General features: G+C 44.3%; 2 protein-coding genes across 2 annotated transcripts; one reads left to right on the top strand and one right to left on the bottom strand.

The window, feature by feature from the left end:
• Positions 1-8555: 8555 nt before the first annotated feature.
• Positions 8556-66259, bottom strand: LOC117364462 (retinol dehydrogenase 14-like). Its single transcript, XM_033953661.1, has 6 exons — positions 66076-66259; positions 60301-60414; positions 57477-57606; positions 53795-54037; positions 21449-21751; positions 8556-9972 (listed from the first exon to the last, which is right to left on the bottom strand). The coding sequence occupies exons 3-6, from the start codon at positions 57595-57597 to the stop codon at positions 9686-9688; spliced, it is 954 nt and encodes a 317-aa protein (XP_033809552.1). The 5' UTR covers positions 57598-57606; positions 60301-60414; positions 66076-66259; the 3' UTR covers positions 8556-9685.
• Positions 66260-66428: 169 nt separating this feature from the next.
• Positions 66429-74189, top strand: LOC117366022 (zinc finger BED domain-containing protein 4-like). Its single transcript, XM_033957049.1, has 2 exons — positions 66429-66561; positions 72113-74189. The coding sequence occupies exon 2, from the start codon at positions 72165-72167 to the stop codon at positions 74037-74039; it is 1875 nt and encodes a 624-aa protein (XP_033812940.1). The 5' UTR covers positions 66429-66561; positions 72113-72164; the 3' UTR covers positions 74040-74189.
• The last annotated feature ends 37680 nt before the right edge of the window (positions 74190-111869 follow it).

The following is a 111869-nucleotide window of genomic DNA, read 5'->3' on the forward strand; positions in this document are numbered from 1 at the left end:
CTCCATTTTACTTTTCGCCTTCTTGTAGTCCCTCGGTGTGTGGAGGTGGTGCCCTGGCATGCAGCTAGCTGAAAGAGTAGAGAGAGAAGAGAAGAATGAGTAAGAAAAGAAGGAGTATGAGAATGAAAAGAAGTTTGCTGCTGGGCGGCCTGGTCTCCTGGCTCCTTCTCAAGGCTCCTTCGCAAAGGCGAGCAGCAAAGGCGAGCCGCTCACCTTTGCCGCGAGCCGAATGGCTGCACGCCATTGGCCCCCCCTTCTCTTAAAGGGGAGCCCGGGCTCCGATGCGACCTCTGACGCGGTGGGGGTGGGCGGAGCTACCTCTCGCCGCTACCCCGATCCAGCTATCTCACCTCTGCTCTCCGGTCTGGTCTCCTCCCCTCTCCGACCTTGCCTCTCTCCTCTGCACCGCCCGAACTCCTCCAATTCGGCTCCTGTCCTCTGCAGCCACCGAGATCGCCTCGTGCTCTGGCTCCCCTTCTCTTAAAGGGGAGCCTGGGCTCTGATGCGACCTCTGACGCGGAGGGGGTGGGCGGAGCTACCTCTCGCCGCTACCCCGATCCAGCTATCTCCCCTCTGCTCTCCGGTCTGGTCTCCTCCCCCTCTCCGACCTTGCCTCTCTCCTCTGCACCGCCCGAACTCCTCCGATTCGGCTCCTGTCCTCTGCAGCCGCCGAGGAGTTTGTCTGTAGCCCAGATAAGCGTTGCAAAAAGACTCTTCCCTGACGCAGCGGGGATGTAATTTGATCCCGCAAAACGTAGGCCACATTGGACTGAGAGTAGCAACGGTCCTGGTTCTTAAAGAGCATAAGAACAAAGCTAAGTACTTTAAGCTCTATGAGGTTTAAAAGTTTACAGCACATATGCACTTTTTGAAATGGCACTTTTAAGTACTAGTACACTTTGCACTAGTGCACTTTTTGTCGGTCCAGAGTCTCTGAAATGAACTGTGAGGTTTAAATAGTCTTTATTATGAATGAATTATATAGTCCCTTTAGTATTAAATAGTTTTAATGAAAGTCATTGAAGAAATAATAAAAAATAATACTCATGGCTCCTTTTACAAAGGTGCACTAGCGGTTTTTGCGCGGGCTAAAATGCCACACGCGGTAGTCACTACCGCCTCCTTTTAAGCAGGTGGTAGTTTTTCAGCTAGCACGCGCTAAAAACGCTAGCGCACCTTCGTAAAAGGAGCCCTTAATGTTAGAAAGAAGGTAGGGAGGATGGGCTCAAGCCAGTGATGTGAATGTGAGTAAGAGAAAAGAAGTGACTCTCTCTTTGAAAGAACCCTGAATGGGTGAAAATTTTACACTTAATATTCTGAGGTTTGTTCCCATATAAAATTTATAACTAGATAAAAATATAGAAAAAAAGAAGTAAAGAGAAAAGAATTATCTCCAGTGTCATTTTGGTGGTTCTATATATTGTATTTAATTGATAAGTAACCATCAGTTTTTTTCTACTTTTGTCATGTCACAGACATGACACGACCTGCTGCTACTGCAGTGGTTGCATCTGGCCAGAGGAGCAGTATGGAGAGATTATATTGAAAAAGACTCCCTCCTGGCCCCCATAGCTGCAAAGGGGGATTACAAAACGAAGGAAGAATGGAATAAACCAAAAAAAAAACAAAACCTGATCAGATTTGCTCCAAGAAAATACTAGAATTTATGGTTGAATAATGAAGATACTTTTTTGTTTTTCTTATCTAGACAACAAGTGATGCAGTTGACGTAAGAGGCATATTTCCAGCATTTATAATTTACTTAATTTTGTTGTGCACTTGTTTGAACCTTCAAATCTAACTGCTTTGAGTTTCTTTTCCAGATTTTTCTTCATCTAAGGGCTCCTTTTACTAAGCTGCGGTAGCGTTTTTAGCACGCGCTGAAGATTAGCACGTGTTAACCCCTGCGCTACATGGCAAAACTAACGCCAGCTCTATGGAGGCGTTAACGTTTAGCGTGCGAGGCATTGTAGCACACGCTAAAAACACTAGCTAGTAAAAGGAGCCCTTAGTATTTTTATTTGTCACAGGAAATAATGACCAGAATGACTCAACCCTGTACAAAACTAGCAGTTCAAAGAGTCCATTTAAAAGATTTTATTGAGAAGCAACAGACAAAACAGTACAAACTGTACTACAGATATACATATTATCCTATGTTACCTTGCAGATACATAAGTAACCTCTCTGGGTTTTAGAAAATATTTTTCTGTGAATATATACAAGGTCATAATAGTTCAAAAAAAGTAGCTCTTTCCCATCATCCCTATTTAACTTCCTCTTTATTCAAGTGCCCAAACATGAAATTCAATCATTTTAACAAACTATTAAATCTCAAACGAACTACAAATGTGCAGCTCTCGATAGATGATACTACTCTTTAAATAGACTTGCCAAAAGTCCCTCTAACTTAGTGGTCTCAAACTCAAACCCTTTGCAGGGCCACCTTTTGGATTTGTAGGTACTTGGAGAGCCGCAGAACAAATAGTTAATGTCTTATTAAAGAAATGACAATTTTGCATGAGGTAAAAGTCCATAGAAAGCTGAATACCCAGGTAGCGAAAAGATGAGTCGGCCCACTTCAGTGGAAAGGTCCCCCCCCCCCAAGACAGCCGAAGATGCTCAGTGGAGGCCAGTGCCTCCGACTTCCCTAGGTTCAAAGCAAATCCAGAAAAGTCCCCATACTCCCGAACACTCTCTAAGAGAGTAGACAAGGAGCGATGTGGGTCAGTCAAAAATAACAGTAGGTCATCAGCAAAGGCCACAACCTTAAAGTGAGTAGCACCCAACTGAAGGCTGCTGATGTCCACATTAGATTGGAACTCCCGAATCAAAGGATCTAAATAAAGCAACAAAGGCGAGAGAGGGCAACCATGGCGAGTGCCGCGATAAATTGGAAAGGGAGTCGAAAGGTCACCGATATCCGCGCCGCAGGGTCACTATACAAGGCCTGGATAGCATTGAAGAAAAAGGGACCCATCCCATACGCATGCAACACAGCAAAGAGGAACCCCCACCGCACCCGGTCAAAAGCCTTTTAAGCATCGAAACTAACAAGTAAAGCGGGGGTACCATCCCTACAAGCCTTCTCTAAGGCCAACAGGATGCGACGAAGGTTCTTAAACACCGGCCGGTCACGCACAAAACCCACCTGCTGTTCTGACACCAGGGAGGGTAAAACCGGGCCAAGCGAGTCGCCAGCACCTTAGCCATCAATTTCGTCTCAAAATTCAAGTCTTTATAGTTTATAAATCTTTCCTTTTGGCTAAGTCTTAATAATATTGTCATTTATAGCTAGAGACATGTGATCAAGAAACTGTTTTATTTTACTTTTGTGATTACAATAAACATCCCGAGGGCTTCAAAATAGTACCTTGCGGGCCGCAAGTTTGAGACCACTGCTCTAACTTCTATCCAGCCAGTACAGGCTCATGTAAAGCTATAGGTGAATCTAAGTAATCATTCTTTGGAAAGATTATATATACACATTATTCTATAAAAAAAAAAGAATATATATATAATCTATATTTGGGATAGTTGTGCACAAGGCTGTGAGCATGGTGGTAGTAGAAGTGTGTGAAGTACTAAACAAGCCCCCTCCCCCCTTAAAAAAATCATAGCCAGGAAACAGTGTGATAGCCTGAACAGTTTCAACCTAGTAACTGCAGCATTAGCACAATTCAATGATGCAACTTTGCCTCCTGTGATCTCTCTCTTGCAGAATTATTCTCTATTACAAATTCTTCCTCCTGCTCCTGGGGACCTTCACAAACCACTTTGCTTATTTTCCTATGATTCATTAATCAGGAAAGCTCACGGAGTTCCAACCCTGCGAGTCATTAAGCAGCCTTATGGTAATGAAGAACGTGTGTTAATTCTCATGTGATGAATGGCTTGAAGCTGTGATTTAATAGAGTACATAAGAATTGCCACTGTTGGGTCAGACCAGTGGTCCATTGTGCCCAGCAGTCCTCTCACGCGGTGGCCCCCAGGTCAAAGACCAGCGCTCCAACCGAGACTAGCCCTACCAGCGCACGCTCTTGCTCACCAGGAACTTGTATAACTTAGTCTTGAATCCCAGGAGGGCATTTTCCCCTATGACAGATTCCGGAAGAGCGTTCCAGTTTTCTACCACTCTCTGGGTGAAGAACTTCCTTACGTTTGTACGGAATCTATCTCCTTTCAACTTTAGAGAGTGCCCTCTCGTTCTCCCTACCTTGGAGAGGGTGAACAATCTGTCTTTATCTGCTAAGTCTATTCCCTTCAGTATTTTGAATGTTTCAATCATGTCCCCTCTCAGTCTCCTCTTTTCAAGGGAGAAGAGGCCCAGTTTCTCCAATCTCTCACTGTTCGGCAACTCCTCCAGCCCTTTAACCAGAGTAGGGTACAGAGTAGGGAGGGTGAGCATTCTGAACCGTTCCCCAACCAGAAACTTTTTCAGAGCACAGTGGTCCAGGATCAGACGCAGATCCCCCATCTTCTTGGGTACCAGAAAGTACCGGGAGTAGAACCCCGTATTCCACTGGTCTGGAGGAACCTTCTCGACTGCCCGGAGGGGAAGAAGGGCCCGAGCCTCTTGTAGAAGGATGGGCAGTTGAGACAGACCCGAAGGAAACTCTTTTGGAGGAAGGTCTGGGGGTACGTGACTGAAGTGAAGGGAGTACCTCTTCCGGATGATGGAAAGCACCCGTCGGAGGTAAGGCTTTCCCACTGTGTATAGAAATGATGGAGACTCCCCCCGATAGGGAGGGGAGAAGCCTCCAGCATGAAGGGAGCCCGAAGGCTCAAACCGGAATTGTCAAAAAGACGGCCCAGGCTTTGCCGGAGCCGGCGGCTGGACCTTAGCCTGTTGCTGCGGCCGCTTCTAAGGAGGCCGAGAGAACGCAGGAGTAGTTTTCTGTGGATACCTCCGGAGAGGGATCTTGTACTGCCGGGCCGGAGGGGTCTTCGGCTTTAGGCGCACTAGAGAGGAGAAAGACCGCTCATGCTCCGAAAGGCGCTTAGTGGCTGCTTCGATGGAATCATCAAATTGTTCATTACCCACGCAAGGGAAATTGTCTAGACGATCCTGGAGATTCGGATCCATATCAAAAATCCTGAGCCAAGCGAGGCGACGCATGGCGATCGCAAAAGCCGTGACTCTTGAGGACAACTCAAAAGCATTATAGGCTGCCTGGAACAAATAGAGCCGGAGATGGGAGAGAGTCTCCTCGAGGAGACGAAACTCCTGATGAAGAGAATCCGGCACGTCCGTCCGGAACGAGTGGAAGGCTTCCACACAGAACTGGAGATAGGACGTAAAGATAAAGTTATAGTTGAGGACACAGTTCGCCATCATCAAATTTTGATAAAGACGGCGACCAAACTTGTCCATCGTACGGCCCTCCCGCCCCGGCAGGACGGCAGTGTACACCTTCGAGGGGTTGAACTTCTTCAAGGAAGACTCAACCACCAGGGATTGGTGAGAAAGCTGAGAACTCTCGAATCCCTTAAGTGGAATTGTCCGGTAGCGGGACTCCAACTTGGAGGGAATAGCCGGGACCGCATAAGGGGTCTCTAGGTTCCGCAGGAAAGTTTGCCGGAGAACCTGGTGCAAAGGCAAGTGGAGGGCATCACGGGGAGGATGAGAAACCCCCATGTCCATATTAGCAATTAAACGAGTGAAGGAAGAGTTTCAAGAAGAAGACTCATCTTCAGGAGGGGATCCCGAACGAGATCTCGGGGCAGCAGAGAAAGAGGGAGAAATCTCCCTGAAGTAGCATGCCGGAGCTTCGGAGTCCCGAGAATGGGAAATAGAGGAGGCTCGGCTAAAGCGACTTGGAGGCGTCGAGGAATGACCCCGCACAAGATGGGTCGGAGAGGATCCCGGAGTCCGAGGGACCCTCATGCGGAGCCCTGGAGAAGACGAGGCAAAGGAAAATTCTTCCGCTGGCTTCGAAGAAGATCCTCGGGAGGCAGCCCGGTGCCTTGAGGGAGAATGCATGGTAGAGTCCAGTTCGAGGACAAGGGTGTGCTTGGAGGGTGTTTCGGTCGGAGACCTGCCTCGAAGAGGCGGGGAAGACCGCAACCTTTTAGGAGGAGCGAACCTCGATAAAGTAGCCGGGGAAAAACAGGACCCTGGAAAGTCAAAGGCCCCGAATCTGGGGACAAAGAATCGCTCGAGGGAACCCTGCGAGTCTTACGTGCGCGACCCCGAGGCTCAAGCGAAGTACGCTCAGGCAGGTCAGAAGGGTGGGTTGAGACTGAGGTCAAAGACGTCGAGGCCGGGACCAGATGGCTCACCACCGAGGAAAGCTGCGAGGTAAAGATTGCCTTAAGCATGTCCTCGAACATCGGCACCAAGACCAAGGGAGGTTGGTTCTGGGGTGCAGCAGTGCGCTCCTTCGGGGGTGACCTCTAGGAAGAGTATTCCCTACGTGAGGAGGCACGCTTAGAATGATGTTTCGAAGAGGCCGACGAAGCGGCACTCGCATGAGACTCCAAGATAGGCTTCTTTGCTGGTACACCTGAGGAGGTAAGAGGAAACTTACCCGAGGCCGGGGTAGTAGGAGGAACTGAGGCCGGGGTCTTCGAGGTCGAGGGGGACTTTGTGGCCGAGGCCCCCGAAACCGGGGCCGAGGCCGATGTCGGGGCCTGTCCCACCGGATCCATAAGGCCAAACAGTTGAAGAATCTTGGCCACTCTCACACGAAGAGCACGCAGTTGCAAAGTTGCACAACACGGACACAACTCAGTGCGGTGCTCCGCACCCAGGCACTCTACACACCAACGATGGGGATCGGTAATAGAGATAACCCGGTTGCACTTACAGTTTTTGAACCCGGAGCAAGGCCGGGACATAAGCAAAAATACGGCTGCGGCCCCGCGAGGCCAAGCGGCCAGAGCAAGACTGGAGGTCCGGTCGAAAATACACGAACGAAAATAACAAAGACGCGAGCACAGCGACTTCAATGAAAATAAAAAAGAAAGCCGCGGTACAAGAGGGACAACGAGATTGCACATAGCAAGGGAGCAGTGCTTCTGGCTCCGCGGAAAACATTGAACTGAGGCCACGCATGCCCTAGACCGGGCGGGAGGGGCACGCACGCGCGCATGCGTGTGCCAATCGCAAGCTTGAAGGTCTTCAAGCAAGTCTGCTTGCGAAAACGTCCGCTAGGGGGCTCCGTCGGTGACGTCACCCACATGTAGAGAATATGCTGCCTGCTTGTCCTGGGATAATGCCTCATTCCACCAATGCCTAAGAATCAACCTCAGCAGTGATGTCACAATGGCTTGATTAGAAGGCAACTTCAGCATTTGGACCTAGAACAGGTGGACTTTACAGTCTATGACCCAGACATATCAAAGAAGAGACAAGTTAAATTAATCATGTATTTTTTATGAGAATAACTAATGGACAGACTAGATGGACCGTTCAAGTCTTTATCTGCCGTCATTTACTATGTTACATCTAGGCAAAGACTGCAGAAGTCTGCCTGGCACTGGTGTAGCTTCCCCACTGCTAGAGTTGCCATCTAATCGCCACTAAATCTTTTGGTTCCATTCTCTTTCCAAACAGAATCGCTATGCATTTATCCCACCCATTTTAAAACTTCCGTTACCGTTTTTATTTCCGCCACCTCCTGTGGGAGGGCATTCCAGGCATCTACCACCCTGTGATTTTAAAGCTAGACGCACACAGAGGTGGAACTTAGGCACTGCATGGATGGCACTCACAGATGTGTAAATTAGGAATAGGCTGTCGTGCACCGATAACAGTGCATACAATGGGGATAACTCTATATATTTATTTAATTCATTTTCTATCCCGTTCTCCCCAACAAGCTCAGAAAGGGTTATAGTGTAAGTCTGCATTTACATGCCCCGTTTTCACCCTCCTCCCCTCTTGCAACATAGGACTATGTTTTTTCCTTATTTTCTACCACATATTCAAGATTGTAACTTTTAATTTTTCCCTCCCGACTCTTGTCTGTAATTCATGTAATTATATTGTTAAAATGTTAGTTTCTCCTTATTATTCTTTACTTGGATTTTGTACATCGCCTAGCAATTTTAATAGGCGATTCATCAAATGTATTAATAAACTTGAAACTTGACTATCATTCTTGCTTAGCTCTTATGACAGCTCTGGTTATAAAATATGTGCTTTGGTCTTCACTGTTCTTTATTGGGGGGTTTGTGTTTTTTTTTTTAAATATATCTTTATTGAGCAGAGAAAGGCGAACAAACTAACAAATCTAGTGTGCAATATGTCATATAAAAATCCAGATCAGATAAAGCACAAAGCAGTTTCCATTTTATCCCCCTCCCCGCACAAAGGATAACAAGCTAGCTGTCAGGTATACAGCATCGGACCCAAGTCACATTATAAGTTCAGCAGATGGCTTCGAGCAGCACACTGTTCTTTATTGTTTTTATCAAGGTTTCAAGGTTTATTCAATATTTGATTAATCGCCTATCGTAACTACTAAGCGATTTACATTTACAGAAAATACATAATAAAAGATTAACAAGAATATAATAAAATATTAAAATCAATTTAAAACAAACTAGACAAATTTGGACAGGAAACATTGGGAAAGAAGGGGAAGAAATACAATTTATAATAGGAAAGGAGGGATAAATAAGGGTAAATACACAGAATGGATGGGAAAACAAAATAAATATATAGCTGACTGAAGTAAAAGGGAGTTGTACAGAGTAATTAGCAATTCAATTAAGGATTAAAAGCGTCTATAAAAAGAAAACTCTTAAGTTGGCTTTTAAATTTGTCGAGGTTTTTCTCCTCCCTTAAATAAAGTGGGAGAGAATTCCATGTTTGTGGTGCTGTGACTGAGAAAATATACTGTCTTCTGGTATTTATGATTTTGAGAGAGGGAACAACTAATAAAAGTTGCTGATTAGATCGTAAGGTTTTTTGAGAAGTGTATGGAATTAGAACTTTATAAATGAATGATGGAGTTTTGGATGATAAAGATTTAAAGGTGAGTAACGATAACTTATATAAAATTCGATGTCCCACTGGGAGCCAATGTGCTTTTTGTAATAAATTGGTCAAATTTTTTGGCCCCAGTAATTAATTTAATTGAAGTATTTTGTATGATCTGTAATCTTCTGACTTCTTTTTGGTCCATTCCTTTGAATAAAGCATTACAATAATCGATTTTTGCAATAATTAATGAATGAATTAATATATTTAAAGATTTTGCACAGAGAAATTTTGAAATAGAACGGATTTGACGCAGTCTGTAAAAAGAGGCTTTGACCACATAACTGATGTGGTCATGATATGTTAAGTTTTCATCAAGGATGACGCCTAAGATCCGAATTTTGTTAATTTGTTTGAGCGTTACTCCTTGGATTTTAATAGGAACAGATATTTTATGATTTTCTTTCCAAGGGAAGAGTAACGTGTTGGTTTTATTAATGTTTAGGGAGAGTCTATTGTTGTCCAACCATAAATGAATCTGTTTGAGTTTGTCATTGATATTGGCCAAAGTCCCAAGAAATTAAGTCAATATGTAAACATAAGACCTGGAAAAAAAAAAAAAAAAGACAGTGACAAAATGACAATTCATTTTCACGATGAGGGAACCAGTTTGTGCCAAGACTAAACTTGAAGCTCCCAGTTCAAGGTTGAAATCATAGTCTCCTGTCAAGAGGATCAGCGGGTGAAACATGTTGGTCATGACATAGCAGGCCCTCTATGGGACGATGTCAGTCCCACCATACCCTCACTTGCCTCCCACAGTTTTTTCGCCACGCCAGCATCCTGAGCATAAGAACAGAGTCTGCGGGGCCGACAGTCAGTGAAGTAGCCGCCGTTGTGTTGCAGCACTTCGTCAGATACGGCACAGTAGATTACAGTCTGAGCGCCTGCTTCGCAGGAGATGAAAAACATGGACACAAAGACATAAGCGACAACCTGGAAGAGCAGCGAAAATTGGGCCATCCAGTCCCCGGCAACATATCCTACGGTTGAAGAGAATAGGTAAGAGCGTTAGAATGCTCTATAAGCAAATCAAACCAGGAAGCCCTGCACCAACACTTGAAATAGCTGGGAAGCTCTCCTCGTGTCCAAATTTAGAGGATCTTTTACAAAACCACAGTAGCGATGCTGATGCAGTAAATGCACTGAAGCCCACAGGAACTGAATAGCATTGCCACTGCGGCTTAGTAAAAAGAGACCCTTAACCAGAAAGAAAATGTATGTTTGATTTTTTAATTTTATATACTGCCTTTTACTGCAGCGTAGAAGCAGTTCACAATCAAAAACAACATTGATATACCGTGTTTCCCGGAAAATAAGCCCTAGTTACCAACAGCTTCCCCTGCCCCCTACTGACCCTTTCATCTCTCCATTCCATCCGAACCCCGACTGCGAGACCGAAAAAGCTGGGAACAAATCATAGGCTGCATCGTGGCCTTCTCACACTTGGGCGTTCCTCTGCCGCATCACTGATGATGTCATAAGCAACGCGGCAGAGGAACGCCCAGGCGTGAGAAGGCTGTGATGTAGCCTGTGCAATGCTGCCATTTGTTACCAGGTATTTCGGTCTCGCGGTCGGGGTTCGGATGGGAGGGAGAGATGAAAGGGTCAGCGGGGGTGGGGGGGAAGAGGTGTGGCAGCAGATGGGAGGGATAGAAAGATGCTGCACGGGGAGATGGGAGGGATAGAAGCTTCAAGGGTTCTGCTGCATAAGGGGAGGGAGGGAAAGAAGCTGCAAAGGTTCTACTGAACAGGGGGATGGGAGGGAGGGAGGGATAGAAAGATACTGCACAAGGGGATGGGTGAGAGGGGAAGAAAGATGCTGCACATGTGGGGGAAAGAAAAGAAAGTGTAAGAATTGGGGTGGAGGAGAGGAAGGCAAAGATGATCATTGTACATGAAAAAAAGTAAGACCTAACCCGAAAATAAGACCTAGTGCCTTTTTTGGGGCCCAAAATTAATATAAGACAGTGTCTTATTTTTGGGGAAACACAGTAGTAAAACATAACCTCTCCCCTTTTATTAAGCCGCGGTAGAGGTTTCTACCACGACCCGGAGCGCTAAGTGCTCTAACGCTCATAGAATTTCTATGAGTGTTGGAACATTTAGTGCCCTGGGCTCTCTACTGCGTAATAGTAAAAGAGGGCCAAAATAACATTAAAACAAAACATTAGCACTTCCATCAAGAATAAAATCTCTGGAGAAAAAAAAATCATCTTAATATCATAAGTTAAACAAAACAGTACCAAAACATATTTTCAACAATTTACAAAATCCAGACAGAAAAGAGTACATAAAAAAAAAAAAAATCATATCGTCAAGAAATTTCAGATAAAATAAAACATTGCTGAAAAAGCCATGTTTTCACAAATTAATGCAAAACCAGCTAAGCAGCACCATGGATCTCCTCAGGCAATGAAATTCCACAAGAAAGGTTCAATGTAGGAAAACACTGCCTCCCCCCCCTCAATATTCAGACCGCAGGAGATTGCCGGCAATTTCCCAAAGTCCACGGCGATACTAGAAATTCAATAGAAGAAGTGGCCTAGAGGTTAGAGCTACAGCCTCAGCACCCTGAGATTATGGGTTCAAACCCATGCTGTTCCTTGTGACCCTGGGCAAGTCACTTAATCCCCCCATTGCCCCAGGTACATTAGACAGATTGTGAGCCCACCGGAACAGACAGGGAAAACTGCTTGAGTATCTGAATAAATGCATGTAAACTGTTCTGAGCACCTCTGGGAAAACGGTAAAGAAACTTGAATAAATAAAAAATAAATAAATGACCCCTTGGAAAGCAAACCTCTTGGGCACAGCATGGATATCCTAGATACCAGTACTGTCCCGGAGGTACAGCTGGATTCAAGAGCCACTTTATAACACTCATTTCTATAACTTTAGCTCAAAGCTGGTAACTATGGATCAGGAAAACTGCATCAACTTCAATTCTCTGCAGTTTACATGATTTAAATCTTTTAAAGTATGAAAACAGAGTAAAACTTATAGAAACATGATGGCAGATAAAGGCCAAATGGCCCATCCACAGCATCCACTATCTCCTCCTCTCCCTATTGGCTAAGGTTCTTAACATTTGCATCTCCTCTTCCTATAGGCTAAGGCTCTTTGCACCTGCATTGAGATGTCACAGAGGGGGGTAGTTGAGCAGAGTACAGTTTTGGGTTTCAAAAAGGGATTGGACGAGTTCCTAAAGGGTAAGGGAATCCAGGGGTACAATTAGAGGGTTACTATACAAGACAAAATGCTCGAGTAATAGATCACTACAGGTCATTGACCTGGGGGGCCGCCGCGGGAGCGGACTGCTGGGCATGATGGACCTATGGTCTGACTCGGCAGAGGCAATGCTTATGTGCTTATTTGCATTTCCTCTCCCTATTGGCTAAGGCTCTTAACATTTGCATTTCCTCTCCCTATTGGCTAAGGCTCTTTGCACCTGCATTGAGATGTCACATAACTTTATGGTTATAGAAACATAGAAACATGATGGCAGTTAAAGGCCAAATGGCCCATCTAGACTTTCCATCTGCAGTAACCATTATCCCTTTCTCTCTCCGAGAGATCCCACGTGCCTACCCCAGGCTTTCCTGAATTCAGACACAGTCTCTGTTTCCACCACCTCTTCCAGGAGACTTTTTCCACGCATCTACCACCCTTCCTGTGAAACAGTATTTCCTCAGTTTACTCCGGAGCCCGTCACCTCTTAACTTCCTCCTATGCCCTTTCATTGCAGTTTCCTTTCAAGTTATAAAATTTGCGGATGACACTAAACTCTGTAGCAGGGTTAGAACCGTGGAAGAATGTGAGGACCTACAAAGGGACCTGAACAAACTGGAAGAGTGGGCGAATAAATGGCAGATGAGCTTCAATGTGGGGAAATGCAAGGTCATGCATATAGGAAAGAAGAATCCAATGTTCAGTTACCAAATGGGAGGATTAGTACTAGGGGGAAGTAACCTTGAAAAAGACTTGGGTGTGCTGGTGGACACAACAATGAAGTCAATGCGCAGCAGCCTCAAAGAAGGCAAACAGAATGTTGGGTATTATTAAGAAGGGTATTACAACCAGAACGAAAGAAGTCATCATGCCGCTGTATCACGCGATGGTGCAACCGCATCTGGAATACTGTGTCCAATATTGGTCGCCGTACCTAAAGAAGGACATGGAGATACTTGAGAGGGTTCAGAAAAGAGCGACAAGAATGATAAAAGGTATGGAAAACCTTTCATACGCTGAGAGGCTAGAAAGGCTGGAGCTCTTCACCCTGGAAAAGCGGAGACTCAGAGGAGACATGATAGAGACTTACAAGATCATGAAGGGCATAGAGAAGGTGGAAAGGGACAGATTCTTCAGCCTATTGGGAGCTACCAGAACAAGGGGGCACTCGGAAAAATTGAAAGGGGACAGGTTTAGAACCAATGCTAGGAAATCTTTCTTCACTTAGAGGGCGGTGGACACCTGAAATGCGCTTCCGGAGGATGTAATAGGACAGAATATATTAAGAGGATTCAAAGAGGGATTGGACAAGTTCCTGAAGGATAAGCGGATTGAGGGATATAGATAGAGACAGAGATAGGATGATGAAAGGGTATTGAAAGGTTTTAGACAAAGGATCACTTACAGGTCATGGACCTGATGGGCCACCGCGTGAGTGGACCGCTGGGCGCGATGGACCTCTGGTCTGACTCAGCGGAGGCAACTTCTTATGTTCTTAAATTAAAGAGACTCGACTCATGCATTACATTACATCGGAATTTAAACATCTCTATCATATCTCCCCTCTCCCGCCTTTCCTCAAAAGTATACAGATTGAGATCTTTGTCCCCCCCCCATACGCCTTATCACAAAGACTACACACCACTTTAGTAGCCTTCCTCTGGACTGACTCCATCCTTTTTATATCTTTTTGAAGGTGCGGCCTCCAGAATTGTACATAATATTCTCAATGAGGTCTCACCAGAGTCTTATACAAGGGCATCAATACCTCTTTTTTCCTACTGGCCATACCTCTCCTAAGCAACCTAGCATCCTTCTAGCTTATATCTTTCTTGTTCTCGGAACTCTTTGCCAACATAGCTATGTGGTGGTTACTTGCACCAGGATAAGCGGTCTCCTTCAAGAGCAGTTCACAAAAGATCTTCTGAGCAGGCGAGTGTAGCATAGCTATTGTATGTTGGCAAAGTGTCCTCCTCAGCCCTGGCATGGTAAATGCTCCGACACCTATAAGAATTGAATGGGCGTCAGAGCATATGCCGTGCGGCACTTGGTCACTTGGCTTTGTAAAAGGGGGCCTTAAAGAGATGTTAAATCGATTCAACTGCAGAAAATTGAAGCTGATGTTGTTTATTAAGTTGAAAAGAGTGAATGAAAAATTTTGTTTATAAAAAAACAAAGATTTTAGGTGGAAGCTGGCCTTCTAATGAATAATAATAATAATAATTTTATTTTTATATACTGCCCTACCACATAGTTCTAGGCGGTTCACATACAGTGCTAAAATTATACAATCAATGAATAAAATACAGTTTACTAAAATACAATAAAAATTCCACAAAAAAGTACTAGCTATAAGATCAATATGCAATTTACCAGTTGATATTCTGGAACATCAGTTTACAAATTTGTCAAATAAAACAGTTTTTAGTAGTTTCCTAAAGGACATATATGAGTGGGCCTGAGAAATAATGGTACTTAGCCATAGATCCATCTTACCTGCCTGAAAACCGAGCAATTTATCAAAAAATCTCTTGTAACGACAAGACTTGCTAATCGGGAAAACAAATAAATATTGCTCTCGAGTAATTCTGTTAGGTTTGTATCGTTCAAAGCATAAAGAGAAGTAAATAGGAGCCATACCAAACAGTACTTTAAAACAGGTTACAACCAAACTTAAACAATATTCTAGCCTCAAAAAGCAACCAATGCAACTGTCGATAAGATGAAGTAATATGAGTGTAATACATAGGATGCCACTGCCCCTGACCAGTCTGCTGCTGAAAAAATCTTGAAAAATTAATGGAATTTTTATACATAATTGGAAAGAAGTAGTTGTGATATCAGTCTATCAATATAATATTAATTTCAGTGGCACTGGGATTCTGATTTCATTTGATATAAACCCCTTCTAATTCAAATTGAATCTATTTAATCATGTTTCTATGTTTCTATGTTTTTTGTTTTTTTTATTATTTATTTATAATTTCTATACAACCAATAAAAATGGTACAGAGAAATACTGAAATACATATATTTAAGTCAATACAGACTAAAGACAGTGTACAAAGCAATATACTCATTATTATAGTCCTCAAATGGGGAGGTAGGCAAGACATACAAGAAAACCCCCTGGGGAGAAGGGATACAATTATAAAAATGTAAAGAAAAGAGCAGTAGTTAGATATTTAACCTACTATTTAAACTAAATTCCGCACTAAACAGTTGATTCATTCTGGCTGCAATGGTATCCCTTTACTCTCTAAGAAAAAAACCTAATTGGGCAAGCTCAAAAAATATATATCTATGTTTTTAATGCAGTCATTTAGAGGTCATGTCTTCTTTAAAAATATCACAGAATGCAGAATGTTCACTCTTCTGTTCTAGGTTTAACCTTTGATCAGATTAATTCCAAAACTACCTTGAACTGGACAGAAGTGGGACAAAGATAACAGATATTTTCTGGCTAGGTTTCATTGTTCAAAGAGTACCCCTGGAACATAGCCACGTTAAAAACATTATCTCACACTTAGTTTACAGAGCAAAATATGTGCCTGGGAAATACAAGAGGGAAAAAAAATCTACAAACTGATTTTATTGTGAAAAAGAAGCCACTGTAGTTTTAATAGACTTCATGTCTTCCAACATGGAACAGCCAAATTACTGTATATACTCAAATATAAGTCCATCTGAGTATAAGACGACATACCCCTTTCCCCCAAAAAAGGAGGAAAAAAGGTTGACCCAAATATAAGACGGAGAGGGTGTGTGTTTAATATTCATATGCCCTGTTCCCCACTCACTTCCTCCCCTACCAGGCTCTACACCATGTCTCCCCTCTGCCCTGGCAGACTTTCCACCCTGTCCCCTCTCCCTCCCTGCCAGGTTCTGCACAATCTCACCTCCCTGCCCTGCACCCTAGCCCCCCCTCTTGATGTCCTGCAGGCCTCCGCTGAGCCTGCCGTTTGACCTGGTAGTCCAGTGGTAGGCCGGGACAGGAGGGACCCCTCCCGACTCCTGTCCCAACTGACTCTGACAATTTGTTTTACCTCCCTCCCACATACCTTTTTGAATCCCTGTTGGTCCAACGGTGTACCAGGCAGGAGCTTTCCATGCTCCTGCCCCGTGCTGAGTCCCTCCCAGAATGGCTGCCTCGAGTTCTTGCGGCCCAGCGGTGTACCGGGCATGAGCAAGCTTTTTGCGTGAGAATTCAAGGCAGCCATTCAGGGAGGGGCTCAGTGCGGGGCAGGAGCACAGAAAGCTCGCTCCTGCCCAATACACCGCTGCACCACCAGGGATTCAAAAAGGTACGTGGGGGTGGGAAGGAGGGAGGTAAAAAAATTGTCAGAGTCCGCTGGTACAGGAGATGAGAGGGATCCCTCCTGTCTCAGTCCACCAGGTCATAAGGCAGGCCAGCTGAGGCCTGCAACAAGTCTGAGTGGGGGGCAGGTGGGCGCTGACTTGAATATAAGATGAGACCCCCATTTTTGGGCCCCCAAATCTCGTCTTATATATGGTAGTATTTTGGGGGAGGGTGATGTGAACAAACCACCTTCCTACTTCACACAATTACACTCACTTACACTAACTAACATTTAAAGCTAGAGTTGTTTTTAATTCATTGCAGTTTGTGTTTAAAATTCTTCAAGGCCCAGCCTCAGAATATTTGTCTCGCTTTGTCTTCCTATGGGAAGAGAAGTTAGGTGACAGGTTTCAACAATAAAACAGGTTAGATTACGAGTGACCTGGAGGTCAGATCTGTGGAATTCATTACTGGGTGATGGAAGGTGTTTGTCTTCACCCAGGGACTTTAGACAAACTTTAAAAAACCTGGTTATTTAAATTTTTTTTTAAAATTGCAATAGGCCAATGGGTCTATAAATAATTTGATAATTTTATAAGTACTGTATTTCTCGTTCTATAAGATGCACCCGATCATAAGATGCACCACTCCTGTAGAGGAGGAAAAACCAAAGAAAAACAATTTGGTTCAGAATTTTTTTTCTTGGTTTTTCCTCCTCTACAGGGAGGTGCGTCTGGTGCTGGGAAGCCCAAAGTAGTCCGAAGCCCGCAGCAGCCACCCCCCGTACCTTTTTAAACTGGCGGTGGTCTAGCGTGGTCTCCTGATGGATGCCTTTAGTTGCAGAGCAGCACACAACACAGGAGCGCGACCTCTCGATGAGAACTGACCTCAGCCAATCACAGAGCGGGACCAGGCAGGAAGCACAAAGGTCATGCTCCTGTGTCGTGCCGCTCTGCTACCAAAGCCAGCCATCCAGCAGGAGAGTGCGCTGGACCACTGCAACTTTTTTTTTAAAAAATCTTTATTCATTTTTAATCATTCAACAAGTGTACAATTTAATATCATACATATTCTTGAAAACATCACTTGTAAGTCTATCAAGAAAAACAATTGCTTGCCGATATCTGACTCTTTTTCCTCATAGACATGCCAAATATCACAGTATCATAAGTTAATGCTACAGGATTTTCTAATAAAGAATTTATTTGATCCCAGATCGAATTCCAAAAGGCCAAGATATAGGGACAAAAAAAATAAAAGATGATCCAAAGTTTTATTGATTATGACAGGAGTTGCCATTCAACATATTACTAACAATTGGAAAGATCATAGCAGACTTAACTTTAATTTTTGGTGAAATTCACTATGTCATTTATATAAAATGGAACGTTCAATAGCGGTACAAAATGGAAATTATAAAAAGTTTTATTAAAATATGGGAGCCATTAACATTGTTTTGTAATGAATAAACACCATTTTTCTTTTGAAGATACATCATTTAAGGAAGGGTGGGGGGAGGGTTTGTACACTTGAAGAGAGGGTAAAATGAATTAAGAAGAATAGTGTTGGGAGGGAGGGTGGGTTATGGGTTTATATATACATATATATATATATATATATATATATATATATATATATATATATACAATTGTTATTGTCTTGATAGATTTATCAAGTGTTGTTTTTGAGCCTATGTATGATTTTTCTTGTACACTTGTTGAATGATTAAAAAGAAATAAAGAATAAAAAAAAAAAAAGAAAAACAACAATTATATATATATAAACCCATAACCCACCAACAAGTCCTAGAAATTTTACGATTGGCTAAAGAAAATGCTAATCTAAGGTGTCAAGATGTAAGAGTACATATTGTTCCGGATTTCGCCAAAGCAACAGCGGACAAAAGGAAAAAATTCCTAGATATTAGACCAAAGCTTAAAGAATTAGGCGCGAAATATGGACCACTGCAACTTTAAAAAGGTACCGGGGGAGGGGGGGGGAAGGTATTCGCTTTTCAGGGGTGGAAAAAGTGCATCTTATGGAGCGAACAATACAGTAATTTTTTTTCTGATTACAATTCCATAAGCCTGATAACTGCATATTTTACAGCAAGCAAATACGAAAAAAGCACAAAGGCCTTCAAGTTCCAGGCAGTCAAACCTTGATTTATTGATGGACCTGACAGATTTTTCATGCAGGAATGCAGTGACTGTTCTAAACAAGCAAAGTCTTGCAGTACGAGTACATACAGTCTACACACATCACAACTGAGCAGATAGTTTTCTCTGACACTGCAAGAGTGTAGTGACTGTTCTAAATGAGCGAGATCTTGCAATACAAATACATACAATATACACGTGTTACATCATCACAACAGAGCTGATGGTTCTTCTCTCTCTGACGCTGCGAGAGTGTAGTAACTGTTCTAAATGAGCGAGGTCTTGCAATACGAGTACGTACAGTATACACACGTAACATCATCACAACTGAGCCAATGGTTCTTCTCTCTCGGACGCTGCGGGAGCGTAGTGACTGTTCTAAATGAGCGAGATCTTGCAATACAAATACATACAATATACACGTGTCACATCATCACAACAGAGCTGATGGTTCTTCTCTATCGGACGCTGCGGGAGCGTAGTGACTGTTCTAAACGAGCAAGGTCTTGCAATACGAGTACATACAGTATACACGTGTCACATCATCACAACTGAGCCGATGGTTCTTCTCTCTCTGATGCTGCAGGAGTGTAGTGACTGTTTTAAATGAGCGAGGTCTTGCAATACAAGTACGTATAGTATTTTGTATTAAAGTTTTTGGGTTGTGGAACAAATTATCTGAGTTTCCATTATTTCTTATGGGGGAAATTAGCTTTGATATAACAAGTGCTTTGGATTACAAACATGCTTTTGGAATGAATTATGCTCGCAAATCAAGGTTTTACTGTATCTTGTTTCTGTAACAATAGAAACTGACACACACAAGGTCATAAGGCTAGGGAGTTAGTGCTATTCAAAAATTAAACCTAGGTTTTATTTGTTCTTGGCGTTAAAATAAAATAAACTTTAGGTTGACCTAGAAATACCCAGATGCCCAAAGGAGCACTGTTTTATTTTTAGTTAATTTGTATGACTACATATACCTCTTTCACTGGAATGATTACAGATGTTAGGGATTGAAGGTATGAATGGATGAAATCAAAGTGGGGCCAAAAAATAATAATAAATTAAATTTCTTTAAAGCAAAGATGGGCAACCACAGTTCTCAAGAACTCCAACATAGATTTTCAACATTTCCACAATGAAAATCACATTCAGACCAAGGTGAACTCAAGCACACTTTACCCACCCTCCAATCAAAGGCATACAAAGCAAAAAAATATATGACAGTCTGCTAGAGCAGCAAAAATAGACCATCACCTCTCAAATCTGCTGACCACGACACCCAACTACAAAATATTCAGGAAAGAACTGAAAATTATACTATTCAAGAAATTTGTCAAATGATCTAACCAAACTCTATCGACTCTTCCCAGATCCCAACACATACTATAGCTATCAACCTTGTAATCTCCCTGGGAATGCCCAGGTTAATTTCTTGTAAACCGCCTAGAACTGAAAGGTATTGCGGGATAGAAGACATCAATGTAATATAATGTTTAATTCCTGGAGGAAAAGTCCATAGTCTGTTATTGAGAAAGACATGGGGGAAGCCACTGCTTGCCCTAGATCGGTAGCATGGAATATTGCTACTGCTTGGGTTTTGGCCAGGTACTAGTGACCAGGATTGGTCACCGTGAGAACAGGCTACGGGGCTTGATGGACCGTTGGTCTGTCCCAGTAAGGCTATTCTTATGTTCTCATTTCAACCCTGCTAAATTTTCATAGGCCATATTTTGTTCTAGCAGATTTGACATAAATTTTACTAAAACTTACCTAAAGTTCTGTATAACATTCTTGTGGATTTTCATAGTAATGCAATAGATGATGGCTCTAAGTGCTGCTTTGTGCAGGTTACCCCCCCCCCTCCTTCCCCAACACATACCATTCCTTCTCAGATGTGCAAAAAGTCATTTCATAGCAGTTTTTAGCTGAAGCACCTAGTGGCTGGTTTTCATCCTCTTGCCTTTAAGGATCCTCTGTGTTTTATCTCACACCTTTCTGAACTCCATCACTCTTTTTTGTCTGCTCCAGAAATCTGGCACAGCCATTTTAATACTTGAAAAGTATCGATACACAAACAAACCTTTTCCAAAGAAAGAAAACTGAACAAGCAGAGACTAGATATGAAGCTACAAGGGGGCAATTCAGGAGCAGTGTCAGGAAATATTACTTCAGAAGGGTGGTTGATGCCTAAAACGCCCTTTCAGAGAAGGTGGAAGAGACAAAATCAGTGATGGAATTAAAAAGAGACATGTGATAAACATAGAAGATTCCTAAAAGGCAACCAACCGATGCTGGGAGCTCAGTAACATTTCTATGTCACAGACTATCAATGGCTATTTTTTTTTTTTTACAGTGAGAAAGAAAACCATTTTGTAGAGATAACACTTTTCATGATGCTAACAGATATAGTTCTAATGATAGGCAACTCCAATCCATGAGGGCCTCAGGTAGGCAAGGATATCCATAATGAATATGCATGACATAATTTGCATGCACTGCTTCCATTATATGCAAATCTTATCTCATGCATATTCACTGCGAATGTCTTGGTCCTTGAAGACCTCAGGGAGGTCAAGATATCCATAATAAATATGCATGACATAATTTGCATGCTCTGCTTCCATTATATGCAAATCTTATCTCGTGCATATTCACTGCGGATATCTTGAAAAGCTGACCTATCTGTGGCACTTACCTATCCCCAAATAGCTGTTTGGATAATACTGTGATTCACATTTACTCCTCCTTTCGCACACTACATACCAGGATGAACTGCATATGCAGTGACCCCACTGCCTTGGGTCTGCCGAGCAAGCTCCTGGGTGAAGTACAGGTTGGCCAGCTTGCTGCGACAGTAGGTGAACAGCGGCACCAGGTTATAATTGAGGTCCTGGAAGTCCAGCTTCTGGTACTTGTAGATATCTGATGTAATAGTGACCACACGGCTGGGGGAAGAACTTTTCAGAAGACTCAGCAGGAGGTTGGTGAGCAGAAAAGGACCAAGATGGTTACATCCAAAGCACATACTGAATCCATCCTCTGTCCAATCTAGTACAGCAGGCACCCCTACCAAAAGAAGGTTAGAGTAAACTTACCAGATGTCAACATACACAAGAAAATCTAATCTAATCTTTCCTTTTATATACCGCCATCATCCCCATTTATCTTGACGCTCAACGCGGTTTATAATAAGACTAAGATTAGCCAATCAACTAATCAAACTGGATTTCAAACAGATAAGTTTTTAACTGTTTATGAAATTTTATTTACAAAAATTTATATAGCGCCTAAATCTAAGCGGTTTCCAAAAAACATATATATAATAAAAACATACAATACACAAACATTGTCAATTCTTTCTCTGCCTAGCTACCACTTGTAACAAAATGGGTGGAGGGGCATAATCGAAAGGGACGTCTAAGTCCGTTTATGTCCATCTCGCAAGTCGTCCAAAGTTAAAAAGAGCCTAATACACATTTTCGAAAGATACGTCCAACTTTTTTTACTTTCGAAAATCGTCTAATTATACATCCTGCTGATCTGATCGTCCATCTTTATACCACATTTCCGTCCAACTTTCCGTCCAAGTCCAAAACGCCTAGAACAAGCCCTGTTGGACGTGGGAGGGGTCTGCAAAGTGATGGACTGCACACCCAGACATGCCACCTAAATAGTGGGGTACCTTACAGGGCACTGCTGTGAACTTCACATAAAGGGTGCCATGGCTTCTCCTCACAGCTCCCTTATAGGTGACGGTGAGCCCCCCCAAACCACCTCCAGAATCCCCTAGACCCACTTATCTACCACCCCAATAGCCCTTATGGCTGCAGGAGCCACTTATATGCCAGTAAAAAAGGGTTTTGGGGGTGTATAAGGCAGTGCCCATGTTTAAGTATCGATGCAGTGATTACAGGGGCTAATGGGCATGGGTCCTCTTCTCTATGGGTCCATAACCCACTCCCAAGATGACTTAAGCTGCCTCTGGGCTGGACGACTAGGCTTTCATATGCCAGGCGGCCAGGTGATGATGGTCTGAATTTTAAAGTTCTGAATAAAATTGTTATGGGGGTGGCGGGGGTCAATGATCACTGGGGTAGTCTGTGTTATGTGTTTGCAGTGCTCATCTGGTGAGTTTAGGTGGGTTTTTGTGACTTAGTTAAATCACAACGTCCAAGTTCCGTCTAGGCTCTTTTGTTAAACTTTCGGTTATACATGCTGTACGACTAAGTCTAAGCCGGCCCACGTCCCGCCCAACTCCCACCCTCGACACGCCTCCCGAAATGCCCTGTTTAGCTTTGGACGTTGAGCGACACTATGAAGGCCTAGGTCGTTTAGAATACGTCCAAAACCTGTTTTTATTTTCGGCGCTTGGACGTTTTTGAGAAATGTTCGTCCAAGTGCCAACTTAGGCCAGTTTTGGGACGTTTTTCTCTTTCAATTATGAGCCCCATAGATACCAACTGTATACAAAAAAATTCTCTCTTATAATACACAAGGGAAGAATGGCCCATATTTACTTGTGTAACTTCCTCTACATATATCAAAAGAAAATTACTTAGGGCCTGTTTTACAAAGCTGCACAGCAACAGCCCCAAAGCCCTTTAAATCTCTATGGGCTTCGGGGCCGTTAGCGCACTGCAGCCGCTAGCGTGGCCCTTAGTGAAATATGAAACAGGTCCTCAGTATTCACAACTCAATTAATTTATTTGTCGAGATGAGAGCTTGTGAAACCCAGCGGGGTATTTAAGCAGGATATTTCTCTGGACCTTGTTTCAAGTGACGTGTGTACAAAAATCAATAATGTGTGAAACTCCAAAGAATAAAGAGAGAAGGAGCAGGGCTATAATTTTAACCCTGGGTTGAAACGCAAAGTTAAAGTTAGTCAAGGAATTTTGTCTTTTTCTTTTTGCATTTTAGTGTAAACATCCAATCAAACAGGATAAATAATTAGCAGTACATAAGACAAGGAGCGGTACTTATCTCCACTGGCGTAATGTCTATAGCAGAAATATCATTCTAGTCCGTGCTACGTGTTAGGCTCTACAGAGCTTTGTTACGGAGGAAAACCTTTTTTATTTTTTTGTATATCTTTATTAATTTTCCATACGAAAACAGTGCATTGAATTATACATACAATTGACTTCTGTTTTAAATTTTTATTTGATTTTTCTTCATATAACAACAAGTGTGTCATAAAGATTCATACAATTATCTTAAGTATACACTTGATATATCTATAACATATTCTTATATAATCCTTACTATAATTAGACATCATATAAAAATTTTTTAATAATGTTATCAACTATTATTCAATTATGAGTCCCTTTCCCTTCCCTTATTTTGTTAATTGTACACAATATAACAACTATTATAATAATTTATTTATGTGTTTATTATAAAGAGAATAACCAACCCCCCCCCCTCCTTTATCCAGTATCTTATTATGGGAAAAATTTTATCAATCATTACAAAAATCATTACAAGCATACAATTGACTTCAAGACAGCACTTACAATCATTCAAAGAAATACTACAAAACATTTCCCCCACCCTATTCAAGGACGCAAACTCTTTCATTTGGTCCATTAATACAATAAAATATAATACCCCCTCCCTCCCACACACCCTCCCTGGATGTGCAAATCGAAAAGGATAATCCAGCTAATCAGTGTTAACAAAATTTGTCAATGGACCCCACGTTAATTTAAATATCTTATTACATAAACAAAGAATTTCACCAAAAGGAGAAATTAAGTCTATCAATTTTTGATATATGTAGAGGAAGTTACACAAATGAGTATGGGCCATTCTTCCCTTGTGTTTTATAAGAAATAATTTTTTTGTATAAAGTTGATGCCATTCTTTTGGATTCTACCTTTGCGAAAGTAGATACCAACTGTGATATTTTATTGTCTACCTTAAATAAGACTCGTGTTTTCTTAACTGTAATGGTAACTGTTCCACAGAGCAGTAAAAATAAAAGAAATGGCACAGGTAACTAGACCCTTAGACTGAACACCTTTGACTGATGGAAATACTAATGAAACTAACGAGGTACATCTTCAACATCTTTGTCCTGATGCATAAAATGCCAGAGGTGCAATTTGATTATCTACTTGACCATGTATTGGTTTATAAACTATACAAGCACACTTAAAACTTCACCCTAGATTCAACTGGTAGCTAGTGTAGTGTTTTTAGCAAGGGACTGATATGCTCAAATGTATTTTTATTAAATATCAATCTAATGTGTTTTGAAGCAGCTGCAATCTTTTTCCATAGTAAACCAAGTTTCAAGTTTAATTAAAAATTTGATTTGATCGCAAAATCATAATCCAATGCGATTTACAAATAATGATAAAATTGGGGTAAAAAGAAAAACACATTAATCAAACCAGACGGTTAATACAACTTTAGACCAACCAAACACAAAAGGTAAAAAGAAAAAAATAAAGGGTTAAACACAATTTGTAAACAAATAAAAAGGACAAGGTAATGAAACGATTGAGCCAGTATAACTAGGTAATCCAACTGAGCCAGTATAATTGAGTGAACAAGAACATCAAAATTACTGACAGAAAAGTGAGCGAAGCGATTTTATAAACTACTTAGAAATTGGCACGACGAGTGAGGTGATTAAATTTGCGGACGATACAAAGTTATTCAGAGTAGTGAGGACACAAAAGGATTGCGAAGATCTACAAAGAGACATATATACGCTCGAGCAATGGGCCACGAAATGGCAAATGAGGTTCAATGTGGATAAGTGCAAGGTGATGCACGTCGGTAACAAAAATCATATGCACGAATACAGGACGTCCGGTGCTATACTCAGAGAGAGCCCCCAGGAAAGAGACTTGGGAGTACTTGTAAACAAGTCAATGAAAATGTCCGCGCAATGCTCGGCAGCGGCGAAAAAGGGCAAAAAGAATGCTAGGAATGATTAAGAAGGGGATCACAAACAGATCCGAAAAGGTATCATGCCACTGTACCAGGCCATGGTACACCCCAACCTGGAATACTGCGTCCAGCTCTGGTCGCCGTACATGAAAAAGGACATAATACTACTTGAAAGTGTCCAGAGAAGAGCGATAAAAATGGTTAAGGGACTGGGGGAGTTGCCGTACAACGAGAGGCTAGAGAAACTGGGCCTCTTCTCCCTTGAAAAGAGAAGACTGAGAGGGGACATGATCAAAACATTCAAGATATTGAAGGGAATTGACTTAGTAGAGACAGAGAGATTGTTCACCCTCTCCAAGGTGAGGAGAATGAGAGGGCACTTGTTAAAGTTAGAAGGGAAAAGATTCCGTACAGACGTAAGGAAGTTCTTCATCACTCAGAGAGTGGTAGAAACCTGGAACGCTCTTCTGGAGGCTGTTATAGGGGAAAGCACCCAGCAGGGATTCAAGACAAAGTTGGATAAGTTCCTACTGGAACAGAGCATACGCAAGTAAGGCTAGACTCAAATAGGGCACTGGTCTTTAACCTAAGGGCCGCCACGTGAGCAGACTGCTGGGCACGATGGACCATTGGCCTGACCCAGCAGCGGCAAATCTTATGTTCTTAAATAAGCTAATAAATGCCTTCCTAATCAAGTTGCTGATCAGTTGTTTAAAAGATAACCTTGACTCTAATATTATTCCAAATAATCGAGATTAAAGCTGTTCACCTAATACTTTTGTTTTGGCAAGATTTAGTTTTGAAGGAATATGATAGTTTTAATGATTGTATAGAAAGATGGGAGGGGGGAGGGTTTTTAATTAATTTACATATTAAGAATATAATGTATGATGTTCAAGTGTTATACGATAGTATTTCATGTTGTTCTTTTTGTGCACTTGATGTAAGTTTGAAAAAGAATAAAAAAATTAAAAAAAAAACAAACCCGAAAGCACCAATTTGATAATCTGGAAATACACAACTGATCCAAATCCTGTAGCATAAACAATCTTCAAAAACGACGACTATTTCAAAAAGCTCATTAAAAATGATTTTTGTGGCCAGCAGGGACCCGTAGATCCTAAGCAAAATCTCAACATTATCAATCACTGCATACTACATGTTGCCAAATTTCAATGAACCTCAATATGACTGTGAAATGATGCAATATTCAAAATACACTTCTCCCTCTGTATTCGCGGGGGATGCAGGCAGAACATAGCCATGAATACCGAAAAACCGCGAATAACTTTTTGCATGTTATTTGTGGTTTTTCAGTAAAATAGACCTGAAAAGATAATAAACCGTGAATAACCTGACCTGCGAATTGCTCCGTACAATGCCGGGAGCAGCGATTTCCAATGTGAAATGCCGGGTTCAGTGATGAAAATTAGGGGGCGGAGTCAGCAGCCGAAAAATCATGAATAAGAGAATCCGCAGATACGGAGGGAGAAGTGTAATAACAAATCTGTAGAACAAACAAAATGCACTTATCTTAACCCAAATCCTGAGTCTTGACAAGGATTATGTTCCACCTATACAGCTGCTTCAAGGAACAACATTTATTGACTAGTCCTTCTTTAAAAGTAATAGGTACTAGGAGATCCACTATTTTATCGGTTATAACACCCCCAGCTCTGGAACATAGCAAATTACTTACGTGATGAACACTCATTAGAAAAATTCAAAAGTTTCTTGTTTAAAGACGCATTTGAGGCATAGATAGGATAACTCATCTAACATTAAATCTTATGCTCTAATACTTAGGGCTCCTTTTACTAAGCTGCGTTAGGACATTAATGTCAGCATAGCTATCGCTACCATTCAGCATTTTTAGTTGGCATTACTTATGTCAGCGAAGGCCTATGGGAAATTATATCAATCTGACTCTGGCATGTGAATGCAGATAGACCCTGAGGGCAGGGAAACTGTTTTAAGTAGCCCTGATTGAATCATGACTAGCTAAAAGGTGTTAATGTCTGATTAAGAGGGCGCTTAGGACAATGGGTCCAGGTGCACAGATCAAGAAGATAGGCTGCTTGAATGGGACAAAGAAGCCAGAGACTAATCCCATCTCCATGCCTGCAAGTATCACACCATCCTTTATCAATTAAATTAATCATTGTTTCAAACAGTTTACAAATTCTAAACAGAAAGATACTGGGACATACAATAGTTTCTATATTCAGAATAAGATTCCAAGGTATAAAAGCCTCCTCTCTGCTCTATCAATCTATCTATCTATCTCTGGGCTCTTGGCTCTCTTGTTCTTTCTTTCTTTCTCTCTCTGGCTCTCCCTAGAACTGCAAGCTTCTATGTCTCTCTTTTCCTCTGAAGGCAGGGAAACTGCTTTGCTCTCTGCCCTGATTTACTCTGGCACGTCCGGAGCAAATCAGGGCAGTAGAAGGGCCCGAAGCAGCGTGTGAAGAGTGCTGACACGCTGCTTAAATCGCCAGTCGGGCCCGCGGTAAGGGAAGGGGGGGGCGACAAAGGACTCGGGCCCGCGTTTGTAGTCGCGACTTTGGGAAGGGAAAGAGGGTAGAGGAAACGCTAATGCAGGCACAGGGAACTGGTGTGGGGGGGAGGGAAATGGAAAGGGGAGGGAATGCAGCTTTGCACAGACAGACAGAGGGAGGAAGGGACACAGAAAGACAAGAAGAAAGACACAGGGACAGGTGCACAGGGAACTGGTGTGGGGGGAGGGAATGCTGCTTTGGACAGACAGACAGGGAGGAAGGGACACAAAGACAAGAAGAAAGACACAGGGGCAGGTGCACAGGGAACTGGTGTGAGTGGAGGGAAATGGAGGGGGAGGGAATGCAGCTTTGCACAGACAGACAGAGGGAGGAAGGGACACAGAAAGACAAGAAGAAAGACACAGGGACAGGTGCACAGGGAACTGGTGTGGGGGGAGGAAATGCTGCTTTGGACAGACAGACAGAGGGAGGAAGGGACACAAAGACAAGAAGAAAGACACAGGGGCAGGTGTGGGACAGCGGGAGTCGCGTCAGGAGGGGTGCGGGATGCCGCAGAGGGAACTTTTCCAATGGGTGCAACTGGGCGGCTGTCGGGAGCCTCTGATCAGGGGCAGAGCAAGGTAAGTGTATCATAGGGATAAGAAGAAGGAGGGGGGAGAAAAAGGAAGGGACGCCTACTGCTGGACAGGGGGAGAAGGAAAGAGATGCTGATGGACAGGGGGGGTGAAGAAAAAGGAACGGAGGCCTAATGTTGGACAGGTGGTGAAGGAAGGAGCTGCTGGACAGGGGGGAGGTAAAACAAAGGGAGAAGGTCTGCTGCTGCATAAGGAGAGCTGTGAAGGGGTGGTGGTCGACACAGGGGAGGTAAAAGGAAGGGAGAATGGACAGGGGGAACAGGCAAGGGGTGGTGATGGACAGCCAAAGAAAAAGAAAGACAGAAAGAAAGAAAGTGGCTAAGGAGAGAGAGAGAAAGAAATAAAGAGAGACACACACACATATATTCTAGCACCCGTTAATGTAACGGGCTATAAGACTAGTTTCTATAATATATTCTTTATGCAATCACCTCTGGCTGTGCCTCTTTGATTCTACTTCCTGGTGAGTATTCTGTGAGGGAACTGAACCTGGGATCTGGCGTTTGTCAGGGCGCCTCTCACTTAACCCCCTACCGCCTAATATTGTGGGGGCCACTAGCGAACCTGACATTTGGGGGGCTTGTCTCGGTCCTTCCTGATGATTTGGGTAAGTAGAATTCAATTTTTTTTTTTAATGATAGACAGAGTAAGATAGAAATCAAAAGACCTTCTGGAACCCTTAAATTGTTTTAGACTGGATGACACACTTGTGAAAAGTTTCAGTAATATTTTGGGTTTTATATTTGGTGAGATTTTACTATCAAAAGTCTTTGTAGTGTTACCTGTGCCGGTTTGCATTGTATGATTTGCTATTATATGCTTGCTAGGGTGTTGCATGTAAGAATATTTGAGCTGCTCTGAAGAAAAGCAGGGTTCAAAGTGAAACCAGTCACTCAATTAAGACACGCCACATCTGTACTAATAACTTTTACTTTTTTACCTTGTGCTTTTAATTCTATTTCTTGTCAGTCTCTGCCCTGGTGAAAGGCCCAGGGCACACTGGACTGGAACTGACAGCTGACACCTCTGCTCTTCTAACAGACTTCTTATATTTTTTTCCTGCTAAACTTCTGCCTGTAAATTTCAGGTAGTAACCAGTGTAGGCAAGTGTGGGCATAAGTGTATTATTTATGCCAATGACTCTTGCCTAACATGCTTTACCTCGATTTTCTACCTATTAACTAAAGTCTCCCTCCTTCATAAGTGGGAGCATTTCAATCTCAAAGGCTACATACAGACAGGGACATTTAGAAGGCCATATAGCAAGGCCCACGAACCAAGGCAGACTTCTGCAGCCTCAAATATGAACCCTTTTGATTTTCAAGAACTCACAGATATTGTACACAAATATTTTGACAAGAAAGGGGGTCCATATGAGGGTAATTTTCCAGAACACACATGGCACGATATTCAGAAAAATGGTTTCTCATTCTCAGGAGTTTAGAAAGAAAACAAATAAACGAAAATGCCTTTTCAGTATGATTCTCGCTTTGGGTGCGAGAGGTCCTGGGTTCAAATCCCGGATGAGCCCCCAAAATGTCAGGTTCGCTAGTGGCCCCCACAATATTAGGTGGTAGGGGTTAAATGAGAGGCGCCCTGACAAACGCCAGGTCCCAGGTTCAGTTCCCTCACAGATGACTCACCAGGAAGTAGAATCAAAGAGGCACAGCCAGAGGTGATTGCATAAAGAATATATTATAGAAATAGTCTTACAGAAAAGCAATATTCTGAAGCATTACAATAATTAAGCATTACAATTAAGCAGAGAGCAAAGCAGTTTCCCTGCCTTACAGAGTTCAGAGGAAAAGAGAGACATAGAAGCTTGCAGTTCTAGGGAGAGCCAGAGAGAGAAAGAAAGAAAGAACAAGAGAGCCAAGAGCCCAGAGATAGATAGATAGATTGATAGAGCAGAGAGGAGGCTTTTATACCTTGGAATCTTATTCTGAATATAGAAACTATTGTATGTCCCAGTATCTTTCTGTTTAGAATTTGTAAACTGTTTGAAACAATGGTTAATTTAATTGATAAAGGAGGGTGTGATACTTGCAGGCATGGAGATGGGATTAGTCTCTGGCTTCTTTGTCCTATTCAAGCAGCCTATCTTCTTGATCTGTGCACCTGGACCCATTGTCCTAAGCACCCTCTTAATCAGACATTAACACCTTTTAGCTAGTCATGATTCAATCAGGGCTACTTAGAACAGTTTTCCTGCCCTCAGGGTCTTACTGCATTCACATGCCAGAGTCAGATTGATATAATTTCCCATAGGCCTTTGCTGACATAAGTAATGCCAACTAAAAATGCTGAATGGTAGCGATAGCTATGCTGACAATTAACACATGGAATAGCATGCACTCCAATGCCGCGCGCGCTAGACGCTAACGCCAGCATTGAGCTGGCATTAGTTCTAGCCGCATAGCACGTACTAATTTGCTGAGTGCGCTAAAAACGCTAGCGCACCTTATAGTAAAAGGAGCCCCTAATCTTAGCCAGACCTTATGTATAGGTTGCAAACTTTTCCCCCTTCTCTTCTATGTTTATCCATCTTTTTATATTTATTCTTTGATTACCCTCCAGATGTGTTCTCCTTAAACGTTTCTTTATTTTCTTTAAAGATTGTAGTTCATCCCCCTCTCCTTTTGTATTAGTAATTAAATTTTGTACCTTCATACCTTATGTTTATTTGTAATTAAATTGTATTATTTTTGTCCCCTATTTTTAAACTGTTATACGCACTGAAGCACTTGACATTGCGTGTACAACAAATTTTTAATAAACTTGAAGTGGATATATGTTATATCTCCATTCAAAATAATTTAGTCTCTGTCTGCTTTCAAATATTGTTCCCAAAGGGTTTTTACTCTTCTCATTTCTAGATAGGGAAAGAGGGACTTAAGCTTTGTTCCATATTTCTTGCCTCATCCTTAGCTGTTCGAAATCAGAGACCATGTTGTTTTGAAAGGATATATAACTGATACTTCTACAGCATTTAGAAGTTTCCTGGCTCTTTTTGTATTATTGGGCAACAAGCACAAAGCTAAGCCGATTCTAATATTGATCTAATGCAGTGGTTTCCAACTCAAATCTTCCTCATCCAGTTGGGTTGAGAAAAAGAGATTATGTACTTACCCTGGTAAGCTCTTTTCCAGTAGATAGGTGAGACACTCTAGACAAGTGGATACTGCCCCCTTGGCCGCGTGCCATCTGCAGAAGGAATCCAATTCGGATTTTTTTCTGTGCCTCTTCTGTACTTCACTGAGCTCCTTAACTCCACCTACAGTTAGGGCTCCTTTTACGAAGCGGTTTTAGCACACGCAGCTTTTTAGCACACACTAAACCCGCGCTACGCAGGTAGAACTAATGCCAGCTCAATGCTAGCGTTAGCGTCTAGCACGCGGTATTACGTGCGTTAAACCGCTAACGCAGCTTCGTAAAAGGAGCCCTTAGTACCCAAGCACCAAGAGCTACCAAACCAACGTGAAGTAGATACCCAGAACAATCAAGATCATAAATAACTGTTCTGCTCAAAGGTGTAATATCAGCTGCAAACAGCCGGCAAAAACCTCAAGGGAGCTCAGAAATTACTCCCGCAGAAAAGAGGAAAATATATACAGTATACTCTCCTGCCCCCAAAGACTGACTGGCATCCAAGTTACAACTTGGAGACGTATGAAACAACCGAGACAGAAATCAGGCGCTGGGGGGGCGGAGCCTGACTACCACGGAGGTTGCACGCATGCTGTAACAGCTCTCCCACGCCATACCCGACTTTTAATATAAAGTGCCTTTTGGGGAAAAAATATTAAAAACCGCCGTTACCGCCGACATTGCATCTCACCCAGCGCTGATCATGTCGCCTCCGAAGCCGGCAAAGGCAGAGCCTATCGCACCCGCGCCACTCAGCGGTAAGAGGCCCAAGCCAGACCCAAGCACGCCGGAAAAAATGGCGCTTAAAGGAGACGAGGCCTCACTCGACCTGCTTCTTAAGGAAATACGATCGGTCCGATCAATAGTGCAGGAGCAGGTCGAGGAGACAAAACTCCTTAGAGGAGAAATAGAGGCGCTTAACTCGCAGTTCATCGACGCGCGCCACCGCCTTGATGCCCTGGAAGAAAAAACATCAGATCTACAATCCACCCAGGCGCTGGTACAGAAGCATGATAAATTGATCAATAACCTGCAAAGAGATATTGAGGATCTTTCCAACCGCAGCAGACGGTCTAATCTGAGGATCATTGGACTACAGGAATCAACAGAGGGCTCTGATATGATATCCTTTCTCTCTGATTTCCTGCCTAAAACACTGGGACTAACTTTCTCTCCTCCATTAGAAATAGAACGTGCTCACCGCGTGCCTTCCCATCTCTCTGCACATGCTACTACTCCTAGACCCATAGTAGCCAAGCTGCTTAGATTTCAGCACGCTCTTCAGATCCTTACAGCTGCAAAAGCTAAACCTCAGCTGATTCATCAAGGCAGAAAATTCTTCATTGTTCCAGATTTGGCTAAATCTACAGCACTGAAGAGGAAAGCTTTTCTGTCTCATCGCCAAGAGCTCAAAGACATAGGTGCCAAATATGGTCTTATGTACCCTGCCAGGATGAAAGTAACCTACAACAATCATACTACATCATATACGGATCCAGATGAACTAGCTGCCTTTCTTGATTCTTTAAAAATGTGCTAAAGTGATGGGTGATGCTGATTGAAGCTGTTTCTTCTGCTTTTCTCACCAGGTTGAAGTAAATGTACTCAATTGTTTTTCTGACAGGCACACAAATATTTGGTTGTTAATATGTAATGTAATTCATTTCTTATATACCGCTACATCCGTTAGGTTCTAAGCGGTTTACAGAAAATATACATTAAGATTAGAAATAAGAAAGGTACTTGGAAAATTCCCTTACTGTCCCGAAGGCTCACAATCTAACTAAAGTACCTGGAGGGTAATAGAGAAGTGAAAAGTAGAGTTAGAGGAAAAATAAAAATAAAATAAACATTTTAAAAAGACAGCATTGATCTAAATACTTTGGAAGGTAGAGGAGAGGAGAGAAAGGAATAGAAGCAGAATGGGTCAGCGTCAGTGATGAAGTGGAGCAAGTAAGTTTAGGAGGAGCGATTGACGTATCCAGAAAGGGCTTCTTCAGGGAAGAGACTTGGCCGACAGTCCCAGGATGCCTATGTCTCCTCCCCTGCGATGTTCTCCCATCCATGCATTCCCTCCCAGACACACTGCCCGTGCCCCAGCCGCTCCAAGGAGGCTGCCCCAGATGAGGTCCACGGTGAATGCAGGATTCTCTCCTCTGCGGGAAAGCCGCCCGGAGCCGACAGTCGATCTTCATAGCGGATTGCAGAGGGGGAAGAGTTCACACTCTTGGTAGGATCGGGTCTGAGTGCTCTCGGTGGTTGTGGCTGGTCTCATTGCTGCTTAGGTGTAAAAGCAGTTGATCTCCACTGCTGCTGATATTTAAAAGCAGGCAGATTGATCTCTCCAATGGACTGCAGGGGGAGGAGTTCACGCTCCTGGCAGGATCGGGTCTGTGGGCTCTTGGTGGTCGCTGCTGCTTGTATGTAAAAGCAGTTGTTTTTCTACTGCTGCTGATATTTAAAGCAGGTAGATTGATCTCTTAAACGGGATATAGGGGGAGGAGCTCACATGCCTGGTTGGATCGGGGCAAGGGCTCCTATTATAGGCAGCTGGTCATGCTGCTACTTAGGTGTTAAAGCAGTTGATCTTCCTAGCGGACTGCAGGAGGTGTGGAGCTCACACTCCTGTCATGATCTGGTCTATGGGCTCTTGGTAGTTGCGGTTGGTCCCAATGCTGCTTAGGTGTAAAAGCAGTTGTTCTCCCACTGCTGCTGATATTTAAAAGCAGGTAGATTGATCTATCCAATGGAATGCTGGGGGAAGATCTTATATGTCTGGTTGGATCGTGGCAAAGAGTTCCCGGTAGTGGTGGCTGGTCCTATTGATGCTTAGGTGTAAAAACAGTAGATCTTCTTATCGGATTGTAGGGGGGGTGGATCTCACATTCCTGGCAGGTTTGGGTCTGTGGGTTCTTGGTGGTTGCGGATGTACCCGCTGCTGCTTAGGTGTAAAAGCAGTTGTTTTCCCAATGCTGCTGATATTTAAAAGCAGGCAGATTGATCTCTCCAACAAATTGTATGGTGAAGAGCACACACATCTGGCTGGATTGGGACAAAGGCTCTCGATAGTGGCGGCTGGTCTTGGTGCTGCTTAGGTGTAAAAGCAGTTGATCTCCTACTTTTGATGATATTTAAAAGCAAGCATATTGATTTTTCCAACGGAATGCTGGGGGAAGAGCTTACTTGTCTGGCTGGATCAGGGCAAAGGGCTCTCGGTAGTGGTGGCTGGTCCTGTTGCTGCTTAGGTGTAAAAAACAGTTGATCTTCCTAGTGTACTGCAGGGGGAGGTGGAGCTCAAACTCTTGGCTGGATCGAATCTGTGGGCTCTTGGTAGTTGCGGATAGTTCCGCTGCTGCTGAGGTGTAAAAGCAGTTGATTTCCCACTGTTGCTGATATTTAAAAGCAGGTAGATTGATCTCTCCAATGGACTGCAGAGGTTGGTGGGTTGGTCCCGTTGCTGCTTAGGTGTAAAAGCAATTGATCTCCCACTGCTGCTGATATTTAAAAGCAGGCAGATTGTCCAGGGAGAGGAGCTCTGCACTCAAACTGCCATCCTCCTTGCCTCCAAGTTCCGGAATGTAATATGGATGTGGGTTTGTTAGTTGTTTCATCCGTGTTATACCTCTGTGCTCACAGGAGCACCCTTGAACTGCATTACTCCACGCACAGTAATGAGGTCTTTTATGACTCCATTGCGTGATGACATCCATAGCTCTTTCTTTTCTTTTTCCTCTCTTTTTCCCTTTTTTTCTCCCCTCTGCTTTCTGACAGGAGTGTCTTTTTTATGTAACATCTTTGAAAATCTGTTATGTACGAACATGGGTAGCATCTGCTATATTACAGTGCTAATTAATAAGGCTTATGACTGACCTGCATTTTTTTTCTTTTAATGTGAATGGTTTGAATCATCCCATTAAGAGGAAAAAGATAGCTAATTATATTTCCAATAAACACCCTGATGTGATTTTTTTACAGGAGACTCATCTCCCTCCAGCTGCCGCTTCGAAATTCCAACTAAAGGGATATTCCACTCACTTATATTCTCCTGCTACCCATCGGAAAAAAAATGGGGTATCAATACTATTTAATGATAAACTCTCTCCTGTCATTCATTCCTCCAAGACAGATACTGAAGGTAGATGGTGCTTGGTGCATGCTGCGTTGCACTCGATGGATTTTGTCTTCCTTAATATATATGCTCCAGTTTTGGATCACCCAGAATTTTTTCAAGACCTTCAGATAGCATTAATAGACTTTGGTTCATGTTCCTTGATATTAGGAGGTGATTTCAATCAGGTTCAAGACATTTATATAGATAGATCATCATCTTGTAAACCTTCTAAGTCCAGGTCCTTCGCAGCCTTACAAGCCCTCAAAGATACCTTCTCACTTGTTGATCCATGGCGGCTGTTCAATCCAAAAGGTAGGGAGTACTCCCATTTTTCGCCTCCACACAACACATATACCAGAATAGATTTTTTCCTGATTTCTTCCTCTCTATCTCACGACCTCACGAATACCATTATCCATCCAATCTCGCTTACAGATCATGCGGCCGTTTCTCTACATCTACTCATCTCAGCTCCTCACAAAAAATCCTCCTCTTGGAGACTAAATAATACTTTACTTTTAGACACTGAAATAGCTGAAAAAATCCAATCCTTTACTACTGAATTCTTTGAAATCAATTCAAAAGATCCTGAGGTCTGCCCTTCCATTGTCTGGGAGGCTTACAAAGCTTCACTTAGAGGCGAATTGATTAAATTCGCCTCCTGGAAAAAGAAACAATCCATGCAAAAAGAGAAAGACTTAGAATCTTCTATCAAAACACTAGAGTTACAACATATGTCTGCCCATTTACATGACCCGTGTATACAACAACGCATCCAAACCCTTAAATATGAATACAATACTCTGGTTTCGTGCACAGCTAGGCGAGATATTTTTATCTCGAACTCAGGTCACTACATGGGAGACAACCTTATGGGTCGTCCTTTAGCCAGATATCTTAAAAATAAATCTAAACGTCTGCACATAACAGCTGTTCAGGACCCACTAGGACAGTTGGTCAAGACTAGATCTTTGATTTCTTCAAAATTTGAACAATTCTATGCTAACTTATACAAATCCGAACATTCTGCCTCTGACTCTGAGATAGATTCCTTTCTTGCTTCTCTGGTTCACCCATCTTTATCAGATTCTGTAAAATCGGAGCTTGACTCTCCTATAACTATATCTGAGATAGAAACTGCAATCTCGTCCCTACCCAATGGTAAAGCCCCAGGCCCTGATGGTTTCACGAATGAGTTTTTTAAACAATTCCGAACTCTCTTGGCCCCCCACCTTCATAAATACTACGAATTTCTTCACTCTACTCCGGATAAGCAATTTAATTTTACTGATGCTACTATTGTCGTCATTCCCAAACCTGATAGAGACCCCACTCTGGTTAAAAATTTTCGCCCCATCTCTCTCCTTAATCTAGACTATAAGATTATGGCAAAACTTCTCTCACTGAGACTAAATAAAGCTATCCCTTCTCTAATCCACAATGATCAAGTAGGATTTATTAAACAAAGATACATAGGTGACAATCTACGCCTCTTTCATCATATCAATGCTCATGCTAAAACTCTTCCTGATCCTATAGTTGGCCTGGCCATTGACGTTGAAAAGGCCTTCGATCGCGTGGAATGGCCATTTCTTTTTTGAATCCTGAAATGGTATAATTTTGGTCCATTTTTCACGGAGTGGATTGAAACCTTGTACCGTCAACCCAAAGCCCGCATTTTAATTAATAACTCCCTTTCTAACAAGTTCTCCCTACACAGAGGTACTCGTCAAGGCTGCCCACTTTCACCTTTATTGTTTAATCTGGCTCTGGAACCTCTCCTTTCTGCCATCCGTCAATGCCCCAAAATTAAAGGTATTTCCACTTCTACTCGTCACATTAAGTTAGCGGCGTATGCTGATGATGTCCTTCTCTTTATTCGTGACCCTGCTGACTCCCTTCCTGCTCTCGTTAACATCGTCTCTCAGTACTCCTTCCTATCTGGATACTCAGTCAATTGGGAGAAATCAGAAATTTTTCCTCTTAATGATCATATTTCTCCCTCAGATCTCATTCAATTCCCTTTTCCATGGGCTCGTGGGGCTGTGAAGTACCTAGGTATTTTAATTCATAAAGATCCAATTCATGCTCAAGATCTAAATTTGTCTAAAATTAAAAACTTAGTCCTAAACACAACAGCTCGATGGTCTCCATTATATCTGTCTTGGTGGGGCAGGATTGCTTCTATTAAAATGACTCTTGTCCCTCAATTAAATTATACCCTTTCAATGCTTCCATCTTTGTGCAGAAAAACATTTTTTCATTGGCTGGATAAGAAATTATCTGAATTTGTTTGGAACAAAAAAAAGCCTCGTATTGCTCTCGCAAAATTAAAAGCTTCTAAGGTTCACGGTGGTCTAAATTTGCCAGATTTTTATTTTTACTATATTGCATCAATGGCCAAATATGGAGCTTACTGGATTACTGATTCATACCCCCAGGATCCTCCAGCCTGGTTCCAGATGGAACACTTTATATGTACACCTTTGCACATTTCTTGTCTGGCAACTATCCCTGTTCCTAGACAATTGAGGAGGTATCCCCTGCTGAGTGCAACGTAGCATGCTCTTCACTTATTAGATGAGATTGCAGAAATTTCAATTAAAGACAGTCCATTCATGTCCATTTGGAATAATTCCAAACTCCAAAAAAAAGGAAAGTTTTTTTCATGGAGAAGATGGCAGCGGGCTGGGTTGTGGTTTCCTCATCAATTGATGACTCTAACTACTCCTGTTCCCTTTGAAACTCTGCTCTACCCATTCGTTGCCTCCTTCTACATATTCTCAATGGCTCTCCCTTACTGGAGCGATATCTTCTCTGTCTCTTCGGTTTGATTTTGGGTCATCCATTCACACTATACGCCACTGGTCCACATTGGCTATATTGAAAGGTAAAGCAATATCGTTATTTTATAGCATCCTAAGAGACAACTCCTTTACCTTCTCCTCTCATTCAATGAAACACTGGGACTCCATGCTGACAACACCGCTCCCAGATATTGACTGGGACCTATTTTGGTCATCGACAAATCGTCCTCTATTATCAGCCAGAGCTGCCCAATCAATGTTCTTCATTATGTGGAATGCTGTATGGACTCCCTTTCGAATGTGGAAAGCTAACCTTAAACAAGACTCGATATGTTGGAACTGTGCGAAAGAATCCGGAACTCTTGACCATATGCTTTTCCACTGTACTCCAGTTCGCTCATTCTGGACTCGCATTTGGGACACCATAAAACACATTACTGACTGTTCAACTGAAATCTCTTTGGACATTATAATTCTTCGATCTCAACATCCATGCTTTGCTCTTTCAAACTGTCCTCCTAAACTTATTGATACTATGTTTGTGACTGCCCTTATGCACATCTTGAAAAATTGGAAGACCTCTTCGCTATTAGATTACACCTTCTGGTGGAACTCTTTAAGCATGTATTATAAATTCGAATCATATGCATATGAAAAAAGAAACATAGCTCGACTTTCCATGAACTTATTGCCATGCAATTCACCCTGGAAATATTTAGATTCCTATGTTCGCTCGACCTCATAGACACTCCTGTCTTCTTCTTCTTCTGCCCCCCTGCTTTCTTTTTCTTTCCCTTTTCACTTTGATCTCACCCTTTCTTTTTTCCTTTCCTTTGCCTCTCGTATTCATTTATAGACATCTCAGACTCTCTGTTTTTTTTCTATAATGTTGATTGGTTTCCTATAAAATGTACTTGACTTGGTGCTATGTTCGATGATGATACTTAGATGTGTTGGCTGTGTCTTGTACTTGGGTTTGGATTTGGATTTATACTTGGACTGTATTTTCCACTTTTGTATTTTTTTTTTTTTTTTAACTTAATAAAAATGTATTGAACTGAAAAAAAAAAAGAAATCAGGCGCTGGAAGGATAGGGCGTGAGTCTAGAATGTCTTACCTATCTACTGGAAAAGAGCTTACCAGGGAAAGTACATAATCTCTTTTTCCATTGCAACAGGTGAGTGTGTGGTGCAGTGGTTAGAGCTACAGTCTCAGCACCCTGAGGTTGTGGATTCAAATCCTACACTGCTCCTTGTGATCCTGGGCAAGTCACTTAATCACCCACTGCCCCAGGTACATTAGATAGAATGTGAGACCACCAGGGCAGACAGGGAAAAAGCTTGAGCACCTGAATATAAACCACTTACACTATAAGTGGTATATAAATACTAAAAATAAATAAATAATTCTAGACAAGTGGGATGTAGAAAAGCAGTCCCCAAAAAGCTAGGGTGGGCTTACTGCGAAGAGCAGAACGAACACACTCCTGCAGGCACGCGTACAGAAGGGATAAACTGTAGGTGGAGCCGAGGAGCTCAGTGAAGTACAGAGGAGGCCCAGAGAAAAATCCGAACTGGATTCCTTCTACAGATGGCACACGGCCATGGGGACACGACCCACTTGTCTAGAATGACTCACCTATTGCAATGGAATAGTAACATATAAATGACAGCAGATAAAGATCTGCGTGGTGCATCCAGTCTGCCCAACAGCCACAAAGGTATTGAAGCCTCTCCTTACACGTCTCTCGGCACAATCCTGATATCTTGGCAAAACAGTATCTGAGGACTTCAAGGCAGTGAAACAATGCAACAAAGCGGTGGCCATAGCCAGAAGGATGCTGTGCTGCATAGAGAGAGGAATCGCCAGCAAAAAAGGGAGATGCTAGTAACCTTGTACAAGTCACTGGTGAGGCCCCACTTGGACTAATGTGTTCAGTTCTGGAGGCCATATCTTGCTAAGGATATAAGATGACTTGAAGTGGCCCAGATGAAGGTGACAAAAATGAATTCCCAACCAAATGTATGAATTTGCAGCTCTGTTCTTATTAAAGCAAGAGGAAAAAAGATGGAGCAAACCAAGACTGGGGCAATCTACTCGGATGACTTTGAGCTATCTTGCAACCTTAGAAAAGATGTTGCATTTTTCTTTCTACATGTTTGCTTTTCCTTTTGGTTTAAAATTGTAACTTTGAGAACAAATAAATGAGGACCCCCTAATCTAAACAGCCCAGGCTCTCACTAGGAAGAAGCAAGTAATAATAGATTGATCGTATCATTGTCTGAATATCTCATGCAATAATGTGAGGATGCCTTTAGTCACGTGATAACTCCCTCTAGAACAGGGGTGCCCAAATGGTCGTTTGCGATAAGACTAATAGATCGCAAAGGCAACGCGAGTCGATCGTATTGCCTTTGCAATCTTTTTCTCCCTGCTGCTTCCTCAAGCTAGGCCTGGCGCGTACAAGCGCCAGACTTACAAAACTTCATCTCCGACGTCAATTCCGACGTTGGAGAGGAAGTTCTGGGCCAGCCAATCACTGCCTGGCTGGCCTGGAACTTCCTTCCCGACATTAGAATTGATGTCGGAAGTGAAGTCTTTTGGGCCCGGCGCTTGTACGCAACAGGCCTGGCTCGGGGAAGCAGCAGCAAAAGGACAAACTCTGGAGAGAAAGGCAGCGTGCCTGCCAGCATATTCTCCACATCTGCCTCTTCCTGCATCTTTAACTCACCAACAGCCCCTGCTGAACTAGAAGGACGCACCTCTACCACCGCTGAGGCCCGCTCCTACGAGAGTGCCTCCTTCTTATCCCCAAGCGCATCTTTCACGTGGGGAGCCAGCACGCAATCCGGAGCAAACAAAGCCGCCGCGTCCTCTGAGCAAGCAGCAGAACACACTCCCAATGGCGTGCAGTGCTTACCACACCGTGAACAGAGCTTAACCGCTTCCGCCGCCATGACTCGAAACAAAACAGCTGTACTCACAATCCTCCTGAATCTGAAAGGCAGAGCCTTTTACTACCGCACAAATCCTGTGCCGGTGAAACCAGGTTTGGTGAAGCGTTGGTGGCTTGGGGGTGGGGGTAGGGAAAGAATCGGGGAAGTGGAGAAATCGGCACGATGGCCAGGGAAGCAGGGGGAGAGAGAAAGAAAGGCAGAAATAAAGAAGGGGGGACAGGGGGAGAGAGAAAGAAAGGCAAAAATAAAGAAGGGGGGGCCAGGGGGAGAGAGAAAGAAAGGCAGAAAGAAAGAGGGGGGCCAGGGGGAGAGAGAAAGAAAGGCAGAAATAAAGAGGGGGGGCCAGGGGGAGAGAGAAAGAAAGGTTGCAGAAGCCCCTGCTCGGATGGTTGATCTTGGTCGCTTCTGTACCCTTGGATGAGAGGCAGAGACAGTTTATAGCACTTGGAAAATATTATTTGCACTTTTAGCACAATTCTTTTGGTGCACTAGTACACATTTAATCGCACGTCGGGTGAGCCTGAGGATGTTTCAGTTTATGCTCATATGGGCACACTGTTGTGACAGCTGGCGCATCAGGGGTTGTGTATACCCCGCTGCGAGCTGTGTGACTGAGGGCTCCCCGTTTATCACATATTATTTATCGTTTGGAGTTCCTTCGTGGGTATAACTGTCTCTCCCCCTCACCCTCGTTGTAGGATTAGGGAAGAATAGTTTTCCATTGTTTGGGTTTCTTCCCTTTTTTGAGTTTTTGGGACTTCACAGTTCCCAAAAGCAGCCACCCAGATTATCAGGAAACACCTGACCTAGAGGTCACTTCAAATACCAGTATCACCCTTTTTTTATTCTTCCTTTTGAACTGAACAGGAAGATGATCATTTGAAAGTTCAATTTTTTGCATATGTTATTTGACAGATGCAGATTATTTAATTTTAAAAATTATTTGAGGGATGCCAGCTATGCATTTTTGTAAAATGATCAGAAAACAAATATATAAATTTCCCAGGTTTAAAGTTCAGATTAAATGAAAACATCATTTTTGGCCAGCCTTGTTGGGTGTCATTGTCCCGTGTTTGAATCTTAGCAACTTGAATGGTGGATCTAAAAAGAAATCTGCTTTGAGCTAGTCCGGAAAGGTCCTCCAGCGTCATACCCAGCTATCTGATTGCAGGTCGTCCCCTTCACCTGGTTCCTTCGATCTTCCTCAAACATGATGTCCTCCTTTACCAAATGTTTTTTCCAGCTCATTTAGTAAATAACCTCACGGACAAGAACAGCAGTGACACCTGGTGGTGCACTAAAGTAATGACACGTTCTAAGAAACATCTCAAAATATACCAGATCACTAGAAGTCATTACTCTCAAGCAAATAGAAATAAAGTATAATAATTTACACACTACAGAGAATTAAGAACATAAGAATAGCCTTAATGGGTCAGGCCAATGGTCCATCAAGCCCAGTAGCCCATTAACCCAACGGTTTAATATAAACATTGTATTTTTTTATTTATTGGGATTTATTATATGTTGTAAGTGAGAAGATAGCAATGCATTTGGAAGACAGAGAAAACCTGTGGAAACGATGCTCTTGATTGAATGTTTTAATAGCAAATAATTTTCACAAATAAAAGTGATGCAGACAATACAAAATCAATCCAAATGAGACCCAGCAAAATCTGGCGGTGCGGACCCGACATGGTCTGTGTTTTGATAAAGAAACCTCCTTCTGGGGTCCTGTTTCCTAATTTCCAAATATTATCATCGAAAGATTGCACCCCCCCCCTTTTGAATGTGGGTACCTCTCCGCTCATTATAGGCTCCTTTTACTAAGCCGCGTAGCACAGTTACTTACCGTAACAGGTGTTATCCAGTGACAGCAGGCAGATATTCTCACATGTGGGTGACGTCATCTATGGAGCCCCGACGCGGACAGCTTTTCAAGCAAACTTGATTGAAGTTTCAAGCTTGCTATGCTGCACCACGCATGTTTATGCCTTCTCCCTCCACTAGAGGGCGCATCCCCACCTCGTGGTCCTCAGTTCCATAGCTAGCAAAGAAGCCATCCCCGGGGAGGAGGGCGGGCTATGAGAATATCTGCCTGCTGTCCCTGGATAATACCTGTTATGGTAAGTAACTGTGCTTTATCCCAGGACAAGCAGGCAGCATATTCTCACATGTGGGTGACCTCCAAGCCAACCAAAAAAGGATAGGTGGGAGGATGGCAATTTAAGAAAAAAGGTTACGTAAAACCGACTGGCCAAACCGGCCGTCGCTCCTGGACAAAGTATCCAGACAGTAGTGGGAGGTGAAAGTATGAACCGAAGACCAAGTGGCAGCCTTGCAGATGTCCTCAACAGGTGTAGACCGGAGGAAAGCCACAGAAGCTGCCATAGCCCGGACCTTATGCCCCGTGACTCGACCATGGAGCGTGAGACCAGCCTGAGCATAGCAAAAAGAAATACAAGCAGCCAACCAGTTGGACAAGGTGCGCTTGGAAACAGGACGTCCCAACCGATTAGGGTCGAAGGACAAAAACAATTGAGGAACTCTCCGATGAGACTGAGTGCGTTGAAGATAAAAAGCCAACGCCCTCTTACAGTCAAGCATGTGAAGCGCCACCTCGCCAGGATGAGAGTGGGGCTTTGGAAAAAACACCGGAAGAACAATGGACTGATTGAGGTGGAAATCAGACACAACCTTAGGCAAAAATTTAGGATGGGTGCGGAGAACCACCTTGTCATGATGGAACACAGTAAAAGGTGGGTCCGCAACCAAAGCCTGCAGCTCACTAATCCGCCGAGCGGACGTGAGCGCAAGAAGAAAGATCACCTTCCAAGTGAGGAACTTGAGATGAGATTTGTCCATAGGCTCAAACGGAGGCTTCATCAGTTGAACCAGAACCACGTTAAGATCCCAAACCACAGGAGGAGGTTTAATAGGAGGATGAACGTTCAAAAGACCCCTCATGAAACGAGTAACCAGAGGATGAAGGGAGAGAGACCTACCCTCGAGATGCCGATGGAAAGCAGCAATAGCACTGAGATGCACCCGAATGGAAGTCGTCTTCAGACTGGACTGAGATAAATGAAGCAAATATTCCAGGACCGAAGCCACCGGAACCGAGCTCGGATCCAGACGATGCGAGGAACACCAGGATGAAAATCTGGTCTATTTCTGGGAATAGCAAAGCCGAGTCGAGACCTTGCGCGAAGCTTCCAAAACCTCCCTGACAGACTGAGAAATAGGAACCGTAGTCAGGGGGAAAGGAACCAAGCCGTCAGATGTAAGGACTGAAGATTGGGATGCAACAGCGAACCCCGACTCTGAGACAGCAGAGAGGGAAAAACAGGCAGAAGCAGAGGCTCCCTTGCACTGAGTAGAAGAAGCAGGGAGAACCAGGGTTGACGAGGCCAATGAGGCGCAATGAGAATCATAGTGGCTCCGGTCGATTTGAGATGTACCAACGTTCTCAAGATCAGAGGAAACGGAGGAAACGCATAAAGGAACATCCCGTTCCATTCGAGAAGGAAGGCGTCGGCCTCGAGACGATCCGGGGAGTACATCCGAGAACAATAGAGAGGGAGCTTGCGAGTCTCTGGAGAGGCAAACAAATCCACCTGAAGTGTCCCCCAACGGTCGAAGATGTCGTGCAGAACTCGGGCATTGAGCGACCATTCGTGCGGCTGCAGGAGGCGACTGAGTTTGTCCGCCAGACAGTTCCGCTCTCCCTGAATATAAACCGCCCGAAGGAAGATGTTTTGAGAGACCGCCCACTCCCAGAGGCGAAGGGCCTCTTGGCACAGAGACCAAGAGCCCGTCCCCCCCCCCCTGCTTGTTCACATAGTACATTGCCACCTGGTTGTCTGTCCTTACTAGGACTACCTGATCGTGCAGCAGGTGGCAGAAAGTCCGAGCCGCCAGAAATATGGCGCGAAGCTCCAAGACATTGATGTGATAAAGACGGTCCTCCGCCGACCACAGTCCTTGAGTCCGCAGACCGTCGAGATGCGCCCCCCAAGCGTACTCTGAAGAATCCGTGGTTAGGACCTTGTGATGCGGAGGGGCGAGAAAGAGCAAACCCCTGGAAATATTGGAAGAGATGGTCCACCAACGGAGCGAGCGTTTTAAAGGGGGAGTCACCATCACAGGGGTGGAGACCGGGTCCCGATCCTGACGCCACTGCGAGGCCAAAGTCCACTGAGGAAGCCTCAGATGCAAGCGGGCAAACGGCGTGACATGAACTGTAGATGCCATGTGACCCAGCAGAATCATCAGGCGCTGCGCCGATACCGAGGGCAGCAGCGAGACTTGGCGACTCAGGCGGATCAGGGCCTCCAATCTCGGAGGAGGGAGGAACGAACGGAGGCGAACCGTGTCCAGCACGGCCCCGATGAACTGAAGAGATTGAGAGGGGCACAATTGAGACTTCGAGAAGTTCACCTCGAATGTCGGTCGCTGAGATAACCCCCTCCCTGGACGGAGCTTTGATCAGCCAATCGTCTAGGTAGGGAAAGACCTGCAGGCCCTGGGACCGCCACGACTACCACCATACACTTCGTGAAGACTCGAGGGGATGAAGCTAAGCCAAAGGGGAGGACTCGGTATTGAAGGTGCAACTCCCCCACTTGAAACCGTAGAAACTTGCGGAAGGCGGGATGCACCGGAACATGGGTATAAGCTTCCTTCAGATCTAGGGAGCACATCCAATCCCCTTTGTCCAACAGCGGGTACAGGACCGGTAGAGATAGCATACGGAACTTCTCCCGGACAAGGAACTTGTTGAGCCTCCGGAGGTCCAAAATGGGGTGCAAGTCCCCGATCTTTTTCGGGACCAGAAAATAGTGGGAGTAAAAACCCATCCCCCGCTGGTCGGGGGGCACCCGCTCCACAGCCCGAAGACCCAACAAGGCCCTGGCCTCCAAAAGGAGAAGGGGAAGCTGTGACCTGTTGGAAGGACACTCGCTGGGCGGACTGTCCGGCGTGATTTCCCTGAAGTTGAGGGAGTAACCCTCCGAGACGACTCGGAGAACCCAAGCATCGGAGGTGATGGAAGTCCAGGCAGGATGAAATGCCCTCAACCGACCCCCGATGGGCAACGGGGTCGATGACAGCGCGGCCCCATCCGCTCAAGGCGTCAAAAAGACGGGGGCAGGTTTAGACACCCCTTGCGCCTGAGGCTTCTGTTGCTGAGCCCTGGCCTGCTGAGGGGGTCGCCTGGGCAGGGGTCTAGAGAAGGCCGGCGTGGTCTTCTGTGGATATCGCCGAGGTGGAGGTCGGTAAGGTTTCGGAGCAGATGACTTCGACTTGGGGCGTACGAGGGAGGCGAAGGAGCATCCGTGCTCCGAGAGGCGTTTAGTAGCCGCTTCCAGAGACTCATCAAAGAGCTCCGAACCGACGCAGGGCAAATTTGCCAGGTGCTCCTGCAGATTGGGGTCCATATCCACAATACGCAACCACGCCAGACGACGCATCGCCACCACAAACGCGGAGACCCTAGAGGTCAATTCGAAGGCGTCTTAGGTGGCGTGGAAAAGGAAAAGGCGCAGCTGGGACAGAGAATCCATGAGCTTTCCAAAGTCCCCCCTATGGGATTCAGGCATGACCCCGTGGTAACGGGGCATGGACTTAACAAGATGACGAAGGTACGAGGTGAATGTAAACGCATAATTGAGTACCCTATTCGCCATCATAGAATTTTGGTAGAGGCGCCGTCCGAACTTGTCCAGGGTGCGCCCCTCACGCCCCGGCGGGACTGCCGCGAACACCCGAGAAGGCTGGGATTTCTTAAGAGAAGACTCCACAAGCAAAGACTGGTGGGACAACTGAGCCTTCTCAAAACCCTTACAAGGGACCGTGCGGTACTTGGATTCCATCTTTGAGGGGACAGCTGGCACCGCTTAGGGGGAATCCAAATTCCGCAAGAAAGTCTGCTGCAGAACCTTGTTCAAGGGCAGGCGGGGAGACTCCCGAGGAGGAGAGGGCAAATCCTGCTCCTCCAAAAACTCTTTGGAATACTGTGACCCCGTCAAAAGGTCCAGATCCAAAGCCTTCCTCCCCATATCCACCACAAACCTCGAAAACGAGGAGGGCCGCAGAGGGGAAGGGGAGCGGGAACCCCGTGCCGCCGAAAATGATGGGGATGCCTCGCGCGAGTATCGGGGCTCACAACCCGTGCCAGCCTCCGACCCCCAGGATGCAGCACCGAGGGAACGCGTCGGGGTCGGAGACCTCCGAGGCCCCGAGGAGCCCCTCAGGGAAGTCCCCGGAGTACGGGGCACCGAGATCTTCCGCCGCCGCGGGGAGGAATCCCTCGATCCCTTCCCCGCCGGGGTACGGAACAGCCTCGGATTCGCCAGGCTGAGCTCCGACACTCTAAGAGCCTCGACCTCCCGGGCCAGCGAGGAGCGACCCCGCCGCCGAGGAGACCCACGAGGGCGCTTGGACTTCCGGGACCGTCGCTTCGACCGAGGCCAGCCCGAGGGCGAGGATCCGCGAGAGGTCCCCGATGAGGAGTCGGAGGAAGAAATCCTACGAACCCGGCGCACCTTGTCCCGAGGTCGAACAATACACTCAGGATGGTCCATAGCTGAGACCGAGGCTAAGGCCGGGGCCAAGGCAGGTGTAACCACCGGGGCCGAGGTCGGAGCCGAGGACGGGACCGAGGACGGCTGTAAGTGGGCCAGGGCGCAGGACAGCTCCGAGGAGATAAGCGCTCAGAGCATGTCCTGGAACACAGGAATGGCTATCATAGACGGCATGTCCGGCGCCGGCGGGTGCTCCGCAGAGGGCGACCTCGGCAGTGAGTATTCCCGAGGAGCACCCGACTTCGACGTCTGGGGCGGGGCTGAAGACGACCCACCCGCCCCCGTCGAGGAACCCGAGGACGGCTTCTTCGAGGACCCTGGAACAGAGGAAGGAAGTGGGGACTTACCCGGGGCCGACTTCGATGTCGAGGATGGAGGCTTCGAGGAGGAAGACATCCGAGGCGAGGTCAAGGGTACCGAGGCCGAGGTCAAAGCCGGGGCCGAGGCCAACGTCGAGGCCTTCCCCGCCGCGGGTTCCACTATGAAGAGCTCCGCCATGCGGGCACGCCATCGGTGGAGCGCTCTGGGTTGAAAGGTGGAACACCTAGTGCAGGAGTCCGTCGGGTGATCCGCACCCAGGCAGACAAGGCACCACCGGTGGGGATCGGTGATCGAGAGCAACCGATCGCACCGGGTGCACTTCTTAAAGCCCGACAAAGGCCGGGACATGAACAACAAACAAGGCCGCGAACGAGCGAGGTACCGCGGCCGTGGCAACCGGGAGCCCCCGGTGCCTGGAGGAAGATTATTTTTATTTATTTTTTTTCGACGGATAACAACTACGCGACGAAGGGAAAAACAAAAAACCTCACAGCGACTAAGAAAAACTACTCAGCCGCGGTGACAGAAGGCAAAAAGCACGGAGCAAAAACACAACAGGGCTTCTGGCTCCACGGAAGAAACAGAACTGAGGACCACGAGGTGGGGATGCGCCCTCTAGTGGAGGGAGAAGGCATGCACATGCGTGGTGCAGCATAGCAAGCTTGAAACTTCAATCAAGTTTGCTTGAAAAGCTGTCCGCGTCGGCGCTCCGTAGATGACGTCACCCACATGTGAGAATATGCTGCCTGCTTGTCCTGGGATAATAGGGCTTTAACGCGCAGAATAGCACATGCTAAATTGCCACGCGCGCTAGACCTTAACGCCAGCATTGAGCTGGCATTAGTTCTAGCCACGTAGCGCGGGTTTAGCAGCGCTAAAATGCTGCGTGTGCTAAAAACGCTAACGCAGTTTAGTAAAAGGAACTCTAAGTTGTTTAGTCAGGGTAAGTAATGTCTCATCTCGCTCTTTTTCCTCATTCACGCAGTGTATTCTATAATCTTGCCAGCTTCCCAGAACATCGTTGGGTATACATCCTCTAGGCAGTTATCAAGGAGATAATGTTCTCATTCTTCAGGGAGGCTACCCGATGTGGTCTCAGCTGGCTCTGTGGCGGTAAATTCGTGTTTCTCTGAGCTTGCTCTCATGTACAGTACTCAGTAAGAGAAATGGCAACGCCTCGCATTAAATTATTGATGTAGTGTAGTTTTCTGAACTGCTGTTCCACAGAGGTGATGTCTCTGCAGCATTCAGCTCAATTAATTATGACATACTACCGAATAGACTAGATGCCATCAGGATCAGTGGTAAGGTTTACAATTGGTTCAAGTTCTTCCTCTAGGGAGCAGCAGGAGTTTGGCAAGAGCTTCAGCATCAGGGACACACAAAGGCCGCAGACGGCGAGGAAGTGCAACCCGGAAACTGCTGCCTCCGTTTCACCAGAGATCCTCTGTAGGACAAAACTTCAGAAAACCAGAACACTACATCAATAATTTCAATGCGAGGCTTTGCCATTTCTCTTACTGAGTACTGTACATGACAGCAAGCTCAGAGAAAGGAGAAATTAGGTTCTTACCTGCTAATTTTCTTTCTTTTTATTCCTCCAGACAAGCATAGAACTGATGGGCTTATGCTCGTCTGCCAGCAGGTGGAGACTGAAACATAATGACTTTTGGTAGTAGTACAAATGGACTGTGCAGTCCCATCTACAATCAGTCTGACGAATAGCCAAGCTGACTAACTAGGCTGAAAAGATTCCAACTCCACTCTCACATGGAGAAGACAACAGAAATGCCTGAATCGGACATGTGAACACTTGGATACTGATTAGAACTAACAACCTTCAAAAACGTCCCCACGGTTCGCCAGCTAAACCAGACAAACCAAATGCCGCTGCTCTTATTATACTCCTCAACCACCAAAACCAAAACAATACCGCAGAAAAAAAAACGTACGCTTCACAAAAAAACACCGAAATATACAACAGGGCGTGTTCTGTGCTGGTCTAAAGGAACTAAAAGTAAGAAAATGAGCAGGTAAGAACCTAATTTTGCCTTCTTTAGCGTCCCTCCAGACCGGCACAGAACAGATGGGACGTACCAAAGCAGTACCCATCGTGGGTGGGACCCCCAAAGGACAGCCACAAGAGCATGCTCACTGAACACTGCGTCCCAACGTGCCTGAACGTCCGCACGGCAGTGGCAAATAAAGATAACATTTTCCCATAATAAGATATTTGTTAAGCGGGGATGTGGGTGGGTATTATTTTATTTATCTCATAATATGTATGAATTAATTAATATTTTTGATGTATTAGGTTAGATTTTCTGAAACAGGTAGGGAGGGAGTGGGGGGTTTTCTATTTTAATTATAATTGTTATACATATTAAATGTTTTACATAATATTTAAATTATTATAAAATATGAATATGAGAATGATATGTTGTACTTAAAGTGTTACATGAAGGAAAATCAAGTGTGTATTTATAAGATCATATGGATTTTTCTGATACACTTGTTGTAATATGCAAAACTGAATAAAGAAATTAAAAAAAAAAAAAAGAAATGGAGAGAAGACCAAAGTGCAGCTTTACAGACATCTACCGGAGGCACAAGAGAACTCTTAGCCCAAGAGGCTGCCTGACCCCCAGTGGAATGAACTTTGTATGGGCAATTATAGGTGAAACTAGATAGAATTGCTAATCAGTGTGATGGGGGTGCTTGTTTTTGAGTGCAACTTAATTCAAAATGCGGCTTGATAGTTGACAAGTAAGCACACATTTCATCATCCACCATTTGCAATTGTTCTCTTATTTGATTTAATTTCTGTCAGAACTGAAAATCCAAGTTCACAAAGATAAGAAATCCAAGCTTTGATTACTTTGTTGCTTAAGTTAAGATAACTACTGCATAATTTCCCTGTAAATGTTTAGTTAAGTTACACGATGTTGAATATGTTTTTTGGGATCCCATTCAACTACAACAATTTCTAGTTGCCCATGAGCAGAAATAAGTATTATTCTTTTTGTATGTTTCATTGCTAAGATTTTGAGGAGGACTGTATCCCTAAAACAGTAAGGAATGATACAAGGTTCGCGAAGGTGAACTGAGAATCTTTCCTTTATCTTTTCTTTTACTTTTTCTTGTTGAATTAGTACCCTGCCCTCCTTTTTAGTGTGCTTAAAAAGGATTTATGCATGATGTAATTATGTACTTTGATTGTAGATTCTCTTTTTTTCCTTTCTATTATTGGATAATGTATTATTCAAATTATAATAAAAAAAACTTATTGAACATAAAAAAATAGATAACTACTGCATAAAAAATAAAAATAAAATTACTTGCCGTTAGTTTTCAAGGACTAATCGCGTCAATGAATGAAGCTTGTCTGGGCGGTTGTATTGCGTTACTGGGCTATTCTTGTAGAGCCCTCTGGATATTAGTGTCTTAGCCCCTTTGCAAATCTGACACGAGCACTCCTTAAGTCAGTGCTTCTCAATCCAATCCTCAGGGCATACCCAGACAGTCGGGAAACCTGGGACACATCCAGACAGTCTTTCAGGATATCTACAATAAATATCCATGAGATTGATTTGCATATAATGAAGGCTGTGCAATGCATAACTATAAAATATATCCTCATGGTGGATATACTGAAAAAGGGTGACCTGTCAAATGCACACACAATAGTGTGCCGACATATGCGCCCCGACAATTACGCGCAAGAGAAATGTGCGCACTGAATGGGAGGTGACCCGACGATGGATACTATTTTGGGTTTTTTTGAGGGGAGAGGAAATCCCCCCACTACACTTAAAAGATTCACTTCATATCTAGGTTTACATCATGATTATGGGAACCCTTTACATAACTGGATATTTGGAAGGCCCTGATTTGCTCACACTCCTCAGGCCCGCCCCTTGGGAGGGGCTTGAGGTGCCTCAAGTCCCTCCCAAGGGACGGGGCCTGAGGAGTGTGAGCAAATCAGGGCCTTCCAGATTTGCACTTATGGCAGATTCAGTCACAGGGTGCAATTGACGGCCCGCAATTGTTGTGCGCGCACTTGTCTGTGCGTGCAATTGTCAGGGCACATGTGTTGGAGCACAATTGTTCTCTGTGGATTTGTGGGTGTGCCGAAAATAGACTTGGCTGGGTACGTCCCAAGGTTTGGTTTCAGATTCCCAACTTTCTTAGAGAAGCTGCAACTATACATTTTGGTGGAATACAATATGTCATATATTCAAAATGGAAAGAGCAATAGCAATACAAAGAGGGACATATACTAAATTTATAAAAATATGGGGGCCATTGACAAAATATTGCAATGAATAAATAGTAGGATTTCTCTTCTTCTTTTCAATATCTTCTTTGTGACACACATGAAGGGGAGGGTAGTGAAAATAATATTTACATAATATGATATAATATGATATACAATATGTAATGTATGATTGGAAAGTACTAGAAGGGTGGGGGGAGGGAGAGGGGATAAAAATATATTTAAAAAATGATGTATTAGATATAAAAGTGATATTGAGTATTCATCAATTGTATTTTAATATTTTGTACACTTTATGTAAAATTTGAAAACGAATAAAAATTATAAATCATAGAGAAGCTGCAAGCTTAGAAGATGAATCTCTTAAACATTAGCCCTTCCTTTTTAATTTTCTAACATGATACTTGTAATTGATTTCAACAGTGCTAAGAGAGTAGGAACTCAGTTTCCAGTGACACTGAAGAAGTGTTGCATCTGAATATAGAGCTGAAGAGAAATCAAGTTCTCAGTCTCAGTCCTCTTGGGAACTCATTTTCCCATCCCATCTCCGCGAGTTCTTTTCCTGTCCCTGTGCCTTCCTGCAAGCTTCTTCCTCATCTGTACAAGCCTCAAACATTTTAAAATCATAAATGTTTGAGGCTGGTACAGTTAAGGTAGAACTTACAGGAATAGGGCAGGGACATCGACAAAACTTGTGGGGACGGGACAGGGAAATTGAGTCTCTGTGTCATTCTCTAGTCTCAAAGTTCTGCCTTGAAATGTGTAAACAGTGGACAGACTTTTAAATTTGTGCCACAGTTCAGTATTCATACAATCTGAAGAGTCCATTCTTAATCCCTACTCATTGCATACCTGCATTGTTAATTAGAATATCTAGTCGTTGCTCTGCCTGGTGAAATGTTTGACAAAAATCCCGGATGCTCTGCAGATTGGCCATGTTCAGTTTCATAAAGCGGACGTCCAGGCTGAGGCTCTCCCTCTGGATCTGCCGGACCGCCTCCTCCCCTACCCTCTCGTCATGGGAGGTGATGATCACACGTGCACCTCGCTTTGCCAATGCTACAGCAACCACCCTACCGATTCCCGAGTTACCACCTTACACATTGAAAAGGAGGACAGACAAAACAGAGAGAGTTGTTAAGCAGCCCTTCTGATCTCGTCTCTACATAAAAGAACCAAACATTTCTCACAGCAAACAAGGGAACGTGTTTTATGAATGCATTCGCAATAGGTTCATGTCAGCAGTTTTCAGAAATGCTGCCTCTATAACAGGGGTTCATAACTCGGTCCTCTGGACACACCCAGCCAATCGAGTTTTCAGGATACCAAAAATGAACATGTATGAGATATAGAGGCAGGGCCTGTAAATGTATCTCGTGCATATTCATTCTGGGTATCCTGAAAACCTGACTGGCTTGCTGTGTCCCGAGGACTGGGATTGAGAACTTCTGCTCTACATGCATTACACAAACATGGGGTAAACTCCTACAGGCACAGAGGCTAGGACTGGTTCAGGAGTACCCAGATACTTCAAATTTAATTACTATTTTTCTAAACTAGCAATAACAGTCTGTCGTGTTTACATTGCAGATTGGGGCAAGTTCTGTGGCAGGCTACACTAACCTGTGCTGTCTGGAAGTCGTGAAGGGTGAAAAATTCAGCCCAAACTCATGCTTTCTGCTGATACTTTCTCCTTATATTTCAAGAAATTTGCTAATGGGGCAAAGGTATTAAGACACCAGTTAGCTCCTCTTATCCCAGATACTTCAGTGCAGCATAAAAATCAGAGCAACAGTGTTAACAGAAAAGTGTTGAAGGGACCTGGGTATACACTTCTCCCTCCGTATTCGCTGGGATAGGGGATTAACAGAACCGTAAATACAGAAAAACCGTTAATAACTTTTTCTTATGTTATTCGCTGTTTTCTATTAAAAACCATTGTGAATATGGTGAAACCACGAATAACATGGTGAGAGACCTGGCCTGTTCCTGAAGGAGAGGCAAAGCACGGTGAAGAAAGTCCTGGGAATCAGTAATTTTCTCTGTAAACGCTTGGAATCAGCTATTTCTCTATGCAAGCTGATGTAATTTTAGGGGGAGGAGCCAGCAAGCTAAAAACTGCGAATAATCAAAACCGCGATTGGTGAAACCGCGAATACGGAGGGAGAAGTGTAAATGTGTTTCTGGGTTTGGCACCAAGAAGGAGGGGTGTTCCCTCTATCTTCTCGATAGACCCTAATCCATCCAAACTCAGCATCAGTGAGAAGAATAGGTGAAGAATGGCACTGAAGGCACATTTTTACTCACAATGTTCTACATCTTTCTCTGGGACAGAAAAGAGATTCCTCTCTTGTATACATCCAAGTTTTTTAATTTATTTATTTTTAATATCTCAGAGACGGTGACGGGACTAAATCGCGCGAGACAACGGTGCGCAGACAACGGAGTGCAAGGTTGACGGCGCGCCGAAGTAAAGCACTATTTTAAAGGGCACCGACGGGGGGTGTGTGGGGGGGAACCCCCCCACTTTACTTAACAGACATCGCACTGGCGTTAGGGGGGGTTGTAACCCCCCACATTATACTAAAAAACAGGAAAAAAGTTTGGTTTCAAGTATAATGAGGGGGGGTTACAACCCCCCAAACCCCCCACAATGCCAGCGCGATGTCTGTTAAGTAAAATAGGGGGGTTCCCCACCAACACCCCCCGTCGGAACCCTTTAAAATAGTGCTTTTCTTCGGTGCGCCGTCAACCTTTCGCTCAGTTGTCGGCGCGCCGTTGTCTCGCGCGATTTTGTCCATGAACCGTGTACATTAGAAGTATTGCAGAGTGAGAGAGAGGAGATGGAAGAGGAGAGTGCATTACATTACATTAGAGACTTCTATTCCGCCAATACCTCGCAGTTCTAGGCGGATTACAAACGAAGATAACAGGACATTTCTAGGAAAATTACAAATTAGGTTGCTGTTTACATGGTTGAGACTTTGATGGGAAATTTACAAGAGAGGGGATAGTCATGGAGGGTTCATAGACAAAAGCGTGCGACGACAAAGGCGCGACGACAACCCAGCGCAGACAACTGAGAGCAAGGCGGAAGCGCGCCGAAGAAAAACAGTATTTTAAGGGGCTCCCACGGGGGGGGTGTTGGTGGGGAACCTCCCCCCCCACTTTACTTAAAAGAGATCGCGCTAGCGTTGTGGGGGGTTTGGGGGGATTGTAACCCCCCTCATTTACTGGAAACTTAACTTTTTCCCTCTTTTTTTAGGGAAAAGGTGAAGTTTTCACTATAATATGGAGGATTACAACCCCCCAAACCCTCCCAATGCCGGCGCGATCTCTGTTAAATAAAGTGGGGTTCCCCCCCACACCCCCCGTCGGAGCCCTTTAAAATAGTGCTTTTCTTCGGCGCGCCGTTAACCTTGCGCTCCGTTGTCGGCGCGCCGTTGTCTCACGCGATTTAGTCTATGAACCCTCGGAGACTGAGCCAGGCCTGGCATGGAGATATTTAAAGGGTCTGAGAACAGTGCTATTTCCTCCAAGTTAATGGAGAAGCAGTGCTCCGCTATGGTGCTAGACTGCAGTGGTTCTCAACCCTGTCCTGGGGATCTCCCCAGCCAGTCAGGATTTCAAGATCTCCCTAATGAATATGCATGAGAGAGATTTGCATATAATGGAAGTGACAGGTATGCAAATCTTTCTCATGCATATTCATTAGGGAGATTGAAAACCCGACTGGTTGGGGGGGGGGTCCCCAGGATAGGGTTGAGAACCTCTGTGCTAGAGCTTTCTGAGGAAACTACATCTTGCATAAAAACAGCACTTTCTCGGAAGGTCTGCATGAAGACCTCTATGGATGGGATGAATAGATAAAAACCTTCAGTGGAGGACTAGGCTACTGGTTAAAGCACTGGGCTGAATACCAGCTTCATGGTTTGAAAATCCTACTGCTGCTCCATGTGATCTTGGGCAAATCATTTAACCCTTCACTGTGTCAGTGAAGGGTTAGATTATAAGCCCTCCTGGGACAGGTAGTACTTGAATGTAACACACCTGGACCAACTGATCAATTAGAGGAGATTTGCTATCCTTTTATGGAGAAGGTATCATAGGAACTCTTCCCTGCTAAGTCTCTATGTTGAAAATTTGGAAAGATAGAGGGAAGCACCTTTTTTGTTTCTGTACGTAACTTGAGAAAGACAAGAACTTTTAATGTCTTTTATACAACAAGCTGCATTCATTTTCCATTATTTTGTATTTCACCGATTGTCCAGTTTTTTCTCTTTTGTGGAAACCGCCTAGAATTCTTTTGATTAAGGCAGTATAGAAAAATAAAGTTATGTTATGTAAGAATTAAATCTAAATCCAATTTGAGTTCTGAATCAAAAAGACCTCCAGTTCCGAATCCCATGCGCCCTGAACATATCACCAACCCTGGGAAGAGTTCCTGTGAGATGCATGCAAGCCTTGAAATCCCATTGTAAGGCAAAATTCTTTAAGGGGTGAGCTTTTCATGTGCAATTTGACATTCTCTCACCTGTGATGAGCACAGTTTTCCCATCCAGCCTTTTAACATCCAGGCAAATCCTCCTCTCCTTCAGACGCCGGAGAATAAGTGCACACAACAGGGCCAGCATCACAGCTCCCAGAACATACATCCTTCTCACCTGCACAAAGAACATAAGACAGCTCACAACACGCGCCGGTAGCACAGGCCCACCCAGTCTGGAAGCTAATGAGGCCCCTTAAAACAACTCAGCATCAGCTACCTCGCTCCTCCTTCTCCGCCACCCTCTGGTCTGGATCCACCATCTTACCCTCCTTTTTTGTGGTCTGGCAACCCCTCCACTCTGAATCAGAGCTGTTGACGGCAGCAGCGATTCATATCCACTGTCTGCGCTGGCCTCGCAGGCTTCCCGATATGCCCTCACTGCAGTCACTTCCTCTGATGGGATGCAGCTTAGGGAAGCCTGCAGGACTGGCGCAGGGAGCAGAAAAAAATTGCCATCGGCGATGGCTCGGAGATAGAGAAATATAGGATGGCGGGGAGATGCAAGATTCAGAGGCAGAAGAGAAGAAGACAGATACAGGATAAAGGGAGGGAGGTGGAGTTTTGGAAGGGCCCAACCAGGGTTCTCCAACCTAGTGGCTGAGAAAATAAAGGCGAAAGAGTTGGCGTTCATGAAATATAAAAAAAACCAAGAAGAGGAGAGCAGAAAGGACTACAGGGTGAAACTGAAAGAAGCCAAGAGAGAGATACGTTTGGCGAAGGCACAGGCGGAAGAACAAATGGCTAAAAATGTAAAACAGGGAGATAAAAATTTTTTCTGATATATTAGTGAAAGGAGGAAGATAAAAAATGGAATTGCTAGGCTAAAAGATGCTGGGAACAAATATGTGGAGAGTGATGAGGAGAAAGCAAATGTGCTAAACAAATACTTCTGTTCTGTGTTCACAGAAGAAAATCCTGGAGAAGGACCGAGATTGTCTGGCAAAGTTACACGAGAAAATGGAGTAGATTCTGCGCCGTTCACGGAGGAGGGTGTTTATGAGCAACTTGAAAAACTGAAGGTGGACAAAGCGATGGGACCAGACGGGATCCATCCCAGGATACTAAGGGAGCTCAGAGAGGTTCTGGCGAGTCCTATTAAAGACTTGTTCAACAAATCTCTGGAGACGGGAGTGATTCCTGGGGATTGGAGGAGAGCGGATGTGGTCCCTATTCATAAAAGTGGTCACAGGGATGAAGCAGGAAACTACAGGCCGGTGAGCCTCACTTCAGTTGTTGTAAAAATAATGGAAGTGTTGCTGAAAGAAAGGATAGTGTATTTCCTTGAATCTAATGGGTTACAGGATCCGAGGCAACATGGCTTTACAAAAGGTAAATCATGCCAAACGAACCTGACTGAATTTTTTGATTGGGTAACTAGAGAGCTGGATCGAGGACATATGCTAGATGTAATTTACTTGGATTTCAGCAAAGCCTTTGATACAGTTCCTCATAGGAGGCTGTTGAACAAACTTGAAGGGCTGAAGTTAGGACCCAAAGTGGTGAACTGGGTCAGAAACTGGCTGTCGGACAGACGCCAGAGGGTGGTGGTTAATGGAAGTCGCTCGAAGGAAGGAAAGGTGACTAGTGGAGTCCCTCAGGGTTCGGTGCTGGGGCCAATCCTGTTCAATATGTATGTAAGTGACATTGCTGAAAGGTTAGAAGGAAAAGTGTGCCTTTTTGCAGATGATACCAAGATTTGTAACAGAGTAGACACCGAAGAGGGAGTGGAGAATATGAAAAAGGATCTGCAAAAGTTAGAGGAATGGTCTAATGCCTGGCAACTAAAATTCAATGCAAAGAAATGCAGAGTAATGCATTTGGGGATTAATAATAGGAAGGAACCATATATGCTGGGAGGAGAGAAGCTGATATGCACGGACGGGGAGAGGGACCTTGGGGTGATAGTGTCCGAAGATCTAAAGGCGAAAAAACAGTGTGTCAAGGCAGTGGCTGCTGCCAGAAGGATTCTGGGCTGTATAAAGAGAGGCGTAGTCAGTAGAAGGAAGAAGGTGTTGATGCCCCTGTACAGGTCATTGGTGAGGCCCCACTTGGAGTATTGTGTTCAGTTTTGGAGACCGTATCTGGCAAAAGACGTAAGAAGACTTGAGGCAGTCCAGAGGAGGGCGACGAAAATGATAGGAGGCTTGCGCCAGAAGACGTATGAGGAGAGACTGGAAGCCCTGAATATGTATACCCTAGCGGAAAGGGGAGACAGGGGAGATATGATTCAGACGTTCAAATACTTAAAGGGTATTAACGTAGAACAAAATCTTTTCCAGAGAAAGGAAAATGGTAAAACCAGAGGACATAATTTGAGGTTGAGGGGTGGTAGATTCAGGGGCAATGTTAGGAAATTCTACTTTACGGAGAGGGTGGTGGATGCCTGGAATGCGCTCCCGAGAGAGGTGGTGGAGAGTAAAACTGTGACTGAGTTCAAAGAAGCGTGGGATGAACACAGAAGATTTAGAATCAGAAAATAATATTAAATATTGAACTAAGGCCAGTTACTGGGCAGACTTGCACGGTCTGTGTATGGCCGTTTGGTGGAGGATGGGCAGGGGAGGGCTTCAATGGCTGGGGAGGGCTTCAATGGCTGGGAGGGTGTAGATGAGCAGAGATTTCAGCAGTTGGAACCCAAGCATAGTACCGGGTAAAGCTTTGGATTCTTGCCCAGAAATAGCTAAGAAGAAAAAAAAATAAAATAAATTTAAATTGAATCAGGTTGGGCAGACTGGATGGACCATTCGGGTCTTTATCTGCCGTCATCTACTATGTTACTCTAGATCAGCCCAAAAGTCACTCCACTCACCTACAGTTAGTACGTAGATAAACTGAAGGCTACCCAGGGAGGGACCAGGAGAGCAACTCTGCAATGGGAAAGGAAATACCATGTTCTTCCAAACAAATCTTTACAGAAACAGGTCTGAAAATACAGAACAGAGACTCTGATTAAGATCAGATACTAATAGGTGCTTTTGATGTTTCAAGCATGGACAATACAGGCTATCGACTGGCTAGGAGCCAACTTTTCAAAATTATTGGGGGTGCTAAACTCAAAACAAATTGCCCCTCACTGGACACAGTGAAGGAGTATCCTCAATATTAGGGGTGTTCACTCACAAAGCTGGCTCCTATGTTGACCGATAATAATTCATGTACGAAAAAACAGTGGATCATTCAGTGCACCATCTTCCCCCTCCCTCTGCCCTTCTCCTTTCTTCTCCATCTTTCTTCCTACAGAGGTCAGGCATCTTCTTCCCCCCACCCCACGTCGAGATCTGGGTCTTTTTTCCCAGCCCTGCAGTCCTGTACTCTTTGGGCTTCAGACAGTGTGAAAGAGGTAAACACACTGCCTTTGCTGGCCCTAGAAGCTTTCCCTCTGTTACTGTTTCCTACTGCAGGGACAGGAAGTTATAGCAGATGGAAAGCTTCCGGGGGTCGCTGAAGGCAGCATGCTTACTTCATTCACGCTGCCCATGGCCCAGAGTGCAGGACTACAGTGCTGGAAAAAAAAGAGCTAGATCCCTTTGGGGGAGGGGATGACATTCTTCACAGGTTCTGTGGGCCGCCATTGGCTCATGGGCCTTGCAGTGAAGAGCACTGTACTAGACAGACATCTGGATGGCTATGTGCCCCAATTATGTACATTTCTTCAAATACACATTACAGTGGTGCCTCGCATAACGAACGCACAGCGAACGCTGCACACAACGAACTTCATGTCTTGATTCATACAACGAACTTCGTTTCACACAACGAAGTCGCCCGAGCTGCCGATGTATTGCATCCTTCCGCGCAGGCACTGCAGGCAGTCGTTAGTCACTGCGCTTAACTGCCCTCTCTCACAGCCCTTCGCCTGGCTCCCTGTGCAGTGGCGGACCGTCGGCTCGCCTCCTTTTATGGAGGGGCCCGGCGCCTACTGCTGATGCGTTGGGGGGGGCGGAGCTACTCTCGCCGCTTCCCCGATGCTAGAAAAAAAAAAAAAAGAAAAGTTAAGTCCCAGTTTTTGCCGCTGAGACTCTGCCCTCTCTCACTGTATACAGTCGTCCTTTTAAGATAAACTCAATATTTTTTATATATCATGGCTTCTAAAAAAAGCAGGAAGGTGATTTCTGTTGAAATGAAACGGGAAATAATTAGAAGGAGTGAATGTGGGGTAAAACAGTGTGACCTCGTCAAAGAGTTTGGCCTCAGCAAGACCACCATTTTCACAAATTTATCTTTTTTTTATGTCATCTTAGCATATTTTATGCTGCAGAACGAATAATTTTTTTTAACATGTATTGTTATGGGAAAACGCGTTTCACATAACGAACTTTTCGCATAACAAACTTGCTCCTGGAACGAATTAAGTTCGTTGTGTGAGGCACCACTGTATATATGTTTGTTGTACACCAGGAGCTCATTTGCTGGTGAGAGGAGCTTCTGCACTGGTTGTAAAGATTAAACGTCACCTGAAACTTTGTCTTCCCCTAATTTTTCTTCATGTGTCGGAAAACAGATCAGTCCAGGAATGTTTTATGTAAGGGTAGCAAAAAGAAAGACAAAGGTTTTTCATATAGCAAAGTCCAACTGTGGCCAGCAGAGAACTAACTTGCCTAGAAAACAACCACAGTGGCAGGCTAAGAATGACTATGATAAATGCTCTAATTTAGCACTTTTAACCTTGGAAATGGTACTATCATTTCCATGAATCATTTAATTCCAATTGGTATGCAAGTTCATACAACAGAACAGTGGCATTTCCAGCTTTACTCTTATAGTTCTATAAACACTCCACTTATGGATTCGATTAGACCAATATATAAACAACAACAAAAAATGTATGCAAAATGTATGTAATAAGAGGAAAAAAAGACCTCAGCAGGAGGGTTAGACTGTGCCAATTAACGTTCTTCTGCAGTGCTGTAAACCATAACCTCCAAATACTTTTCCAATAAAAAGTGCTTTTCCTTCTGGTTTTCTATATTTTTTAATTCTGTTTTTTTTGCAGTACAACTGTGATTCAATAATATGGCTTATATAAAACACCTTCACATGGATTGTGCAGAAAATAGGCAAAGCTACAAGAGTCGGATAAGGCTCCACTGGGAGGAAAAGCCTCTGACAAAGCCCTCCCACCGCCACAATTATGGCATAAGGTGTTCAGGCGGGGAACCTCATCGGCAGGCATCGTGCCCCGTTTTGAAAGCTCACAATCAGAAGTAACACCCTGAGGCAGTATGATGTGAAACGCTGGCCACCATTGGTGTTCTGACTGAGCTTTACAACTGACTATACTGATTAAGATAAGTGTTGAGTTACTTCATACTGTAAATTGTGACCACTTGCTATTTATTTATTTGAACAACATAGAGCCTTTTTAAGCTCCACGGGAGGTTTTTCTGCCGATGAGGTTCCCCGCCTGAACACCTTATGCCACAATTGTGGCGGTGGGAGGGCTGTGTCCGAGGCTTTTCCTCCCAGTGGAGCCTTATCCGACTCCTGTTGTAGCTTTGCCTATTATCTACACAATCCATGTGAAGGTGTTTTAGAAGTCGCAAGATTGTGGCGGTATAGAAAAAATAAAGTTATTATTATTATTATATAAATTATTGGATTTTTCACTGTTTCTTTAATTAAGATTAATTTTTACGCCTTGGGATGGGGTAAAACACAGACCTCATGGATCTAAAACTGCACGTCCTTAAAAATCTTCCGTCGTTTATTGGCAGGTCCGTCTTTTAGCTTATTCCACAGCTTTCCCCGCATGCTCAGCTCTGCCCCCCCCCCCTCCTCTCTGCCTTCCCTAATGGCTAAGGAGGGAGGAGGCGCACAGTGGCTTTGGCTAATTAGCCCGATTGTCCCTTCCTCCAGATCTCTCCTCCTTGCAGATTCTGAGAGCCCCCGCGATATGACACTGGATGGCAAATACCGTGTTTCCCTGAAAATAAGGCCTACCCAGAAAATAAGCCTTAGCATTATTTTCGAGGTAGGTCTTAATATAAGCCCTACCCCCCAAAATAAGCCCTAGTCGTAGGCAGCCGGTTGTGTGTGTGTGTGTGTGTGTGTATGTTAGGGGGGGGTTAAATGTGTGCAAAGGTCTTCAGTGCACCTGACCTCCCGGATCCTTAAAAATGCGAGGTCCATGCCACTGTCAGTCTCAGCAAAGGGAGGTTAAAGCATTAGGATCCATCAGCGCCAAAGTGTCATAGAGGTCTGTCAGAGCCCGAACCCAGGCCGAGACGAAAAGTGGCCCGGACCTGGGATTTTTAAGGAGGTGGTGGAGAGGAAAACGGTGACGGAGTTCAAAAAAAGCGTGGGACGAACACAGAGGATCTAGAATCAGAAAATAATAGTAAATATTAAAGACTAAGGCCAGTACTGGGCAGACTTGCACGGTCTGTGTCTGTATATTGAAGGATTCCTAAAACTCAGAACCTACAGCGTAAAATCAAACAAAGAAAAGTCAGAATCCTGGTCAAACCCCTGCGGCGTACCACAAGGATCTCCACTATCCCCCACCCTCTTCAATCTCTACACTGCTTCTCTAGGAACGCATCTGGACAATATGGGCATAACCACCTATAGTTATGCTGATGACATCACCATCCTCATCCCATACGATCACTCTAAACCTACCATGACAGACAAACTTCACCAAACACTTGAAACAGTCACAACCTGGATGAAAAATCACAAACTTAAACTCAACCAAGACAAAACCAAATTCATCCTTCTCGAAAATGACAAGATCCAAACCACAACCAACTTAGACATAAACACAATCAAATATCCCATCCAAACCACCATAAAACTACTTGGCATGACCATAGACAGATGCTGCACTATGCAACCGCAAATAAATAAAACAATTCAGAAATCATTCGCAATCATGAGAAATCTGAGACAAGTCCGAAAATTCTTTGAAAGAACACAATTCCAACTTATAGTACAATCCCTAATACTCGGGATATTGGACTACTGCAACATCCTCTTCCTTCCTTGCCCTGCAACTACGATTAGACAACTCCAAACAATCCAAAATACAGCTTTGAGACTCATCTACTCATTGAAAAAACATGACCACATCACTGAAGCCTTCATCAACTCACATTGGCTTCCAATCCAAGAAAGAATCCAATTCAAATTCTACTGCATACTATTCAAAACACTACACGGAGACAGTCCATCATACTTGAACAATCGCCTCATACAAGCACCCACTACAAGACAAAGAAAAACGCACGCCCCATTCATACCCCCCCCAATCAAGGAAGTAAAAAGAACAAAACTACACGACGGCCTCCTAGCCACCCAAGCCGCAAGGCTGGACAACCAGATCTCCAACCTCTTGATGACCACCCCAGACTATAGGACGTTCAGAAAAGAAATAAAAACCACACTTTTCAAGAAATTCCTGAAGCAGCAATAACATCACGACCGCTTAGTAACTCTAAAACTGACACTTGATCTACCCACTACTGCACTAATAATAACAAAAGAACTCCCACTATGACCACCTATTAACTCTTTTACAAACCACCTCACCCTCAACAACCTGCTAAATGTTTATAAGATCTACAACTTACCTCTCTAGCTAATCATTGTAACTCTGTTTTTTTTAAACTAACCTTTTGTAATCCGCCTTGAACCGCAAGGTAATGGCGGAATAGAAATCCCTAATGTAATGTAATGTAATGTATATGGTCGTTTGGTGGAGGATGGGCTGGGGAAGGCTTCAATGGCAGGGAGGGTGTAGATCAGGGGTCTCCAAAGTCCCTCCTTGAGGGCCGAATCCAGTCAGGTTTTCGGGATTTCCCCAATGAATATGCATCATGCATATTCATTGGGGAAATCCCAAAAACCTGACTGATTCGGCTCTCGAGGAGGGACTTTGGAGACCCCCTGGTGTAGATGGACTGGAGCAGGGATCTCAAAGTCCCTCCTTGAGGGCCGCAATCCAGTCGGGTTTTCAGGATTTCCCCAACGAATATGCATTGAAAGCAGTGCGTGCACATAGATCTCGTGCATATTCATTGGGGAAATCCTGAAAACCTGACTGGAATATGGCTCTCAAGGAGGGACTTTGAGACCCCTGGACTGGAGTGAGCTTTGACGGAGACTTCAGGAGTTGGAACCTAAAAACAGTACCGGGCAGAGCTTTGGATTCTTGCCCAGAAATAGCTAAGAAAACAAACAACGAATTTTTAGATTGAATCAGGTTGGGCAGACTGGATGGACCATTCGGGTCTTTATCTGCCGTCATCTACTATGTTGCTCTATGCCAGGGGTGTCCAATATCGGTCCTCGAGGGCCGCAGTCCAGTCGGATTTTAGGATTTCCCCAATGAATATACATGAGGTCTATTTGCATGCACTGCTTTCATTGTATGCTAATAGATCTCATGCATATTCATTGGGGAAATCCTGAAAACCCGACTGGATTGCGGCCCTCGAGGACCGACATTGGACACCCCTGCTCTATGCAGTTCGGATCCGTCAGGTCCGTGTTTTACCTCTTCCCCCGTCGCTTTTTTTTCTTTTCATCAGCTTCCCCCCATGTTTCACCGGTGCAAGTCCCCATCCCCCAACCCAAGCCTTACCCGGTGGTGACGCTGGCGAGTCCTCCTCTACTCCCGCCTCCGGGGCTCCAGTGGCAAAATCTATTTTTTTTTATTTTTGGGGGGGGGGGTTTCAATTGTTTTGAACTTCTGCCAATTTTCGGTTTCGGTTGAAACTCCCTCCCTCAGGACGGCGGTTGACGTATATCCCCTCCCTCCACCGCTTCCTCCTTCTCGGAACGCGAGCTCAGCTCTGCCCTCCCTTAGAACCCACCTATGGGCAAACCCCATTGGCCGGTGAAAGCGCTCGTCACCGTCTTCCCGTCCTATCTTGCGGCGCGCAACGCCGGGGCCGCTGAGAAAGGGAGGGCGGGGGCCGAGCAGCACGCCTGGACCACAACTCCCGGCGGCCTGTGCGCCGAGAGCAGGGAGAATTGATACCCTGAGCCCGGAAGAAGAGGGTTTGCCTGCGTGTGAGAAGCATTTCTGGCTGGAATTTCTATTGGTGTGGATTAAACAGAACAGCTGGTAAGAGAACCGTATGTTCCGGGGGAAAAAATCTCGGTCAGCAGAACCAGAAAAGGGGGAGGGGAGAGTTGTTTGTGGGTGGACGTGGTTGTTGTCCTTACTTCCTGAACCAGGAGAAGGGAATTGAGGATGTGGATGAATTTCCTGAACTGCTCTTTTTAGCGTGTGGGTGTAAGTAGGGGAGCTGCAGAAAAAGGAGGGGTGCTTTTGTGGGGACAGAAAGTGTGAATGATGTGGGTTGAGAGCAGGGGTTCTTAGCCTGGGGTCCATGAGGGTCAAATAAAAATGGACATTTATATTCGCTATACTACTGCCTGGTACTGTTGATTTTTCTCGCAGATAACGAGAGCGTAGATGTACCTTGTTTCCCCAAAAATAAGCCCTAATGTGATTTTTGGGGTAGGTCTTAATATAAGCACTACCCCAGAAAATAAGCCCTAGTCACTGGTGGAAGCAGCGCTTTCCCCCCGACCCTTCCATCTCTCCCACCCATCCGAACCCCGATCGCGAGACAATACAGTACCTTATAACAAACTGCATCGTTGGCAGCACAGGCCCCGTTGCAGATGACATCATCAGCAATGTGGCAAATGAACGCCCGGGCATGAGAAAGCTGCGATGGGGACCTGTGCTGCCAACGATGTGGTTTGTTATAAGGTACTGAATTTCGGTCTCGCGGTTGCGGTTCGATGGTGGCAAAGATGAAAGGGTCAGCAGGGAAAGGGAGAATGGGAGGGATTAAAAAAAATGCTCCACATGGTAGGAAGGGTGGAATATAAGCTACAAGGGTTCTGCTGCACAAGGGATAGGAAGGAGGGAGGGATAGAAGCTGCAAGGGTTCTGCACAAGGGGAGGGAGGGATATAGGCTGCAAGCGTTCTGCTGCACAGGGGGATAGGAGGGGGGAGGGATAGAAAGATACTGCACAAGGGGATGGGTAAGAGGAGAGGAAAGATGCTGCACATGTGGGGAGAAAAAGGAAATAGGAAGAATTGGGGTGGAGGAGAGGACCGGAGAGATAATCATTGTACATGAAAAAAAATAAGCCGTCTTATTTTCGGGGAAACACAGTACAAGAGGATTGTATTTCATAATTATAATGAGTGGCCATTACTTTTTGCATAAAGGAGTGGTTTTTTTTTTTTAGATCGTTTACTTAAAGTTTAATAATACTTTATGTGTGAAACAATCAAATCTCGATTAATAAAGTACGTTATTCAAATTTGCATGTAAAAGCTGTGTCTGAATAGTTTTGGGGAAGGGGGTCCATAGCTTTCATAAGATTCTTTCTTCTCAGGCACAAATTGGAAGAAATATAAGTGTAATAATAATAACAACAGCTTATATACCGTGAAGTTCTATGCGATTTACAAAGATTAAGCAAAGGTACAAATTGATTGACTTTAAGAGGGGAGGAAGAAAGAGGGTGAATAGGACAGGAAATCCATTTTTGAGGAGAGAGTGATCAATAGAACAAGTTAATCGCTATAGAGGGGAGAGAGAAGAGAGGATCAGTTGTCTAGATACTTTAGGAACAGGTGTGTTTTCAGACGTGTATGTATGATCGAATGTTGATGATCTGCATATCTTGTTCTAGGAGATGTTTTGGAGTTTTAGGGGCTGTTTATATTTGCTTTTCATAAGTTTTCTGACTAGTTTCAGAAGCAGGGTCTTGTCCAGCTGGAGTTGAGCCTTAGTGGTGTAGTGGGCTAGGATAGGAGCATTCCTCCTCTTCTCCCACCCTGATGATTGCATTTCTTTTTTGGCTTCAGTGCTGAATAACCCCAAAAGGTTTTATTTATGCCAAAAAATTACTTTTCTTGATTCTCTGCCAACTGTTGATTTTGACTGACATTAATTGCTCACTTATGATGGTTGCTACCTGCCCCCGAATACATATGTACCAAGTGGCATACGTTTGACTCACTTTTCCACTGGCTTTTTGCTCCCCATGCTTGTGCTATGAGATCGCTCTCCTCTTTCTCTTTCTTTGCTTCTTCCCCCTCTCCTCCTACTCCCAGCCCTTTAAACTTGACTTAGATTGCTGGTAACGGTAGTGCTGAAAACAGGCTGCCTTTAACTTGTCCATAGTTTGGACTCCATACTTAAGCATAAGAACATAAGCATTGCTCCTGCCGGGTCAGACAAGGAGTCCATCGTGCCCAGCAGTCCGCACCCGCGTCAGCCCACCAGGTCCATGACCTGTAAGTACTCCTGTCAGCGGAGGAAAAAGCCTCAGACAAGGGCCCTTCCACCTCCACAATGGTGGAGTAGCGGTGGTAAGGCGTTCACCTCATTGGCTAAAAAACCTCCTGAAATAACAAGAACTCTGCACTATTAAAAAGTTCTTAAATGGAAATACTGAATGATAGATAAAAATATCTTATCACTACTTAGCTTTAAATGATCGGTACACCGACGGTGGCCAGCGTTTCACTGTACAGCTACCTCAGGGTGTAACGTCTCCGATCACAATTTAGAAACGGACGCAAAAGCGCCTCAGGCCTTCTTTTTTTTTTTTTTGATGTCTGAGGCGCTTTTGCGTCCGTTTCTAAATTGTGATCGGAGACGTTACACCCTGAGGTAGCTGTAGAGTGAAACGCTGGCCACCGTCGGTGTACCGATCATTTAAAGCTAAGTAGTGATAAGATATTTTTATCTATCATTCAGTATTTCCATTTAAGAACTTTTTAATAGTGCAGAGTTCTTGTTATTTCAGGAGGTTTTTTAGCCAATGAGGTGAACGCCTTACCACCGCTACTCCACCATTGTGGAGGTGGGAGGGCCCTTGTCTGAGGCTTTTTCCTCCGTTGACATCTACATTGAACCTGCACTTGTCTTTATTCCATCTATAGACAACTGATATCCGACCATCGTAGAAGTTTTTTTCTATTACAATTGGGTTTCTACTGTATCTGTATTTTGTGGCTAAGTACTCCTTACCTTGAACACTTTGTCCCCTGCGAGTCGTAGCTGTATGCTGAATAGACTCCAAATGTAATCGGGTATACCCGTTTGACATTGGCCTCCCCCCCCCCCCCCCGTTTGTATGTTGTAGCATTTCTCTTGGTGGGGGCGGGAGGGAAGGGGGGTGGGTGGGGTTCTTTCTGAGGGGTGGGGTGTTGATTCTGTTCGTGGAGGACATAAGAGTCCAGTCCTCCGCAATTGTTGGTTGACATTGTAAACCTTGTTTTATGCTATTGTTGTACCTGCTGTTGTCACTGCTTAATAAAAAGATTTAAATATAACTAGTCCATAGTTTCTTCCACATCCTTGATTCTATCTCCTGTTTCTGGTAGACTGGGACTGGCAGCCTGTTTTCAGCACTGTTTTGACCAGCAATTTAAGAACAAGTTTAAGGGACCTGAGGAGGGAGAGAAGGGATGTTGGGACCATGAGGGAGAGAACTAAAAGATTCTAGGACCTGAAGGAAAAGGAGCAAGAGGGAGAGCTAATGGACACATTGGGGAAAGGAGTTGAAATGCCGGGACCTCTGGGAGATGGATGGAGAGGGAGAAATACTCAGGGAGCGAGGAAATGATGCCAGAGTCTACAGGGAAAGGAGGAAGAGGGGGGAAATGCATGGGGGTAGAGGGGATGGGACAGCAATAAGGCATCCTTGCTGAATTCTTTGTGAGGAATGGACGAAGGGAGAGATGCTGGGCCCTGGGGAGGATACTCTTCAAAGGCCTGCACCAGGGCCTTCCTCTACCAAGTCCCTTGTTGATGTAACTTCCAGTTTTGGCAGAGGGAATGCCTCAGTGCAGACCTTTGAAGATTATTCGCCATGGCGGCTAAAGATAAAATAAACTTGGGCTGAGAGAGGGAGTTGAGGAGAAATGTTTAGATATGCCAACTCACTAGGGGGTGGGGGTGACCCTAGCTCAATTATTATTATTTTTTTTACACCGGGTGGCAAAAGGCCTTGTTCCTGTTTTGGCAGTACACTGCCTGATTTTTTTTTTTTGCATTCCCTTGGTTAAACTCTAGTCCACCATGGTTTGCGGCAGTGTTCGGTTACCATGTCAGTCTCTTCTTAGCATGCCATTATGTAGGTCTCTTTTGTGCACTAAGGCCACTTGTTGCCACGGTCGGAAAATGGACAATTTTTCTATTTAATGGCCCTGTGCTAATGTTATAACACTAGAACCAAGACTTCTCGGAGTAAACGTCCAAAATAGAAGTTAGATAAAATTCAAATACAATAAAGTGAATGCATTTAAACATACACTCAGATATGTGTAATCCGACCAAGAGCCGTGGCTCCTATAGCCGAACCCACCGTCCCATCACTGTGTAGGACTATAATGCTAGTGATATTACGTTGCTTCTTAAATAATAAAAGTATTTTTCAGTGGCAATAAAAGGAAAAACAATTCCTATTTAACTTAAATGGGTGTTGGTATTTAAGAAGCACCCCAATATCACCAGCGGGACCTACCAACACCCCTTTAAGTTAAGTAGGAATTGTTTTTCCTTTTATTGCCACTGAAAAATACTTTTATTATTTAAGAAGCAACGTAATATCACTAGCATTATAGTCCTACACAGTGTTGGGACGGTGGGTTCGGCTATAGGAGCCACGGCTCTTGGTCGGATTACACATATCTGAGTGCATGTATAAATGCATTCACTTTATTGTATTTGAATTTCATCTAACTTCTATTTTGGACGTTTACTCTGAGAAGTCTTGGTTCTAGTGTTATATTGTTATCGAGTTTGACCTCTCAGCCCTGCATGTTTTCAGAGTGTTTTCCTCACCACCTACTATTTTTGACTTCATGTGCTAATGTTGTCATTAGCCTGCTCCGTTAACATACCGCCACCTAGTTTGTATGCTAACCCTGTGCTAATCAGTGGGCAGTAATATAACTGCACTCACTGATTAGTTAAGACATACACACTGACTCCCGACATTAAAAAAATATATATATTTTTTTAGCATGCCAGTAGCACATGCATATGTTAAAAGTACCAAGGGATGCCAGAGTGCAACCTATATTTTGCCATTTTCTATTGCACTAAAACATATTAGTGCTTATCAGAGCTTGGTAAAAGGACCTCTTAATTTTCTTGTGCAGAATTCCCCCATTTTAAGGGCTGAATCCTACCCCAGGCATGAAATATCCTATTTGCCAACTTAGGTTTCAGCTTCTTCAGCTCTTACCATGTATGCCTTCCTCTTTCTTGCTAAGTTCAGCCCCCATCTTTCTCTGCCCCTGCTTCAGGGTGAGTACTCCCCATTTTTCTCCCCCCACCTCTTTCTTTACTTATTCTCTACCCTCTGGAGCACTCTCTCAACCCCACATCCTTCACCGCCTTCCCTAACTCTCAAACCAGCAAAACACACAAGGGTAGCCATACTGGGTCAGATGATGGTCCATCTAGCTCAATATTTTGCTTCCAACAATGGCCTCTCCAGGTCGTAAGTATTAGTTCTATCTCTCTCCCCACACCCCCCCCCACACCAAACAAACCCCCCATCTCACTCCTTTGATTGCTGATGCTATTTCAGGTTTATAATTTTATTTTATTTTTTTAATTTGTTACAGTGTACTGGCACAAGCGTGGAGCACCGCAGTGTGGATATACCCAGATTATAAAATGCGGATAAATCCAATCTGGAATTTCTTTGAAAAAGTTGCTTATCCTGGAAAAGCTAGGTGTAAGGAGTGCGACAGGCTTTTTTCTCTGGGCAGCGACAAGCCTAAATTTCAAACTGTGCATGGACTGAAGAGTCACCTGGCTAAGTGTCACAAGGAAATCAACAACATCTATATGCAGCAGGTTGCTGATAAACACAGCGCATTGGCGTGCAAAAGGATCAAAGTTGAAGTTTTAGCTGAACCCATAGGGCCTGCCGCTTTCATCCAGCCGACTCGTTCGGCGGCGATGGGCCATCAAGGGCCCTTTGCTGACGATAGCGAGGCAGCAAAACGTATCGACAAAGCGGTCATGGACGTCATCATTGTCGACATGTTGCCGTACTCTATCGTTGAAGGTGAAGCGTTCAAGCGACTGAATTTCGCTGATCCTGCAGTTCCTCAGTGCTACAGACTAAAGTCCGAGAACTATTATCGTACTTCACTCATGCCGGAAACTTACAACACCGTTGCTAAGCACGTGAAGAAATTGTTAACGGAAGCAAACCGGGTGTCGTTCACAACCAATGTGTGGTCAAATCCAACAAGGACCTGCTCGCTGCTCAGCTTCATGGGACATTTTCTCCGTGGACCCACCAGGTCTAAACTGATCTTAAGTGTGATGGTGCTCGAGGAGGATCACGACAGCGTGCACCTTGCTTCGAAACTTCAAGAAGCTGTAACGTTATGGGGACTGCAAGGAAAGGTACACGTCGGGGTCTGTGATAATAGCGCAAATATGATCAATGCGCTGCGTATTGCTGGGATCCATGATGTGGGCTGTGTGGCCCACACGCTGGAGTTGGTCGTTCATGATGCACTGTTTACTCAGGCATTGGTGGAGGCGCTGATCAAGAAAGCCTGCAAGATCGTTGCGCATTTCCAGCACAGCGAGCAAGCGTGCCAGAGGTTTGCCAATTGCCAACTGTCTGGCAGCACACCGGTGCATAAGCGTCTGCAGGACGTGAGCACGTGCTGGAAGAGCACCTACCTAACGCTTGAGCGTCTGGTCGAGCAGCGCAGGGCTGTCGTTCTGTTCGGCGTGGAACACGGCGCCGTCGACCCGCTGTCTTCGGCGGAATGGGAACTTGCAGAACGCGTGGTGAAAGTGTTGCAGCCTTTTTACGCCGCGGCCCTTGAAATCTCGTCGGACGACGCGTGCATCTCGGTGGTGATCCCGCTGATTGCGATGTTGCAAGGCAAGATGCAGAGCGCTTCGGACGATCGGGGTCTGCTGCAGATGAAGTCTGCACTGTGTGATGCCCTGAATCGACACTTTGCCTACGTCAAAACGGCTCCTCACACCGTTGCCGCCACACTTCTGGATCCTCGTTTCAAAGATATATACCTTACTGGGCTGGAGGTTGCAGCTGCTAAAACCGAAATTATAGAATTTCTTCGGTCGAAAACATCTGTCGCGCTGTCTGCGGCCAGTTTGAATGTTGTGAAATGTGAGATGCTGGCTGACCGGCCGGCCGAGTCTGCATCGACGTTGACTTGTCTGTGGGAGGCACACGACAACATGCCAACTGAGTATAATAGTGCCGGGAATGAGTGGAGACCAGTGTATGAACAACAGCTTGCAGCATATTTAAAGGAGCCGTGTGTTCCTCGTTCTACCAACATTTTCGGCTACTGGCATTGCAGTCAGTTTCCGAGTTTGGAACCAGCTGCCCGGAAGTACCTGTCTACTCCGCCAACTAGTATAGGAAGTGAGCATTTGTTTAACTCAGCAGGTCAGCTATATGCAGATCGGCACAGAAGCTTGCTTGATGAGAACATAGAGAAACTATTGTTTTTGGCTTACAATATTCGCTTGCTTGAATTTAATTATTGACTACACGAAAGTATGTATACAAACTGAAAATGAACAGTCTGGTAGACTGTAGCCACAGCCATGCTGTGGAGAGTAAAACTGTGACGGAGTTCAAAGAAGCGTGGGATGAACACAGAGGATCTAGAATCGGAAAATAATGTTAAACATTGAACTAAGGCCAGTACTGGGCAGACTTTGCACGGTCTGTGTCTGTGTATGGCCGTTTGGTGGGGGATGGGCTGGGGAGGGCTTCAGTGGCTGGGAGGGTGTAGATGGGCTGGAGTAGGTTTTAACGGAGATTTCGGCAGTTGGAACCCAAGCACAGTACCGGGTAGAGCTTTGGATTCTTGCCCAGAAATAGCTAAGAAGAAAAATTTAAAAAATTTAAATTGAATCAGGTTGGGCAAACTGGATGGACCATTCGGGTCTTTATCTGCTGTCATCTACTATGTTACTATGTATATTTATACTACTAAGCTGGTTGTACCAGTGCTATTGAGTTACTGGAAAAACTGTTTCTACTGTATCTCAAAAGTATTGCTTAATAAAACTTGTTTGTTTATGTCAGTGTATCGCAAACTGAGTGCTTCCTGAAATTTCGGGTGTGCCGAGACATGCTGGCGAGGAGGCGAGTCGTCCACGCTGGCTGACTGCCTACAGGACGTGTAGGCCAGAGGTGTCAAAGTCCCTCCTCGAGGGCCGCCATCCAGTCGGGTTTTCAGGATTTCCCCAATGAAAATGCATGAGATCTATTAGCATACAATGAAAGCAGTACATGCAAATAGATCTCGTGCATATTCATTGGGGAAATCCTGAAAACCCAACTGGATTGCGGCCCTCGAGGAGGGAGTTTGACACCCCCCCCCTCCCGGTGTAGGCAGTCAGCCAGCCCAAACGACTCTCCTCCTGGCCGACGTTTCTCCTCCTCTCCCCGCACCTCCCGGATCCCTCCACCAAAGCGGGTTGAGGCCAGATGGGCCTCAGCGCACTTCTGGGTGCCTTCCGGCCGGGGGCACTGGATTTAGTGTGCCACCAGCTGGAAAGTTTGCAAGACACTGGTTTACATTCACAGAACCAAAGCCTTAGTTTCCAGTTTTGGTCGAAACCAAGTGTCAAGTTTTGGTTTCGGTTTCTGCAAAAGTTTTAGTAGCAATTCTCGTCTCAGCTGACACAGATGAGGGTGGGGGGAGGAACTGTTGTCAGATTCTACTGATAATCCCTAGTTATAATCTTGTGGTATTACTGCTAGGTATTACTGCCTTCCATATTAACTACTGGCGGTCCATTTTGAAGTTATTATACCACACAGTCAGTGGCATCAGCACAGCCCAATGAGAGGAGAACTGGAAGTATTATCCACCCATGATAACTTTAGGCCTCGCTTATGAAAAAACTAAAGCAGTCCTGGCTTAAACCCTGATCTACACAGACCCTCTTTCACAGTTAATATTTTTATAAGAAATGATTGCCAAGTTGTTTTCCTGCCCCTGCTAGCTGCCATTAATATCAATTTGCAGCATGAGAAAAATTACTGTGGGTTATTTGTGCTGAAATATTCAGTCATTTATTGAGGTATGAACTTTTTTAAAAGTAGAGGGTTTACTTTTTTTTTTTTTTTTAACTTAAAATAAAGGTCTCATTTTGCTCTCAGAAAAGAAGGGGCATCTCTGAACTGGAGCCTTGAAGAAGGCATTTGGGAGCTGAACAATAAGCAATACTCAAATCAAGCTGGACATTTCCTTTCTAGTAAGAAATACCACCGACATTTTAGTAAACCTGTCACCATGTTTAGGAAGTACTAAGCCTAGTACCCTTGTACCTCATTGGGGCCCTTTTACTAAAATATATTAGGCAGTTAAAATGGTACTGTGCCGGACAAAAGCGCACTGACAATCCTGCGCAGGCTTATGTGTGCCGCATTCAAACAGTTGATGTTAGCACACTGAGGGGGTTTGTGGGGGGAGGAACCCCTCAGTAAAACTCACAAATGTTCACACTTTCATTGCGGGGGGGAGGGGTTGTGGGGCGGCGAACACCCCCCCCCCCCCCCCACTACATTGAAAACTGCCTAACGGGAGCGCAAACACTTGTCATTTTAGTGGGAGGGGGGAGGTTTACCCCCACGCTCCCCATCAGAGCGGTAACAGCAAGTGTTTCAACGTGGCGTGCATAAGTCCTGCACGTGATTGTCGGCGCACTTTAGTCCCGTGCGGTTTTGACGCATCACCGTTAAAATACGTAACTTAGCAGGCGCTAAGTGTTGCTTTAGTATAAGCATTCAAACTACATGCAACAGGTTAAGATGTGGTTAAGAGTGAGGGTCTCAGAAATCCTGCAACGTTCAATAAATGAACGCCAAGATGGTAATGCAGGGAGGATTCTCGTTCATCGACCCAAATCTCTTACTCATGATTTAAAACATTGAAATATTAAGTTAATATAAATATCAGTAGATAAATAGAACGTGCATAATTTGACATAATTTGAGGTTGAGGGGTGGTAGATTCAGGGGCAATGTTAGGAAATTCTACTTTACGGAGAGGGTGGTGGATGCCTGGAATGCGCTCCCGAGAGAGGTGGTGGAGAGTAAAACTGTGACTGAGTTCAAAGAAGCGTGGGATGAACACAGAAGATTTAGAATCAGAAAATAATATTAAAGATTGAACTAGGCCAGTTACTGGGCAGACTTGTACGGTCTGTGTCTGTATATGGCCGTTTGGTGGAGGATGGGCTGGGGAGGGCTTCAATGGCTGGGAGGGTGTAGATGGGCTGGAGTAAGTCTTAACAGAGATTTTGGCAGTTGGAACCCAAGCACAGTACCGGGTAAAGCTTTGGATTCTCGCCCAGAAATAGCTAAGAAGAAAAAAAAAAAAAAAAAATTTAAATTGAATCAGGTTGGGCAGACTGGATGGACCATTCGGGTCTTTATCTGCCGTCATCTACTATGTTACTATGTGCACTTATCTTATGGCTTTTATGTGCTTGCGTGCAAAAAGTGCTATATGCAATGTGCTGTTAGCTCTTGCCCGACGGGGCCCGTTTCGCCAATCAATAATGGCTTCATCGGGGGTCTTTTATGAATGTGTAGACAGCTGATAACACAAGTTTATAAAATGGCGCCATTTTATGTTGGTTAGAAACCTGTTGCATATAGTATGAATGGTCATTTTTTGAGGTTTCGTATAGCCTGATTTTGTATAAGCATGACAACTGTTGAGCAGTTCACACACTCAAATTCACGTGTTAACAGCATTTTACAGTTCACGTTGCCCTACTTGCTAATTGTGAGAAGAGTATTGTGTACTAAGGATCTGCAAGTGCGTTAGCGTTTTTTTATCGCCGGCCGCAGTGGTAAAGGCTCTGATTCTCATAGAATTTCTATGAGCATCGAAACTTTTACCGCTACGGCCAGCGATTAAAAAATGCTAACGGTGCTTCTTAAAAGGAGGGGATTAAACATTGCATAAACATACAGCTTCATGCTATATACAATGGTGCCTCACACAACGAACTTAATCCGTTCCAGGAGCAAGTTTGTTATGTGAAACGTTCGTTGTGTGAAACGCGTTTTCCCATAAGAATACATGTAAAACAAAATAATTCGTTCTGCAGCCCTACATTTCCCTCCCTCCACCTCACCTTATATGCAGAGTTTGCCAGCTTTCTTTTTCACCCAGCCGCACGCTTTCAAAAAGCTGTGCACGCGCAGCTGCTGAAGTTGATCAATGTTCTCCTCTCCTGCAACTTCCGGTTTCCGGTTGCGTCAGAGGAGAAGATTGAACAACAGAGCATGCGCGCATGTGCTGCTCTTTGAAAGTGTGTGGCTGGCCGAAAAAGAAAGCCGGAAAACTCGGTTTTTAAGGTAAGGTGGAGGGAGATGATGGAACACTGCATTCAGACAGGAGGGTGCTGCTGTTCCCGGCTCACATTAGGAAGCGGCGAGAGTAGTTCCGCCCCCCCCCCGGGCCCCTCGGGCGACTTCGTTGTGTGAAACGAAGTTCGTTATAGGGAGCAAGACAAAAAGTTCGTTATGCGCAGCGTTCGCTGTGCGAGGCGTCCGTTATGCGAGGCACCACTGTAATTAAAAACTAATCCTTATGAATAACTTTTGGAGTATAATGTATCTTAAATTTAATTATTTATTTAAAAATTTATATACCACATAATAACTATACAGTTTACAAAATTACATGCATGCATAATTCACAAATGCTAAACGTTTCAACAAGACAAACACAGGATGACATTAACAAAATGGTATCATTATCAAAATCTTTAAATTCATCCTACAAGATGGAATCACAGGATCTCATAAAATCATTTACAGGACAGGAAGGCATTGACAAATAATTGCGTTTTCAACATTTTCTTAAAGTTCGATCTCCCATCACAGAATAACTTTTGGAGTATAATGTATCTTAAATAGAAAACTATCTTTAGATAGATTTTTCCTCAAAAAGGTATTTTATTTAAAAAAAAAATCTGGTTTAAATTTTAAAAAAATCTAATTTTTTTTTTTTAATCATTGATTTTTATCCACCCTCTTTTTTTTTGGTGTTTTTTTTTTTGCATTAACTGAAAAAAATCTAAAACATTTTATTAAAAGGGCCCCGTTGTATACTAGGAGACTTCGGAAGGTTTCATTTCAGTATTTTAAAAGTCTTGATCATAACTGAAGTTTTGATGCCAAAAAAAACCCCTTCACTGACACAGGCCGAGAAACTGAGAAGCAAAATGAGAACTGGTAAATAATAATGAAAAATGCAGTGGCATCTAACAGCCATATGGGATGGTGTACTAAGATGTAGAATATTTTTGGAAACATGTACAATAGGTGACTCAGAATGGTACAGCAGTTTTGCAAGAGTTGCCTTCAAATTTCCCTAAATATGACTGTTACATTACAAATAAGTTTTTTTGTTTGTCTTCCTTTCTTTGGAATCTATCAGACTAGGCCTCATCTGTGCCTGCTTTCCTAATCTACCCCTCTTTTACAAAACTGCAATATCGTTTTTTAGCGCAGAACATCAGCATGCCGGCCTGCGCTAAAAAACACTATTGTGGTTTTGTAAAAGAGGGGGCCTAAATAAATGGAGATGTTAATATATACATATGTAATATATGATAAATGCACCAAAGTGTTGATTATTTTGTATACTGTGTTTTTATTAATCGGTTCAACGATCACTTGATTTAAGGGCTTTCTGGGCTGAAGGGTAAAAAAATTTACTTTTCTGCAGTGATAAGTGCTCTATCCTTGCTCCTTCTTTGAGACATTAAGATGAGGATTGAATTAAGGCATTTATTTGCAGTTTTTTTTTTCCCTACCAATAATAAATACAAAATTTAAAGCAATTTAATTTGGTTTTTAGTTTTTCAGCAGGGTAATATGTTGGATTTTTTTCCTATACAGTTTTTATTTTCTGATTTTTATGTTCAGTAAAGATTTTCTAGTTTGGAACAAAACTCAAGTATGTGGAACATTTTTCTGAAGAGACCGAGGAGCAGATTCTCAAAACTAAAATCTGCCTTTAACATGCTCGCTAAACCAGTTACGGTTTGTATGTACATGTATGTAAAATGTATGTAAAATGTATGTACATGTATGTAAAATACATACAGTGCATGTATTTTAGTGGCAGATTATCGAAATGGCTTATCAAGGTCTTTTCCGAGTTTTCTAGCCGTCTCTGATACTGCCATGCAAATGTACACTTCTCCCTCTGTATTCGCGGTTTCAGCATTTGCGGTTTCAGTTATTTACGGTTTTTAGCTTGCTGGATCCTCCCCCTCCCCCCCCCAAAATTACATCAGCTTACATAGAGAAATCACTGATTCCCAGCACTTTGTTCACTGTATTTTGTCTCCTTCAGGAACAGGCCAGGTCTCCCACCATGTTATTCACAGTTTCACCATATTCACGATGGTTTTTAATAGAAAACAGAGAATAACATATGAAAAAGTTATTCACGGGTTTTCTGTATTTGCGGTTCTGTTAATCCCCTATCACAGCGAATACTGAAGGAGAAGTGTAGTACAATGAGGTCATTAATATTAAAATGATCACTCCAAGCGATTGTCTATAATCGCCGAGTGATTCTCTAACCTCGTTGTGCCACATTTGCAGCCAAAATTTACCGACAGGTCTGAGCTGTCGTCGCCTAACTTTCTGATGAGTGCCTGACAGCTCAGACACCTCCCCCCATGCAAATTAAAATAATAAATAAAAAAATTGAAGATCGGCAGGAGAGATGCCCACTCTCTCTCCTGCCACGTAACACAATCACCTCACACTGCTACCCTCCATCCCCCACACAAATTAAAATAATAAGAAAAAAACAACCCAAATTGAAGGTCGTAAGGAGAGGTGCTCACTCTCTCCTGCCAATATTGCACAATCATCCGACACTAAACCCCCCCCCCTCACCCCAACAGCAGGAGAGATGCTCATTCCCTCACGCCGCCAAATGATGCCGCCCTGACGCCCCCTCTGGCAGCGGGAGAGATGCCCACTCTCGCTGCTATCAAGCGATGCTCCCCACCCTAGACCTCTCCCTGCAGCAGGAGAGATGCCCACTCCCACCGCCAAGTGATGCAGCCCCGACATCCCCGGTAGCGGAAGAGAGGTCCATGCCCTCCCACTGCCATGCAAACCCCCCCCCCCGTGCCTCTAATGACCCCTGCCCCTCCCCCTTTACTTATGATGGCTGGCCTAAGGGATGCCTACTTCTCTCTGCCAGCTTGCTTACCTCTTCAAAATGGCAGGCCTTTCCCTTCCCTCTGCATCCTGGGAAGGGAGGGGCCTTAACCTGGCCAATCGAAGCCTTAGGCCCCTCCACAGTGCATCTGAGGAGGGGCCTAAGGCTTGCCATTTTGAAGAGGTGGGCCTGCTGGCCGCAGGAAGTAAGTAAGATGAGGGTGTGGGGTGGGGGGGGCTCATCAAAAGCATGGGAGGTTGCATGGTGGCAGGAAGGAATGGGCATCTCTCCCACTCCCGGGGGGTGTGTGTATGTGTCAGGTAGGGAAGTCGCTTGATGTCAGTGGCGGAAGGGAGTGGGCATCTCCCGTTGCCAGGGGTGCATTGTTTGGTGGCAGGAGTGAGTGGGCATCGCTGCTGGGTGGGGGGGGGTGGGGGTGTTGGGTTATTTAACTTAAGCGGCTTAATTTGGTTTTGTTTTGGGGTTGGTTTGTTTTTTGCATTTATTCTGCGCATTTCGCCAGCGATGGACACATGCAGGTTTAGTAAATCTTCGCTATTCTCCGCCAGCCTCATTTGCATGAGCATTGTTTGGAGAATGACTTGCTTTTTTAAAATCACTACAATAATGACTGAGGCAGCGGCCCATCGGTTTTTAAAGCACGGTTTTGAGAATCTAGCCTCAAGTGATCCTCTCGGGCATTGAGGCAAATGCTATGCCCCATTTGGAATCCATGTTCCAGACATGCAGCATGTTTGCAGAATGCAATCAAAAGAGCAAGTTGAAAAGTGCACACTACTACTACTACTACTAATTATTATTTCTATAGCGCTTCCAGACGCACGCGGCGCTGTACAGAGCTACAAAGAATAAATTAACAGTCCCTGCTCAAAAGAGCTTACAATCTAAACAGCCAAGACTGACAAACAGGATGTCATGGATACAATTAAGGGGAAGGGTTAATCACACTTGTAATATGACAAAATAGTATTTCCCCGTCTTCTCTTTGCAAAGTCATATGTTCCTGTTTAGGGATTGGGTGTGAAAAGACTTAGGGCTCCTTTTACGAAGATAAGGAGACCAGAACTGAACGTAATACTCCAGATGAGGTTGCACCATGGAGCGATAAAGAGGCATTATAACATTCTTCTGATGGGGGTTTGAGGACCCAACCCAACCAGGTGGACTGAGAGGTAGTTTGAAGAGCAAGTCAGGCTTCCAGTTTTCTGAGGCAGAAGTCTTTTCATTTGATCTGATTGCACTTTCAGCACAGGCAGCTCCCAGCATCAGCATGACACAGTGAGGAAGGCTGTATTAACCTATGAGACAAAATTGGGGGTGTCTATAAAACTGATTTTTCTTCCTTGAACACAGAAGTATTGGTTAAGCACGTTTGCCTTTTTCTCATCACTCTCCAAATAGGGCTCCTTTTACAAAGGTGCGTTAGGGCCTTAACGCGCGGAATAGCGCATGCGAAAATGCCGCTCGCGCTAGCTGCTGCCGCCTCCTCTTGAGCAGGCGGTAGTTTTTCGGGTAGCGCACGTTAATCCGGTGCGTGCGCTAAAAACGCTAGCGCACCTTTGTAAAAGGAGCCCATAGTGGTTCACAGCTTCCTTCAGTCTCGCAATTCCATTTTTCATCCTCCTTTCACTAATATACCTGAAAAAATTTTTGTCTCCCTTTTTTTAATATTTCTAGCCATTTCTCTTCGGCCTGCTTTCTCTCTCGGCTTCTTTCCTTTTCATCTGGAATTCTGTTTTGTCCTCTTCTTGAGTATTTTTATATTTCACGAACGCTAACTCTTCTGCCTTTATTTTCTTCGCCACTAGTTTGGAGAACCTTATCGGTTTCCTTTTTCTCTTGCTTTTATTTATTTTACTCAGGTTGCCATTTTTATTGCTCCTTTCAGCTTGGACCACTGTTGTTTCAATTCCCTTATGGCCTCCCATCCTATTAGCTCTTTCTTCAGATACGCCTCCATTTTACTGAAGTCCACATATTTGAAATCCAGAACTTTGAGTTTTGCGCGACTACCCTCTGCTTTAGTATCAAACCAAACTGTCTGATGATCATTACCGCCCAGGTGGGGCACCCATTTGGACATTAGGGACTCTTTCCCCATTTGTGAGCACCAGATTCAGTATCGCTTTTTCCCCTTGTTGGTTCCATCACTGTTTGTCTGAGCACAGCCCCTTGACAGGCATCCACCATCTCTCTACTTTTTTCCGATTCCGCAGATGGAACGTTCCAATCCACATCTAGTAGGTTGAAATCACCCAGCAACAGTACCTAGATATCTGCAAAAAGATCTTTATCAATTTGCGGAGCTTGAGTTGGGGGTCTGTACTGTAGAGAATACCCATGTAGATAGAAGTTCCATCTTCTCTTTTCAAAGCTATTCATATCACTTCTTCTTCTCCCCAGGCCCCCAGCATTTGAGTCGCTTGAACATCTCTTTACCTAGGGAGCTACTCCTCCACCCTTTCGACCATCTCTGTCCTTCCTAAAAAGATTATAGCCTGGTATGTTTGCGTCCCATCCATGGGAAGCATTGAACCATGTCTCTGGGATCGCTACACTATCCAAGTCTGCCTGTAGCATCAGGGCTTGCAGATCGGACTGCGAGCGTTTGCGCGTATTGCTTTCCAGCTACTTTTCTGTGGCAGTTTCATTTTTTTGTCTAGTTTTTTTGGTTTAGTCTCGCTTCCTTTTGCCTTGCTAAGAAGTGTATTGCTAATATTGTTATGTACATTGCTATCATTACTACCATCACACCTTGTCTTTTGCTGGGGGTGGCCACCATAAGCGTCCTGCATACATATGTCGCCCTCACCTTCTGCCTAGAAATATGTTGCCTGAATTTCTCAGGAAGGATCCTTCTGTCTGTCATAGTAAGATGCAACCCATCCTTACATTATAGTCTCTTGTTGTTCCATGTATTTCCCCAGCCTCCTATGTACCTAAAGTCTTCTTGATGACACCAAGATCTGAGCCTCCTATTGAAGATCTTAATATTTAGTCCTCTTTCCCTCCCTTTTCCATATGTGGGCAGCACTTCTGAAAAAGCTACAGTCTTAACCCCTCCCTCAGGCCCCAAAAAGCTTTCTGCGCTGCAGGTGGGGTATTGCTGGCGAGGTCATTTGTTCCCAAGCGGATAACATCAGTTTTAGAATTCGTAGTTTCTTCCCTAATTATAGACGGTATTTGTTTGGTATCCAAGGATCCTGGGCGACACTGCACCGGTCATAACCATGCCTAATTTGACCTTAGCTGCTACTAGGCGCCGTGACGTAGCCACGATTCCAGCACCTATCGGGGTAGGCGCTTGCCAATGCTCATTTTTAAAATAGATTTATGGGTTGTTTTTTTTTAAAAATGGCGCAGTCAATTACTGCATCAATTAAGCCAATTAAAGCGATTAAGTTAGGCTGCAGTAGGGCGCCTAATTCCACCTAACTTACGGCGCCATTTACAGAATATGGCCCAAAGTGTATGCTTTATTCTTTTGCTGATTTTTCTGGCTCCATATAATTTAGTTGCATATGCACTGGGGGCTCCTCTGCCACTTCCTTGGTGTACTCCTCTTTCCATTGAGAGGACGGAAGCATTGCGAAGGTGCGTTCTGGGGAAAGGAAGGGGAGGAAAGTGACAGAAGATCTTCTATCTAAGAGCATATGCTGTGCAGATCTGGCCCTGGATACAACCTTACTACTGCTACTATGAATTATTTCTATAGCGCTACCAGACGCGCGCAGCGCTGCACTGAGTCACAAAGAATAAGAAAACAGTCCCTGCTCAAAAGAGCTTACAATCTAAACAGGCAAGACAGACAAACAGGATGTCATGGATACAGTTAAGGGGAAACGGTTAATCAGCTGGCTGGGTTGGAGGGCAGAGGGGAGTACAGGACAATCGAGCCATTGTGACATCACTGAGGAGGTTGGCTCTTATTGGTGGAATGAGGCATTATGACATCACAAGCTCAGCTCTGCTTCCCAAAGGCTGAAACTCTTCACATTACTACTGCTATGAATTATTTCTATAGTGCTACCAGATGCACACAGCGCTGTACAGAGTCACAAAGAAGAAGAAAACAGTCCCTGCTCGAAGAGCTAACAATCTAAACAAGCAAGACAGACAAACGGGATGTCATGGGTACAGTTAAAGGGAACGGTTAATCAGTGGGTTGGGTTGGAGGGCAGAGGAGTAGGGTTAAGGATTGAAAGCTATATCAAAAAGGGGTTTCAGTCCGCTTTTAAACAAGGGAAGGGGCTTGACGGACAAAGTCGGGTAATTATTCCTGGCATAGGGTGCAGTTAGATGGAAGGAACGAAGTCTGAAATTGGCAGTGGAGTGGAAGGGTAAAGTTACTAGTGACTTATCTGAGGAACGGAGTTCTCTGGGAGGTGTATAAGGACAGAGAAACGAGGAAAGATATTGAGGGGCTGCAGAATGAACACTCTTGTAGGTCACCAATAAGATCTTGAACTGTATGCGACGGCAGATGGGGAGCCAGTGAAGTGACTTAAGGAGAGGGGTGACATGAGCTTAGCAAGGTTGGTAGAAGATGAGTCGTGCAGCAGAGTTTTGCACAGATTGTAAAGGGGAGAGGCGACACTGCGGGATTACCAGTTAGAAATATATTGCAGTAATTTAAGCGTGAGGTTATGAGAGCTTGGCAAGGGGTCCGGTTAGTGTTCTCAGAGAGGAAGGGGTGTATTTTGGTGATATTGAAGAGCTAGAGGCGACAGGTCTTAGCAGCTTGTTGGATATGCGTACATTAGTAGCTGAATTAATCTTTAATGGATTTGGGACAATTTACAATATGTAAAAAGTTGATTAAGGGAACTATTGTTGCATGGTAAAAAAAATAAATATTCTTTTCTTCATATAACAAATCTCACGTTCTCTTAGTTTTACAGGTTTCAGGACTTAAAAACTCTGTTTTTTATATAGATACAGGCACTTCACTCAAAGAACTGTACAGCAGAGAACAAAAAAATATATTGAAGAGATGGAGACAAAGGGACCCTGTTCACATTGTCCCTAAATTTTCCTGTGCAGAAATTCTATAACTTAGGGGAAAAAAAACCCTTCCTCCCTATGTAAAATTAAACTTTGAAGTGCTGAACAAAAGCTGAATGCATTAAAATTGGTAACAAGTACAATTATCTCACATATGGTCTTCAACTATCTTCTGAATACACATTTGTTTCCTTTGAATGTGCGAGGTGGTAATTTCTGCCATAGCTAAATGGAATATATTTAATAAAAAAAAAAAAAAAGAAGCCTTCATGGACATTAATGTATTACTGCTAAGGCAGCTCAGCTTTGCAAATGTCTTAAATGGATTCTTGGGGTAGACTCCTACAGTATTCTGTATTTAAAAAAAAGAAAAAGGACTGAATGTTTTTGTGGGGGGAGGGGGAGTGTAGAAGGGCCAAACAAGATGGCCTCCATTATTGCTGACAGCTTTATGGGTATAGAATGTGACTGAGTACCTCCCCCCCAATATTGGGCAAAACCCTTCACCTTGTTCAGGGAAGGATAATTTTGTTGAAATTAGTGCTCCATATGTTTTGGAAGGTTGACCCCCATGGCACTGCAGAATGCTGAGTGGAGCCAGATGAGAAAGAAAAGAGGTGCAGAAAAACAAGAGAGTGTCTAGCACAGACCCTAAGCTCCATCGTGCAACCTCACCTTCTCTATTGTATATAATTCTGGTTGCCATAGATCAGAATTAGAAAAGGTACAGAGAAGAGTGACCAAAATGATACAGGGCTTGGAACTCTTCTCATATGAGGTGATATCCTTTATAATGAAACCCTAAACGCGCATGCGCATTTACAACACCGTGATCCGTGCCTCTGTGATTTGTGACTCCGTGGCCATGTTCGATTTGCATTGCGTGCGTCGGTTTGAGTGGCGGCAAGAGCAACGGCAGGAGGGTTCACTGAGAGAAATGGCAGGAGGTTGGCCTTCGGCCTGGACGAAGCGGATAGGGTGCATCCGGCTGCTATTGCTGCACAGGGAAGTGGAGGGGGAGAGGGAAAGGGGGCTGCTTTGGGGAGAGGGGGTGCTGGGGGGCAGGCAGCAATCTTGGTTTTCTCTGGAGGGGGGAGACAAAAGGGGCCCATGGAGAGACAGGCAAGCATGGAGCAACAGAGAGAGATAGGCAGGCAGGGGGGCCAGGGAGAGAGACAGACAGAAAGAAAGACAGACAAGGGGCTAGGGATAGACACAGACAGAAAGAATGACAAACAGACAGGGGGCCAGAGAGACAGACAGACAGCCAGCGGCCAAAGAGAGAGAAACAAAGAAAAAAAGACAGCAGCCAAGGAGAGAGAAAGAAAGAAAGACAGACAGACAAAAAGCAGCCAAGGAGAGAGAGAAAGAAAGACAGACAGAAAGCGGCCAAGGAGAGAGAAAGAAAGACAGACAATGGCCAAAGAGAGAGAGAAAGAAAGAGAAAATGACAGACAGAAAGTGGCCAAAGAGAGAGACAGACAGAAAGAAAGAAACAAACAAAGACAGACAGACAGCAGCCAAGGAGAGAGAGAGAGAGACAGAAAAAAGCGCTACTCCTGGACAGGGGAGCAGGCGAGAGGTGGTGGTCAACAGCCGAGGAGAGAGAGAGACAGAAAGAAAGACAGACAGACAGAAAGCGGCCAAGGAGAGAGAGAGAGAAAGAAAGAAAGACAAACACATCTATTCTAGCACCCGTTAATGTAACAGGATTAAAGACTAGTGTAGAAATAAAACAAAAACATAAAGGAAAAAATAATACCTTTTTAGATTTCAAAGGCAGCCCCTTCTTTCTCAGATCTGATCTGATCTGAGGAAGAAGGGGTTACCTTTGAAAGCTAATCATAAACTACATTAAGTTAGTCCATCACCAGTTGTTTGGACATTGCATGACCGAGGTCCAGTCATCTAAGTGACAGAAGCAAGAATCCACTTTGGCTAAGATTCACATCTTTTAAGCATGTCACGGGTTTTATATCCCCTAATTCTATAATCTTGCATAAACATTTTGTGCGTTTCTGCATAGAAATGTTCAAATACAGGTTATAGAATAGTAATTTAATTGATAAATTAGGCAGTAATTGGCAATAATTAGAGTTACCATATAAACTCAAATATGAACCCATATAAACTGAGAGAAAAATTTTCCTTCTAGGATTTAGAGAAAAAGTTCACTAAATATAAACTGAAGGTTTATATTCAAATATTTCTTCCCTCCCCCAGGGTATCCAACATTCTTCTCATTATCTTCCTTTCTCTTCCCTCCCTCATGGTGTTTCTCCTCTGCTGTCCCCCCCAAAAAAAAACCAAACGTACACACTTCTTCCTTCACTTCTGTCTTGCCCCCATACTGAGGAATCCCCCCCTCCTGGATCTATCTGTAGGTCCTCTCTGGGCCTAATGTATTGTCCTGGTGATCTATTGGAGAGTCTGGCTTTGAGAATGACACAGGGAGAAAATTTATCCCCATCCTCATGAGCTCTTATTCCACAATAACTGATTTTCTAGAACTGTTAATCACTAGCTTTTAACTTTGTAAACTCTACTCAGTTTGTAACACCTTTTAATCATTGTAAACCGCATAGAACTTCACAATCCTGCGGTATATAAACTGTTATTATTATCCTCATGAGCTCTGTCCCTGTTCTGTCCTTGCAAACTCAGTCTGATTCTATCTGCACAAGCTTCAAACAGTTAAGAACATAAGAACAGCCTTACTGGGTCAGACCAATGGTTCATCAAGCCCAGTAGTCCATTCTCACAGTGGCCAATCCAGGTCCCTATTACCTGGCCGAAAACCCAAGGTGTAGCAATATTCCATGCTACCGATCCAGGGCAAGTAGTAGCTTCTCACATGACTTTCTTAATAACAGACTAAGGATTTTATCTCCAGGAATTTGTCCATACCTTTCTTAAAACCAGCTACGTTATGATTTTATATTTAAATAATTGTATTAAAGTATAAAAAGAAACAATATTCTGTATAATTGTACTTTTTATAAATCACAAACAATATAGAACAAGGATCAACAAAATCCCTTCCCTCCAGCACCCTCTCTCCCTTCCCTTTCCTCCACTCCATTCCCCTACCGTTGGTCCAATACCTCTGTACCTTCCCTCCAGGCCCCACCCCTCCATGGGTTCAATACCTCTATACCGCTATACCTTCCCCTACCTTAGACAGTATTGGAGATTAAAATATAGCCATTCAATTCAGCAGCTTAAAGTTTCTGGTTGCAAATATGGGTGTGCATAATTTCTAATGATTCCACTTTTCACACACATACAACATAGAGATCTATAAATAACCCTCAACAATGGGTGCTGAAAAAAAAATCGGCATTAAGCATTATTATATAATATAAAGGGCATTTGTCCCTTATAGAATATCTTGTAATGCTGATTTCTGTGGCACCAAACAGTGGTATATTAAGGGAGGAGGAGGGGGCAGACCACCCTGGGCACAGTCTTGGTGGGGGCGTTGGCACCTGTAAGCCCCTTACACCATGCTTGCACACTCCCTGCCTCTCCCCGTACCTATTTAAATCTTCACCAGTGTGAACAAATTCTCCAGCCTATCTTCTGAGAAGGCGCTGCAAACCTTTTCATAATACTGATTTCGCACAACAACCCAATTGCTGTATATATATAATATAGGTTTATTAGTAATAGAAAAAAGTCAGCTTTCATGGAACAACAAAGTACAGCACATTGAGCCAATGGATAACATACACAGAAGCCGGCTTCCTGATATGGATCTATCCTAAAGTCTAAGGCAGCCGGTCTGCTACTTATATACTTTAGTTCAGTAGCCTAAAGTACTTCATAGTTACAGATAACCTTCATAGGCGGTATATAAAACACCTAATAAACTTGAAATGCCTAAGCAATTAGCAGCTCATAATTGACTTAAAATTAATTGGATGATAGGCGCCTACCACTTTCAGGTAGGCACCTAGTCCAAGGCACCTACCATAAAGTATGCATGGTTAGGGGTGGATCATGGGCATATTTAGCGTGGTAGACACCTAAACTGGACTTAGGCTCTGGTATTTATGTCATGAGCACCCTGGCATAAATAGGGATCACTTAAGCTCAGGGCACCTAAGTCCAGTCTAGGTGTGATTGTATAAACGGGCTACTGGGCTTGATGGACCATTGGTCTGACCCAGTAAGGCTACTCTTATGTACCTTAAGAATGACATGCTCCGTGCCTATGTTTTAGGCACCATTTATAAAATCAGGGTCTAGATGTCTATTTTCCCTTAGAGAATACTTACTTAACCAGGTATGTTAGGCGACTGCCTGTAAAACTGGTATAAATGCAGACATCTAAATGCAGGAGATACCCGTGTGTGCTAAAATAACACTATAAGTTATCCCCTGGATTCTAAAAAACCTGGCTCTTCTCTAACATGTAATTTCTTTTTTCCCTTACTTTTCCACTCAACTTATAAACTTATGAAAACCTTTTCCTACCCTTTCTCATTTTTAATTTCTTGTAAACCGTGCTGAGCTGTACTTCCATGGAGATGATGCGGTATATAAACTTAAGGTTTATTTTAGTTTAGTGCTCAAAGTTGTGTGCAAATTTGGGCGCCCGCCTAATTTGAGTACTGCACCGATTAGCGCCAATCATTGGGCACCAACAACCAATGACTGTTGCTAATACGCCTGCATCTCACTATAACGGGGTACACGTAGACCTTTAGCGTGCAGCTGAAAAGGGGCTGTGGGAAGGAGTATGGGTGGGTCAGGGGCGTTCGCTAAAGATGCACGCACTATTGTAGAATTTGGGAGATCGGTGCCTAATTTACACGTGAGGATTTACACCGGGTTTCATACCTGGACATAGCCCAGCACTGAATATCTGCCGCTAATTCTACCCACAGCAGTCGGTGTTAAAATGCTGACCGCTTCAAGATGAATATCGATCAGATACAATTTCATGAAAGCATTGTATACTTGAATTTCCAAAAAGCCTTCGACAAAGTACCCCATGAACGCCTACTAAGAAAACTAAAGAGCCATGGGGTGGAAGGGGATGTACATAGATGGATCAAAAACTGGTTGGCGGGTAGGGAGTGAAGGGCCAATACTCGGACTGGAGAGGGGTCACGAGTGGTGTCCCTCAAGGATCGGTACTCGGACCGTTGCTGTTCAATATCTTCATAAATGACATAGAAACAGGGCTGAAGTGCGAAGTTATAAAATTCGTAGATACCACAAAACTTTTTAGTGGGGTTAGGAACAAAGCAGACTGTGAAAATTTACAAAGGGGCCTGGACAAACTGGGAGAGTGGGCGAATAAATGGCAGATGAAGTTTAATGTAGAGAAATGCAAAGTCTTGCATGTAGGACACAGAAACCCGATGTACAGCTATACGATGGGTGGGCTGGTAATGGGTGAGAATAGCCTTGAGAAAGACTTAGGGGTAATGGTGGACAGATCAATGAAGCTGTCGGCACAGAGCGCGGCGGCCTCAAAGAACGCGAAAAGAATGCTAGGTATAATCAAGAAAGGTATTACAACCAGAACGGCAGAAGTTATCCTGCCGCTATATTGGGCGATGGTGCGCCCGCATCTGGAGTACTGCGTCCAATTCTAGTCGCCGTGCCTTAAGAAGGACATGGCGATACTCGAGAGGGTTCAGAGGAGAGCGACGAGACTGATAAAGGGTATGGAAAACCTAATATATGCCGAAAGATTGGAGAATCTGGGCCTCTTTTCCTTGGAGAAGCGGAGGCTTAAAGGGACATGATAGAGACTTACAAGATCATGAAGGGCATGGAGAAAGTGGAGAGGGACAGATTTTTCAAAATTTCGAAAAATACAAGAACGAAGAGACATTCGGAAAAGTTAAGAGGGGACAGATTCAGGACCGATGCTAGGAAGTTCTTCACCCAGAGGGTGGTGGACACCTGGAATGCGCTTCCAGAGGGTGTGATGCGACAGAGTACGCTACTGGGTTTCAAGAAGGGTTTGGATGAATTCCTGAAGGATAAGGGGATTGGAGGGTATAGATAGAGGATTGGATGATTTCCGGAAGGAAAAGTGGATTGAGGGGTACTGATAGAGAATTACTATGCAGGTCCTTGACCTGATGGGCTGCCGCGCGAGCGGACTGCTGGGCAGGATGGACCTCTGGTCTGACCCAGTAGGGGCACTGCTTATGTCTTTATGTCTTTTTCCCCAGATTAAGTAATCTGACCAACATCACATGTATGTCTCAGCCACTACCAATTAGAGAATGACCCGGGGGCCAAGTTGGTCCCCATCCCCGCCGTCTCTGCCCCCATCCTCACCTCGTCCCCATGGACTCTGTCCCAATCTCCGCCCCATTCCCACAGGCTCCGTCTCCGTCCCATCTCCATGGACTCTGTCCTCATTTGTACTAGAGAGTTGCGCGGGGACAGAAATCCCACCCGTCCCCGCCAGGATTCTCTCCCCACCCATCCCCGCAAGGAATTACCTCCATCCCCGCCCGTCCCCATAAAAAGCAGCAATTACTTCTGACAAGATCATCAATTCCACAGTTTCTTTTGTGTTTGCGCTGCTGTTTTCCTTGTGGAATCTCTTTGGTGGAACCTTTTTTTTGTTTTCTGTTCAGGTAATTAACTTATAAACCCCCTCTTTTACTAAGGCTGACTTGTCCATTATATTATATGGACGAACCCTGCTTCCAAAGCCTTCCATCCCCGTGAGAGTCCCGTTGGCTAGAGGGGGGTCCCCGTGGGAGTCCCGTGGGTTAAGGGGCGATTCCTGCGGGATTCCCACAATCCCCGTTCCCGTGCAGACCTTTAATTTGTACGAGCCTCGAACCTTTATGATTTTATATTTAAATCTTTTTTAGTAAAATATAAAAAGGGACACTATTCTGTACAATTCTTGGTTTTGATATAACTTTTCCAAACTTCCGTGTGTTCTCACATCATCTGGGAAGATAATTGGATTGTCTTTCAGACACAGGTGTAGAAGAGAACCAACACCATGTAGTGAATGGAACAGGAAAATAAACGTCTATTAAAACGTTGTAAATGCTTCTTGATGCCAGCAACGATGGATGAATCTGTTGTGACAGCAGTGAGATGCTTAAGCAGCTGGGCACATGATGGAAGGACATTGCAGGTGGCAGGAGTCTGATCAGCGGACAAAATTTTTTGTTGCCACATCAAAGGCGAAGAAGACATAAATGATTGATACTAGCATTTTATAGATCATGTTCCATCTCGTTGGCACAGCCTGTTTAAGGCTAGTCTCCAGCTTTTAGAGAATGACATGGGACGCAGTTTATCACTGTGCCCCGTGGTCTCTGTCCTTGTCCCCATGAAATCTGTCACTGTCCCTGCCCTGTGGTTATACACGGGTACCCATCCCCCTGTCATTCGCTACTGCCCCTTTCCACTTCTATATCTTGTCCTATCTATTAACTATCCTTTAATATTGGCTTTCCATTTCTCTATTGCATTCTCCTTTTCTTAATTTTCTTGTACATTTATTTTTTAAAATATTTTTTCATTGTAAACCCCTTTAGATTTCTTTTTTGACCTGTGATCACCTGCTGCACTTTCAGTGGGGCGAAGGAATATACCACTGGGCTCTGAAAGAACGTTTTGCCCTTCAGCGAGGACCACGGGCCTTTGCAACTAGATGGGAAGGAAATTTTAATCCCTAGCTGGGGATATCTTGAAGGAAGAATAAATGCCATTCAGATCATTTTGAGAACCGAATGAAATGTTCTTTTGGTGCGAGGTAGCATGCATTAGCGTTTGAAAGGTAAAAGCTTTTTTTTTTTTTTTTTTTTCCTGCTACGTTTTTTTCATCAAGGATAACATTGCCTAGGGAAAGGTGGTATTTCACTGCATAGGAGCTGATAGGAAAAGTTCGTCCTGCTTAAGAATAAGGCAGCACGGGCTCGGAATCTCTCATGAGAAAAGTATGAAATTTATCTTTGGCTGAGCGTGCATCCGTCTTAGAAAGGGAAATCATCATTTTTCAAAACTTCTTTTCTGTGCAGAAATTGTTATATAGTTCCTTTATTGGCCTTCGGCAGAGCAGACAAAATATGAGAAATTAGTTTTTAAATTATTTATTGGAGATAATGCACATTGTGTCATTTTATTAAACCGTATTAAGCGCTAATGTGCACGTAGGACTAAAATCTATATATGGTACCGAAAGATTGGCACCGAGGAATGTGATGCATAGTGCTTGTCTTTAATTAGGTGCTAAAATAGATAGGGTTACCAGATGTCCAGATTTGAGGACATGTTTGGGGGTTCGGCCGACTTTTCAAAACCCGGCACTTTGTCCGAGTTTTGAAAAGCTTCTATCAAATCGCCATCGGATGCCCTCCTCTCTGACGAGAGCAGACAGCGGGGTGGGGGCGTGGGGTGGGGCTAGGGTGGGATTGGGGGCGGAGCTAGGGCATAATGGGCAGGGATGGTTGGGTTCAGTTTATTTATTTATATCCCACCCTTACCCAGGGCAGGTTACAAACATACATACAAAAATACAAAATTACATTCAAGATCGCACAAGCCCCGGTGGCACGACAAGCCCATGTACCTTGACTGGAGTAACATGCTATACAGATTTCAGATAACCATGTTTTGATGCTTCAGTGCGGGAACTTTTGAAGCATTTTTAGTGGAGAAATGGGTTATTGAAAACTGACATTTCCTTGTCAACTGCCAAGATACTGAGACGTGGGTTATGCTCGCCTACCAGCAGATGGAGACTGAGAACAATAAAATGTTGAGACCTGTGTAATAGAATTTTGAAACCTTGGCCAGCTAGTATGTTCTCAGTCTCCAGGACATGGAGGTCTAGAAGACTTTTCAGTCTGCAGTTGGTCTGGCAGGCCCGAAGGGGGGGGGTGTGCCCTGGAAAGGGGGTAGAAGGGGAGCCAAGATTTTAGTTTTGATCAAGGTAGTCTGGTGGACATTTTATTTTCCTCTAGGAACATTATTAATTGGGCTTTGGGCATTTAGGGACTGAGGCCCAGATTCTCAAAACTTTAACACTGTCGCTAAACTGGTTTCCGACAGTTTAGCCCAGTGTTCCCAAACCCTGTCCTGGGGGACCCCCAGCCAGTCGGGTTTTCAAGACCTCTCTAATGAATATGCATGAGAGAGATTTGCATACCTGTCGCTTCCATTATATGCAAATCTCTCTCATGCATATTCATTAGTGATATCTTGAAAGCCCGACTGGCTGGGGGTCCCCCAGGACAGGGTTTGGGAACCACTGGTTTAGCCTATACGCATTGTAGCAGCAGATTATCCAAACGGCTTATCTCTGTCTTCCGTGAGCTTTCTAGCAGACTCCAACATTGCCATGCAAATGGGCTCTTCAACATTAAAATGAGCACTCCAGTGGAGTATTGAAAATCGCTAAGCCATTTTCTCCTGCTGCCAAGCGAAAATTCCCCCCCCCCCCAGCAGCGGGAGAGATTCCCACAAGGGAGGTGGGAATGCCAAAATTGCACCCCATCCATTGGCTTCCATAAGAACATAAGAACATAAGAAAAGCCTTCACCGGATCAGACCGAGGTCCATCCAGTCCGGTGATCCGCACACGCGGCGGCCCCTTTAGGTACTCCCGAATGGAGACCCAGATATACCGTAGCCCTCAATATGATTTGCAAGAAGGTGTGCATCCAACTTGTGCTTGAATCCCAGAACAGTAAACTCTGTCACAACATCCTCCGGGAGAGCATTCCAAATTCCCACCACGCGCTGTGTGAAAAAGTACTTCCTGATATTCATCCTGAACCTGCTGCCACTCAGTTTCAGTCTATGACCTCTTGTCCGTGTTACATCCGAAAAAGTTAGTAACGCTGCTTCTTGGCCTATTTTATCAAATCCTTTTATTATTTTAAGTCTCTATTAAATCCCCTCTCAGTCTTCTCTGCTCGAGGGTAAATAGTCCCAATTTCCTAAGGTGTTCTTTGTAGCTCAAATTCTCCAATCCCTTGACAAGTTTCGTGGCTCGCCTCTGTACCCTCTCCAGCAGAGTTATATCTTTCTTGAGGTATGGAGACCAGTGTTGTACACAGTATTCCAATTGCGGTCTGACCATTGCTCTATAAAGTGGCATTATTACATCTTCCGATCTACTCGTGATCCCCTTCTTAATCATGCCTTCCCTTCTTTCCTGAATCACAGTGGGCAGGGTAGGATTGCCTGGGGGTAGGCCACACAAGGCATGTTTCCGACTCAGGACACTCCTGGGTAGGGTTTCCCCTGATATGTCCTCCTTTTGAGGACATGTCCGGGGGTCCGGATGGCTTTTTAAAACCTGGCACTTTGTCTGTGAATTTCGAGGGAGTACTGTATATAACAATTTCTACACAGAAAAGAATTTTTGAAAAATGATTGTCCTTTCTAAGATGGAATGTTTAAAAATGAGCTACGTATAAGCTTTGGTCCTTAGGACCTTTTGATTATGATCCCCATATTGTCTACAGGGCTGTGGAGTCGGTAGATAAATGTTCCGACTCCGACTCCTCAGTTTTTTGTACTTCAGACTCCGACTCCGACTCCAGGTACCCGAAGTTTCCTCCGACTCCGACTCCTCGATTCCGACTCCGACTCCACAGCACTGGTTAATTTTCAGATCGTTAAAATGGAATGTCAAGGTGAGAGAAATGAGCATTTTCGACACCACCTTCTTTTTGCTTTTAATCAAGGTTCTAAGGCCGCAGAAGCTTCTCGCAACATTTGTGCTGTGTATATAGTGGGTGCTATAGCTGAAAGAATCGCTCATGATTGGTATGCCAAGTTAAAAAATGGAGTCGATAGATAAATGTTCCGACTCCGACTCCTCAGTTTTTTGTACTTCTGACTCCGACTCCGACTCCAGGTACCCGAAATTTCCTCCGACTCCGACTCCTCGACTCCGACTCCACAGTCCTGATTGTCTACATAAAAACACACAAACATAAAACCATCAGCGTAAGGAAATATAAATACAAATAATAAAACACAAACAATTATACATATAACACAAAAAATGTAGATATATATAGATATGTAAGTGGTGCTTTGAAAAAACAAGAGAATAGAATAAAAATACATTCTGTATGTTCAATTGTAAATATGTATACTGAAATTACAAATTTAGCTTATATACAGTATAAGAAAAATAAATACATATATATCCACCAAAGCAGCTAAACTGGACAGACAAATCATCATTCTGTTGTCATCGACCACAGACTACAAAACCTTCAAGAAAGATACTAAAACCCTACTCTTCAAAAAATACATAAAACCTATCTAACACGACCAGTTCCTACCTAAACCCCACCTACCCAAGCTACACCCTTAATATCTAATATAATAAAACGCTAGGCTGCGCATGCGCACTTCCTATGTGTGCGCCGGTTTTCCGTGAGCTGTAGCGACACATAGGAAGTGCGCATGCGCGGCATACGCTCTGTCCTGCTCCATGTTGCTTTCGCCGCCTCTCCACTCTCTCTCTTCCTCCACCACCCCCCGAAGCAGATGTCGACCGCGGCTGCCCAAGTCGGATGTCTTTGCCGTCGCCGCCTCTCCGCTCTCTCTTTTCCTCCACCCCCCCCCCCCAGGAGGAAGTCGACCGCTGCGGCCCGAGTCGGATGTCGGCCGCGGCGGCCCCAGTCGGATGTCTCCAATCAAATCAAAATAAAACAAAAATGCAGACTTTCAAAGGTATGGATGAGTGAGAAGGCACAGAGTTCAAATATTCCTGGTCACCTGGGTGGGGGGAGAGGAGAGGAAGCAGAGATGCTGGGCAGGGGATGGGGTCTCATGCCCATTCACTTTAGGCTCAGGCCCACCCAAATGCTGCAACACACGGAAATGGAGGGCAGAAAAGGGGTTGATGGACAGGGGAAGAGGTGCTGATGAACAGGGAGGGGGGGGGCAGAAAAATAAAGACAGGCCTACTGCTGGACAGGGGGAGCAGGAAGGAGGTGATGATGGACAGGGGGAGGTAAAACAAAGGGAGAAGGGCTTCTGCTGGATAAGGGGAGCAGTGATGGGGTGGTGGAGGACACAGGGGAGGTAAAAGGAAGGGAGAATGGACAGGGGGAGCAGGCAAAGGGTGGTAGTGGACAGCTAAGGAAAAAAAAAGACAAGACAGAAATACATAAAGCAACTAAGGAGAGAGAAAAAAAATAAAAACAGACATACACATATATATTCTAGCACCCGTTAATGTAACGGGCTATAAGACTAGTACTCTAATATGCTTCTAACTACCCAACTAATACTAAAATGCCTCCATTTACCCAACACTTAAAATCTCTACAACTCTTTGGTAATTCTTATTACCCAACACTTATCACCTTAAGATCTCGACAACTCTTTGGCAATTCTTACGTAACTCTTATGACATCTCTTATGCTATTCCTGTAAACTTTTATGTAAACTTTTATGTAATCTCTGAAAACTTTTATGTAATCCGCCTTGAACCGCAAGGTATTGGCAGAATAGAAATCACTAATGTAATGTAATAATCTCGTTATAATGGACTTCAAGGGACCTGGAAAAATAATCTGTTATATCCAGAGTTGCATTTTTAAAAAAACTTTATTTAGGTCAACTTGAAACAACGTTCAATCAATGAACAACAGTCACTGCAGAAGCATATCAGCAACATCAAGAACAAAACTCAGCAAAACATTGGCGTGGCACGAAATGATTGCAAAACCAGAACCCTAAAAGATGTTCTAAAGCAGGGGTCTCAAAGTCCCTCCTCGAAGGCCGCAATCCAGTCGGGTTTTCAGGATTTCCCCAATGAATATGCATGAGATCTATGTGCATGCACTGCTTTCAATGCATATTCAGTGGGGAAATCCTGAAAACCCGACTGGATTGCGGCCCTCGAGGAGGGACTTTGAGATCCCTGCTCTAAAGCATTATGTCGTACTGTACTGGAAAGAAAAATATTCTGTCATTTTCTCCTGGGCTGCATTTTGATACTATTATCACCAGCACGCCATGCGCCTTGTAGGCGGAGTCTGCATGTCCGTTATAGCCGAACAAAACTACAGCTAAATTGTTTTCCGTTATATGCGAGTCTGCTATATGCAGTGATTTTCTATATGTCCATAAAGGCGCATGGCCAGGACCAGCAGACCTCATCCGCTATAAACGATATTCCGTCATAAGCGAGTCTGTTATAACGAGATTATACTGTATTAGTTTATGCATCTTATTTGTAGTTATTATGGCTGTCTTCACAATCCAATTTGCTGTGGAAACCCTGCCCAAAAGTTTTAAGGTTAGTTAGCCAAGTTTACAGAGTGTCTCTGAAAAAGCAGAATTGCCCACTCTGGGAGGGGGGGCAATTTTGTAAATGGTGCCCAAAGTTAGGTGCTCGGAAAATTAGAGTTACCATATTGTCTTCTGCAAAACCCCGGACGTATGATCCCGCCCTCTTCGACCTCCAGCTCCACCCCATCCTGCCCCCTGCCCCGCCCCCACACTGCCTCCTCTCTTCCCCAACAAGCTCCAGCCACGTCTGGAGGGCCTGGAGCGTGTACAGATGTGTGTGACATCCTCTGCGCATGTTCAGGGGCCCTCCAGATGTGGCCAGAGCTTGTCGGGGCTTTCCAAAACCAGGACAAACTGCCGGGGATTGGAAAGTCCAGACAGTCCTAAAAAAAAAAAAAAAAAAGAGGACATTCCCGGCTTTTCGCGGATGTCTGGTAACCCTACGGAAGATCTACGCTAAACCACACAGTGCTAGCTTGGTGTGGATTTTGTGCCTAATTTTGGGAGTTGCACTTGTGCCTGCTCAAACCTAATAGTGTAAATTCTTCTGTGCAACTAGTGGCAGTTGGGTGTGTAAATGACTCTGTTCTACAACCCTACACCTAAATCTGGGAATGCCCCCAACCCGCGCATGCCCCCTCTTGAGTTGCACGCTGTAAAATTTAGGCACAAATTTATAATTAGATTACAGGGAAGATCTGTGCATAAACTCAAATGAGAAGTGGAGTAATAAAGGGGGGGGGGGGTAGACCGAACCGGGTGCTGCCTTGGTGGGTGCGACCACCTCTCTGTCCCCTCCCCCATACAACCCAGCCACGCTCATGCCCTCCCTCCATAGGATTACCAGATGTCCAGATTTCTTCGGACATGTCTGGGGTCCGCACAGCTTTTCAAAACCCAGCTTTTGAAAAGCTTCCCTCTACATCGCTTCGGGCAGGAGGGCATCCGAGCACTCGTGGATATCCTGCCAGATGAGAGCAGGCAGCAGGGGGCGGGGCTGAGGCGGGACAGGGATGGGACGGGGTGGGGATGGATGGAACTGGGAGGGTCTGGGGGGTGGGTCTAGGGGTCTGGATTTTCCAGGCGGAAAATCTGGTAACCCTATCCCTCCACCTCCCCCCCACCCCCCGGTACTTCTTTAACTCTTACCAGTGTGAGCAACTCATCTGGCCTGCTACCGTTTTAGCCTTTCCTCATAAAGAAGTCTACAAAATCCTGAGTGGGGTAGAATCGGTACAAGTGGATCTATTTTTTACCGCATCAAGGTTTACAAAGACTAGGGGACACTCGATGGAAGTTACAGAGTACGGTAATACTTTTAAAACCAATAGGCAGAAATATTTTTTCACTCAGAGAATAGTTAAGCTCTGGAATGTAGTGCCAGAGGATGTGGTGAAAGCGGTTAATATAGCTGGTTTAAAAAAAAAAAAAAAGTTTGGACAAGTTCCTGGAGGAAAAGCCCATAGTCTGCTGTTGAGACAGACACGGGAGAAGCCGCTGCTTGCCCTGGATCGGTGGCATGGATTTCTGCTACTATTTGGGTTTTTGCCAGGTATCTTTGAAGACGGGATACTGGGCTAGATGGACCATTGGTCTGACCCAGTAGGGCTATGATGTTTTTATAATTTTGTAGCCAAGTTTGCCTAATGGTTAAACTGACTCTGTACTCAAGGAACAGAAGCTTGGTCTGAAAATCAAACCCTCATCTCCCATACAGCCTAACACTGCGCAGGTAATGTCCCACCTTGCTTATTGAAACATAGAAACCTGACGGCAGATAAAGGCCAAATGCCCCATCCACAGCATCCACTATCTCCTCCTCTCTCTATTGGCTAAGGCTCTTAACATTTGCATCTCCTCTTCCTATAGGCTAAGGCTCTTTACACCTTCATTGTGATATCATAGAGCTTTAAGGTTATAGAAACCTGACGGCAGATAAAGGCCAAATGCCCCATCCACAGCATCCACTATCTCCTCCTTTCTTTATTGGCTAAGGCTCTTTACACCTTCATTGTGATATCATAGAGCTTTAAGGTTATAGAAACATAAAAATCTGACGGCAGATAAAGGCCAAATGCCCCATCCACAGCATCCACTATCTCCTCCTCTCCCTATTGGCTAAGGCTCTTAACATTTGCATCTCCTCTTCCTATAGGCTAAGGCTCTTTACACCTTCATTGTGATGTCATAGAGCTTTAAGGTTATAGAAACCTGACGGCAGATAAAGGCCAAATTCCCCATCCACAGCATCCACTATCTCCTCCTCTCTCTATTGGCTAAGGCTCTTTACACCTTCATTGTGATGTCATAGAGCTTTAAGGTTATAGAAACATAGAAACATGATGGCAGATAAAGGCCAAATGGCCCATCTAGTCTGCCCAGCCGCAGTAACCATTATCTCTTTCTCTCTCTGAGAGATCCCACTTGCCTATCCCAGGCCTTCTTGAATTCCGACACAGTGTCTTGTCTCCACCACCTCTTCCGGGAGACTGTTCCACGCATCTACCACCCTTTCTGTACAAAAGTGTTTCCTCAGATTATGCCGGAGCCTATCACCTCTTAACTTCATCCTATGCCCTCTCATTGCAGTTTCCTTTCAAAGAAAGAGAATCATGCACATTTATATTATGTAGGTATTTAAACATTTCTATCATATCTCCTCTCTCCTGCCTTTCCTCCAAAGTATAGATTGAGATCTTTAAGTCTGTCCCCATACGCCTTATCACGAAGACCACACACCATCTTAGTAGCCTTCCTCTGGACCGACTCCATCCTTTTTATATCTTTTTGAAGGTGCGGCCTCCAGAATTGTACAGAATATTCTAAATGAGGTCTCGGCAGAGTCTTATACAGAATAAATGATGGTTTAATTGAAAAACGAGACATCAATTGTCCTCTGGTTTGGATAGTGAGTATTGAACAGAAGAATCAAATGTAGTGTTTTAATTTTGTGTTCATGCCAGATTTCCGGTAATCAATACTGTTTCTAATCTCCCTGCAGAAAAACATTGTTCCAGGAAAGGCCGTCACCATGACCTGTTTTTGTTGGAACGTTGGTCATCTACCTGGCAGCTGGGCTTCAACGCCAAGAAATGCAAGGTCATGCACCTCGGCAGTAGAAATCCGTGCAGAACTTACACCTTAAATGGTGTGACCTTAGCTAGGACTATAACAGAACAAGATTTGGGAGTGATCATCAGTGCAGATATGAAAGCTGCCAGTCAAGTGGAGAAGGCTTCATCTAAGGCAAGACAAATGTTAGGTTGTATCCGCAGAAGTTTCGTCAGCCGGAAGCCTGAGGTCATCATACCATTATACAGAACCATGGTGAGACCACATCTGGAATACTGTGTGCAATTCTGGAGTCCACATTACCGTAAAGATGTGCTAAGAGCAGAGTCGGTTCAGCGGATGGCCACCAGGATGGTCTTGGGGCTCAAGGATCTATCATACGAAGAGAGGCTGAACAAATTGCGGCTCTACTCTCTCGAGGAACGTAGGGAGAGGGGAGACATGATTGAGACATTTAAATACATCACCGGACGTATCGAGGTGGAAGAAGATATTTTCCTTCTCCAAGGACCCTCGGCCACAAGAGGGCATCAGCTTAAACTCAGGGGCGGGAAATTTCATGGTGACACCAGAAAGTATTTCTTCACCGAAAGAGTGGTTGATCATTGGAACAAGCTTCCGATACAGGTAATCGAGGCCAACAGCGTGCCAGATTTTAAGGGTAAATGGGATACCCATGTGGGATCCCTAAGAGGATGGAGTTAAGGATGGGTCATTAGGAGCGTGATCTCTAGGAGTGGGCAGACTTGATGGGCTATGGCCCTTATCTGCCGTCATTTTTCTATGTTTCTATGACCATTACAAATCAGGAGAAGCCAGTGCCTCAGATATTTTAATGGCATATATAAAGCAGATATGAATGAAAATGTTTCCTGCTGTTTAATTGATTCTCTCCATTATATCATTTCACCATAACACGGAATTAGAAACAGCGTGGTTTCTTAATTATGCACTGGTTTAGTGCAAATGGAGTGATTTAAATGCAGACCCAGCACTAGTCATTCCAACTGCAGAGGTTCTAAATTATCATAAGTTATTTCACGCCTTCCTGGGAGGAGGCTAGAAAGACCTTTTTTTGTTTGAGGAATTTTAATTTAATATCACATATGAACATTTTATTGTGTACTTTTCAGTTTGCCAGATGCCCCCTTATTTTTTTAATGGAGGCTTGACAATATTTGTGGTATACCTGAGTTACAGTGGTATAATATTGTTGAGGAAAAGTCAGAAACACTAATTCAAAAGAGCCACGCCCTTTTGCAGGGAAATACTTTTAAAACCAATAGGAGGAAATATTTTTTCACTCAGGGAATAGTTAAGCTCGGGAACGCATTGCTAAAGGTTGTGGTAAAAGCGGATAGCGTAGCTGGTTTTAAGAAGGGTTTGGACAATTTCCTGGAGGAAAAGTCCATAGTCTGTTATTAAGACATGGGGGAAGCCTCTGCTTGTCCTGGATCGGTAGCATGGATTGGTCACCGTGAAAATTGGCTACTGGGCTGGATGGACCATAGATCTGACCCAGTATGGCTATTCTTATGTTCTTACATGAGCCAGGTACAGGACAATTAAGCCGTTGTAACATCACTGATGAGATTGGCTTTGAGGCACTGTGGAATGAGGCATTATGACATCACAATCTCAGCTCTGGAATGTTGCTCTCATTGGGTTTTGATCAGGTGACCTAGATTGGCCACCATGATGATGGGCTATTGGGCTTGATGGAGCATTGCGCTGACCCAATAAGGCTAGTCTTATGTTCTTATGCCGAATGGGGAGAGTCTTGTGCCATGTCATGCAGAAATCCTTATGAGGACCTTAGAAATCTTTATTTCATAGGCTCTCTTGTTGAAGATTCAAATCCCATCCTCCTGTTTCTTGGTTGTCATTTTCCCCCCCTCTCTTGTCTTTAATGATTTGTACCATTCACTGAGCATTCATTTTTTATTTATGCCCATCAAGGGCTTAATTTGATCCCCAGTGAAATAATCATAAAAGTTTAATGAACCTTCATCAGCATTTCAGTCAGGGAGAGCCATTGTTATTTACTGAAGAGCAGATCCCAGGAGACTTTTGTGTTTGTCTTGAAAATGCTTTTCCTATGATGTACAAAGCCTGTCTGTCTTTTTACCATCTTTGATGCTGTGCATGGACAGTGTTTGTGTTGGTTTCCTTTGACAGTTAACCTTCTTTGTCTGTAAGGCTACATAAGACTGTGCCTCTTTGTTAGCAATAAAGCTTTGGCTTGTTTGAGGAAGGGAGCTGATAAATACATAGATTGACTGATGCAGAGACCTTCTAGAGGTTCCGAATTCTAACCTGCTGCCCTTTTGACTTGATAATGCCATTTTGCCGGCCATTTTGCCCTTTTACTTCCTGCTTGGAATGCACTGAGCTTATGAGGAAAAGACTCATCTTTTCTAAGCAGTGTATTATGAATCTTTCCAGAGGTTCTGGAATTGATGCCACTTTTTCGGACTTTTTAGAAGGAGAGATGAGAGCAGAACTGGCCAAACTGTCCAGCATAAACATTTTCATGAACAAATTTTCATTGCTGGTGGGAAGAGTTTGACATGTTGGGAGATGGTGGTGTTTTGTGTTTGATTTTTTTTTTTTACTGACTGGGCTGTGGAGCAGAAGGAGACTGTGGTGTCTGGTTCTGAGAAGTACCAAACAAGAAGATCCAATGTTCCACAGAAGAAGGAGCAATCCAAAAAACAAACAACCAAAAAAACAGGCTGTGTAGAAACGCAATGTTCTTGACTTTCCTTTATTTCTTCAAGATATCTTCGAACGATGGTAGAAATATGTTCACATCAAAGATATTGTAGACAAAAGGGGCCCAACACAGGCCGTGTTTCGGCTGGCAAGCCTTTCGCAAGGGTCCAGTCGTAAATAAAATGTTAGTATCGCGGAGTTGAATTTCCAGTCTCGAAGGTCCGATGTGAAGAGCAAGATGAGAGCTGAACTCTGGTGCGCAGTAAGGCTGCTGGGTGCGCACCAGAGTTCAGCTCTCGTCGTGCTCTTCACATCGGACCTTCAAGATTGGACATTCAGCTCCGCGATACCAACATTTTATTTACGACTGGACCCTTGCGAAAGGCTTGCCAGCCGAAACATGATGTGCAGTGTTCCTCTTTCAGTTGTCTGACTTGCCCTTCTCCTAGCTGAAGACCCTTAATCTGTTCACTCCCTTCGTCATAAGGGCGTTATTTGTTGCTGAAATGTTTTCTATTTCTTCCTTTTTTTTTTTCTTCTTCCTTTTGTTTTTGTTTTTAATACCATGTTAAATTATATGTTACTCTCACATATTGTAACTCGCTTAGAAAATTTTAATTAAGCGATTAATCAAATAAAAAATAAACTTGATTCTTGAAAATAAAAAGTCATTCACGTTCTGTCTGCTGTATTTATTGCTTTACTGGAATGTTAGTCGGGATCCCTGATCACATCAAAATGCCCCCCTAGACATATGATTTGCCAGGAAAAAGATTTACCCCCTCTTTTACAAAGGGGTGCTAAGCGTATTAGCGTGGATTTAGCGTGTGCTAAATCAACACATGTGCTAACCGCTAACGCGTCCGTAGGATAACATACACGTGTTAGCATTTAGCGCATGTTTAGGGCACACTAAAAAGCTTAGCGCACCAACGTGTGTATGATATCCTATGGACGCGTTAGCGGTTAGCGCGCGTGTTGATTTAGCACACGCTAAATCCGCGCTAAAGCGCTCAGCACGCCTTTGTCAAAATAGGCCTTAGCGTCACTCTAGAACCTCCGAAGATTTGTTGCTAACCAGAAAGTCGTAGAAAATTTCTGCAGCGTTTGCAATACTGGAGGTGTGCAGACGGAAAATTTTCACGTTGCTTCCCGTGCATTTCTGGGAATGTTCATTATTTTGCAGAGTTTTTCTTTCATTTTTTTCATTCCGGGCGCAACGTCGTTAAGAGTTTCTGCTCTTAGGGAAACAGCAGCCTAAATTCAGAAAATGGCACCGCCTAGATCGCGCCTACTGACGCCTAACCTAATTGGCTTTAGTCAGCGCAGCAATTGACTGCGTCAGTTAAAACTCATTTTTTAAAAAAAGTAGGCGCCAACATCGCACTTACAGCACGGTGTCTTGCAGCACCTAAGATCAACGTAGGTGTGGTTAGGGGTGGCGATGACTTGATGCGCCGCTACGTGTGATTCTTTGTAAAACTTAGGCACCTGAAATGTAGACCTTTTAAAGCCCTGGCCTACATTACCAGCACCTAGGTTTTTTCGTAGTAACTGGTAGCCACAATTCTGTTAATGTTGCCTAAGCGCAATTGACACGTGGCCAGCACTGTTTTTGTAGGCACCGGTTGATTTAGGCGCCGTTTACAGACAGAATCTGGGCTAGAGTGACTCTAAATTGACTTGGACAACGCTTGGCATATGAACCTTACCCCCTCTTTTACGAAACTGCGATAGCAGTTTCTAGCACGTGGAACCGCACTGAATGGCCCGCGCTGCTCCTGACGCTCATAGGAACTCAATGAGCATGTGGGAACAGCGCAGGCCTTTCAGTGCGGCTCCCCGCGCTAGAAACTGCTTTCGCAGTTTTGTAAAAGGAGGCCTAAGTCACTGGTTTATTAGGCCAGTGTTTTCTTGGCCTAAGATACCGGCGCCTAACTCATTCTATGTCCAAACTCCATTCACATTTTGGGTAGGCATGGGTAGGCGCCTCGGTGTAGACGCCTTCCGAGTTAGATGCCTACCTGAAAATTAATTTTTGTAATTGGGTTTTAACTTTTTTTTTTTTATGGTGCTTTCAATTATTAGCACTAATTAACCAATTTTTAAAAAATTTAAGTTAGGTGCCTAACTCTGTCAGTGTTCCACTATATCACGCTTCTTTGTGATTTATCTTAGCACACATGGGGAATCTCAGAACGCCACCTGTATAATAAAATGCGATACAATACAGCGTGGCAGCACTCGTCACTGGCTCACCCAATCGTGTGAATCTAACTTAATCTATACTCTTTGTGAATAAAATTTTTTCTTTTACTTTTATAAATATTTTTAATGCTTTTCTAAACTAAACTAAACTAAACCTTAAGTTTGTATACCGCATCATCTCCACAGAAGTGGAGCTCGACACGGTTTACAGGAATTAATAAAGAAAGGAACTCCAATGGAAAGAAGAAGGGCTTAGTAAAAAGGAAAGAAAGAGGGGACTTAGTATAGTGGACAGGGAGGGAGTAGTTACATTTTAGAGAAAAGCCAAGTTTTCAAATGTTTTCTGAAGCGTTGGAGGGAGGTCAAACTCCGAAGAGGGGCAGTAAAGCTGTTCCACAGCTCGGTGATCCTGAAGAGGAGGGATGTTCCAAGTTTGCCTGTATGGGATATGCCTTTTAAAGAGGGGAAGGATAGTTTGAATTTTTGAGTGGATCTGGTGGAGTTAGGATTCGAGGAGAGCCAAGAAAGTGGAAAAAGGGGAGGAAGGATGCCGTGAAGAGACTTGAAGGCTAGACAGGCGCATTTGTAGTTAACCCTGAGGATAACTGGGAGCCAGTGAAGCTTAGACAGAAGCGGGGAGACGTGGTCGAATTTGCTTTTTGCGAAGATTAGTTTAGCCGCAGTATTCTGAATCCGCTGCAGTCTGAGAAGACTTTTCTTTGTTAGGCTTAAGTAGATGGAGTTGCAGTAATCCAGTCTAGATAGAATAATGGATTGGACAAGGACAGCAAAGTGTTGTTGGTGGAAGCAGGATCTGACTTTCCTTAACATGTGAAGGTTGAAAAAGCATTTTTTTTTACTAAGGAGTTGAGGTGATCGTTGAAGGACAGTGTAGAGTCAATGATGATTCCCAGAACTTTGCTTGAGTGCTCAAGCTGCAGTTTGGTGCCAGAGGATAGTGGGATGAGGGTGGGCAGCTGATCTAATTTTGGGCCGAGCCAAAGTAGTTTTGTTTTGGTCTTATTTAGTTTCATTTGAACGGTGAGAGCCCAGGATTGGAGATTCGTTATACAAGAAGAGATGTTATCAGAGAGGTTGGTGAGGTTAGAGTCAGTCTCGAGGAGGACGAGGATGTCGTCGGCGTAGGTGTAAAGTGTCTCCAAGGGGGAGAGTTGAAAGAGTTTCAGGGAGGACATATAAACATTGAAAAGAATCGGGGATAGAGGTGAACCCTGAGGAACTCCGCAAATCGGTTTCCAAGGGGAGGATTTCTATAATTAATTTTTGAATTCAATCTGTTTAATAAATACTTTAAGAGTACCTTACAAATTCATATTACTTCATATCTTAAAGTATTTATCAGATTGAATACAAAAATTAATTATAGAAAAGCATTAAAAATATTTATATAATAAAGAGAAAAAATTTTATTCACAAAGAGTATAGATTAAATTAGATTCACACGATTGGGTGAGCCAGTGACGAGTGCTGCCACGCTCTATTGTATTGCATTTTATTATACAGGTGGCGTTCTGAGATTCCCCACATGTGCTAAGATAAATCTCAAAGAAGCATGATATAGTGGAACATTGCTATTAAAATATACCGTATTTGCCGGCGTATAAGATGACTTTTCAGTACCTTAAAATCCTTCCCAAAGTCGGGGGTCGTCTTATACGCCGGGTACTGTTTACATCACAGTTCTTCAACCGCCGGTCCGCGGTGCCGGTCCGCAGAAAATTCCTGCCGGTCCGCACAGGACCGGCGAGATGGACCCGTTAAATTTTCTGCCCCGATGGTGTTTGCAGAAATCTTCTGTTCCTCCCAGCCTCGGGCGATCAAGACAGGCGGTCATTCCCTCTGTGAGTCTCGCCTATGCGGAAACAGGAAGTTGAAACAAAATAGGCGGGACTCAGAGAGGGAAGGTCCCGACATTTGCAGCCTGTCTTGATCGCTGCCCCTGCTGAGTCGCCGAAGAGGGCCGCGGGGAAAGTGCAGGCAGAGAGAAGATGGTCAGCGTGCGCGGGGAGGTCAGCGTGTCGATTGGGGCCATCAGCAGCGTTTGTGCTGAGTCTGCCCACGTGCAGGATGCGGCGGGTAGGGGCCTCCGACTCGTCTTGGGCGGCTGGGCCTGCGGTGCAAAGCTGTTTTTGCCGGCTTGGGGGGGGTCGTGAATCGGAAGAAGGGGTAGTCTTATACGGCGAGTATATAACAAACTCTATATTTTAACTGTAAAAGTTGGGGGGGTCGTCTTATACGCCCAGTCGTCTTATACGCCGGCAAATACGGTACGTTTTTGCATTTTTAAGTTAATCAGAGTGCCAAAGTGGACTGTGTAACTCTGTCGGTGCCATTTATAGAATCAGGCCTAAGGAATATTCTTGCTCTTCTCTTTTTAATTTTGGTCTGTGCACCCTTCATTGTTTGCAGAGACATCTGTCTTTTGACAAGGTCAGTAACCCATCAGTCCACACCTGCATTTCAAAGTGAATGTCATTGAAAATGTATGTTTTCTATCAGAAACCAATTAATTAAAGGGGTATGTACCATTTAGATTGGCAAGTACAGTAGGAGATGAACTCTGCTCATCTCTGAACACATGATCTGTTGGGTACAAACTATTCTAAGTCCCCTTTTGGCCTAAGGCCTTAACGTTGAAAGTAGAAGCAGGGAAAATGTCCATTATCAAAAAAAGACGTCCAAAAGGAGTTTTTTTAAAATAATGGCCTGCCTCTACAATCAGCTGTTTAACCCTTTCAGGACCAAGGGACCTATTTGTCCCATAACTTTAAAATCCTATAAATTTTGATTGGGATAGTCTACAGTTCTAAATTTGATATGTACGGATTCCATAGGATACTGCCTTTATGTAAACAAACTGGTTCCGACATTCATTCATTAGCGTCGTTGCCAGATTGACGAGAAGATTCACTTGCCACACTGTCCATAAGCCAGAAGCGTGATTTTTTTAAATAAAAATAATGATATTTCACAAAAAAAAATCAATTTTTTGGCATCTGCAAGCCCTTTTTACCATAAAAATGTCGTCAAAACCACAAAAATTGGCCTACGATCCTTATGGTCCTGAAAGGATTAAATGCCCAGACCACCACTACGTCTAAACTTATACCATATAATAAACCTAAAAAAAGCCTAAGCCCCAAACATCCAAAACAAGGGCTTTTAGGCGAAGGAGGAGCCAGTCCTTCACCTAAAAGCTGGATTCTGTAACCGGTGTCTGTCAAAAACAACACCGGTTACAGAATCCACCCCCCCCCCTCTACGACGATCCGGGCAGGAGAGAGCCCAAGCCCTCTTGCCCCATTGACAGCCCAACATTCCCCGACACGATTGGGGCAAGAGGGAGCCCAAGCCCTCTTGCCCCGTCGACAGCCCCGACTCGATCGAGCCAGGAGGAAGCACAAGCCCTCCTGCCCGGGCGGACCCCTTACCCTCCACCCCCACTAAAATACGGGCAGGAGGGATCCCAGGCCCTCCTGCCCTCGACTCAACTCCCGCCCACCCCGAACCCCCGATCAACCCCCTGCCGACCCCATGACCCCCCCACCCCCAATTCCACCCCCTGTACCTTGAAATCATTGGCTGGAAGGACGGGTGCCAAGCCCGTCCGTCTGGAAGGCCAGCCATCCCAGGAATGGGGCCGGATTGTCCCAGGCGGCTCAAACCCCGCCAACAGGTGGGGCCTGAGGTGCCTGGGCCAACCAGAATAGGCCCAGGAGCCTTAGGCTCCTCCTGTGGGCGGGGCCTTAGGCATGTCCGGGGGTCTGGTTGGCTTTTCAAAGCCTGGCACTTTGTCCGGGTTTTGAAAAACAGATTGCGTCGGGAGAGGCGTCCATGCCTGTGCAGATGCCCTCCCAACTGAGATGAGCAGGCTGAGGGGGGCGGGGCTAGGGGGGCGAGGCTGGGGATGGCCTGGGGGTGGGTCTATGGGTCTGGATTTTACATACGTAAAATCTGGTACCCCTGGTAAACGTATACTGCTAATCACACCAGGAGCCTTTCGTTCACATTTGCTCAAGTATTGTCTCATCTCTTCCATTTAATTTTTACTTTTAAAAAGAAATCCCAATTTTTGGATTCAGCAATTTAGAAAGATTTGAGCTCCTTTGGATCATTATGGTCGTTTGGCTAACATGCTTCTTTATTGATATGCATTCTTTGTTCTGGACTTCTAACCTGTTGTTACAATAGTTTTTGCTTATTTATTCAGGGAGAGTGTGGCGCAGTGGTTAAGTCTACAGTCTCAGCACCCTGAGGTTGTGGGTTCAAACCAATTCTGCTCCTTGTGACCTTGGGCAAGTCACTTAATCCCCCCATTGCTCCAGGTACACTAGATAGATTGTGAGCCCACCGGGACAGACAGGGAAAAATGTTTGAGTACCTGAATGAAAATGTAAACCATTCTGAGCTCCCCTGGGAGAACAATTTAGAAAGTTGAATAAATAAATAGTGAGAAAAGTTTCAGCCTCTGATAACCAGAGCTGGTACTGTGACATCATAATGCCTCATTCCACCAATAGGAGCCAACCTCATCAGTGATCACAATGGCTGGCTTGTCCTATACTTGGCTCTTTTTTATTACATTTTGATTTCTAGAGTGGCGCAGTGGTTAAAGCTACAGCCTCAGCACCCTGAGGCTATGGGTTCAAACCCACGCTGCTCCTTGTGACCCTGGCATGTCACTTAATTCCCCGCATTGCCCCAGGTACATTAGATAGATCGTGAGCCCACCGGGACAGATAGGGAAAAATGGTTGAGTACCTGAATGAAAATGTAAACTGTTCTGAGCTCCCCTGGGAGAACAGAATAGAAAATTGAATAAATAAATAAGTAAAAGAATCTGATT

Source organism: Geotrypetes seraphini, chromosome 8, assembly GCF_902459505.1.
Source record: "Geotrypetes seraphini chromosome 8, aGeoSer1.1, whole genome shotgun sequence".
NCBI classification, from domain to species: domain Eukaryota; kingdom Metazoa; phylum Chordata; class Amphibia; order Gymnophiona; family Dermophiidae; genus Geotrypetes; species Geotrypetes seraphini.

What these genes read in the sequence shown, in the direction of transcription:
- LOC117364462 (XM_033953661.1), bottom strand. Translation starts at nt 57,597, where the DNA reads ATGTATGTTCTGGGAGCTGTGATGCTGGCCCTGTTGTGTGCACTTATT. An exon ending in GAAAACTGTGCTCATCACAG is followed by an intron (nt 54,038 to 57,476) that starts GTGAGAGAATGT and finishes TCAATGTGTAAG; the next exon opens with GTGGTAACTCGGGAATCGGT. An exon ending in TGCATATGCAGTTCATCCTG is followed by an intron (nt 9,973 to 21,448) that starts GTATGTAGTGTG and finishes CTTCAACCGTAG; the next exon opens with GATATGTTGCCGGGGACTGG.
- LOC117366022 (XM_033957049.1), top strand. Translation starts at nt 72,165, where the DNA reads ATGCGGATAAATCCAATCTGGAATTTCTTTGAAAAAGTTGCTTATCCT.